At 41.2% G+C, this 127,521-nt stretch overlaps 2 protein-coding genes and 1 pseudogene across 2 annotated transcripts; 2 read left to right on the plus strand and 1 right to left on the minus strand.

The window, feature by feature from the left end:
* The first annotated feature begins 5,164 nt into the window (after positions 1-5,164).
* TPST1 (tyrosylprotein sulfotransferase 1) lies at positions 5,165-95,124 on the plus strand. The gene is made up of 6 exons (XM_040260520.1): positions 5,165-5,397; positions 27,559-28,504; positions 69,297-69,495; positions 89,468-89,518; positions 92,137-92,183; positions 94,567-95,124. The coding sequence occupies exons 2-5, from the start codon at positions 27,660-27,662 to the stop codon at positions 92,152-92,154; spliced, it is 1,113 nt and encodes a 370-aa protein (XP_040116454.1). The 5' UTR covers positions 5,165-5,397; positions 27,559-27,659; the 3' UTR covers positions 92,155-92,183; positions 94,567-95,124.
* A 9,766-nt stretch (positions 95,125-104,890) lies between these two features.
* LOC120877999 lies at positions 104,891-105,600 on the minus strand (annotated as a pseudogene).
* Positions 105,601-110,377: 4,777 nt separating this feature from the next.
* KCTD7 (potassium channel tetramerization domain containing 7) lies at positions 110,378-121,154 on the plus strand. Its single transcript, XM_040260593.1, has 5 exons — positions 110,378-110,543; positions 113,075-113,244; positions 116,175-116,353; positions 116,794-117,166; positions 120,907-121,154. The coding sequence occupies exons 1-5, from the start codon at positions 110,400-110,402 to the stop codon at positions 120,932-120,934; spliced, it is 894 nt and encodes a 297-aa protein (XP_040116527.1). The 5' UTR covers positions 110,378-110,399; the 3' UTR covers positions 120,935-121,154.
* The last annotated feature ends 6,367 nt before the right edge of the window (positions 121,155-127,521 follow it).

Consider the following 127,521-nt stretch of genomic DNA (forward strand, 5'->3'; position numbering starts at 1 on the left):
GCATCAGGGTCTTTTCCAGTGAGTCAACTCTTCACATCCAGTGGCCAAAGTATTGGAGTTTCAGCTTCAACATCAGTCCTTCCAATGAACACTCAGGACTAATATCCTTTAGGATGGACTGGTTGGATCTCCTTGCAGTCCAAGGAACTCTCAAGAGTCTTCTCCAACACCACAATTCAAAAGCATCAATTCTTCGGCACTCAGCTTTCTTTACAGTCCAACTCTCACATCCATACATGACTACTGGAAAAACCATAGCCTTGACTAGATGGACCTTTGTTGGCAAAGTGATGTCTCTGCTTTTTAATATGCTGTCTAGTTTGGTCATAACTTTTCTTCCAAGGAGCATGCGTCTTTTAATTTCATGGCTGCAGTCACGATCTGCAGTGATTTTGGAGTGCAAAAAAATGAAGTCTGCCACTGTTTCCACTGTTTCTCCGTCTATTTACCATGAAGTGATGGGACAGGATGCCATGATCTCAGTTTTCTGAATGTTGAGCTTTAAGCCAACTTTTTCACTCTCCTCTCTCTTTCATCAAGAGGCTCTTTAGTTCCTCTTCACTTTCTGCCATAAGGGTGGTGTCATCTGCATATCTGAGGTTACTGATATTTCTCTCAGCGATCTTGATTCCAACTTGTGCTTCATCCAGCACAGTGTTTCCCATGATGTACTCTGCATGTAAGTTAAATAAGCAGGATGACAATATACAGCCTTGACATACTCCTTTTCCTATTTGGAACCAGTCTGTTGTTCCATGTCCAATTCTAACTGTTGCTTCCTGACTTGCAGATAGGTTTCTCAAGAGGCAGGTCAGGTGGTCTGGTATTCCCATCTCTTTCAGAATTTTCTGTAGTTTGTTGTGATCCACACAGTCAAAGTCTTTGGTGTAGTCAATAATGCAGAAGTAGATGTTTTTTTCTGGAATTCTCTTGCTTTTTTGATGATCCAATGGATTTTGGCAATTTGATTTCTGCTTCCTCTGCCTTTTCTAAATCCAGATGCCTTCTCTAAACCCCTTGCTGCTGACCCTCATTTCCAGCTCTCTTGGTCCGAGACAGAGAATAAAAAAGTAATACCTTTGGCACGAGTTTCTTCCCCAGCTTTCCCTTTCTGAGACCCTCTCTTTCCCCCATCCTCTCTCTATGCCAGATCCTGGAATGGAAGTGCCATTTGTGGGGAGCTGCTGTACTTTTGTCCTTCCAGAAACCAAAGCAGAGAGCTTCCCGGTTGCCAAATGGTTAGACTCAGAGCTCTTACTGCCCAGGCCCCAGGTTTGATCCCTAGTTGGGGAACTAAGATCCCATAAGCTGCATGGCTCAGTCCAAATAAAAGAAACCAAAGCAAAACCAAAGAGTGGTGGCAGAGGTGAGAGGAAGAGATGGATAGGGTCTCAGAAAAGGAAAGCTGAGGAAGAAAAAGCTCTGGAGGGCTGGGCTGCTTGCTGGGAGATGACTCTCTGAGGCAGAAGCAGGGTAAAGGTTGACCTGGAAGATGGCAGTGGCTTCCGGGTGCTCATCGGGGTGTCAGTGAACACTCGTCCACTTCTTCTCTTTTCTTGGACCTGCCAGACTGTTTGGAAGAAGCAGTCTCTGAGTCCTGAACTGCCTATTGGTCAGAGGGAGAAGCTGTCTAGGCTCTCAGGTGAGGTCTCTGAATCTGAGCTGATCACCTGGAAGAGGTACATCGCTGGGGAGGGAAAAGAGATCCAGGGCATTCAGAGTATATGTGCTGAACCTGAGAGTCACTAAATGACACAGGGCAATACATATGCTGTGTGAACTGGATGTTCATAAAGGCTTGATCAGTGAGTTTTCCAGAAAAGAGTCTTAAAAAAATTACATATTTATTCATTTCAAATAGATAATCCAAGCACAGGGCACAACATTTCAAAAAGTGCCAGAAGGTATGCGTAGTAAAAAATAGATGTCTTTCCCTCTCCTGGGCCCAAGTTCTTCAGTTTCCTCGCAGAAACAACTACCGGTCAGTTTTTATTATTGTTTTTCAGTCGCTAAGTTGTGTCTGATTCTTTGCGATCCTGGCATGGATTGCAGCATGCCAGGCTCCCCTTCACTATCTCCCAGAGTTTGCTCAAACTCATATCCATTGAGTTGGTGATGCTATCCAGCTCATCCTCTGTCACCCCTTCAATCTTTCCCAGCATCTGGGTCCTTTCCGATGAGTTGGTTCTTTACATCAGGTGGCCAAACAAAGTATTGGAGCTTCAGCATCAATCCTTCCAATGAATGTTCAGGATTGATTTCATTTAGGATTGACTGATTTGATCTCTGAAAATCACAAGTGTGTGTGTGTTTGTGTGTCTTTGTGTACTTGAAAAAATACAAATGGGCATACTATATATACTGTTTTTAACTGTGTTCTTTTATTTTGGAGTCTTTTTTCTTACATATACTGTATGGGTTGGGGTAGCTTTGAAAAGCAGAAAAACCTTATTCTCTTACAGCCCTGGAGCTTTACTTCAGATCAAGCAGCTCCTTATTTGCAGCTGTTTTTTTTTTTTTTTTTTTTTTTACAGACAGTGTGGTCCCTGGGCGACCTGAAGCTGTCTTGTTCAGGGAAGCATCCTGTCATGGGACAGGAAAGGAGCTGACATACCTGCCAGATTTCACCGGGATTCACATCCTCCATTCTTATGGAATTCCCTACATCTGGAATTTGTTCTCAGACTTTATATGAGAGATACCAGCACCAAGCTCCTACCTGGCTACTCAATTTTTTTCCCCCCAGGTCTTGTAGGTGGGTGAAGTGTTTTCTGGGTGTTGTGGAGGTCATTTCAGAGAGCTGCATTTCTGGCTCATGGAGAGAGGCTGGCAGGGGCTGTGTTTAAGGGATTAATGCCCCATGGTGCTGTCTGTGGCTTCAAGATTACTCAGGTCAGGGTGAGCTGTTTCCCTGAAGCAGTCTGGAATGCAGGAAGTGGAATGGGACACAGCTCTTAATGTTAAAAGACTGGTTAGTCAAACCACTTTGGGTGCAGGTGTATCTAAATCGCCTTGTAGAATGTTGTGTCCTTTTCCTTTCTTCTTGCTCTCTGCCTGCCAAAGTTGCTCATTTTCTTTGCTTTTTAATATTTATTTTATACATTTAATTGGCTGTATAGGGTCTTAGTTGCATGGCACAGGGAATCTTTGATCTTTGTTGCGGCATGTGGGGTCTTTAGTTGTGGCCTGTGGGATCTAGTTCCCTGACCAGGGATCAATCCCTGGTCCCCTGCAGAGGGAACAAAGACTCTTAGCCACTGGACCACCAGGGGAGTCCTGCTCCCTTTCTTTTGATGAGCTTTCTAATCCCAGTGGTCCATTTCTGCTCCCCCAAAGGAGCTTGGGTCAGATCAGATCAGCTTCCTAATTTGATTTAAATGTTCCAAAGAGAAAACATCAAGGTGGGTATTTCTTTAAATTTCATCAGATCGAATTGCTTACAAGATTTTGCCAACCAAATAAAGGGAAAACAACCAGATATACTGATCCCTTGTTCTTAGAGTGGCGCCACAGCCTGAGGCTCTTGGAGGTTTATTACCTTATTTGCTCTTTTAAAAAAATAACAGCTTTATTCAGATGTAATCCACATACCATATAACTCACCGACTTCAAGAAAACAATTCAGTGGGTTTTTTTTTTATATATTCAAAGAATTCCACAACTATCACCTCAATCAATTTTTGAACATTTTCATCAATCATTCCCTCCCATCAAAAAGCCCCAAGCCATTAGCAATTACTTCCCCCTCAGTCCAAGGCATCCACTAATATACTTGTTTTTTTCTATGGATTTGCCTGTTCTGGACATTTCATATAAGGGGGCTTATATAATATGTGCTCTTTCAAGACTGGCTTCTTTCATTTAGCAGGACATTTTCAAGATTCAGCCCTGTTGTAGCATTTATCAGTACTTCACTCCTGTTTATGGTCAAGTAATATTACATTGTGTGGCTATGTCATATTTTACTTATTCATTAATTAGCTGATGGACATCTGGGTTTTTTCCACTTTATTGGCTATAATGAGTTAAGGGTACTATGAACATTCCTGTAGACATTTTTGTGTGGACCTCACTTGAACTTGGGCATCCCCAGCGGTTCAGCGGTAAAGAATCTGCCTGCAATGGAAGAGATGCGGTTCTATCCCTGGGCTGGGAAGGTCCCCTGGAGGCAGAAATGGCAAACCACTCCAATATTCTTCCCTGGGAAATCCTATGGACAGAGGAGCGTGGTGAGCTACAGTCCATGGGGTCACAGTCAGATATGACCGAGCACATAGGTACACTTGATCTTTACAGCAACTCTCACGAGGTTTACAGACCTCGTTCTACAGACGACAAAACTCATTCCGAGATTGTAGACAGGAATTTTTGATGCAGCTGTTAGATTTCTGAGCCCATGCTTCTTCCAGTCTGTGTTCACAGAGCTGAAATAACTGTTTCGACAGAACGTGCTGTGGATATGTCCGCAGGAAGGACCTGTGAACAGGAATGGTTATTTTTCAGTTGTGAAATTTCAGCCCTCTCCAGTGTCCCCCTTCTCTTTGCCTTTTCCCTCCTCTCCTAGTTTTCACTTTCTTTCAAGTATCGGGGTTTCCACCTCTCTGGTGGGTACAGAATCCACTCTCACTCATTTACACTTTGGTGTGGAATATAATTTTGTGCGAATGTGATATTTGCACTTTCGAATCACCCCGATGAGGTGAAATCTCCTCTGCTAGTAGCAAGCACTGAGGTGCTATATGAAGCAGGGACAGGCAGAGGGAGGATTTCTTGGAAAAGCTCCTCCTGTCGGGTCCCAGGTTTCCAGGGTGAAGGCCACCCACCGTGGGGGTCGGGGCTGCGTGGACCGCCACCTGCCCGCGGCCTCCCCGCTACCCCCAGCTAGGTCGCGCGCACCGTTGCTCGGCAACCACCCGCTCACGCAGGTGGCGGCCCCGGAACCCTGCGGGGAGCGCACGCACACGCCGGGACTCAGGGCCGCCCGCGCGGCCCCGACGTCAAACCCACCCCTCTCCTCAGCGCCTGCCGGGCCGCGCGGGAGGCCGAGCCCCGCCCCACTCGGAGGGCAGCCTGTGGAACCCACGAATCAGAGAGCCCGACACATCGCCCGGCCGGGCGCCGGGCAACCAATCGCCGCACGGGTGTGATCCCGTGCCTGCCCGGGAGGCCGGCTGCGGGCGCTGAGGCGGCGACGGCGGGAGTCGCTGCTGAGGCGGCCGCGGGCGCGGGTCGTGTCAGCGCAGCTCCTCGGGGCCGGGCCGGGCTGGCAGCAGCTGGCGCCTGGCGGTGAGGGCGGGCTCCCGGGGTGGGCGGAATGGCCCCCACCTAGGGCCGTGGCAGTAGCGGCTGAGCCCAGGATGCTGAGGAGGCGGCGCGGCGGCTCCTCACTCGTTCCAGGTAAGGGGGACGCCGCGCTCGTTGCGGCGCGCCGCCCCGGCCCCGCTGTCTTCCTGCCGCCGCTCACCTGGCTCCGAGCTCCGGCCGCGTCTGTCCCGGCATCCCTCGGCCCCAGTCGCCGCCGGCCCGCGTATCTCCCCCGGGGCTAGTCCAGCCCCGCCCCCTCAGCGCGGAGCCGCGCGTCCCGGCCCGCCGGGCCCGGCTCCGGAGCCCGCATCCCTGTCCTCGGCGCCCGCGTTTCCCTGCCTCGGGCTTCCCCGTGGCCCGACTCGCCCCCGCCGTGGTCGGCCTCCGCTCTCTCCCGCCCCCTCCCCGCCTTCCTGCCCCTCAGGCTGGGCCGGCACAGTTTCCCAGCCTCCGCAGTCCTTCGGGGCGCCTTCCGGGGATGAGCCGCCAGGGCCCCCCCCCGGATCGGACTTCTGCCCTCATCTCTACCCGGACTTCCCTTCCCCAGGCTCCCCCCATCCTTGCCCCGCTATATACTGGGTCCTCTAGGCATTTCACTCGCGCCCTCCCGCCCCCCACCCCACGCCATGTGTCCCTGGGTTTTGCCCTTTTGCCCCCAGATGCTTTCCTTTCCCAACTCGCCCCTTCTCTCTCCGTTTTCATCACCCACCGTCGCTAACACGTCTTTTCCTCTACGCTTAAACCATCAGACACTGCTCCTCTCCTGAGTGCCCGGTCTATAGTTTTAGCGTAAGTCGTCTTTAAATGAGCTACAGCCATAACATGGTAGAGTGTGTTGCTTAGAGTTCGGCACACAGTAGGTCTGGTACGTGGTAGGTGCTTAGGCATGTTACCCTCTTCCTCCTTTGAGGCCTTTGTGCCCTCCAGATAGCGGTAGCAAGACGTCCAGTATCCAGTACTTCAGGAGTAGTATGAGAAGTGGCAGGATGAATTAGGCACCTCCAAGTGTGACGAAGAGATTGCATTGTCAGTTATTTACTTACAGCAGTCATTCCGAAGAATTGAATTTTGCCATCTTTGGGTCATGTATTGTTTTATAATAATTGGCTTTGTAAAGAGTTCTTAATAAGGTTTGCAACTTAGTCCCACCACCCCAACTCCAGTGTTTGCTGAACTTTTATTTTTAGGGAAGGAAGAGCCTCCACCTCCTAGTTGAAATTGCACTGTGTCTAAGAAGGGTTTAGAGTGTTTATCTCCCAGCTGGATAGTCCAGCCCTGCAGTGAGTTTTCATTCTTTAAGAGCCTCAAGAAATCAGGTTTAGATTTCTTGGAATCAACCTTGGAAGGGATCAGAAATGGAGTGGAAGTTCTGACAAGTTCTCTCAGAGTGAAAAAGGAATTAGCCACCCCCGCCCCCCTTTTTGGCTATCAGAGGAAATAACTAGAGTTGATTTTTAAAAAGAATAAAATAAGTTTGACTTTTGAAAATTATAAAAGCCGTGTTACTGGCCTCAAGCCATTCTTGCTCATTTGCTCTGATGATTTCCAAGCCTGGATGAATCAAACAGTTGGCTTTTTCTGCTCCTGGAGGCTTGAGGAAAGCGTGTGACTGAGCTGCTGGTACTGTTCGAAACTTTTGGATTTCAACTTTGTTCGTGCTGCCTGGAGATCCTTTGACTCACTCCCCGTGTACCTCTTATGTACCTAGACCTCATTGCTATTTCTAGATCTTTACCATTCTCCTCTTCTTGGCTTATCTTACTCTTGATTTCTTTTCATTGCTTATTTTGCCTCTTACTTCGCAGAATTGGTGAGCATCAGCCCTGAACCCTTAAGGGTCTGTCGTTTTTCAGTGTGCTTGTACCTGTCTGATTTCTGATCACCTTTTCTTTTATCAGGGGAAGAAGGTATTACTTTCTGAGGCTAACATGTTTCATATTCTGTATTCTCTTTTTTTCTCAGCTTGCACACATGCTCAGGTTTTCACCATCCAAAACAAACCAAAACAAAACATTGCCTTGATGTACTTTCCCTCAGATCAGTGGTATTCCTTAGGATTTTGTTTTCTGTTCTCTCCCCTGTCCTCTAGTTTGTGTTATTACACTTCCGTTCATGGCTTCTAGTAGCACCTGTATGTTTTTGGTTTATAACGGTATATATCCAGTCCTCATTTTTCTTGAACTTCAGGTATTTCATATGTTTGTCTGTCGGATAACTATACTTGGATACTTGGACTTCAAACTTGGGTATTTTGTCCTTTCTCTTCTTACTCATATCTGCCTCAAGGACATCCACAAACCTATTTTAAGTTCTGTACCCTAGAAACCTTAGAATCCTCTTCTTCTCTCTTATCATTATATCTGCCATGGATCCTATTGTTGCTACCTGAAATCCTTTTCTTTTCTCTCCTCATTGCCAGAAGATTCCTTGTGGCCTGGGTTATGTTTTTCCTGAACAGATTTCAACCCAGGCTCTACTTTAAAACCACCTGGGAGCTTTTAAAGGTTGAGGATGAGGGGATCAAGGCCTCCGTAGAGATTCTGAGTCTTGGTGTGCTGTGGGGCCAGACCTTTTCATTTAAAAAATCTTTCTCATGCAGCAGTAATAGGCAGCAAAGCCTGAGAACTGGCTTGAGAGCTCTAAGAGGGACTGAGAATGGTGAGGAGCTATATATAGCATTTAACTCATCCTTTAAAAATCAACATAAATGTCACTTTTGTTGGCATGGTTACTTTCCTGACTTTGTACATTTACCTGTTAAAGTACTTATCACATTAAAAAAATTTTTTTTAATTGGAAGGTAATTTCTTTACAATGTTGTGAGTCAACAACAATGCGAGTCAGTCATCATTTTATATTTATATATATGTATGTATATATCCCTTTCCTCTTGAGCCTTCCTCCCACCTCTCATCCTACCCCCCAGATTTTATTTAAATCATTTCTCATGGGCCCATTTTTCTCATAACTAGGATTTTCTTGAGGTCTGTGATTATGCCCAAAGGTAAATTATTGTTTCTTACACTATTCACGGCATTTCTGATACCAAATACGTAGGTTTTTCCCTCATTAAATAGTTCTCCAATTCTCCAGACAGCAACTGAGTATTCTACACTTTAACTTAATTATTACTGTTAATACCTGGATTTAGTGCAGATCCCATAGATTACAGTGTGGGAGACCTGGGTTCGATCCCTGGGTCAGGAAGATCCTCTGGAGAAGGAAATAGCAACCCATTCCAGTATTCTTGCCTGGAAAATCTCATGGATGGAGGAGCATAGTAGGCTACAGTCCATGGGGTCGCAAAGAGTCGGACATGACTGAGTCACTTCACTCCATAGATTCAGGACTCAGTCCCACAAGACTCCTCTCAGCTTCAGACCAATCCCAAGTCCTAGGTTGTGACCTGTACTTGAAGCCAATTGGCAATAAATTGAGGCTTCTAACAACTCCATCCTCAGGTGTATAATTTGCTGTAAAGGCTCACAGAATTCAGGAAAGCTCATTACTTACCTTTACCCATTGACTAAACAATGAAAACAGTGACAGATTTTATTTTCTTTGGCTCCAAAGTCACTGTGGACTGCAACCATGAACTTAAAAGATGCTTGCTCCTTGGAAGAAAAGCTATGACAAATCTAGTCAGCGTATTGAAAAGCAGAGACATCACTTTGCCAACAAAGGTTTGTCTAGTCAAAGCTATGGTTTTCCCAGTAGTCATGACAGATGTGAGAGTTGGACCATAAAGAAGGCTGAGCACTGAAGAATTGATACTTTTGAACTGTGGTGTTGGAGAAGACTCTTCAGAGTCCCTTGGATTGCAAAGATATCCAACCAGTCAATCCTAAAGGAAATTAACCGTAAATATTCATTGGAAGAACTGGTGCTGAAGCTCCAATACTTGGGTCACCTGATATGAAGAACTGACTCATTGGAAAAGACCCTGATGCTGGGAAAGATAGAAGGCAGGAGGAGAAGGGGATGACAGAGGACAAGATGGTTGGATGGCATCACCGACTTGATGGACATGAGTTTGAGCAAACTCTGGGAGATAGTGAAACCTGGCATGCTGCAGTCCATGGGGTCACAAAGAGTTGTACATGGCTGAGCAACTGAACAACAAAATTCTGAGAGCCATTCCATATGCTATTAAGAGGTTCCAGGGAAACTGAGACTCCATTGTTTCCTGGGTTAAATTTATGGTTAAATACACTTTTATACTGGCTTTTGATGAGTGACTTTTGATTGTATCCTGGACCTTTGTGGTATTTTGTTAGGAGACTCTGGATCCTATTTAAATCTTTTATAGGTGAGGGAGATTAAGAATTACTTCTAGTTATAAAATAAATCTTGGGGATGTAATATACAGCATAGGGAATGTAGTTAAATATTGTAATAACTTTGTATGGTGACAGGTGGTAACTAGACTTATGGTAGTGACCATTTTGTAATGTTTAAAAATATTAAATCACTATGTTGTACACCTAAAATTAATATAGTAATGTAAGTCAGTTACCCTTCAATAAAAAGAAAGTCTTCTGTTTTAGTAGCAGTTGCCCTAAAAAGTTTCATGCATAGGGCCCAGCCTACTTTCTTCTATTTTTGGTAGCAGCTTTATTGAGCTATCATTCACATTTCATACATTCGCCCATTTAAGGTATAATTTTTTTTAGTATGTCTGGTATATTTTAGTTGTTGTTTAATTGCTATAGTTGTGCCAGATTCTTTTGGAGTCCCATGGACTGTAGCCCGCCAGGTTTCTCTGTCCATGGGATTTCCCAGGCAAGAATACTGGAGTTGCCATTTCCTTCTCCAGGGGATCTTCCTGACCCAGGGATCAAACCTTCATCTCCTGCATTGGCAGGCAGATTCTTTAGCACTGAGGCACCAGCGAAGTCCTGTGCAACCCTTATTACAGTCAACTTTAGAACATTTTCAAGAAACTGTGCACTCCTTACCCGTCACTTCCAACTCCCACTTGTCATCCTGTCAGTTCAGTTCAGTTGCTCAGTTGTGTCCAGCTCTTTGCAACCCCATGGACTGCAGCACGCCAGGTTTCCCTGTCCATCACCAATGCCTGGAACTTGCTCAAACGCATGTCCATCAAGTCGGTGATGCCATCCAACCATCTCATCTTCTGTTGTCCCCTTCTCCTCTTGCTTTCAATCTTTCCCAGCATCAGGGTCTTTTCCAATGAGTCGGTTTTTCGTATCAGGTGGCCAGAGTATTGGAGTTTCAGCATCAGTCCTTCCAGTGAATATTCAGGACTGATTTCCTTTAGGATGGACTGGGTGGATCTCCTTGCAGTCCAAGGGACTCTCAAGAGTCTTCTCCAACACCACAGTTCAAAAGCATCAATTCTTTGGTGCTCAGATTTCTTTATGGTCCAACTCTCACATCCACAAGTGACTACTGGAGAAATCATAGCTTTGACTAGACAGACCTTTGTCAGCAAAGTAATGTCTCTACTTTTTAATATGCTGCCTAGGTTGGTTATAGCTTTTCTTCCAAGGAGCAAGCATGTTTTAATTTCATGGCTGCAGTCACCATCAGTAGTGTTTTCGAGCCCAAGAAAATAAAGTCTTTCACTGTTTCCATTGTTTCCCCATCTGTTTCCAATAAAGTGATAGGACCGGATGCCATGATCTTAGTTTTTTGAATGTTGAGTTTTAAGCCAACTTTTTCACTCTCCTCTTTCACTTTCATCAAGAGGCTCTTTAGTTCTTCACTTTCTGCCATAAGGGTGGTGTCATCTGCATTTCTGAGGTTATTGATATTTCTCCCAGCTGTCTTGATTCCAGCTTATGCTTCATCCAGCCTGGCATTTCACATGTAAGAGTAAGGTTTTATAGCAAGAATGCTCCACATTTTGGGTATTGTTACTGGGAATTGCTCTTTATTCATTTATTATTGAACTGAAGGAAGAGGTCTACTCTGGAAAAATATACCAACCACCCCCTATACTATATAATCTTTAGTAAGTTACAGGAATATAAGAGTATAAAGGCAAATTTCAATTTTTCTCATATAAATTAATAGTGATTTCTAATCAAAGATTTGATACCCAAATTTTTATGAAGAAGGTTGCAGAATTCCAGCTCTGAGTAACTTTGTGTCAGACACATAATTTCTCTTGACAGAAGTTGGGATTTATTTACATTTGAGAGAGATTGTGCTGAAGCAAAACTAAACTGCAGAAAAACACAGGAATTGTAGAGCTACTTGACCTGCTAGTTTTTGCCTTTCATGTATGTCTATTATCTCTTAGCATCAGATCTGGCTCTCCATTCTTGATCCCATCTTGATGAAGTCATCAGGGACTTGCAGAAAGTGTGCAAAAATGCATGGTATTTGTTTGTGCAAATAAAGCAGAATGCATACGTGGATTTAGAGTTTTCTTCTATCATTCTAATTAGATCTGAGATGACTGAAATAGGATAATTCAAAAGCTAGGTTCATTTTTTAAACCATAGGCTAATGAAAGCCTTATAACACTACCAGAGTTTTAAGTTCACTTCATTTGCATATTCATGTTGCCTATGTTGCTTTTTGTTCATGCCAGGCCTAGGGAAGCACCATGGAATTGTTTTCATAGTTTTAGAGCCAGACCTGGGTTCTAGCTTGGTTTGCCAGGTATTGATATCTTAAATGAGCTGCTTATTCTGAGCTTCAGTTTCCTCTTATGTAAAATGATTCTGGGACAGAAGTGCTACTTTATCTTCTGGTTTGTTGCAGTGAGACTAAGAGAGTACCAAAAAGAGTAAGATTCTGATCTGTTCATCAATGAGATTGAAATGATAGAGGCAGATGAAATAGACTGATCAATAAAAAAAGTGGATTAGAAGAGCAAGGGCCAGAGGGGGAAAAACAAGAATTGAACTTTATACTTTAGTCTTGGAATCAGGAAGAAAGACTGATCAATATTCTAATTATAGTGTAATTATAGTGAAGTGTTAGCTGTCTGGGGTTTTAGTGAGAAAAAAAGTTTAGTGGGTTCACGGAACACTTATTTATTGATGCTCAATATGCAGGTAGGATAAAGATGTAGTCAGTATCTTTACAAGTAATTACAGTCATAGAATCTAGTTATATTAACTTATTGGCAATCAAGAATCCATTAACTCATTCAAAAGTCTCTGCTTTCAAGGAGTTCACAATCTACTGAAAAAAGAAGAATTACATAAGAAGAAATAAGATATGGGTAAGTACAAGGGCACTAGGAAGGATACCTGTGTCATATGAAGCAGAGAGCTGTGAGGAAAGCTTCCTAGGAGAGAGTCTTGAAACTGGATATTGAAGGGCGAGTAGGGGTCGTAAGTGGTGCTCAGGTTGTTAAGATGAAGGCAGCGTTGGGTGAGAGTGTGTGTGTGCGCACTGGGGGTGTTGATGACGTGGAGTAGTAAAAGCAGAGGCTGAGGGGCAGGTGAGGACTAGATCATGAAGGGCCTTATGTTATGGTGAGGATTTTTTTCTGAAAGAAGTAGAAAGCCATTGAAGGGTTTTAAGCAGGGGAGTGTCATAAGTTTATTTACATTATAGAGAAATCTCTCCTGAAACAGGATAGTGAATGAACTGATTAAAGGAAGTCAGAGAGTACTAGTCAGTAGGCTGTGGATTATCTTTGAAAGATGAGGGTGAGAATTAAAGCCATACCAGCAAGGGAAGAAAAGGGAGAAGAAAAGATTCAAGAGCTATAAAGGAGGAAGAATTGACAGGACTTTACCTGCTTTGTATGAAGAGATTAAGGAAGAAGCCACAGAAAGGCTCCCAGATTTTTAGCTTGTGCATTTGGGAGGAAGTGGTTCATTTACCAGCTAGAGAAGACTGAAGAGGAGGATTGATTTACTAGAGAAGATACGTTCCATTTGGTGTTCTTTGAGTTTGACAGGCCCAGTGGAACATCCAGATAGATTTTATCCCTTGGGTTTGAATGGTCAGTTCTTGGGATTTAGCATAGAAGTTTCGGCTGCATATAGATTTGTGAGGCATCAGAAAATAAATAGTGGGTTGCCATAGATGAAGCTGGGTGAGTGTAGGAGTGTGGTTGAGGGAACCCAACTGTTCTTTGTTGTTCAGTCGCTAAGTTGTATTCTGACTCTTTGTGATGCCAGGCTCCTCCGTCTTCCACTATCTCCTGGAGTTTCCTCAGATTCTTGTTCATTGAGTTGGTGATGCATCTCATCCTCTGCTGCTGGCTTCTCCTTCAATCTTTCCAAGCATCAGGGTCTTTTCCAACGAATTGGCATCAGGTGGCCAAAGTATTGGAGCTTCAGCAACAGTCCTTCCAATGAATATTCAGGGTTGATTTCCTTTAGGATTGACTGATTTGCTCTCTTTGCAGTTCAGGGGACTCTCAAGAGTCTTCTCCAGCACTTCTCCAGTTTGAAAGCATCAGCTCTTTGGTGCTTGGCCTTCTTTGTGGTCCCACTCTCACATCTGTATATGACTACTGAAAGACCAATGGTGGTGGTGGTTTAGTCACAAAGTTGTGTCCAACTCTTGTGACCCCATGGACTGTAGCCCACCAGGCTGCTCTGTCCATGGGGTTCTCCAGGCAGGAATACTGGAGTGGGTTGCCATTTCCTTCTCCAGAGGATCTTCCCTACCCAGGAGTCAAACCTAGGTCTCCTTCATTGCAGGCAGATTCTTTACTGACTGAGCTACAAGGGAAGCCCCAGAAAAACCAATGCCATAAGTTAAATAATGTTTTGTGACTGGTTTAAAAATTTATATATGTAGTTGGGGCTGTTTTTTGAGGCTTTCTATTTTGTTCCATTGATTAATATTAGTATCATAACAGTTAAAATATTTTTTGCTGCCACCTTAATATCTGTATGGTTCTTTCCAAAGTCTTGGAAAAGTTGTTTTCTCCATCTGCTATGAATTTTGTAGATTCAGTTGAAAAAACTCAGTTGGAATAATGACTGGGATTGCAAAATTGTTTCATGGCCTCCAGATTACTTTGGTTTTGTTTATTTGTAGTTCCTGGTTTCATTTTTGACATTATTTGTTGAACATTTGCTTTCTTTCAGATGAAGAAAGGCATTTTAAGGAGATTTAAGAAAGATTTCATTAGTGCTTATTCATCTATAAATTCCTTTATATTTTATTTGATAATAATGCACCTGCTGCGTGAGTGATGAATGGGTTTTAATTTGTGCTCTAAGGGAGCTTATAGTTTAGTGGGTGTAAACTAATGACAATACAGTGCATGAGTGTGCAAACCAAAGTGTTTTTACCAAGGCTTGAGGTTACAGAAGAGGAAGCAATTGATTTTGAGGGGAGGGGGGATGAGTAAAGAGCACTGAGGAGGCATGTACAAAAGAGAATGGGGCTTGACACAGGAGGCCACAGCGTGGGCAGAGGCCAGGTGTATGTGGAGGGCCTGGCATGGGTGTGGGGTGGTCCTGAAAGGGGCAGGCTTCGTGGGGGGAGTGCCGAGACATGAAGCTAGAGGACGAGCCGAAGCCAGTGTATGAGGGGTACCACAGGCCTATGTTCTTCAGAGGTCCTGTCACACGTTGCTCACCTGATGGTCATAGCAGCACTGGGAAACAAGGGAACTTGCAGGTGTTCCTTTATCTTTGCATTGTCTCTTCAGTCTTACTTCTTACACTTTCTACTCTAATTACATCTGGAAAAGAGTTTATCATTATCCCTGTTTTATGAATGATGCTCAATGATTTGTCTAGTTCCATATGGCTAAGATAAAATGAATTTCAGATTAGAACCCAAGTCTTCTGACTGATATACTAGGCTGCCTTTACATTATTTCAGTGGCATCTTCTTTTCTATTTTTCCTATTGTAGTTACTTGAATAATTTCCTATTCTAAACTTGAGAGGTTGGTGGGAAAATTGCCCAATTGAATAACTGAATATGAGTGTATAGTTTGAGCAAATTTGTTTTTTCTTTTCTTTGGGTTCTCTCTCATGGGTGACTTAAAAAGACAATAAACATAAGTGAAGAATCTAGGATAGGAATGGTTAGCCTGCCATGGCCCTCTGATTTATAAGTCTGAGAAGGTTAGAACTTGATAACTTGAACTTTTTATTTTATTTTATTTCATTTAACCCTTTTATTATAAAAAATTTTCAAACATATCCAGAAATAAATTATGTTGAGCCCTCAAGTACCCATCTCTCAGCTTCAAAGTGATTAACTCGTACTCATCTAATTTCTCTCCTTCTCACACATCTGCCTTCAGATATTTTTGAAGTAATTCCCAGACATCATTTCACTGGATTTGAACTTTAGAAATGCCATGCTTGAGTTTAACGTGTGTTCTTGTCTCTATTTGTGTCCTAGACATTCAGTTCAGTCGCTCAGTCGTGTCCAACTCTTTGCGACCCCATGAACTGCAGCACACCAGGCCTCCCTGTCCATCACCAACTCCTGGAGTCCACCCAAACCCATGTCCATTGAGTCAGTGATGCCACCCAACTATCTCATCCTCTGTCATTCCCTTCTCCTCCTGCTCCCAGTCTTTCCCAGCATCAGGGTCTTTTCAGATGAGTCAGCTCTTCATATCAGGTGGAGTTTCAGCTTCAACATCAGTCCTTCCAATGAACACCCCAGGATTGACTGGTTGGATCTCCTTGCAGTCCAAGGGACTCTCAAGAATCTCCTCCAACACCACAGTTCAAAAGCATCAATTCTTCGCCGCTCAGCTTTCTTCACAGTCCAACTCTCACACCCATACATGACCACAGGAAAAACCATAGCCTTGACTAGACGGACCTTTGTTGGCAAAGTAATGTGCTGCTTTTTAATATGCCGCCTAGGTTGGTCATAACTTTCCTTCCAAAGAGTAACGTCTTTCAATTTCATGGCTGCAATCACCATCTGCAGTGATTTTGGAGCCCCCCAAAATAAAGTCTGACACTGTTTCCACTGTTTCCCCATCTATATACCATGAAGTGATGGGACTGAATGCCATGATGTTAGTTTTTTGAATGTTGAACTTTAAGGCAACTTTTTCACTCTCCACTTTCACTTTCATCAAGAGGCTCTCTAGTTCTTCTTCACTTTCTACCATAAGGGTGGTGTTATCTGCATATCTGAAGTTATTGATATTTCTCCCGGCAGTCTTGATTTCAGCTTGTGTTTCATCCAGCCCAGCATTTCTCATGATGTACTCTGCATATAAGTTAAATAAGCAGGGTGACAATATACAGCCTTGACATACTCCTTTTCCTATTTGGAACCAGTCTGTTGTTCCACGTCCAGTTCTAACTGTTGCTTCCTGACCTGCATACAGGTTTCTCAAGAGGCAGGTCAGGTGGTCTGGTATTCCCATCTCTTGAAGAATTTTCCGCAGTTTATTGTGATCCACACAGTCAAAGGCTTTGGCATAAGCAGAAGTAGATGTTTTTCTGGAACTCTCTTGCTTTTTCCATGATCCAGCGGATGTTGGCAATTTGATTTCTGGTTCCTCTGCCTTTTCTAAAACCAGCTTGAACATCTGGAAGTTCACGGTTCACATATCGCTGAAGCCTGGCTTGGAGAAGTTTGAGCATTACTTTACTAGCGTGTGAGATGAGTACAATTGTGCGGTAGTTTGAGCATTCTTTGGCATTGCCTTTCCTTGGAATTGGAATGAAAACTGACCTTTTCCAGTCCTGTGGCCACTGCTCAGTTTTCCAAATTTGCTGACATATTGAGTGTAGCACTTTCACAGCATCATCTTTCAGGATTTGAAATAGCTCCACTGGAATTCCATCACCTCCACTAGCTTTGTTTGTAGTGATGCTTCCCTAAGGCCCACTTGACTTCCCATTCCAGGATGTCTGGCTCTAGGTGAGTGTGAGTGATCACAGCTTTGTGATTATCTAGGTTGTGAAAATCATTTTTGTACAGTTCTTCTGTGTATTCTTGCCACCTCTTCTTAATATCTGCTTCTGTTAGGTCCATACCATTTCTGTCCTTTATTGAGCCCATCTTTACATGAAATGTTTCCTTGGTATCTCTAATTTTCTTGAAGAGATCTCTGTTTGTTCCCATTCTGTTGTTTTCCTCTGTTTCTTTGCATTGATCACTGAGGAAGACTTTTCTTATCTCTCCTTGCTATTCTTTGGAACTCTGCATTCAGATGCTTATATCTTTCCTTTTCTCCTTTGCTTTTCGCTTCTCTTCTTTTCACAGCTATTTGTAAGGTCTCTTCAGACAACCATTTTGCTTTTTTGCATTTCTTTTTCTTGGGGATGGTCTTGATTCCTGTCTCCTGTACAATGTCACGAACCTCCATCCATAGTTCATCAGGCACTCTATCAGATCTAGTCTCTTAAATCTATTTCTCACTTCCACTGTATAGTCATAAGGGATTTGATTTAGCTCATACCTGAATGGTCTAGTGGTTTTCCCCACTTTATTCAATTTAAGTCTGATTTTGGCAATAAGGAGTTCATGATCTGAGCTACAGTCAGCTCCCTGTCTTGTTTTTGCTCACTGTATAGAGCTTCTCCATCTTTGGCTGCAAAGAATATAATCAGTCTAATTTCGGTGTTGACCATCTGGTGATGTCCATGTGTAGAGTCTTCTCTTGTGTTGTTGGAAGAGGGTGTTTGCTATGACCAGTGCGTTCTCTTGGCAAAACTGTTAGCCTTTGCCCTGCTTCATTCTGGACTTCAAGGCCAAATTTGCCTGTTACTCCAGGTGTTTCTTGACTTCCTACTTTTGCATTCCAGTCCCCTATAATGAAAAGGACATCTTTTTTGGGGGTTAGTTCTAGAAGCTCTTGTAGATCTTCATAGAACCATTCAACTTCAGCTTCTTCAGCGTTACTGGTCAGGGCATAGACTTGGATTACCGTGATATTGAATGGTTTGCCTTGGAAACGAACAGAGATCATTCTGTCGTTTTTGAGATTGCATCCAAGTACTGCATTTTGGGCTCTTTTGTTGACTGTGAGGCACTAGGTCCAGCTTTTTCCCTTCTGGCAATGGGGTTTATTGAAACCAAAATCCCAATAAACTCCCAAAGTCCCAGTAGATTCCCAGAGATCAGCAGTTGTGTATACTGTAGTCTTCTTACCATTTGTTTTAGTGCCAGTCCCCAGGGGGTGGCTAGAAACAGAAGATGTTCCTGTGTTGGTACTCTCATCATGAGCGGACATAAAGATTGGTTTTACAGCAGTGGGTTTATTTGAAGTTTCTACTGAATGACAAAACTCATTCAGATTAACCCCTGGACACTTACTAATCGTCAAGTTCAAACACATGAATTTTTCCTTTTGCTAAAAAGCTGGAAGCAAATAGAGAAACCATCTCTAGACAGGACTTTGGACAGAAGGCAAGGTACCATTGGCTGTTTCTGTTTGCCACATTGGTTGGCATGAATAAGCACAGAAAGCAAGAAGCTAATGATTAACAAAGGAAAGAAAGCTTTTAGGGGATTGTTGCATTCCTATAATTTATCTTTTGCTGGAAAATCTACCTAGAATATCTTTGTATGTAGCATATGGCTACTTCCCAGATTTTAAAGGAAGAGTATAAAGAATGTGCTCTTGAGCACATGTGGGTCTGTGTGTATGTGCTGAGTGTTGGGCATGGTCTGCTGACTACCAGTCTCTTACACCCCTATGTTTGTTGACTGAAACTGTTTGCTTAGAAATTTTTATAAAATTTACAGTGATCCAAGTATGGAAGTATAATGTCAGCTTTTTCTTTTTCTCCAGAACTTTATTTCTGGGAGTCTTTCATTTGACTTTCTGGGGAAGAGAAGTCTTGTTAATAGTAATTTTTCAAATATGTCTGAAGCTGTGCTTTTTCTTCCTCCTGGAGATAAAAATGAGACTAAACTTTCTCATGTTTCCTTCTAGCTCAGCCTCAGCTTTGTAAATGTCCCAGATGAGAAAATGTTGAGCCTCCTTGTCTGAAAATACAGTGATGTGGACTTTAGGAAATGGAAAGAGGCCAGTGTAAGAGTGCATGTGTGTGCATGTGCAGGTGAACAGTGGTCAAATATGTAATGGTGATTATCAGACAAGCTTGTACTGTACTTTCTTCTTATAGAGCTACTCTTTTCCAGAGATTGAGAAGACTCAGTATCGAGGTATGAATAGAGGCCTCAAGCTCTGCAGAGTCTCTTTTCTATAGAGATTTCCTTCTCAGTCTGAGTAGTTTACTGATGCTTTTTGAAGGCTCAGTGTACACTGCGACCTTGAGCTTTGTGAAGCATGCTGTGGTAGGGGATGGGACATAGACAAGGTTTCTGAGCTTCAGGAAATCTTTAAAATCTTTTGGAGTAAGTAACATATACCCAATAAATGAAGAGTGACCTTTGAAGAACAGGTAAAATTTAAAGAGGTGGTGAGAAGAATGTGCTACTTGGGCCTTGGACCAAATGATGTAAAGTAGCACTCATGTGTTATGATTCTTCAAGTTAAGAAACATCTAAAGACAGGACCTTCGGCTTCATAAACTTAGTGAAAAGTAATGGGAATATTTATGGGGAAGCCGAGAATCCTCTGCTTTTCCTTTTCCGTATCTCTTACAAGGCCTTTGACTACTGTCTGACTTGCCTTTGAACATTTGGAAGGGGAGATAGAACATACTTTTTTCCCCTAAGTGTGTTGGGGAAGACAGTGTTCAATTTAAAATACAACAGTAATGAAGGCTTGAAAAAAGTCACCTCAAATTATGTTAATTGACTCAACTATCAAGTTGTGAGGACACATGCTGGGATACATGGCAGGGTTTTCTTTACCCCAAACTGTCCCTTAGTGAAGAGGAAGTTGCCTTCATTTGAGTCCTTATTAAGCCTCTAATTTTCACTTTGAACAGCAAACTACTGTTTTGGAATAGTGTTAATAAGCCTGACTTCCATCAGTGCTTTTGATGACTATTGACAGAATCAGTAGAATGAGACAGAGGAATTTAACATGAGATTTAGTGTTGGATGTCTTCAAATAAACCTTTCCAAGACCATTTTGAAAGATAATACCAGGCTTTGAGCAGAGGATTGATACGTTCTGACTTAAGTTTTGGAAAGATCTCTTTGGCTGTTGAGTTGAGAACAGACTGTGGGGGCAGGAGTACAAGTTAGGACACCTTTCAGAAATCCTGGTGGAGAATCTGGATGGTCCTAGTGGAAGTGTTAAGTGACTATATTTTGAAGGGAGAGCTGGCAGAAATTTTGTCAGATTTGAATGTAGGGTAATGACAAAGAGGTAAACAAAATATGTATTAAAAGCTTTAAAATCAAGCACATCTGACACCCTTTGACCTAGCAATTTCTTTTTTAAAAATTTAGAGTAGAAGAACTTCCCTGGTGGTCCAGTGGTAAGAATCTACCTGCCAACGCAGGGGATGTGTTCAATCCCTGGTCCAGGAAGATCTCACATGCCACGGAACAACTAAGCCCAGGCTCCACAACTACTGAACATTCTGGAGCCTCAAGCCGAAATGTAGGTTTCATTTCTATAGAACTCAGGAGTGCACTTGTTAGGTTGTATGATAAGTATATGTTTACATTTATTAGACTCTACCAGACTCTTTTTTTCTTTAATTTTTATTGGAGTATTATTGATTTACAATGTTGTGTTAGTTTCTGCTGTACAGAAGAGTGAATCAGTTACGCTTCAGTTCAGTTCAGTTGCTCAGTCGTGTCCGAGTCTTTGCAACCCCATGAATCGCAGCACACCAGGCCTCCCTGTCCATCACCAACTCCCGGAGTTCACTCAGACTCGCGTCCATTGAGTCAGTTATGCCATCCAGCCATCTCATCCTCTGTCATCCCCTTCTCCTCTTGACCCCAATCCCTCCCAGCATCAGAGTCTTTTCCAATGAGTCAACTCTTCGCATGAGGTGGCCAAAGTACTGGAGTTTCAGCTTCAGCATCATTCCTTCCAAAGAAATCCCAGGGCTGATCTCCTTCAGAATGGACTGGTTGGATCTTCTTGCAGTCCAATATATCCACTCTTTTTTAGATTCTTTGCCCATATATGTCATTTGACTCCACCAGACTCTTTTTTATAGTGGATGTACCATTGTGCAATGTGTGAGAATGAGTTGCTCCTTATCTTTGTCAGCACTTGATATTGTCTGTCAGAATTTTTTATTTGAGCCATCCTAAAAAGTGTGTAGTCCTTTTTTTTTAAAGCAGTATTATTGAGATGTAATCCACATACCATAAATTTTCCCAAAACCTGGGTTTAGAACACTTTCATCACCCCAAAAAGAAACCACATGTTTGTCACTTCCATCTTCCTTTTCCCCTCAGCCCCAGGAACCTACTAATTTTTGTCTCTACAAGTTTGCCTTTTCTGCATATTTTGTATAAATGAGATCATACAATATATGATCTTTTATGAGCTTCTTTAGTCGATTAGCATAATGTTTTTAAGGTTCATCCTGTATCAGTAGTCCTTTTTATGACTGAATAATACTCTATTGCATGGATGTACCATTTATTATTTATTCAGTTATCAGTTGATGGACATTTGGGTTGTTGCTACTTTTTGGTGATGAATAATGATGCCACGAACATTTGTGTACAAGTTCTTTTTGTGGGCACATGTCTTCAGTTCTCTTGGGTGAAATTGCTGAATGGTATGGTAACTCTGTGTTTAATTTTTTGAGCAACTGCCTTACTGTTTTCTAAAGTGACTATGCCCTCACCGATTTATAGTCCCACCCACTGGCATAAATGAGGGTTTCAGTTTCTCTGCATCTTCATTTGTTACTGTCTGTTTTTTATTGTTGCTGTTTAGTGGGTTTGAAGTGGTATCCCATTTTGGTATTGATTTGCGTTTTCCTAAGACTAACACTGTTGAGCGTTTTTTTCATGTGCTAATTAACTATTTGTATACCTTCTTTGGAGAAGATCTGTTTAGAGTTTTTGTCCATTTTTTATTGGGTTATTTGTCCTTATTGATGAATTGTGAGTTCTTTATATTTTCTGGATACAATTCCCTTACTGGAGATGTGACTTGCATATATCTTCTCCCAGTTTTTGGTTTGTCTCTCACTTTTAGGATATTGTCCTTTGAAGTACAAAAGTTTAAAATTTTGATGAAGTCTAATTTATCTGTTCTTTCTTTGTCTCTTGTACTTTTGGTGTATCTAAGAAACTATGACCTAATTGCACTTCTGTTTTTGTCTAAGAATTTTATCATTTTAGCTCTTCCATTTAGGTCTCTAGCTCATTTTGAGCTAATTTTTGTGAATGGGTATTCAGCTTCATTCCTTTACACGTGGATATTCGGTTGTCCTAGCATCAGTTGTTGAAAGGAGTGCTCTTTCCTCACTTAGTTATCTTGGCATCCTTGTCAAAAGTTAGTTGACCATGAATCTAATGGTTTGTTTCTGGACTTGCAGTCATCTGTATGCCTGTTTTATAATGCTAGTATTGCATTAACTTCATTACTGTCATTTTGTAGTAAGTTTTGTGTTTTGATCTTTTCACTGCACAGCATGCGGGCTCCTAGTTTCCCTGGCCAGGAGTCAAACCTGCACCCTCTGCACTGGAAGCACAGTCTTAACTCTGGACTGCCAGGGAAGTCCCTGTAGTAAGTTTTGAAATTGGGAATTGTGAATCTTACAACTTTGTTTTTTAAAATAGTTTTGGCCAGAGTGAGATCGTATAAACCTAAATAGAATTAAGTAACTCCCTGCTTAGAATCTTTATATGAGTCATATCTGATGGTGTCTATGATAAAATTTTATATCCCTAACCTGATCCACAAGATGTTTTTATTTTTAAAAATATGTATTTATTTATTGAGGTCTTAGTTGGGATATGCAGGATCTTTCACTGTGGCACACAGACTCAGGAATGGGTGGACTCTGTAGTGGTGGTATGTAGGCTTTTGAGCTGCAGCATGTGGGGTTAGTTGTCCCACAGCATGTAGGATCTTAGTTCCCTGACCAGGAATTGAACTTGTGCCTCTTGCATTGAAAGGTGAATTCTTAACCACTGGACCACCAGACAAGTCCCTGACTCATAAGATCTGACCCTTGCCCATCTTTCCAGCTTCATTTTTCATTCACTTCCTGTCTTGCTTACTTAAGCCTTAGCCTGCTCCTTGAAAGCTTGAAAAATGCCTTTCCATTGCAGGGCTTTTGTGTATCCGTTTACTTCTGCTTAGAATGCTCTTCTTAGCATTCTTTACCTAATTCCTACTCATTCTTCAGATTTTTACCTATCAGATTTTAAGAAAGGCTATTCCAATTATTTTTAAAATACTTGCTTTTCTTTTCCCACTTAGAAAGGTAATATATGTTCACTGTAGCAAATTTGAAAAATAAGGAAAGGTATCTTACAAGAAAACCAGAGAATAAGCATTTAATGTTGTAGAGACATCTAATGCTACTTTGTTATTTGGTCCTTTGGCTTTATTTTCTTTTTCTGTTTGGAAGACTGCAGAACTGTTTCATTCACATTTGAAGTTGAACTGTATTTGAAATTTGAAATCATTGTATTTGAAATTGCCAGGATGTTTCCAGGTTGAGTTTATTGTCATTTGTTTTGCTTGAAAGGTAGGCCCTCACATGTATAAACTAAACTAATGTCTCTTTTCTTCATTTCAGAAAGATTTTTTTCCCCTTTGTGCTTGTGATACAGTTTTAGTTTCTTCAGCCAAAATGTCATTTTCCTCAGGTTGAATCTTAATTCTCCATTCTTTATATTACTATCTTTTCTCTCCATTATTTTCTTTCTTTCCCACTTACTCCCTTTTAAATTAAATACTGGTGTAATATCTGAAGTTTGCCTTCTATGTTATGGATACAGTTTTCCGCATAGATATTTCAGTGCTATATTGCTACCAATTATCTTAGTTTTTTCTTTGCAGTCTGTTTTTAAAAAAGGCTTTATTTATTTATTTTTGGCTGTGCTGGATCTTTATTGCTCTGCTTGGGCTTTCTCTAGTTGTGGCAAGCAGGGGCTACTCTTTGTTATGGTGTGTGGGCTTCTTATTGTGGCGACTTCTATTGTGGAGCACGGGCTGCTCTAGGTGTGCAGGCTTCAGTGGTTGCAGCGTGCCGGCTCAGTAGTTGTGGCAAACAGGTGTATGAGCTACAGCCTCAACCTACTCGAGCTCTTCTCGCTCCTTGCACACGTGCCGGCTGGAATGTCACACTGGCAGCACAGTGGGGCATGTGCATTGCGCTCCCATTCAGCCTGAGCGATCTCCATTGATTCCAGCTTCAAAGGCTCTAGGCCTTGTAGTTTGTTCTGCTTTGCTCTGCTCTGCCGAACTTCTGCATCTGCTGAGTGGATGAATGGTGGGGTGGGAGTAGTCAGGCACAAATACTGGCGGTTCTCACTGTTCTTACTCAGTGTTGAGCAGTTTTTAAAACATAAACGCTTCTTGGGTTGTTGTATTTCTTTGGTCAGTTTCATCCTGTTCTATAATTTGTTTCTGTGGCCTCGGGGTAGGGGAGGGGCAACAGGGAGCGAGAATTAGCCTACCTTCTCATTAGTTCATTGCTAGAAGTCGCGCTGCTCAGAATGTACTTTTTCCAGTATAGTTAGTAATTTCCCCAGGTGTATTCACTGTCAGTCAGGATTGTTGTTGTTCAGTTGCCAAGTTGTGTCTGATTCTTTGCAGCCCCTTGAACTGCAGCACGCCAGGCTTCCGTGTCCTTCTTTATCTCCATGAGTTTACTCAAACTCATGTCCGTTGAGTTGGTGATGCCATCCAACCATCTCATCCTCTGTCACCCCCTTCTCTTGCGCTTAATCTTTCCCAGCATCAGGGTCTTTTCCATGAGTCAGCTCTTTGCATCAGGTGGCCAGAGTATTGGAGCTTCAACATCAGTCCTTTCAATGAATATTCAGGGTTGATTTCCTTTAGGATTGACTGGTTTGCTCTCCTTGCAGTCCAAGGGACTCTCAAGAGTCTTCTCCAACACCACAGTTCAAAAGCAACAATTCTTTGGCACTCACCTTTCTTTATGGTCCAACTCTCATCTGTTCATGACTACTGGAAAAACCATAACTTTGACTATAGGGACCTTTGTCAGCAAAGTGATGTCTCTGCTTTTTAATATGCTGTCTAGATTTGTCATAGCTTTTCTTCTAAGGAGCAAGCATCTTTTAATTTTGTGGCTGTAGTCACCATCCACAGTGATTTTGGAGCCCAAGAAAATAAAATCTGTCACTGTTTCCACTTTGTCCCCATCTATTTGCTGTGAAGTGATAGGACTGAATGCCATGATCTTCATTTTTTGAATGTTGAGTTTTAAGCTAGCTTTTTCACTCTCCTCTTTCACTTTCATCAAAAGGCTCTTTAGTTCCTCTTCACTTTCTGCCAGTAAAGGGGTACCATCTGCATATTTGAGGCTATTGATATTACTCTCGGCAGATTCCAGCTTGTGAGTCATCCAGCCCGGCATTTCTCATGATGTGCTCTGCATGTAAGTTAAATAAGCAGGGTGACAGCAAACAGCCTTGACGTACCCTTTTCCCAATTTTAAACCAGCCTGTTGTTCTGTGTCGAGTTCTAACTGTTGTTTCTTGTCCTGCTTACAGGTTTCTCAGGAGGCAGGTAAGGTAGTCTGGTATTCCCATCTCTTTAAGAAATTTCCGTAGTTTGTTGTGATTCACACAGTCAAAGGCTTTAGCGTAGTCAATGAAGCAGAAGTAGATGTATTTTTAGAATTTGCTTGCTTTTTCTATGATCCAGTGGATATTGGCAATTTGATCTCTGGTTCCTCTGCCTTTTCTAAATCCAGCTTGTACATCTGGAAGTTCTCGGTTCACATACTGCTGAAGCCTAGCTTGAAGGATTTTGAGCATAATTTTGCCACCATGTGAAATGAGTGTAGTTGTACAGTAATTTGAACATTCTTTGGCATTGCCTTTCTTTGGGATTGGAATGAAAACTGACCTTTTCCAGTCTTGTGGCCCCTGCTGAGTTTTCCAAATTTGCTGACATATTGAGTGCAGCATATATATGTATATATATAACTGAGAGTTTTTAAGGAATGTGATTATGGCACTGGTATTTCTAAAATCCATACAACAGTCTGGCAGGTAAGAGGTGATGTTAGCCTTGAGTCTAAATTCTTCAGGGCAATAGTCTGGAAACTCAGGGTTTCTGTGTTGTATGTTGTCTTGAGGAAAATCTCCCTTTTCTTTAGGAAATGTCTCTTAAGGACTTCAATTGTTGGATTAGGCCCACCTATGTTTTGTAGGATAACCTACTTTACTCACAGTTCAGTTGTTGATTTGTTAGTCATTTCAAAAAAAAAAAACCTTCACAGAAACATCAGACTGGTGTTTGACCAAACACTGGGCACCATAGCCTAGTGAAGTTGACAGATAAAATTAAACACCACGCTTGCTCTCTGAAATTCAGGTTAAATTTACATGCACTAGTATATATGTCTAACATGTATGCCTCTGCTCTTATGTGTCTGTGTCTTTGGTCATGGTGTATCTTCAGTTTAGAATATTCTTTGTGCCCAGATCTTATTTATTCTTCTGAAGGCTAGATCACAGACACACACAGTTTTCTTTGCACCCTATACTAGCTCTTCTGAACTACTTCTTGTCACCTAATTACTCTCTGTTCTGTCATGCCATTGTGCTTTTGCACACAAATTTCTGTTGCTTAGTGTAGTCTTTCCTCTTGTTTTATATAAGGCTTTTCTAGCTTCCTGAGGCATGCTTTGTGTGCTTTTTCATTATACTCCATGGTCTCCTTTGCTTATTTCTTTTAAGGCACTGATCACATTTTACTGTCATTGTATATCTGTCTGCCCATGAGACTATGTTTCTTGAGAGCAGGGGTCATTGCACTGCTGTCCTTTTCAAAGTTTATTTTCAGCCAAGCCCAAGTATCTGGACTGTATCTAAATAAATACTTTATAGAATGAATAAACTGAACCTGTGTTAAAATTTTGAAAGTTGTATATTTCTTCTGTAATTTATCTTTAAAGTAGAATGTGGAGATAATGAATTCTTGGGGATGAAGCAGCTCTGACTATCAGAGATGAACCTTGAGTTAGACTTGAAACATACTTGGGAATATTGAATATTTGCTTGACTAACTAGAAATAATTTTATTTATTTTTCCATTCTGTGCAATGTCTGTAGCTTCAGTATTGTTACATAAAGAAAAGCTATTTCTGATTAGAAATGTTGATTTATTTTTGCTTTCATTTATATATGCTTGTATTCTAAGAATATCAGTGTACTTAAGACTGCTTCAGCTCCTTTCTAGCTCAAATGTAATGGTGATAACTGATTATTAAATTTGTCAACAATCTCAGTGTGATGGTAAAATAACTTTTTCCTTCTCTATTAGATGTTGGTCATCTTTCTGAAGTACACTGTCAATGGCCTGAATGTTTTCTGAAAATCATTTGGAGCAAAATATCTGTTTAATAGCAAGATAATCACATCAAGATGGTTGGAAAACTGAAGCAGAACTTACTATTGGCATGTCTGGTGATTAGTTCTGTGACTGTATTTTATTTGGGTCAACACGCCATGGAATGCCATCACCGAATAGAAGAACGTAGCCAGCCCCTCAAACTGGAGAACATAAAGACCACTGTGCGAACTGCCCTGGACATCAAAGCCAATAAAACCTTTGCCTATCACAAAGATATGCCTTTAATATTTATTGGAGGTGTGCCACGGAGTGGAACCACGCTCATGAGGGCCATGCTAGATGCACACCCTGATATTCGCTGTGGAGAGGAAACCAGGGTCATTCCTCGAATCCTGGCTCTGAAGCAGATATGGTCACGGTCGAGTAAGGAGAAAATACGCTTGGATGAGGCTGGTGTCACCGATGAAGTGCTGGATTCTGCCATGCAAGCCTTCTTACTAGAAATCATTGTGAAGCATGGGGAGCCAGCCCCTTATTTATGTAATAAAGATCCTTTTGCCCTGAAATCCTTAACTTACCTTGCTAGGTTATTCCCCAATGCCAAATTTCTCCTGATGGTCCGAGATGGCCGGGCATCAGTGCATTCAATGATTTCTCGAAAAGTTACTATAGCTGGATTTGACCTGAACAGCTATAGGGACTGTTTGACCAAGTGGAATCGTGCCATTGAGACCATGTATAACCAGTGTATGGAGGTTGGCTATAAAAAATGCATGTTAGTTCACTATGAGCAACTTGTCTTACATCCAGAACGGTGGATGAGAACAGTCTTAAAGTTCCTCCAAATTCCTTGGAACCACTCAGTATTACACCATGAAGAGATGATTGGAAAAGCTGGGGGAGTATCTCTGTCAAAGTGAGTAGATTTTATGTTTTTTATTTGACCTTATATTCAGCTAATAAAGGGGGGTATGTGTGTGTGTGTGTAAACTATAGCCCTTTCCTGGAACAGAGAGAGCTTCATCAATGAGTTCTTAAAAACTTCTCTAACTGGTTCATTACACTTGCATTTACTTAATTCATTTTTAAATTGATGAATTATCCTTTTTATGTACTTGATGGAGGCAAAAATGGAGGCAAACCCAGTTTATAGCAGTAAAAGCACTGCAGACTTTCAAGTCCATCATTCAAATTTAGTGGCTTCTGATATTTAATTTCCAGATATTTTTGTTAATAAGGATAGTTGACTTTTGTGTAGAGTATGGTCAATATGAGGAAAAGCATCTACCATATTGAAAGTATTAGTTGCTCTGTGACCCCATTGACTGTAGTCCTTGAGGCTCTTCTGTCCCTGGAATTCTCCAGGCAGGAACACTGGATTGCCATTTCCTTCTCCAGGGGGTCTTCCTGACCCCAGGATTGAACCCGGATCTCCTGCATTGCAGGCAGATTCTTTACCATCCGAGCCACCAGAGAAGCCCATAGATAGTAAATTCCAAGTATATAGAACATTTTAGTGAGAGGAAAAATAAAGGTAAAATTATCTAACTCAGTCCTTTCATTTTATAGGGAAGAGGTCTGAGTCAGAAAGATCAAAATGATTTACTCAAATTTAGGTGGCAGGGCCAGAATTAGAATCTGTGCTTTGGTCTAAATGAGCTGGTACTTTCGTCCATGGCATTTTATTGCATCTAGTGTTTTCTTTAGTCATCTGATGAATGCATCGTCCCTTGAATTTTACAAAAGGTTAGAGAATCACTGAAATTTAGAAGTTTAATCCATAATCCATACTAGAAGTTCCTTGAATTAAAATACTTCTAAAATCATTGCACTTTTCTTCCTTTCTCATAAATTGATGACTAGGTTGGGTTGACTTGATCTGATAACCTAATTTGATGACGTACACATCAAATAAGGACATAATGATATAAAAAGTACTCTTAAATTCAGGTAGCATCTCCTCATGAAGAAAAGTTGACTTTGACTCTATTTTTTATCTTTCCATTTATAAAAGTAATATATATCCCCTGTAAAATAAAGAAAAAGCAATGAACTTTCCTCGTGTGTCCTACTTGCCCCTATCAAGGAATGTCTTCTTGATTTTTTTCAAGGGTAGAACTTGTACAGTAGACATTGCTTCCTCATATGGATAATTTGAAAGGAACAGCTACTTTTCTGCAGCTAGCTTTCGGTTACTGACTATAAATTATTAGGTATCATCACTCTAGTGGCTCCAGGTTATTTACATTGATTCAAAAAAATTACAGTTTTAGCTCCTGTCATCACATTTTATTGTTCTTTCCATATAATAGACCATAACTTGTTTCTAATCATCTGTATTTCTAGGTAAGCATTTTATTCTGTATGCCTATATGTTGGCCCAGAAATTCTGCTGCTGGTTCCATCTATTAATATAAAATAAGCCTATTAACACCCCCCATCTCTCCAAGTAGGGAGTAAAGAGATTGGCTGAAGTTAAATTTCTGTGGAAATCAGGAGGAAATAATTTTGCAGGGACTTCTCTGGCAGTCCAATGGTTAAGACTTTGGACTTTCTACTACAGGGGAGCGTGAGTTTGATCCCTAGTTGGGGAACTAAACTCTTGCATGCCTCGTGGGTGGCTGAGAAAATTCATAGGAAGTTTGAATCAGTGAACTTTAGAAGAGGAAGAGACCTTATTTAGCTGTAGTATATGGATTGCAGACCCTGTGAAGTTTTATGCTTTATCAAGAATCACACATGGCAGAACTAGAACTTCCAATGCCTATTCCAAGACTTGCCACTATGAGGTGTTTTTTTTTAAATTAACATATATAGTAAATTACAAATATTCAGTGTACAATTTGATGAATGCTTACATCTCTATACACTTGTGTTCTCACCATACCTATAAAGATAGTTAAAAAATTACTGGCATTTAGGAGACTCCTGTATACTCCTTCCTAGTCAATATCCTCTTCAACCCCAAAGTAACCACTGTTTCAGTCTCTTTCACCAGAGGTGATGAGGTTGCATATGAAGTTCAAAAAAATCTTGCTTGTTTTTGAGCTTCATATAAATGCTATCATGTCTATTTACTATCTTGTTCTTGGATTTTGTCATGTAACATTTAGATTCATCTATATTATTTTACATAGCAATAGTTCATTCTTTTTCCATTACTGTGTGATATTTCAAATAACACTATTTACATATGCTTTATCTCAGTTTTCATATTTACCCTTTCACCGTTACCCACGGATACTTTAAAAACCTCCATTTAATAGATGAAAGGCCTATCCCTCTCAGAGAGGTTGAGGAGCTTGTCCTCAGTTCCATGGTTGAAACATAGTAGAAAGAGGATATAGGTTCATGTCTCTCCATCTTTAGGAACTGTGCTCTTAACCTCTGTGTTATATTTACATTACAGGGCTTATGAATATTAAATAAAATTACGACTGTGAAAGTGGCTAAACAGTCAGACAAAGGTCCAAATCCTAGCTCTATCCTTTATTAGTTGTATGACCTTGAGTGAGTTACTTGATTTTGCTCATTTTTAGTTACCTCATCTTCCCCCTTAGTTTTCTTATCCTGGAAATGGAGATGGAAACAATATCCATTAAGGTTATCCTGAAGACTAAATTAGGTGACTGTGAAGTCTTAGCCCAGTGCCTGGCATTAGTAGGTGATCAAACATGTTACCTATTGGGAATTCCCTGGTGGTCCAGTGGCTAGGACTTTGCACTTTTGCTGCTAAGAGCTTGAGTTCAATCTCTGGTCAGGGAACTGAGATCCCACACGCTGCACAGGGTGGCAAAAAGTGTTACCTGTTATCTTTATTATTATTATTATCAAGATGATGATAACTGTACCCATTGTGGATGGTGGTCATAGTTTGTACTTCATAGAGTTGTTGTAAGGATTAAATTAAAATTACTGTAAAGCCTTTAGTACAGGCCCTGGCATAAATGTTATAGTATATATTTTTAAATTATTATTAAATGCTTATGCTCTGTCAAAAAAACAAAAAAATACACGTGAAACACCTAGCATGGTACCTAGTACAGTACCAAGTGCTTCATAAGCTTTTGTTGCCACACATTCTCTATTTTTTTGTGTGTAGAGATAGTCTTAACTCATGAACAAAGCAAAATGGGCACCTGATTGAACAGCTCTTCTCGGGATACTGACAGGGCAGACTGGCCTTATAGTACAATATTTGAAACTACTTTATGGTGATCATCTGTTATTATTGTCATGTTTTTCCCCTTTTGTTTGTTTAGTTTGCCTATTTGTGAACCTCAGATAAATGGGATCATAGTCTGTTTTCTTCTGTCCATTTTTGTTTGTTTTCTTTTAACATTATCTTGAGATTTATCTTTCTGAGGTGTATAGCTATTTTTAATTTGTTTTTATGGCCATGGTTCTATTCTGATATAATCAATTAATAATAATAGAGACTATTATTTATACTATTGATGACCATTTGAGTTGTTTTTGGTTTAGAGCTATGTACACTTTTTAAGGTTCTCCTCTTCAAGAGTCTCTCTTAAGATACACACTTAAGCATAGGATTGCTGGAGCATGGGGGATATTCATATTCAACTTCATTAGGTAATGCCAAATTGTTTTCCAAAGAGTTTGCAGTAGCTTACACTGCTACTGTCAATATAAAAATCCCCAGGAATCTATATCCTCATCACCATGGCTTTTTAAAAAAGAAACAGCAAACCTTCTTATTTAATGTTACTATAGAGTACAGCCTGGCTTTTTAATTTTTCTAATTGAGTAAGAGTAAATGGTACTTCATTGAATTCTGTTAATGAATTTGAGCACCTTATATTTTCATTAGTTATTGGTAGTTCTCTTTTATTCCCACTTAAAAGGTTGCATTTAAGAAAGAAAATCTGGAGCCATTCTTAGAAAGGATACAAGTGAAGAAGTACGTAGGGTGAAGTCTGGAAGGGTCCCAGAACAGAAGCTTCCGGCCTCATGATATAAGGATACTCTGCCCTCTGCATATGGATATGCTCACCAACCTGGAAGTTCCTAAAAATATAATGACTTTAGTGTTTGCTTAAAATAGCAAATATGTATTTTGTCACAGTTTTGGTGGGTTGATAATATGGGCTTGTCTTAGCTGAGTCTCATAGCTCAGAATCTCATACAGGCTGCAGTCAAGGTTAACTGGTAAGGGACTGTTTCCTAGCTCATGTGGTTTTGGGCAGGATTCAGTTCCTCATGGGTGTTGGATAGAGGACCTCGCTTCCTTGCCATTTAGCTTTCTCTCTATGGTTACTAACACAGCAGCTGACTTCATCAGAGGAAGCAAATGAAGAGTCAAGGAGAGTGAGAAAGACAGAATTCACATCTTCTTAACCTAATCTCACAAATAACATCCTGTCATCTTTGCCATATTCATTAGAAGCAAATCTCTAGGTCCAACCCCAGTCAAGGGGAGGGGATTACACAAAGGAATACCTGGAGTTGGGAATCATTTTAGAAGAAGTCAACCAATCTGCCCTCTGGTTGCCAATGAGTCATATGCAAAATATATTTTCCCCCTCTCCAAGTGCCAAAATTCTCATCTTGTTACAAGCTCAGAGTCCTTCATCTTGCCATCTAAATCAGGTCTAGTGTGGTTCAGGCTTTTGGGTGTAGTTCCTTGTTAAATACAGGTCCTTGAATATAACAGTTTTCAATCTGAAGATACATCTAAAGATACAAGTTATGTCCCCACCCCGCCCCCAATGCCAGTATAAAATGGTGAAACAGGCATAAGATAGTAGACCTTTTTATTTAAAATGAAGGTAAATGGGGGAGAGGGCAAGGTATCACTGTTCAGTTGCTCAGTCGTGTCCAAGTCTTTGTGACCTCATGGACTGCAGCAAGCCAGGTCTCCCTGCCATCACCAACTCCCGGAGTTTACTCAAACCCATGTCCACTGAGTCGGTGATGCCATCCAAGCATCTCGTCCTCTGTTGTCTGCTTCTCCTCCCGCCTTCAGTCTTTCCCAGCATCAGGGTCTTTTCAAATGAGTCAGTTGTTCGCATCAGGTGGCCAAAGTATTGGGGTAAGTAAGGTATCACTGGTTCGTATCAATTCTGAAATCCATCTGGGAAAATGTTAGACATTCTTTGATTAGGTCTCAATTGAATATAAATAATTCTAGGAATTATTTTCCGTGTCTCTCAGCTCTGCTCTTTGGGCTCTTGAGTGATCATTTCTTTTTCATGAAAGATAGCACATATTTTGTAGCTGTGTGATTTTATCAGACTACCTCCTGCCAGAAGAATTCTGGAAATCCAGTGTGTGTTTTCATTTTGTACTGTTTCTGTCTCTTTCAGTCCAAGTTGGTAATGTTGCTGGTGATAAACTTCTCAAAAACTTTGTGGGTCCTCTGTAAATCTTACTGGGGTTCGTTCCATTTGGATAATAGTTTTCCCCACAAATCTCTGAGATAAACCATTCTTTGCTTTGGACTCCTGCTGAGATGCCTAAGGGATAATGTGCTTATGCTTCCTAGAGGCCTTATTGTTAAATTGAGAAGACCTGTGAGGCACACCTTTAATTTGTTTAAATGACTGTGACTGAATAATTGGGAGCCATTTAAAAGTAACCTATCATTGAGGTTATTTGATTGAAGCAGTTATATGACTTCTTTTTCCCTCCCTAAAGCTACTATGTAAGTTACATTAATACATTTTGTAATGTTGATTTAACCTTGAATTTCTGGTAAAGCTTCAACTTAGTGGAGCACTAATTATCTAATTAGTTATCTAATTAGTGCTGGATATGGTATGCTAACTTTTAGTTTAGAATTCTTACATCTATTTCATGAGTGATACTGACCTGTAGTTTTTATTATTCTTACACTCTTCGTCTGGTTTTGATAGGGATAGTGTAGGTAGGTAGTTTTAGAAATCTCACTAGGGAATTATAGACAGAGAGGGAGCCTTAGGAACTTTGGGAGATCCCTGTCCAAAATAAGGGACTTTCCTGTAGCTCAAACAGTAAAGAAGTTGCCTGCAATGCAGGAGACCAGGGTTCGATCCCTGGGTCGGGAAGATTCCCTGGAGAAACGAATGGGTACCCACTCCAGTATTCTTGCCTGGAGAATCCCATGGATAGATGAGCCTGATGGGCTATAGTCCATGGGGTTGCAAAGAGTCAGACATGACTGAGCAACTAACACTTTAACTATAAAGCTTTTATCAATGAAAGCATGAGATATGCCTCAGACTATTAAGTTAAATGAGGCCTGCATCCTGCTAGTCAAGTCTAGCAAGATAATGATCCTTAGAACCAAGGACAGGACTATAAGGGAAAGATGACATTCCAAAGTAGAAGACCCTCATTATAAGGAAACCTGAGATGATTTAACGTATTTTAGTATATGTTACCACCCTTCTGCTGATTTGAATAAGAACCAGGCCATTCCTGGTTTGACCTTATACGGTCAGTCTCCTGCCTGATGTGAAGGAGGAGCTAGTGATACAAGCCTAATGTCTACTCATAGAATGAGGAAGAAGGTAGTCCTCCTCCCATCCCCACTTTCCTTTGATTGTAAACATGTAACTCACTTAATTCTCAGGCCAGAGCCCCCTTGCCTACCCGCTTGTATCCCTCACAAGCATCCTATATTAATAAATCTACTCCTTGTCTATCACTTTGCCTCTCACTGAATTTCTTGCACTGAGACATGCAGAACCTGAGCCTCAGTAAGTCCTGACACCAGGTGAGTGAGTCTATTTAAAAAGTATGGGTTCACATCCCAGCCTGGGGTTTGGCTGGGTTCAAGTCTCAGTCTGTAGGTTCAAGTCTCAATCTGAGATATGAGGTTTCAGTTTCATTATATCATACTGCTGGCCTTACAAATTACTTAGAGAGTGTTCCCTCCTGTTCTGTGCACCTTTTGGTTGTCTTTTCCATTATTATTGGTTCACATTTTCTTGGTTCTGTGTATCTGAGTAATTTTTGGAGTTATGTTTGGAGTCTCTGAGTCCTGCTAAAATCCTCTGGAGAATGAAGACTTGTTTTGTTTTGTTGAGTAATCAATCTGGTTAGTTTCTAAACCTCAAGTTTGTGTCTCCTTCTATGAATAATGTTTGCAGTATCATTTTACTTTTCAGACTTTGCTATACTGCTTTGGGTTTTGTCACTGACAAATCATGTGTGAGTTTGGAGCATTGGTGGCAGTTTATTTCGTAGTTTAATTCTCAAAGCCTTTGCTGTGCTACTTCCATCTCTCCCAGGTGTGAGTTGGAAGTTGTGCTGATTCATACGCAGAATTATGGGACATGTTCTCTGGCTCTCTCTTTCCCTTGATTTCAGCCCTCCACCCCACATACTAGCTGGGGCTACATTTCTTGTTATTCTGGGCTGAAGTATGGCTTTCTCTCAGTTTTAGCTGCTTGCACCATCACTGTGCATTTCTGCATACTGGGTGTCACCATGAGGGGAAACAGATGAGAGAAAATTGTCAAGAATAACGAGGATGTTTCCTATACTCTTCATACCCCAGTGCTCCCTTTTCCCACTATTTTTGCCTAAAAGATGGGGTTTTATTCAGTTTTTTGCTGCTTACATTTGTGCATCAGGTGTATAAATGATTTTTCCTTTATTCTAAGGATTTTAATGTTTCTAAGTTTTATTTGGGAAAGTCTTTAATTTTTGGAAGATTATTTTTGTTTGATTCAGTCTGTTGGTGGTGCTGCTGCTGCTGAGTCGCATTAGTCGTGTCCGACTCTGTGCGACCCCATAGACGGCAGCCCACCAGGCTCCGCTGTCCCTGGGATTCTCTAGGCAAGAATACTGGAGTGGGTTGCCATTTCCTTCTCCAGATTCAGTCTGGGTTGGCAGTAATTTTCTCTTAGTACTTTGAAGGTATTATTCCACTGTCCACCAGTTGTAGTTGTTGCTCTTGAGAAATCTGCTGTCAGTCTAATTGTCAGTTTTGTTTTTCCGGTTCTTTTTTTTATGTGACATTTCCATGACCATTTTAAGATCTCTTCTTTTGTGTTCTGTGTTTTTACTAACATATTTTGTGAATAGGTATCAATTTCTTTAAAACATAGAAATTGAAAGTGAAAATTGCTCAGTCGTGTCTGACTCCTTGCAGTCCATGGAGTTCTCTAGGCCAGAATACTGGAGTGGGTAGCCTTTCCCTTCTCCAACGGATCTTCCCAACCCAGGGATCAAACCCAGGTCTCCCATATTGCAGGCATATTCTTTACCAGCTGAGCCACCAGGGAAGCCCAAGAATACTGGAGTGGGTAGCCTATCCCTTCTCCAGGGGATCTTCCTGACCCAGAAATCGAACTGGTGTCTCCTGCACTGCAGGCAGATTCTTTACCAGCTGAGCTATGAGGGAAGCCCTTAAAAGATAAAGGTTATTTAAATAATTTCTTCTTGAATATGCTTTGTGTCTTTCAAAAGGAGTTTGTCCATGTTTTCTCAGTTCTTGAATCTACAAGCATAAATTTTTTTATAGCATTCCTTTATTGTCATTTTTATATCTGTAGAAACTGTAATGATCTGTGGAAACTGTCATTCCTGAAATTGGTAATTTCTACTTGGAATCTGTTGGGCTTTTTGAATCTGGATTTTAGAGTTTTTATACAATGTGGGGCTTCCCTGGTGGCTCAGAGGTTAAAGGATCTGCCTGCAATGTGGGAGGCCTGGGTTCGATCCCTGGGTCAGGAAGACTCCTGGAGAAGGAAATGGCAACCCACTCCAGTATTCTTGCCTAGAGAATCCCATGGACGGAGGAGCCTGGGGGGCTGCAGTCCACAGGGTCGCAAAGAGTTGGACACGACTGAACGACTTCACTTTCACTATACAATGTGGGAAAACTTGTACATTATTTCTTCAGGTATTATTTTTTTCTCTTCTCTTTTGAAGGCCCCCAACTATAAATATGTGAGATTGTTTGAAATTGTTCCAGAGCTCACTAATGCCTTTTAAAAATTAAAAAAAATTTAATTGAAGTATAGTTGATTTATAATGTATTAATTTCTACTGTATAGCACAGGGATTCAATTATGCATATATACTTCCTTTTTTATATTCTTTTCTGTTATGGTTTATCACAAGGTATTGAATATAGTTTCCTGTGCTATCCAGTGTGTGCATGTGTGCTCGGTCGCTAAGTTGTGTCTGACTCTTTGTGACCTCATGGACTGCCAGGGTCCTCTGTCCATGGGATTTCCCAGGCAAGAATACTGGAATGGGTTGCCATTTTCTCCTCCAGGGGATCTTCCTGACCCAGGGATCAAACCTGTGTCTCCTGCATTAGTGGATGGATTCTTTATTAGTGAATCAGTTCAGTTCAGTTCAGTTCAGTTGCTCAGTCATGTCCGACTCTTCGCGACCCCATGAATCGCAGCATGCCAGGCCTCCCTGTCCATCACCAACTCCCAGAGTTCACTCAGACCCATGTCCATCGAGTCAGTGATGCCATCCAGCCATCTCATCCTCTGTCATCTCCTTTTCCTCCTGCCCCCAATCTCTCCCAGCATCAGAGTCTTTTTCAGTGAGTCAGCACTTCACATGAGGTGGCCAGAGTACTGGAGTTTCAGCTTTAGCATCATTCCTTCCAAAGAAATCCCAGGGCTGATCTCCTTTAGGATGGACTGGTTGGATCTCCTTGCAGTCCAAGGGGCCCTCCAGAGTCTTCTCCAACATGACAGTTCAAAAGCATCAATTCTTCAGCGCTCAGCCTTCTTCACAGTCCAACTCTCACATCCGTACATGACCACTGGAAAAACCATAGCCTTGACTAGACTGACCGTAGGACCTTGTTATCTATCCAGTCAGCAGTTTGCATCTGCTAACCTCAGACTCCCACTCCATTCCTCCCCCACTTCTTCTCCCCCTTGGCAACTGCAAATCTGTTCTCTTTCTTTCTTCTTCATATATAGGTTCATTTGTGTCATATTTGATTCCATGGGCTCTAGGGTCTGTGGGCTCAGTGGTTGCAGCTCCTGAGCTCTAGAACACAGGCTCAGTAGTTGTGCTCCATGGCATGTGGGATCTTCCTGGATTGAACCTGTGTTTACATATTTGCTGGTGGATTCTTTACTGCTGAGCCACCAAGGAAGCCCCCCAGGAGTAGAATTGCTGGATCATACGGCAACTGGTTTTAGTTTTTTGAGGAACCGTTGTAACTGTTTTCCATACTGGCTGCACCAGCTTACATTCTTGCCAGTAGTATAGGAGGTTTCCCTTTTCTGCAAACCCTCTCCAGCATTTGTTATTTGATGGCCATTCTGACCAGTATGAAGTGTTATCTCTTTGTAGTTTTGATTTGCATTTCTCTAATAATTAGTGATATTGAGCATCTTTTCATGTGCCTGTTGGCCATCTGTATGTCTTCTTTGGAGAAATGTCTATTTAGGTCCTCTGTTTTTCAGTTGGGTTATTTGTTCTTTTGTTGTTGTTGTTGAGTTGTATGAGCTGTTTGTATATTTTGGAACTTAAACGCTTTTTAGTTGCATCATTTGGAATTATTTTCTTCCATTCTGTAGGTTGTATTTTCATTTTGTTTATGGCTTCCTTTGCTGTGCAAAAGCTTGTAAGTTTGATTAGGTCCTATTTGTTTCTTTTTCTTTTTGTTACCTTGGGAGACTCACTTAAAAAAACATGAATATGATTTATGTCTGAGAATGTTTTACCTATGTTCTCTTCTAGGAGTTTTATGATGTCCTGCCTTACATTTAAGTCTTTAGGCCATTTTGAATTTGTTTTGTGTTTTCTGACTTCATCAGTTTACATGCAGCTGTCCAACTCTCTTAACACTACTTGCTGGAGAGACTTTTTTCCATTGTGTATTCTTACCTCCTTTGTCAGAGATTAATTATCCATAGGTATGTGGTTTATTTCTGGGCTGTCTATTCTGTTCATTGATCATATGTCTGTTTTTGTGCTAATACCATGCTTTTTTGATTACTGTAGCTTTGTAGTGTTGTCTGAAGTCTGGGAGGGTTATGTCTCCTGCTTTGTCCTTTTTCCTCAGATTGCTTTGGCAATTCTGGGTTTTTTATGGTTCCATTTAAATTTTAGAATTGTTTGTCCTAGTTCTGTGAAGAATGTCACTGGTAATTTGATAGGGATTGCATTAACCCTGTAGATTGCTTTGGGTAGTATAGCCGTTTTAACAATATTAATTCTTCTAATCCAAGATGATGTTTTTTTAATTTTTAAAAATAGACTTTTTAAAGAGCAGTTTCAGTTTCACAGTAAAATTGAGCACAAAATACAGGGATTTCCTATATAGTCTCAGCCCCCCACAGGAACAGCCTTTTGGGATCAAAATCCCAAACTGGACTGGTCCATTTGTTACAGTTGATGAACCAACATTGATACATCGTTATCATATGGAGTCCATATTATATGCGAGGGTTCATGCTTGGTGTTGTTCATGTTCATTTTACAAGTTTTGACAGATGTGTACTGTCACATACCCTCTGTTACAGAATCATACAGAGTAGTTTCACTGTCCTAAAAATTCCCTGTGCTTTGCTTGTTTGTGCCCCTAGTGCCTGGCAACTACTGATATTTTTATTGTTGCCATAGTTTTGCCTTTTCCAAAATGTCATTTTGTTAGAATCGTACTGTATGTAGCCTTTTCATACTACTTCTTTCACTTAGTATTAATAGTGTGCATTTAAAGTTCCTCCCAGTCTTTTCATAGATTGATAGCTCATTTCTTTTTAGTACTGAGTGAAACATTTTATTGGTCTTTCCAAATAACTAGCCTCTGATTTTGTTGATTTTTTCCTACTGATTTTCTGTTTTCAACTTTGTTGAATTCTGCTGTAATTATTGTTTTTTCTTTTCTTCTGCTGCCTGTTTTTAAAAATTAATTTATTTTTTATTGAAGGATAATTGCTTTACAGAATTTTGCTGTTTTCTATCAAACTTCAACATGAATCAGCCATAGGTATACATATATCCCCTCCTTTTTGAACCTTCCTCCCTTCTGCCTCCCCATCCCACCCCTCCAGGGTGACACACAGCCCCTGTTTCGGTTTCCTGAGCCATACAGATAGCCATCCTGTTGGCTCTCTATTTTACATACGGTATTGTAAGCGTCCTTGTTACTCTTTCCATACGTCTCACCCTCTCTTCCCTCTCCCCATGTCCGTAAGTCTATTTTCTATGTCTGTTTCTCCATTGTTGCCCTGTAAATGAATTCTTCAGTATCATTTTCCTAGATTCTGTATATATGCGTTAGAATATGGTATTTATCTTTCTCTGTAGTCACTTCACTCTGTATAATAGGTTCTAGGTTCATCCACCTTATTAGAACTGACTCAAATGTATTCCTTTTTATGGCTGAGTAATATTCCATTGTGTATATATACCACAACTTCTTTATCCATTCATCTGTCGATGGACATCTAGGTTGCTTCCATGTTCTAACTATTGTAAATAGTGCTGCAGTGATCAGTGGCGTACATGTGTCTCTTTCAATTTTGGTTTCCTCAGGGTATATGCCTAGGAGCGGGATTGCTGGGTCATATGGTGGTTTTATTCCTAGTTTTTTAAGGAATCTCCATATTGTCTTCCATAGTGGCTGTATCAATTTACATTCCCACCAATACTGCAAGAGTGTTCCCCTTTTCTCCACACCCTCTCCAGTAATTATTGTTTGTAGACTTTTTGATGATGGCCATTCTGACCAGTGTGAGGTGATATCTCATTGTAGTTTTGATTTGCATTTTTCTAATAATGAGCGATGTTGAGCATCTTTTCATGTGTTTGTTAGCCATCTGTGTGTCTTCTTTGGAGAAATGTCTGTTTAGGTCTTTTTCCCACTTTTTGATTGGGTTGTTTGTTTTTCTGGTATTGAGTTGTATGAGCTGCTTATATATTTTGGAAATTAATCCTTTGTCAGTTGTTTCATTTTCTATTATTTTCTCCCATTCTGAGGGTTGTCTTTTCACCTTGCTTATAGTTTCCTTTGCTGTGCAAAAGCTTTTAAGTTTAATCAGGTCCCGCTTGTTTACTTTTGTTTTTATGTCCATTTCTCTAGTAGATGGGTCATAGACGATCTTGTTTTATGTCATCAAGTGTTCTGCCTATGTTTTCCTCTTAAGATGTTTTATAGTTTCTGGTCTCACATTTAGGTCTTTAACCATTTTGAGTTTATCTTTTGTGGTGTTAAGAAGTGTTCTAATTTCATTCTTCTACATGTAGCTATCTAGTTTACCCAGCACCATTTATTGAAGAGGCTGTCTTTACTCCCATTGTATATTCTTGCCTCCTTTGTCAAAAATAAGGTACCCATAGGTGCATGGGTTTATTTCTGGGCTTTCTATCTTGTTCCATTGGTCTGTATTTCTGTTTTTGTGCTGGTACCATACTGTCTTGATGACTATAGCTTTGTAGTATAATCTGAAGGCAGGAAGGTTGATTCCTCCAGCTCCATTCTTCTTTCTCAAGACTGCTTTGGCTATTCGGGGTCTTTTGTGTTTCCTTATGAATTGTGAAATTTTTGAACAAAAAATGTTCTGTGAAAAATGCCATTGGTAGTTTGATAGGGATCGAATTAAATCTGTAGATTGCATTTGGTAGTATAGTCATTTTCACAATGTTGATTCTTCCTACCCAGGAACATGGAATATCTCTCCCTCTGTTTATGTTATCTTTGATTTCTTTCATTAGTGTCTTATAATTTTCTGTGTACAGTTCTTTTGTCTCCTTAGGTAAATTTATTCTTAGATATTTAATTCTTTTTGTTGCAATGGTGAATGGGGTTGATTCCTTAATTTCTCTTTCTGATTTTTCATTGTTAGTATATAGAAATGCAAGTGATTTCTGTGTATTGGTTTTGTATCCTGCAACTTTGCTGAATTCACTGATTAGCTCTAGTAACTTTCTTATACTATCTTTAGGGTTTTCTATGTACAGTATCATATCATCTGCAAACAGTGAGAGCTTTACCTTTTCTTTTCCAACCTGGATTAATTTTATTTCTTGTTCTTCTCTGATTGCTGTAGCTTGGACTTCCAGAACTATGTTGAGTAATAGTGGTGAAAGTGGACACCCTTGTCTTGTTCCTGATCTTAAGGGGAATGCTTTCAGTTTTTTGCCATTGAGAATAATGTTTGCTGTAGGCTTATCATATATGGCCTTTACTATGTTGAGGTAGGTTCCTTCTGTGCCCATTTTTTGAAGAGTTTTAATCATAAATGGGTGCTGAATTTTGTCAAAGGCTTTTTTCTGCATCTGTTGAGATGATCATAGGTTTTTTATCTTTCAATTTGTTAATATGGTGTATCACATTGATTTCCATATATTGAAGAATCCTTGCATCCCTGGAATAAACCCAACTTGATCATGGTGTATGAGCTTTTTGATGTGTTGCTGAATTCTGTTTGCTAAAATTTTGTGAGGATTTTTGCATCTATGTTCATCAGTGATATTGGCCTATATTTTCTTTTTTTCTGTGTTGTCTTTGTCTGGTTTTGGTATCAGGGTGATGGTTGCCTCATAGAATGAATTTTGAAGTGTTCCTTCCTCTGCAATTTTTTGAGAGTTTTAGAAGGATAGGCTTTAGCTCTTCTCTAAATGTTTGATAGAATTCTCCTGTGAAGCCATCTGGTCCTGGGCTTCTGTTTTTTGGGAGATTTTTGATCACAGCTTCAATTTCAGTGCTTGTAATTGGGTTGTTTATAATTTCTATTTCTTCCTGGTTCAGTCTTGAAAAACAGAACTTTTCTAAGAATCTGTCCATTTCTTCCAGGTTGTCCATTTTATTGCCATAGAGTTGTTCATAATAGTCTCTTATAATCCTTTGTATTTCTTCATTGTCTGTTTAACCTCTCCTTTTTCATTTCTTATTTTGTTGGTTTGGTTCTTCTCTCTTTTTTTCTTGATGAGTCTGGCTAAGGGTTTGTCAATTTTGATTATCTTCTCAAAGAACCAGCTTTTAGTTTTATTAATCTTTACTATTGTTTCTTTCATTTCTTTTTCATTTATTTCTGCTTGGATCCTTATGATTTCTTTCCTTCTACTAATTTTGGGGTTTTTTGTTCTTCTTTTTCTAGTTTTAGGTGTAATGTTAGGCTGTCTATTCTATGTTTTTCTTGTTTCCTAAGGTAGGATTGAATTGCTATAAACTTCCTTCTTAGGACTGCTTTTGCTGCATCCCATAGGTTTTGAGTTGTCACATTTTCATTGTCATTTGTTTCTAGAAATTTTTTTACTTGTTTAGTAACCTGTTGGTTATTTAGAAACATGTTGTTTAATATCCATGTGTTTGTATTTCTTACAGATTTTTTTCTTGTAATTGATATCTAGTCTCATAACATTGTGGTCAGAGAAGATGCTTGATATGATTTCAGTTTTCTTAAGCTTACTGGGGTTTGATTTGTGACCCATGATGTGATCTATCCTGGAGAATGTTCCATGTGCACTTAAGAAGGTATATTCTTGTGCATTTGGATGGAATGTCCTGAAGATATCAGTGAGATCCATCTCATCTAATGTATCACTTAAGACTTGTGTTTCCTTATTAATTTTCTGTTTTGATGATCTGTCTGTCCATTGGTGTGAGTAGTGTGTTAAAGTCTCCTACTATTATTGTGTTACTGTCAATTTCTCCTTTTATGTCTGTTAGTGTTTGTCTTATGTATTGAGGTGCTCCTATGTTGGTTGCATAGATATTTACAATTGTTATGTGTTCCTCTTGGATTGATCCTTTGATCATTATGTAGTGGCCTTCCTTATCTCTTGTAATCTTCTTTATTTTAAGGTCTATTTTGTCTGACATGAGGATTGCTACTCCAGCTTTCTTTTGCTTCCCATTTGCATGGAATATATTTTTCCATCCACTCACTTCAGTCTATATGTGTCTTGAGGTCTGAAGTGGGTTTCTTGTAGCCAGCATATATATGGGTCTTGTTTTTGTATCCATTCAGCCAGTCTGTGTCTTTTTATTGGAGCATTTAATCTATTTACATTTAAAGTAATTATTGACATGAATCTACCACGGGTGTACATGAGTTCCCAGTCATGAACCCCCCTCCCACCTCCCACCCCATATCATCTCTCTGGATCAATGTCAATATATGGCAAAACCAATACAGTATTGTAAAGTAAAATAAAGTAAAAATAAAAATTAAAAAAATAATAACATCATATTAACAACTTAAAAAAAAAGTAATTATTGACATATATGTTCCTATTTCCATTTTCTAATTGTTTGGGGTTGATTTTGTAGATCTTTTTTCTTCTGTTGTATTTCTTGACTGTATAAGTCTGTTTAACATTTGTTGTAAAGCTGGTTTGGTGGTACTGAATTCTCTTAACTTTTGTTTGTCTGAAAAGCTTTTTATTTCTCCATCAATTTTGAATGAGATCCTTGCTGGGTACAGTAATCTTGGTTGTATATTTTTTCCCTTTCAGTACTTTAAATATATCCTGCCATTCCCTTCTGGCCTGCACAGTTTCTGGTAAAAGATCAACTGTTAAGCATATGGGGTTTCCCTTGTATGTTACTTGTTGCTTCTCCCTTGCTGCTTTTAATATTCTTTCTTTGTGTTTAGTCTTTGTTAGTTTAATTAGTATGTGTCTTGGTGTGTTTCTCCTTCCTTTTCCATGTTGGGGAAGTTTTCAACTATAATCTCTTCAAAAAATTTCTAATACCCTTTCTTTTCCTCTTCTTCTTCTGGGACCCCTATAATTCAAATGTTGGTGTGTTTGATATGGTCCCAGAGGTCTCTGAGACTGTCCTCAGCTCTTTGCATTCTTTGCTTTATTCTGCTCTTTAGAAGTTATTTCCACCATTTTATCTTCCGGCTTACTGATTTGTTCTTCTGCTTCAGATATTCTGCTATTGATTCCTTCTAGAGTATTTTTAATTTCAGTAATTGTGTTGTTTGTCTCTGTATGTTTATTCTTTAATTCTTCTAGGTGTTTGTTAATTAATTCTTGCATTTTCTCCATTTTTTCAAGGTTTTTAATCATCTTTACTATCATTATTCTGAATTCTTTTCCAGATAATTTTCCTGTTTCCTCTTCATTGATTTGAACTTCTGTGTTTCTAGTTTGTTCCTTCATTTGTGCAATATTTCTGTCCTTTTCATTTTTTTTTTTAAGTTTGAGGTCTCCTTTTCCAAGGCTTCAAGGAAAGTTGAATTCTTTCCTTGAAGAAGGTTGAATTCTTTCTTCCTTTTAGTTTCTGTCCTCCTAGGGTTGGTCCAGTGGTTTGTGTGAGCTTCCTGTAGGTGAGATTTGTGCTGAATTTTTGTTTGTTTTTCCCTTGAAAAGGCTGAGTGAGGTGGTAATCCTGTCTGCTGATGACTGGGTTTGTATTTTTGTTTTGTTTGTTGTTTAGATGAGGCATCCTGCACAGGATACTACTGGTGGTTGGGTGATGCCAGGTCTTGTATTCAAGTGGTTTCCTTTGTGTGAGTTCTCACTGATTGATACTCCCTAGGATTAGTTCTCTGGTAGTCTAGAGTCTTGGAGTCAGTGCTCCCACTCCAAAGGCTCAGGGCTTGATCTCTGGTCAGGAACGAAGATTCCACAAGTGGTTTGTTATGGCATTGAGATTAAAACAAATATCCAAAAATGAGAAACCAAAGATGAACCCCAGACTAATGGCAGTTACAAAATCAGGCAAATAATAATTAAAGTAACGTCATATACACCCATGAGCATAGTGAAAACAGTGCAACAAAAATACAGTAGATTGATCCAGTGAACAAAGGAAATAAAAAATTATATTTACCAGTTAAGAACAAAACTAACTTAAGCACAAACTGGAAGACAAAACTAAAGCAAGGTGCCAAGTGGGAAATAAAGCAATGAAAACAAAACTAACAAGTATGTTGAGAGGAAAGGAAAGAAAGAAAGAATAGATATGCAAAGTTAAATAGACATAGATAAAGAAGATTTGTATACATTAAAGATTAACTGCAAGGGGAAAAGAACAGTAGGAAAGGCAAACAATGGAGTAAATGTTGAAAAAATGTAATAGGTTTAAAAAATTAGAAATTAAAATTATAAAAAAGAAAAAAGAGAAAAAAACAGAAGAAGAAAGGAAAAAGGAGAGAAAAAAAAGGAAAACTCCACAGAATTGCAAAAGCCCAATGTAGAGGCAGAGGTTTATAACAACAATAGAAAATGTGACAGAATATACACATATGCATATACACCCATAGGCGAAATCAAAACAGTTCAGCAAAAATAAAGTACAATAGATTGACCAGGTGAACAAAGGGAACCAAAAATTATATCTATCAGAACAAAACTAATTAAAGCACAAACTGGAAAACAAAACTAGGTGCCAGTTGGGGAATAAAGCGATGAAAATAAAACTAACAAATATGTTGAGAGGGAAGGAGAGAAAGAAAAGAATAGATATGCAGAGTTAAGCAGAGGTAGATAAAGAAGATTTATATATGTTAAAGATTAACTGCAAGGGGAAAAGAACAGTGGGAAAAGCAAACAAAGGGATAAATGTAGAAAAAATAATAATAGGTTTAAAAAATTAAAAAAAAGAAAAAAGGAAAACTCCACAGAACTGCAAAAGCCCAACATAGAGGCAGAGGTTTATGACAACAATTAAAAATATGACTGAGGGGGAAGAAAAGCTCAAAAGCTTAATAGGGGTTCTTAGTGCCAATATAATCGATAACTACAACAGAGGGGGAAAAAAGGAAACCGAAGGAAAAAAAAAATCCAAAAGAATCTACAGAACGAGTCAAAAAATAAGAATAATAAATGTTTTTCTTGAGTCACTGCTGTCAGTCCTTTCCCGAGCTGGGAATCACAGTTCACCTCACCTCCCTAGGATGCCCTCCAATACTGCTGATCTCTAGACCTGCTGTGGGGGCTGCTCAGATTCTAATCTGTTCTACTCCTGTGTGTTCTTGCCTCCAGTGTCCACAGCTCTCAGAGCTAGTGCGTTTTCCTTTGTGGGCACTCTCAATGGCCTTTTATATATTCCATAGACACAGAGTCTGCTTAATTGATCGTGTGGATTTAATCTGCAGCTTGTACAGCTGGTGGGAAGGTTTTGGATTTGGATCTTTTTCCTTAGCCACACTGCCCCTGGGTTTCAGTTGTGGTTTTATTTCCACCTCTGCATTTGGGTCATCCACTGAGTTTTAGCTCTTGAGGCTGCCCTGGAGGGCTTGGGTTTGCCTCTTTGGGGGCCAGGTATGGAGGTGGTGCAGCTGCTTGGGTCATGGGTTCAGGCGACACCAGTACTCGGGGGGGGGGGGGGGGCGCGTGGTGGGCGGCTAGGGTAGTAGGAAATACAGTGCTCTAGAAGGGTATGGCAACCAGTCTTGGCCAGTACACTCCAGAATTCTTGCCTGGAGAACCCCCTCTCTCACAGAAGCCTGGCAGGCCACAGTCCACAGGGTCGCAGAGTCGGACATGACCGAAGTGACCCTGCGTGCATAAATGCAACTGTTTTGCCTGTGACAGCTCTGCCTTAGTGAGAGTTGAGTGTGAAGGTGGTGCAGCTATTTGGCTTGGCGGGAACCCTGGCGGCACCAGGTATACAGGGATATGGACTGTCTCCGTTGCAGGAGTTATGGTTCTATCAGAGTCTTTTTTGAGCCACTATGTAGCTGGCGATCAGAAGGCCTCTTTGGCCAATCTTTGTCCGTAGCTCCACCCATTCAGGCACTTAGAGGGCTCCCTTACCTGGGGTCCTTCTCTGTTGTTCAGGGCATCAGGGACATAGAGGGCACCGCCTGACTGGGGTCCTACTCTGTAGTTCAGTGCGTCAGATATTTGATGGGCCAGCCTCTCTACTGTTCAGCTACCAATGCTGGTGTGTGGGGAGAGAGAGGCTGTGGTGATGGCTTCACCCCCTACACCACTCAGCAGTATCACCTTGCTTCCGTGGCTGCCTGGCTTTCCTCTACCAGAATTTCCCACCACGATCTCTTCCCTCACATCTCTGCAGTCAACAGCAGCCCTCCCCCTGAGATTGCTCCACAGTCCCTAAACTCCAGCTCCCAGCTGCTGCCCCTTCCAGGAGATCAGTGTTTCTGCCCAGGGTGTATATGGCTACGGCAAGGACTGTCTGATTCTCATTCCATTTAGGCTGCCACAGATCAGCTGTTTCACTCTCAGCCTTAAACGTTTCTCCTCTGACTGAGACAGTTGCCCTTCTGTGGGGATCAGACCCCTGCTTCAGTTCCCCCACCCGCCTAGGGCAGGTCCAGTCTTACTAACATTCCTGTTTTTTCCCCTAGTTCCTTCATCCTACCGAGTTTTTCATGGTTCTGTATATTCTTTTCCACTGGTCAGGTACTCCTGTCTGCTTTCAGCTGGTGTACTGCATGCACTTCTGTGTCTGAAGGTGTATTCCTGATGTATTGGTGGAGAGAGATGTACTCCACGCCCACCTACTCCTCCACCATCTTGTTCTCTCTGCTGCCTATTTTTTAACCAGTATTTTTTTTTTAATATAATTTTTTTTTTTTCTTTTTGGCTGCACCACTTGGGATGCAGGCTCCTTATTTCCTAACCAGGGATGAAACCTACCTTCCCTGAAGTGCAAGGCTGAAATCTTAACCGCTGGTCCACCAGGGAAGTCCCTAACCAGTCACCTTTTATTGGGTGTTAATTCTCCATTACTGTATGAAAGGATTCAGGGTGCTGGGCTAAGGTTATGGTCAGGAATGCAGAGTGCCCCTCTTCAGTGGTAGTTGCATAGCTGCTCATGTTTGAGTCCTTGCAGGAACTACATTAGTTGAAAAGTTCAGTTCAGTTCAGTTCAGTCACTCAGTCATGTCCGACTCTTTGCGACCCCATGAATCGCAGCACACCAGGCCTCCCTGTCCATTACCAACTCCTGGAGTTCACTCAGACTCACGTCCATTGAGTCCGTGATGCCATCCAGCCATCTCATCCTCTGTCATCCCCTTTTCCTCCTGTCCCCAATCCCTCCCAGCATCAAAGTCTTTTCCAATGAGTCAACTCTTTGCATGAGGTGGCCAAAGTACTGGAGTTTCAGCTTTAGCATCATTCCTTCCAAAGAAATCCCAGGGCTGATCTCCTTCAGAATGGACTGGTTGGATCTCCTTTCAGTCCAAGGGGCCCTCGAGAGTCTTATCCAACACCACAGTTCAAAAGCATCAATTCTTTGGCGCTCAGCCTTCTTCACAGTCCAACTCTCACATCCATACATGACCACAGGAAAAACCATAGCCTTGACTAGACGGACCTTAGTCGGCAAAGTAATGTCTCTGCTTTTGAATATGCTGTCCAGGTTGGTCATAACTTTTCTTCCAAGGAGTAAGCGTCTTTTAATTTCATGGCTGCAGTCACCATCTGCAGTGATTTTGGAGTCCAAAAAAAACAAAGTCTGCCACTGTTTCCACTGTTTCCCCATCTATTTCCCATGAAGTGATGGGACCGGATGCCATGATCTTCGTTTTCTGAATGTTGAGCTTTAAGCCAACTTTTTCACTCTCCACTTTCACTTTCATCAAGAGGCTTTTTAGTTCCTCTTCACTTTCTGCCATCAGGGTGGTGTCATCTGTATATCTGAGGTTATTGATATTTCTCCCGGCAATCTTGATTCCAGCTTGTGTTTTTTCCAGTCCAGCGTTTCTCATTATGTACTCTGCATATAAGTTAAATAAGCAAGGTGACAGTATACAGCCTTGACATACTCCTTTTCCTATTTGGAACCAGTCTGTTGTTCCATGTCCAGTTCTAACTGCTGCTTCCTGACCTGCATACAGGTTTCTCAAGAGGCAGGTCAGGTGGTCTGGTATTCCCATCTCTTGAAGAATTTTCCACAGTTTATTGTGATCCACACAGTCAAAGGCTTTGGCATAGTCAATAAAGCAGAAATAGATGTTTTTCTGGAACTCTCTTGCTTTTTCCATGATCCAGAGGATGTTGGCAATTTGATCTCTGGTTCCTCTGCCTTTTCTAAAACCAGCTTGAACATCAGGGAGTTCACGGTTCACATATTGCTGAAGCCTGGCTTGGAGAATTTTGAGCATTATTTTACTAGCATGTGAGATGAGTGCAATCGTGTGGTAGTTTGAGCATTCTTTGGCATTGCCTTTCTTTGGGATTGGAATGAAAACTGACCTTTTCCAGTCCTGTGGCCACTGCTGAGTTTTCCAAATTTGCTGGCATATTGAGTGCAGCACTTTCACAGCATCATCTTCCAGGATTTGAAACAGCATAGAAAGCCCAGTGATGCTCCCTTTATTCACACTAATGTACTTGTTTTAATACCAGTCGTTTCCCTGGTGGCTCAGACGGTAAAGAATCTGCCTGCAATGCGGAAGACCTGAGTTCTATCCCTGGGTTGGGAAGATCCCTAGGAGGAGGGCCTGGCAACCCGTTCTAGTATTCTTGCCTGTAGAATCCCCATGGACAGAGGAGCTGGTGGGCTACAGTCCATGGGGTCACAAAGAGTCGGACACGACTGACCAACTAAGCACACAGCCTCTTTGAAACACTCCAGCAGTGCCTTTATGGGTGAAATCCTACATCAATATCCAGCTTAGCAGCTCCCCTAGTTTGACTTTCAGGAGCTTCTTCTCCTTCAGTAGTATGATTGATGCCATCTTGGAGTCCTGGCAGTCCACTTGACCAGGCTGTGTGAGGACTGCTGCTGCTTTTCTTACATAGGCATTCTCTGTGATGTAAAATTTTCCTTTTAAGCACTGTTTTCACTGTGTTCCACAGATTTTGATAAATTGTATTTTCATTTTCCTTTAGTTTTAAATATTAAAAATTTTTTTTCTTGAGATTTCTTTTTTGATCCATGTATTATTGAGCAGTGTATAGTTTAGTCTCCGAAGTATTTTGAGATTTTCCAACTGTCTTTTTGTTACTGATTTCTAATTTGAATCCATTTTAGTCTGCGAGAATACCTTGTGTAACTTCTCTTTGTTTTTTATAGCCCAAATGTGATCCCGTTGTATGTTTCATTTGTGCTTAAGATGTGTGTATTCTGTTGTTGAGTGAAGTATTTTATAAATGTCAATTATATCCAGTTGGTTGATCATTTTTTTTCTCTCAGCACTTGAAATGTTATACTCTGCTCTGTCCTTGCTGATTTTCTTCCTGTAGAATCTGTCCATTTCAGATAGAAACATGTTAAAGTCTCTAACAATAATGGTGAATTCATCTTTCTCCTTATATTTTTATCCTTTCTTGTCTCATGTTTTTTTGTAGGCACCTACGCATTAAGAATTGTTATATCTCTCAGAGTTGAGCCTTCTGTCATGAATATGGCTACTCTAGCTTTCTTTTGATTATTAACATGATGTATCTTTCTCCATTTTTTACTTTTAATATATATGTGTCTTTGTATTTAAATTGGGTTTCTTGTAGACAACAAACAATTGGGGCTTGTTTTTTGATCTACTGTCACAGTCACTTTCTTTTAATTGGTGAGTTTAGACCATTGATGTTCAAAGTGGTTTTTATCATAGTTGGATTAATGTCTACTACAGTGATACTGTTTTCTATTCGCTGCCCTTGTTCTTTATTATTTGTATTTTTGTTTCCACTCTTTTTCTGCCATTTGTGATTTTAATTGACCATTTTATATAATTTGATTTTGTCTCTTTTCTTAGCATATCAGTTATACTTTTTAGTGGTTGCCCTAGAGTCTGCAATATACATTTACAACTAATGCAAATCCACTTTCAGATAACACTATACCACTTCATGGGTAGTTGAGTTACCTAATAGCAAAGTATTCCTGATTCCTCTCTCTGTCCCTTGTATAATTGCTATCATTAATATCACTTATACATGCTGTTTAGTGGCAAAGTCATGTCTGACTCTTTGCTATCCCATGGACTATAGCCCATGAGGCTTCTCTGTCCCTGGGATTCTCCAGGTAAGAATACTAGAGCAGGTTGCCATTTCCTTCTCCAGGAACTAATACGTTAGCATATATAATCAAATACATAGTTGCTATTATTATTTTGAGCAAATTCTTATCTGGTAGATCAATTAAGAACAAGAAAAAAAATAAAAAATTTTCTTTACCTTTTCTTACCTCTTCTGTAATGCTCTTCCCTCCTTTATATGGATCAGGTTTCTAACCATATCAATATCTTTCTCTCTAAAGAGCTTCTTTTGACATCTCTTGCAGGGCAGGTCTACTGGCAACAAATTTCCTCAGTATTTGTTTGTGAAAGTCTTTTACCTCTTCACTTTTGAGGAATAATTTCACAAGATACACAATTATAGGCTGATGACTTTTTTCTCTCAGCACTTAAAATGTTTTACTCCACTCTCTACTTACATGGTTTCTGACGAGGTCACATGTGATTCTTATCTTTGCTCTTCTATAGGTAGGATAATTAATCCTCTGGCTTTTTTCAAGAGTTTTTCCTTATCTTTGGTTTTCTGCTCGAGTATAGTCTTTCTCTGTCTCTCCCTTCCCTCCTTCTCTCTCTCTCTTTTCTTCTTCCTTCCTTCCTCTTTTTTCTTCCTTTCTCCCTCTTTTTTTTTAATAGTAGAATTTATTATCCTTGTCAGAAAGAATATTTGAAGAAATAATGAATGAAAACCCCAATTTTCATGAAACATATGTATTTAAACATCTAAGAAATTCAGTGAACTCTAAGTAGGATAAAACCAAAGAGATTCATTCCTAGACACATCATAGTCAAACTTTGAAAGATAAAGAGAATCTTTAAAGCAGCATGAGAAAAGGGCTTATGGCATACAAAGATCCCCAATAAGAAGAACAACTGTGTTTTCATTAGAAATCATGGATTCCTAAAAGGCAGTGGGATGGCATATACACAGTGCTGAAAGGAAAAAAAATCAATTAAACCTTTCATCGGGTTGACCCAAAAGTTGATGTTACAGAAAAACCTGACTGAACCTTTGGGCCAACCCAATATGCCTGTTAAAACTATCCTTCAAAAATGAAGAAGAAATGAGATGATCCCCCAGAACAAAAAGTGATAGAATTTGTCATCTGTAGAACTGCCTACAACAAGTGCTAGTGGGAGTCTTTCAAGCTGAAATGAAGGAACACTAGATTCAAATCTGTATTTAGAAAATAATAAAGAACGTGGGTAAAGTCACTACCTAGGTTGACTTAGCACTGGCCAAACTGGTCCCTAGAAAAAGGAGATCTTCAGACGATCACTTACTTCAAGACGGCAAAGATAAAGCCACACGACTCCCTTCTTTCATTCAGTACATAATTTCTGAATAGATTAATGAGGTGAGATCTGTTCTAAATCTACTTAAGTAAATAAACAGATATAGTGAATGAATGAATTAGTAGGGTTAATATTAATCAACAGGAGTTATAAATTAAAACCATAGTGAGATACCCTTACATTTCCACCAGAATAGTTAATATTAAATGAGTAGGCAATACAGTGTTGGCAAGGATGTGAAGAAACTGGAATTCTTATTGTTAATGTAAAATAGTAAATGCACTTGGGAAAACTATTTGTTACAGCTGTTTAGCAAAATATATGCCTCTCTTATGACCCATCGTATTTCTCCAGGATACATATACAACAGTAGAAGTTATAAACTTAAGAAAATCACACCAAAAGACTTTACAAAATATACATAGCAGCACTATTTACACTGATAGCCCAAAGTTGAAAATAAATCCAAATGTCCATCATCAGGGGAATAGATAATATAATATATTCATGTGATAAGATACTATTCAGCAAAGAATAAATTGCTGATACAACATGGTTGAATCTCATAAATACTATGCTTTTCATAAAAATCCAGACACAAATGAATTTATAATGTGTTTTCATTTATATGAAGTTCAAAAGTAGATAAAACCGATCTATGTAGTAGTTAAAACAATGGTTATCATAGGGCTAGTACTGCGATGTAACACAAAGAAGCCAGTTTGGAGTCTGGAAGTGTTCTTTATCTTATTCTGGATGGTGGTTATGCGGGCATATTCATAAAAATTTAAGTTAAACACCTTATAAAAGTTATTGTTCTTGAAGTCCTGCTTGTACTTGTGAAAGATAATAATTTAAGACTTTGAAGAAATATATATATCCTTCTTGTTCTTCAGTGTTATTTAAATAGAGATAAATAATACTATACAATTCAATCACTGTGTAAGAAAATTCCAACTACAGTTTCATTACTTCTAACTGCTAAAAGCCTGAAATTAAAATATAACATATTAAAACAATTTACCTTTAGGAGATAAAAACATATACCTAATTCTAATGATGAATCTGCTGATTACCCTATTTGCTTTTAGGTAATAATTAAATAGGGGGTTCCCAGGTGGCTCAATGGTAAAGAATCCACCTAACAATGCAGAAGACATGGGTTCCATCTCTGGTTCAGGAAGATCTCCTGGAGAAGGAAATGGCAACCCATTCCAATAATCTTGCCTGGGAAATTCCTTGGACAGAGGAGCCTGGCAGGCTAGAGTCCATGGGATCATAAAGAATCAGCAACGACTTGGCAACTGAGCATGCATGCTTGCAATAATTAAATACTTTATTCCTGAAGTCCAGAATAGACTAAGGGCAGTTACTAGCAACCTTTAACCAACTTGGGTCTGTTATTTCATGCTGGAGGAACAAAGCAGAATGAACAAGTGAGGGAACTTTCAAGAAATGAAGTGCCAGTGTTTTTACAACTACTTGTGAGCCATAAAAAAGAAATGAAATGTGTTCATTTTGAAGAACGCAAGTCTGGCCAAATACCACGATGTTGCTACACAGAGAAAACAACCTGAGACAAAACCACAACAGAGCTGCTTTCATCCCAGAATGTCAAGGAACTGAAGGATAAGGCCTGAGATGTGACAGGAACAGTGGAGAGGAAGGGTAATCAGGGGAGGGGACTTTTTTACTTCTTGACCTTGTGCTAACTGTTAATCTAAACCTAAAAATGCTGCTTTTATCTGAAGAATCAGAAATGGATTTATTCAATAAATACTTATTGACCTCTTATTATGTGCCTAGGACTATTATAGGCAGTTTATGTATAGTAACAAAAGAGACAAAAATTCCTGTCCTTATGGAACATGTATTCTCTGGGTGGGGGATAGCCCAGGAAGGCATACACACATTATCATGTTGCAGTGAGCTTACATTAGATACCTACGTTTCTTGCTTAGCCTCAACTAAACATACATTATGGGACCTCTGGTTTAATGCTGCTGTCAAAGCCTCATTACCCCTTCTAATGAGACTTTGCTCAATACTTCAGTAGTAAAATATTGTTGTGTAGGAATCAAGATTGATCTGTCCTGATAAATGATAAATAAGAAATAGACCCAAATCATATGGGAATTTAGGACAGTGGCATATCTTTCACAAAGGAATAATGGTATTGGATCCTAAAGTCAATGTAGCTAAGAGCTGAAATTAATAAAAGAGGGAAAAATAGTAGAAAGAATAAAAACCAAAGTCTGTATTTGAGATGATCGATTAAAAGGTTAACCCTTTGCAGTATTGATAAAAAGTCTGAGAGCGCAAATATATATCACATAAAGGATGAGAAAGGGGATATAATCACAGATAGAAAAGAATTGTGTGAGAATGCCACATGGAAGGACTTTTGTAATAAATTGAAAGCCTAGAGACAATAGCTGATTTTTCAGGATAGATGGAGAACTTAAATAAGTTGATTAGCTTCAAAGAGATTGAAAATGTGACTAACAGATACCATAAAAGCATTGTGAATTATCAAGAACTGAATTATTTCCAACTTTTAGAAAACAGATGAACCCAAGCCTGTTTAAATTAATTTAGGTCATAGAGAAAAAATTGGAAAACTCCCCAGTTCATTTTATGAAACCATGATTTAATGACAGAACCCAACAGAAGTTACAGAGAAGAAAACCTGACACCAATTATCTTATACACATTGATGCCAAAATCATAAATATTAGTAAACAAAATTCAGCAGTTTATCAAGACTGATAAGCAACTATCGTCAAATAGTTTTCATTTCAAAAATGAAAGAATGGTTCCTATCAGAAAATCTATTAAATCACTACATCAATAAAGAGAAAACCATATGATCATATCATTCAATGCTGAAAAAGCTCTTGGCAAAATTCAGTTGTCATTCATTAAAAAAAAACTTAAAGAATAGAAAAATCTACTTAAATTTCACCTAAATGTTTTTACTGAGCACCTATTGTGTGCCAGGTAATGTTTTACATGCATGTTTTATTGTATTTGCATGCTAAGTTGCTTCAGTCGTGTCCGACTGTACTACCTTATGGATTGAAGCCCACCAGGCTTCTCTGTCTATGGGATTCTCCAGGTAAGAATACTGGAGTGAGTTGCTATCCCTTCTCCAGAGGATCTTCCTGAGCCAGGGATCAAACCCACGTCTCTTATGTCTCCTGTGTTGGCAGGCGGGTTCTTTATCACTAGTGCTACCAAAGTTCTACATGCTGGGGTTATAGCAGTTAACAAAACGAAATAACAAATCCTTTTTTTCATGGAACTTACATTAGCATTTGGGAGTTAACCAAATGCTAAAAATAAATGCTAAAAAAATAGACAAGTTGAATGTCTCTTTTGTCAGGTAATAATAAGTGCTAGGGGCTTCCCTGGTGGCTCAGATGGGAAAGAATCCCCCTGCCATGCGGGAAACCTGGATTTGATCCCTGAGTTGGGAAGATCCCCTGGAGGAGGGCATGGCAACTCCCTCCAGTATTCTGGCCTGGAGAATACCCATGCACAGACGAATCTGGCAGGCTGCAGTCCATGGCGTCACAAAAAGTCGAATATGACTGAGCAACTAAACAGAGCACAATAAATGCTAAAGAGAGAAAGCAGAAAATAAGTAGTTGCCAAGACCTGGGGTGTAGGAATAGAAGGAAGTCTTCATCAGTAAGGTGACAATTTGAGCAGGGCCCTGTGGGAAAGCAAGAGCAAGTGAACGAAACACAAAAATTCCTGCCTTCATGAGAGGAGGCACCAAAAACTATACTAAATTTTAAAAAAAGTAGTATAATAGGAAGTTATAAACACAGAAAAAAGAAAGATCAGAAGAATGAAGGAGATTTTGAGGGGCAGGTTGTATTAGTAGTTAAATAGAGTGGTCAGGGTATGCCTCATTGAGAAGGTGAGATCTGAGGAAAGTCTTGAAGAAGGTGAGGTACTTAGCTAAGTGGATATCTGGGGAGTGTTCCAGGCAGAGGAAACAACCTCTGTAAAGACGCCAGTGAGGAGATGTGTGGCCTAGGCAAGCAATTGCATAAAGTTCAATGGGGCTGAAACAGGATAGATACGGGAGTATGTAAAAGTCAGCTTATTTTTTGTAGGGCCTTGCAGACCATCATAAGAACTATTTAAAATTTAGTTTAAGAGAGACTTTCCTGGTGGTCCTGTAGCTAGGACTCCATGCTGCTAGTGCAGGGAGCTGGGATTATATCCCTGGTCAGGGAACTGGTTCCCACGTGCCACAACTAAGACCTCATGCAGCCAAATAAATGATAAATATGTTTTAAAGTTAGTTTAATAATTTTAATAAGGCAGACACCCTTATAACTATCACCAGTATCATGAAATTGGACTATGTTAGTCAGTCCAGAAGCCTTTCCATGTACCGTAACTCAAATCTTCTCTTTCCCCACCAGACTGTCCACTACTCTGGCACTCTTATAGAAATCACCTTCTTATGTTCCTTTATAGTTTTATCACCCAAATATGCATCTCTGTATATTATAGTCTCACTCATTAAAAATAATTTAATGTGTCTTTTAAGTTTCTTTTAATCTAAAGGTTTCCAGGGAGTTCTCTGGTTGTTCAGTGGTTAGGACTCTGTGCTTTCACTGCAGTGGCCGGGCTCAGTCCCTGGTCAGGGAACTAAGAGCCTGCAAGTGGTGTGGCATGCCAAAAACATTCTTTACCATACATTTTATTTTTTGAAGAGCTTGAGTCGTTTAGCCTGTAAAGTTAATAATCTGAATTTTGATGATTGCAAGATTTTTTCAGTCAAACTGCTGATTGTTCAATATATTCTTATTTTTTTTATGGTACTGTGGTTTATCATTTTATTTATTTATTTTTGGCTGTGCTGGGTCTTCGCTGATGCTCAGGCTTTGCTCTCATTGCAGTGCGTGGGCTGCACACTGTGCTGGCTTCTCGTTGCAGAGCATAGGCTCTATGCAAGAGCTCAATAGTTGTAGCGCACAGGCTTAGTTTCTCCACGGCATGTGGGATCTTCCTGGGCCAGGAATAGAACCTGTGTCTTCAGCATTGGCAGGCAGATTCTTTAGTGCCGAGCTACCAGGAAAGCCCCAAGATATTCTTCTGATTCTGTACTTTGTGCAGATTGGCAGCTGAATCCAAAGGCTCAAGATCTGTAGAAATCTGATTTGGCAAGGCCATCATTATATATAGTTTTCTTTCTTTTTGTAATTTTAGCAACCATTGGTCTTCAGTGCCTGGATTCATCAATTTTTTGTATCTTGCAAAATTTTTGTATTCCAATTCAGATTTCTATTTATTACTTGGAAAAATTTTATAACAAGATACCATCTTGTATCTTTTATTTGGTTTTCTAGGGTTACAGTTCATATAGGAAAAAAGCATGGTAAATACTTGATTCTTATTCTTTTTTTTTCCAAAACAGATTGTTTAATGTACATTCTTAGCATCCTATTTTTTATTTTTATCTTTTTGGTCACACTGTGTGACATGTAGGAACTTAGTTCCCCCATCAGGTATCAAACCAGTGCCCCCTGCACTTGGAGCATGGAGTCTTAAACATAAGACTTATTATTAGGAGTCCCTAATTCTTAATCCTAATTTGCTAGTTTTTAAGGTAATGAGTTTGGTTCCTTGGTGTATCTTCTCAAGAGACCAATTTAATGATTTCAATCTATTGCAATTATTATTGTTATTGAAGTTCAAATTGTCCCATCTCTGGTCACTAGAAACTTCTTCAAATTGGTATCTGTGTACTTTTGCCATGACCATAATAATGTCTAATAACTTCCTTGCTCTCTGGCATGATAAGATATTACAGGCTCAGCTCAGATCTGGAATCATTTTTTCAATATGTCCTAGTTTCCTTTGGCAGAAAATGGTGTTTCAGAACTTCTGCCTGGTCAGGATATTTGAGTCCTCTGTCATACCTCTAGTTATTTTAGTCTGAAACTCATTTTATAGTACAGAGATTGGCAAACTGGCTTGCTACCTGTTTTTGAATGACCTGTGAGCTAATAATGGTATTTTGTGTTATTGTTCAGTCACTCAGTCATGTCTAACTCTTTGTGGCCCTATGGACTCTAGCCTGACAAACTCCTGTCCATGGGATTTTCCAGGCAAGAATACTGAAACCCATTGCCATTTCCTACTCCCAAGGATCTTCCCGACTCAGGGATTGAACCCTTGTAGGTGAATTCTTTTCCACTGTGCCACTTGGGAATCCCCAGTAATGATATTTACTAAGTTTTAAAAGGTTGTAAATTTTTTTTTAAAGGAGGATGTACAACAGAGAATGTGGCTTGAAAGTCTAAAACATTTGCTGTCTAGTCTTTTACAGGGAAAGTTTGGTTTGCCAACTTATGCTCTAGTAGATTCTTCAGAAGGTGTCCATGGAAACAACAATCCCTGAGTCCTTAATTTTGATAACAGCTCCTCTGTGCCCTTTATACCTGAAAGTCAGTTTTGCTGGATATAAAATTCTTGGCTCAATTTTCTTCTATGTGAATGTTAAATAGATTGCTCCATTTTCTTCTGGTAACAAGTGTTGATGTTGAAAAATCTGATAATCTAATTTTGATTCTTATTCTTTATTTGTACCTTTAGTTTTACTGGAACATGTCTTGATACTCATCATTAAAAAGCAGATATTCTCAGATAGACCATGTACATTGTCAATCATGTAGTTAAATTTTTTTTAAAGAGTGTCTTCTTTGAATTTTGGTTTTTAGTATTTCTTAACTTTCATTTTCTACTTCCTATTATTCATATGCTGAGTTCCATTTTGTTCTTTATTTGACCTTCATAATTTGATCACTTTGTCTTGAATTTTATCTCATTTTTTATTTTTTAGTATTTCTTCTATTTCCAGTTTTTTAAATTAATATTGGAAAACATTTAAGTCTTTTGAAAACATTATTCTGTTTCACTTGTAATATCTTTTAAGAGTATCTATTATATTTATTTTTCCTTCAAGATTAGTCTTCATTTATGAAATAATCTTTTTTCATTTCTGATTTTCCCGAGTTCTATCACTTCATTTCTGAGTTTTTATACTTATGATTTATGTTGTTCTTTCCTATCTTATATCATTTTTTAAATGTCTTTTAGCTGTTTAAAAATAATGTTATGAGGTGTACACACACACACAAATGGCTGAGTCCCTTTGCTGTTCACCTGAAACTGTTACAACGTTGTTAATCAGCTATACTCCAATACAAAATAAAAAGTTTTTAAAAATGCAAAAAAAGTCATGTTTACACTAAGAAAGAACTTAGTAAGTTACAGAGTTCCCTGGTGGTCCAGTGGCTAAGACACCATACTCCCCTTGCATGGGGACCAGGATTCAATCCCTGGTCAGGGAACTAGATCCCACATGCTGCATCTAAGACCTGGCACAACCTAGTAAATCTTTTAAAAAAAATAAAATAGTAAGTTACAGTTTTAATATTTTGTGGCCATGTCTTTCTGACTGCTTTTCCTTATCCATAGGGATGTTATTTCCTTTTTTCCTTATAATAAAAAAAACCTTGAGATTTGGTCTTGTATTTTCTTGTTGTTCATTTGTACATAAAAATACTTTTCTTAAACTTTTAGAAGGAGTAATGGTTCAGGATATCTTTATCAATTCCACAGATCACCTTCTTCTCATTTTTTGGTAAAATATTAAATAATATGATGGCTTGCTTTACTGAGATTCCTGGCTCTGTACCCCTCTGTCAAAGTTATCTGAACTTGCTCACTCCTTTGTCTCTGTCCCTATTCTAATTCTTCTCCAGAAGTTTCCCGACAGTGTGCTGCCCCATCTTGGATAGGAGCTTTGGCTGGTTGGTTTTAAGAATTCATTTTTCCCAGCCTACTGATTCCTTTCTCAACTTATGAGGGCCTCTTACTCTCATCTTTTGGTTTGGGTGAAACCCCTTCCACTTTAGTGTTTTCAGACTGGTCTGTTCTGGTTTTCAGAGTACGGCTGTCTTTCATATGCCATGTTGCTTCCCTCTCTTTCCTCCCACAGAAACATTCCTTCTATGCAGGTATTATGGCTGTGCTGGCTGTTTCCACACTTGAGTTTGGGGGTTTGTAGGGCTACTTTGTCATCTACTTTTGTTTTAAATGTTGGTTATGGGGTTTTGGTTTTGCTATCTGGTTTCTTCGTGTTTAGGGAATATTTGGCAAGATGAAACAATATTCTGTGGTTTCCCAGATTCCCTCTCATTTTCAGGATGTGGATTCGGAATACTTGACATTGGGCGGGGGGAACGGGTGGAGTTTGCAGGATTTTGAGTAGAGGAGTGACAAGATCTGCCTTGTATTTTTAAAGGCTCTGTCTGTTTGTGTAATAAGAATAGACCACAGAGACATAAAGGAAGAAGCAGGGAGACTATTAGAAGAATATGATAGAAATCCAGGCAAGAGACAGTGTTGGCTTGAATCGGGAGTAGCAGTGACATTAATGAGAAGTGATCATATTTGATACATTTTGAAGGATAGTTGACAAGCTTTTCTGGTGAAGTGGATGTGGAGTATGAGAGAAAGAGAGTAGTCAAAAGACAATTCCACTTTTACTTTGTGTCATCCTGCACAGCCAGAAGAATAAAGCTGCTTTTAACTGAGATGGGGAGGGCTGTGAGCATAGTAGATTTGGGAGGTAAGAGTAGGAGTTCAGTTTGGACTGTGTTGAACTTAAGATAATTATTAGACTTCGAAGTGAATCTTCATGATCCTGTGCATCCCACTATTACATGGGCTTAAAAAAGAAAGATAGTTTATCATAGAAAATGGGAAGATGCTGAGAAGTCAGATGAGAATGTATTAATAAAAGTCACACTTAATCATATCTCATTGTGAGCATTTTACTGTGCTTCTATGCATATATGTAAAACACACATATATTAATTTTAACACATTTTTACAAAATTGAATTTCTGTTGTGTATACATTAAAAAATCCACTTTCACAAGACATAACCCGAACAATTTCTAAGAGTGAAATAGACTTTGAAAACATGACTTTTAATGGTGTTTCATCTTTTTACTCTAATAAGTCTAGCTGTATGGATTATGTTTTACCCATTCTGTTTTGCATGTCCATTCCAGCCCTGATGCTTTAGTCCAGAGGATTTGGTTTCCTGTAGTAGTTGCTGCATATCATAATACAGACCTGTGGTTTGGCAGCCCGCCTAGCTGTAGTGTTTAACTAAGATGCGTGGAAGCTCCATGCTTTTAAAATGAGTGTCTTGGAGAATAATGTTCACCTCAGTCATTCAAGACTTTGGCACTATCTCCATTCCCTGAGGAAGAGTGCCTTCCACTGTGAATGCTGCAGAGTAAGGGAGCCTGGACGGTTAAGACTCCTGCTTCAAGCTCCTTACCTGCAGATTCACAGATATCTTGTCTTGCTTTGCAGTGCTGTGCCTGGGATGTGGGTGTTGAAATATATATGATTCATAGATATCTTGCCTTGCCCTTGCAGTGCTGTGCCTGGGATGTGGGTGTTGAAATATATATCTATCAGGCTCTGTTTTATGGTCCCTGTGAGACTAGAGGGTATGGGAGTGAGAACTAATTTATACTCAGGTACTCTTCAGGCCTAAGTGTTAGTTAACTTCTGGAAGAACTGAAGGAGTAAAGGAAATTGGGTGAACTCCATCCTGCCTGCAGATTGTTGTCTGGAGAAGAAAATTTGATCTCTGGAGGAAGTTCATAGCTCTCAAATAACTGTTTTCTTTTTACAAATATTTATTTATGTTTTTATTTATTTATGCTTGGCTGCTCTGGGTCTGTCATTGCTGTGCGCAGGCTTTCTCTAGTTGCAGCAAGCAGGGGCTACTCTCTAGTTGCGGTGTGTGGGCTTCTCCTTGCTGTGGTTTCTCTTGTTACAGAGCACAGAGTCTAGACACACGGGCTTAGTTGGAATCTTCCCAAACCTGGGATTGAACCCCAGTCCCCGACGTTGGCAGGCAGATTCTTAATCACTGGACCACCAAGGAAGTCCTAACTGTATCCTTTTGAACAGAGAATGACAAACTTCTTCTGTAAAGGACCAGACATTTTTTACTTTATAGGCCGTATAATTTCTCTCGTAGCTGTTCAGCTTTGATGTCAGCACAAAAGCAGCCATAGATAGTATAGAAGCAAGTGGATATGGCTTTGTCCCAATAACGCTTTTATTTGTAAAACAAGAAGCAGGCCAGATTTGGGTCATAGTTCGCCAGTCTGTGCTGCTGAGCAGTGTGTTACAAACTGTCTCTCTACCTACTAGTGGCCATTATCTCCAGTCTCTGAGGGTCAGAGTTTTCATAGATCACAAAGCTAGAGCACACAGGCCCAACTTCCAGGTCCGCATTCTTACCATTACATCTTGGTGCCTCGTAGGAAAAAAGGCAGACTAAATACCTAAAAACCATGGAAGAAAGAAAAAAATGAGCCAAAAGGGATGATTTGGAACTACAAAGCAATTCTCTGAGTTTAAGAGTGGGAAGTTTGTGTGGCTCCCCTACCAGCAGTGACCTCCTGGAGGATTGGGATCACACTTTCTCTTGTTTTTCAATTTATTTTCTATTTTATTTTCCCCTATCCTACTCATCACACAATAGATGTCTTTCTTGAATCTGATAAGTACAAAGTAAACAGTATGTTTCTTTCCTCCTCTCTCTCCGTCTCCACCCAAAAGCTACTCCAGATACACCCTGAGCTCTCCTTATGTGTCGCTCTCTAATGTACCAGGCTCTCAAGTGTGTGAAAGTTGATGTGGTCCTTCTTGAGAAAGGCTATCACCTGAGACCACCGCCCACCACAGACCCTCCATGCCCTTAAGATACAGTTTTAGATTGGGGTTGATGAATTTTTTCTGCAAAGGGCTAGATAATAAATATTTTAAGTCTGGGGAATCGTATGGTCTTTTTTTTTTTTTTTTTTTTTTTAATGTTTGGCTGTGCTGGGTTCTCATTACCACACACGGGCTTTCTCTAGTTGAGATGAGACAAGCCGGGGCTACTCTGTAGTTGTGGTGTGCGAGCTTTTCCTTTCGGTGCTTCTCTTGTTGCAGAACGCAGGCGCACTGATTGTGACTCCTGGGCTCTAGAGCGCTGACTCAGTACTTGTGGTGCACGGCACAACTATTAGTAGCAGCAGTTGTCTCACAGCATGTAGAATCATCTTGGACCGGGGATCAAACTCGTGGCCCCTGTATTGGCAGGCAGATTCTGAACCACTAGACCACCACAGGGAAGTCCAATCACAGGGTCTTTACCTCAACTACTCAACTCTGCCGTTGTGGCACAGAAGCAGCCGTGGACAGTATGTAAACAAATGAGTGTGGCTGTATTCTAGTAAAACTTTAGAAATTTGAATTCCATATGATTTTCACATGTTATAAAATATTCTTTGGATTTTTTTAAAAAGCATTTAAAATATAAAGCCCTTCTTAGCTTGAAGGACAGATAAAAATAGGCAGTAGGATTGGATTTGGGCTGTGACCCATAGATTGCTGACATTTGCCCTAGCTATTGGTAATTTATGCTGACTCGCATCCCACTCCAGAAGAATGGCCTAGTTCTGTTATCTACATTCCCATAATATGATTTCTAACCTCTGACATCACATTTATCATGCTAATATTAATCATGTATATGTTTATCTCTCTTAAGGGACTCTGAGCTTCTTGAGAGGAGGGCCACGACCTAGTCATGTCATATTTGCATCCTTAATATCTAACACTTGACACATACTGGGCTCAAAAAATATTTAATTTGGATTTTATGCTCAACAACATAAAATGCCATTACTGCTCCTTTAAAGAGAAACACCTATCACTGTGCAGGAGGCCTTCCCAAGTTCTTCCCCTTAAGAAGTCCTTAGCAACTGCATTCATTACTAATGGAGCTTGTGACTCAGTGGTTACATAACAAAAAGCCTTTTCATTTTAGAATTCTGTCTGTCAGACAGGAGATGGTTAAACTTTATCTGTAAATCATTTATGCAGTCATAATAAATAATGACTTTCACTTTTCTTCTGAATCAGTGCCACAATCTGGATACAAATGTTATGCCCAAGTCGTGAAATCTCTCAATGACCACCAGGGAGCCGATATCCGATGCAAAAGCAAGAGAGTTTTTATTACCAAGCTCGAGCTGGAGCTCCCACCGATACCGACGCAGCAGCTATAGGGAGGAGCCCTGAGCTCTGGGTTACATTGCTTATATAGGGTATTATCGCGCGAAAAATTCCAAAAATGGGAGTCTCCGGGTCTGATTGGTCACCTTCTGGTGAAGGGTTAGGTGTTGAGTTCTGATTGTTTCTCCTTTCCCGGGCTTGATTCGAATTTCCCCGGGCTGGCCAAAGGTTCTGATTGGTTCGCAGGTGGTGGGGTGAGGTCAGGGGATTTCCAAAGGCTCTGGGATTTCCAAAGGCTCTTTTCCCGGAACCTTACAAAATGGAGTAGCTTAGATTCTTCACAAAAATAATAATAGCTGTTTACATACTACATACATACTACATACGACATTTCAGTCTCTTAGTCAGCTCTAGTTTTCCTTTAGACTTTTGGAAACCTGACGACTAAAAAAATTTATCTCTTCTCCTTTGTTCCCTGCATCTGAAATGAAACTAAGCAATAATACTTAAGCTTTCCCTCTATGTTGTCTATTGATCATTCTATTAATGAATGATAATATTGTACATTCAGTCCTTCAAGTCAAATATGAATTCATCTAGACTCCTTTCTCTCTTCCCCATATCTAATTAGCCATTGTCTTATCAGTTTAAAAAATCGGTGCAGATTTTTTTCTATCCATCTCTATGTCATTTACAGTAGTTGAAGCTTTAATTATTTCTCAGTTCTTTCAGAATATAGTTGAACGTCTTCACTGGTTTTTCTGACTGCAGTTACCTCTTCCTTCGATCTGCTCTTCCCATAGTTATCAGTATTGAATGCAGATAAGGATGATCTGGTCTTGTCAGTTCTGTAATAAAATCTTGTCTTGTCAGTTTGGTAATAAAAACCCTTCTATCATTCCCCATCATTTTCAAGATAAAACCAACTTCCCAGTCACAACATACAAGACCCTATCTATGTACGACTTCATTGGTTAACACACATGTGTTTTAGAATTCAGAAATCTTTGGATTCTAGAAAGGTCATATGATGTACGTAACACATAACATCCTCTGTGCATTCTGGGTCAGCACTCTGTAATCAAGTACATGTTTCTGCATCAAAGACTGATTGTTTACACCAAGAAAAATAAAGACTATAAATAGATTCTTATCAGTTCAGGTTATGTCTTGCTGCCATATGAGTTACAGGAAAATGTTTAGTTTTGGAAACTTTTTGGATTTCAGAATTTTGCATAAGAGACTGTGGCCCTATATACCCAGTGGTCTCTTGGAACTGGATTGCCTCAGCTGTTTGTTGTTCAGTCGCTGAGTCATGTCTGCCTCTTTGCGACCCCATGGACTGCAGCACGCCAGGCTTCTCTGTCCTGGAGCTTGCTCAAACTCATGTCCATTGAGTCAGTGATGCTATCCAACCATCTCATCCTCTGTTGTCCCCTTCTCCTCCTGCCTTCAATTCTTTCCCAGCATAGAGAAACCTTGTTTGTGCATCTCTTCCCAGCTCTGTGGTTGATATCATTATGTTGGTAGCTTGAAATTAGCCATAGTGGGAGTATTTACACCATTGCATGCGTATGTGTTCATTGTCGCTCAGTTGTGTCCAGCTCTGTGACCCAATGGACTGTAGCCCACCAGGCTTCTCCGTCCATGGGGTTATCCAGAGTGGGTTGGAGTGGGTTGCTAATTCCTCCTCCAGGGGACCTTCCCTACCCAGGGATCCAACCTGCGTCTCCTGCTTCTCTTCTCTGGCAGGCGGATTCTTTACCACTGAGCCACCCAGGAAGCCCTTTTTAATAAAACATTGCCCCGCCCTATAGTCTGGTGGAAGGATAAGATAGTTGGAAAAGGAAGCCAGCTACTTAAATGCAGGGAAATTAGCCTTTTGTAGTAATCTGGGTGAGAAATGATGGTGACATGAACTAAGGTTAGTGGCAGTAAGACTACCAGGAGAGCTTTTCCTGCTCAAAGATAGAGCCTCCAGCACTTGAATAATTTGGGAGGGATCTTGCTTCCTCCCTGTCCCGTCTGAGATCTCTGGGTTTGCTTTGTAGACAGGTGGTGGTGCCATTTATCAAGATAAGATGTACATGAAGAGGAGTAGATTTTGAACAGAAGATGAGGGGTTCAGTTTTGGACCACTTTAGTTTTTGGGTGTGTGCAGGGTATATGGGTAGGGTGACCATATAATGTATCATACACACTTGGACATTTATGGGTGTGAGTGTGATGTGCTGTTCATCATTAAGCTGGGGGCAATTGATATAAATTGGACCTGTCCTAGACATACTAGGATGTTCTTCACTCAGGTAAAAAAATATCAAGAAAAGATCATAGAGATGAAGCCATACAGGGAAATGCATAGAGTGAAGAGAGAAGTGGAGCCCTGGAGAAATTTATGAGAGAGAAAAAAGAAGGTGGCCGTCAAGACAGGGAGGAAACTTGGGTCTAGTGGCCTTACAGAATCCCAGGGAAGAATCATTTTATTTTCTCTTGTGTATTTTTTGAAGGAGTGTAGCCCCTTTGAGGGATTCTATATTAGATAATGTTTCTCTTCAGTGAGAGATTGAAAAAGGAAAAGGTTTTTTTTAACCTTTTATTAGAATACTGTGTTTGAATGACTTTTAATGTATTATGATATTAATATAAAATTCTTTTAGGCATTTTTTTGTCACTTTTATTTGATAGTTCATTAGGCCAAAATCTGCTAGTTCAGATCCAATTTAAATACAGATGTCTTTTTATATTATATTTTGCACTGATATTATGAGTTTTTGCTCAAACATAGTATCACTATAGGCTTAAAGTAAATATCTAGGTCGAGTTAAAACGCATTTATTTTGTAATAGCAAAAGTCATAAGAGCACTTTTCTTCCTTAAAAAATAGAGTTCTTTAGGAAATCAACAGAAAAATAAGACATAGGAATCTTTTGCATTGTTAGTGGATAATGGTTGACTATTTTCCCCTTAACATTTTATTATGAAAAATTTCAAACCTACAAAAAACTGGAAGAATTATATCCACTAGCTACAATTAACATTTTGCTGTATTTACTTTTTCACATAATGTGTACATCTTTCTGTCCCTTTGCTCATCTTTCATCAAGCTATCTTATTTACCTGTGTTTTTTTGATGTATTTCAAGTAAGTTGATAAGCTGTTTTTCTGAGCATCTTATGTTATTTTTTTCTGAATGTTGTAATCAAAGTGTCAGTAATACATTTTGTGCAGATGTTTTCAGCTGACCCTTTTTCCTATTTCTAGAAATCTGAGACTGCCAATAATTGCTGCCAAATTGAGAATATTTTTAAAAAGTCTAGTAAATAATGTTAAGCCTGAAAAATGTGCTCTTTTTCAATAGCTTTATAATCCAGAGACTTGTAATTTTTAAAGTCATCAAAAATAATTTCCAGTACAGTTTTTGGTATTCTAAATACATATTTATTCACATTATACTGTTTTCAGAGTGGAGAGATCTACAGACCAAGTCATCAAGCCAGTCAATGTGGGTGCTCTATCAAAATGGGTTGGGAAGATACCTCCGGATGTTTTACAAGACATGGCAGTGATTGCACCCATGCTTGCCAAACTTGGATATGACCCGTATGCCAATCCACCTAACTATGGAAAACCTGATCCCAAAATCCTTGAAAACACCAGAAGGGTAAGTGGAAACTTCAAAGTGAATTGAAAAAACTGGCTATGGAATCTGGGTCCGGGAAAGTTTTTCATTTTATTTCTTGCTTTTTTTATGATCAGAAAATTGTTTTAAATTAGAAAAATCCTATTTGTAAAATGCTTCATCGTCAGAAATCTTTCACTGCATTTTAAGGATAACTATGGCTCTTTCCAGGGACTGTGGGGACAATTCTTCAATCTCTTTTTTCCCATTTTCTAAGAATAGTGCTTACTATTGGAGAGATTTATTCTATTAGCTGATTATCATAAACTAGTCTAAACACCAGAATTGTTAGTGACCTCACTTCTAGTTTCTTTTTTCTCTGAATTTAATGGCTGCTTTACTTTGGTTAGATGAGGCATGCTTTCTTGGTATTTGAAAACTAAGCATTGACACATGAGAAGAATTATTATAAATAGGTACAATAAACTACCCTCTGATCGAGAGAAAGTTGCTAGTAAAGTGTGACTACAACTATATCTTTTAATAAGTTATGCTCATATCTCTATATGAATATATACCTTACCTCTATAATCTATTTCAAATCAGATCTTAATGTATTCTTTTTTTTATTGTGGTAAAATTCAAATCACAAAATTTACCGTTTTAACAACTTATAAGTATACAGTTCAGTACATTTGCATTGTTGTACGGCTGTCAGCACCATCCATCTCAAAGACTTCTTTCATCTTTCCAATTTGAAACTACAGACTCATTACACATTCCCCCTTCCTCCAGCCCCTGGCAACCACAATTCTACTTTCAATCTCTAGATTTAGTCTTTTTTGAAACTACAGTTTAAATAAGACATCCATGTTAGCATAAGTCACTGATAGGCTACTTGATTTTCAAGATCAAAATTTCTTGCCTTTTTCTGGTATTCTCTTTTTATGTAGTGTTCTCCCCTCCCCAAAGTCTTATATTACCTCTTTATTCTGTCCTTCTTTTGGTACTTTTAACTGACTAACATATATTTCATGAGGCTAGTGGATAGTGGTTGACTATTTTCCCCCTAACATTTTATTATGAAAAATTTCAAACATACAAAAAACCGAAACAATTATATCCACTAGCTACAATTAATATTTTTCTGTATTTACTTTTTCACCTAATGGATTTCCATGTGGATTTTTTACTCTTAGATATTACTTTTGTTTTCTTTTTTCAAGTCATTAGTGGCTATTTGGAATGAGCTGTTTTCTTATAACCATCATACAAGGAGGCAGATTTTTTTAGTTTTAAAATTATCTTTATCCTTTTATTTTTTATATATGTAAGCATTATTATAAAATTATAAGCTCAGTCTATAAAATTTATAAAATTAAAAAGATAAGAAAAAATTCACCTATAATGTTACCACCCAGACAAATACCATTGTTAGTATTTTGATGAATTTCCCTTTCCTCTGTACCTGTTAAACAAAGGTAAGATTACATAACTTTTACTCTTACTTTTGCACACACAAAATCTTGTATCCCACCCTTTCCACTTAATATTCATGAGCATTTTCTCATTGTGCACATGTTTTTAAACATAATTTTCATGGTTGTATAAATAAATCATTATATGAACTACTTTAAACTGAAACACAGCAGTAAGTGAATGAATGAATGAAAAGTGAATGAATGAATGAGGTTTCCCTAGTATATGTTATATATTCATTTCACTGTTTTTCTTTTGTTGTTTACAGTTTACTCTTCGGCAAGCGGTGCTGCAATGAACATCTTTGCACATACTACATTTTAGTGGGTTCTTTTTTTAAAGGTTAGAATAATGAGAGTGGAATTAAACTATGTCAGAGTATCTAAAATTTTGAGGTGCATGATATATGTTGATAAAGTTTTTTTAATCTTTTGAACTAGCAGCATAATACAGGTGATTTTATTTTAGATTTTTGCTAATTTTAATAGGTTTCATTGATTAATATAATTGAACATTTCCAGTTATTACCTGCATGTATATATTCTTTTATGAAACTATTTCCTAAGTTTGAAAAAAGTTTTATGTGTGTTAAAGTTTTGTCAATTATGTTCTGCTAAAGACAGTACACAGTCCAGCATCCATTATCATAGTCCTTTTTAATCTCTTGGTAATTGGTAATTCATAGCTTTTGCTTTTGTACATACTAAAATGGTTTTTATAAACCAAGGTACATGTATAAATGATATTTAGAGGTTTCCTAAGCAGTAGACATTATAGTTTTCCTACATGTGAGTTGGCTGGTTAGACTGTTCCTGGCTTGCTTGAGTGGTTAAGTAGGGAAGAATGCTGTGGTTTGAATCCTTGTGACTAGAGAGTTTGTTTCATACACATTTGTGGCTTTTGAAGAGTTTCAAAGTATACGCTGGAAAAAGCCTCCCTCCCTAACCCTGTTTATCTCTAAAGTAACAATTTTGGGAGAAAAAAGATAAAGTGTGAACCAAAGTTTTGTGGAGTTTTTCAAAGCTATATATTTTCAAGGCTTTTTTCTGTAAAAGCTCAGATGCTAATATATCCAGCGTTGATGATCGTGAAGTTTCATAAAGTAATGCTTAAAAATTGATCTTCGCTTGTCAGCTGTGACATGAGATTGACTCCAGAGAAAGAAGATGGCTGGGGAGATTGTGCCCTTTATTTATGGGATGGGAGTAGGGGAAAAATTCACGTTTTGACTGGGAATATAGAATCCAAAGTTCTAGGCCTAAAAATTGTGTTTTTCATACAACTTTGGATAGTCTAAAAGTATTGGTGTCTGAGTCAGTGTATTTTGGAGACATGTTGCTCAATTTTGAATAGAAAATCATGTGCTTCATGGCTATTCTGACTCAGAGGGTAAACTGGAAATGAAATGCTAACTAATATTCCATGTCCTTTCCCATCCCTGAGGTCTCTAATCCCCAAATTGAAGCACATTTCAGTAAATAGCGCCCTCTAGGTTACATTCCAGCAATCTCCCTCCCCATGTTACATTCTAGCAATCTGCCGGTGGGCTTTTAATCTTTTTAGATTTATAGACTTTTGAGATCTGACAAAACTATGGGTCCCTGTCTGAGAAATAAGATAACATATATATAGAGAAAATTTTATTCTATAATTTTAATGGATTCATAGATGCCTCTAAAGCCCATCAGATTAAGAACTTCTGTTTTATAGTCTCCTTGAAAAGCTCATTTACTCGTGTGACTTTGATTACAGTCTATTTGCTGATTATCATAAATCTGTATCTCCTAGGGTCTCTTTCTTGAGCCCCAAACTCATTTTTTTCAGCTGCTTTCTGTACCTCTCCACCTGGTTGTTCACAAGGACTTCAAACTCAATGTCCAAAATGAATTTATTGTCCATACCTGTTCCCTGATAGCAGCTCGACAGATTGTTCTCTAAACTGAGCAAGAATGTAGAATAGGGGCAAGATTAGGCTGTATTTATCTATATTTGCACTGTCTATGAGCCAGGGAGCAGAGTCCTCAGGACACATGGGTCAAGCCCCAAACAGAGCAGTAACAAACTTGGTTACTAAACCTGAACAGTGAGCTGAAAAGCAAATCCAAGTGTGAATGGAATATCCAGTTGAAAACCAGATTAGATAGTACTAAGGAAGAACAAATAGTCAAATAGAAAAGCACATATCAGTGTACAGAACCCACAGAGCAAACAGGAAGGAACTTGAATATTAAGTTAAATGGGAGAGAGAGTTGGTTTATATTCCTGAACCAAACAGTAAGGGCACCCAAAGCTGGTGCTCGGTGACATTGTGGAGGGATAGGGTAGGGAGGGAAGAGGGTGGGGGCTTCAGGATGGAAGGGACACGTGTATACCTATGGCCAGTTCATATTGATGTATGGCAAATACCATCACAATATTGTAAAGTAATTATTCTCTAATTAAAATAATTTTTTTTTAAAAAAGGACACACTGAAAAAAAGAGAAGCTACAGCTGTTGGAATCAATGTTCTTGCATTAACAGGAGAGCCTGTAATGCACATCTGTGTTTTCAAAAACTTCTCTGTGTTTTTCCTGTCTCCATGCATAGCATTTGTTTGTCTAGTGATCAAACTTAGTTAGGATTACCTAGCTTTGCAGATGACATGTAATTAATTAATCACCAGGCCCCCTTGATTGTATATTTGAAATTATCTTGACTCAGCTCTTATTTTAGCTACCTTACTTATTTCAGTTTCTTCTCATTTTTCACATGAATTATGCTTTATTCTCCTTTGTGTATGTGAGTGTATTCATTCTTCTACATTTAGAAAAATATTCAGTGACAGTTACTTTTTTAAAAGTTCAAATCTGGATGTATCTGAACATACTATTCCCTTGTGTAAACCTTGAGCAGCTCCACTAGTACTATAGGATAAAGCCCAGACTTCTTAGAATGGTACTTTTCAACCTAATCTTTGGAAATTTTCTGATGCGCTTTTTATTGTTGGTTTTTAAGTTAATTCCATTACAATTAGAGAATACACTAGTGTTGTTTCAGTCCTTTGAAATATATTGAAAATTGCTTTATGGCCAGCATATGTTCTCACATGTCACTTGAGAGGATGTATATTCTGCAATTGTTGCAGAATTCTATAAATATTGATTAGGTCCTGTTGTTTCAGTGTTGCTCAGATCTTCTAATTCTTATTGCTTTTGGGGGGGTCTAATTTTATCAGTTTTTGGATAAAGATGTGAATTTGTTCTTTTATTTCTATCAATTTTGCTTCATGTGCTTTGAATCTGTATCATTAGGAGCATACCTTTTTATATATTCATAAGTAATTAGCTCTTTATATGAAGTGTGTCTGTCTCATCATCTCTGATGTTTCTCTCTGGAAATCTCCTTTGTCTTATGTAAGCGTAGCCATTTCATTGTTTTTATGCAACCATGTTGAAAATGTCATTATTTCTCCTTCATTATATGAGAATATTTTGCTTGGTGTAAAGTTCTAGACAGGTTTTTTAGTTTTGTTTGCTTGTTTGTTTTACTTTCAGCACTCAGAATATGTTATTTTATTGGTTGTCATTGTTTTTATGGGAAGTCAACTAAAATTCTTATGAATGTAATAGCTTTTTTGTTTGTTTTTTGTTTTTGAGTACTAAAGTTCAGCAGTTCTGTACTTCTTTGACACATAGTTCACTTGATAGAATTTGTTGTTGTTTAGTTGCTACTGCTACCGCTGCTAAGTCACTTCAGTCGTGTCCGACTCTGTGCCACCCCATAGACGGCAGCCCACCAGGCTCCTCCATCCCTGGGATTCTCCAGGCAAGAACACTGGAGTGGGTTGCCATTTCCTTCTCCAATGCGTGAAAGTGAAGTCACTCAGTTGTTTCCGACTCGTAGCGACCCCGTGGACTGCAGCCTACCAGGCTCCTCTGCCCATGGGGTTTTCCAGGCAAGAGTACTGGAGTGGGTTGCCATTGCCTTCTCCAATTTTGTCCAATTCTTTTTGACAGTAGAGACTGTAGCCTGCCAGGCTCCTCTGTCCATGGATTTCCCAGGCAAGAATACTGGAGTGGGTCACCATTTGCTTCTACAGGGGATGTTTCCAACCCAGGGATTGAATCCACATCTCTTGCATTGGCGGGCAGATTCTTTACCGCTGAGCCACCAGGGAAGCCCTGTTTTTTGTTTTTGACTGCTATAAGATTTTTCTCTTCAGTTTTTGCCAGTTTGACTAAAAAGTGCCGAATTCACTGATCCTCTTTTTGCCATCTCTCGCTTCAGGTTTAATTTGCTTTTCATTAACTTACGTTTGAATTCATTGATCTTTTCTTCTTCTGTGTCCAACCTGCTATTAATCCCATCCAATGACTTCATTTCAGATAATTTATTTTTCAGAACTAGAATTTCTGTTTCTTTGCTGGAATCCTCCATCTCTTCACTCATTCTGTTCATCTTCTCCTCTGAATTCTTTTAACATTTTTATAATTATTTTAAAGTCCTTATACATGGGTCTTTCTTTTGGCTCTTTTTCTTAATTATGAATTATGCTTATTTACTTCTTTGCATGTTTTAGGGTTTGTTTCATACTGGACCTTTTGTATAAAAGAAGTAACTTAGATAATATTTTTCCTTTATTTTTCCCGGATAGGGCATATTTTTTCTTCTCTCAGGCAGCTGGGGTATTTGGCTGATCATTCAAATTTCAGTGAGTCTGACTGAGTTGGGTCTGAGCAGCAGTTTTAGTCAGTTTACTTCTAGATTTAAATGAAATTATGGAGATTGGATCTTTAGTCCAACCCGCAGTTTCCTGTGTTCTGAGGATGAAATGCTGATTTCTTTGGCTTTTTAAAAATAGCAGCTGGCAGGGAGTGGGTTGAAGCTTAAATTAATTTGTTTCACCTCTGGATTGCAGCTGCAGCAGGGCCCTGGAATCTAAGGACCACACAAGTTTGGGAGATCTCTCTCCTTTCTAGCTCTGCTTCCTCTGCTGCTTACTCAGCAGAAGTCCCTTGGGTTATAGTTATTAGACCAAGAGATTTATTTTTACATCTGGGCCTCTTCTGGATTTGAATTCATCATATCAGTTTACACTGCCACTGAAAGTTCAGCTTCTTTTTGTCTTATCAGCAAAATCTTTCACCTCTGGTAGTCTTGCTTTTCTGCCTATCTATACGCAGATTAGGCAATTGATTCAAGATAGAAAGAGGCTCTTTGCTCACCTTTGAGGAACTCATCCTTCTCTGGAAGCCATTTAGACTTAATTGCTTCTTTGCATCTCTTTGATGGCTCTAAAGAAAAGTTTATCCAATGTTTTCTTATCGTTTCAATGAGATCTTCTGTTTCATAGCCATAACGAAACTCCTTAGAACAGCATTAAGATTCTTTGCTGCGTTCAGTCTTGCTTTTCAACCTCATCTCTTTTTATCCTTCTAGTCACACCACACTACCTGCCTTTCATTCTCTTGGCACATTTTTATAACCCTGTACCTTTGAGCTTGCTCTTCTTGCCTTGATTAACTTGCTTCTCTTCTTCATTTTACAACTTTGTCCTTTAAGACTCAGCTCACATGACGCCTCTTATGTGCCACAGATTCTTCTATTGTTCTTCGTGCCTGCCTTTGCTCTTGCAGTTATAGTATCGTTTATATTATTTACTACTTCTTTTATGCTAAAGATTTTTCAGAGGCATGGGTCACATATAAATTTTGTATCTTGAGCACTTGAGAGTTAGTAGGTGTTCAGTAAAATGATCATTATTAAAAGCAAAAATAAACCTTAGACATAGGAAGAAGAATATTTCTTTGACCAAAAATACTGTGTCCTAATATGAAGTTCTTGTAGGCAACATTTGAAGTCATAGCCCAGACAATCTGGAAATTAACACACTTCTGAATAATTAATGAGCCAAAGAAAAAAAATCACAAGAGATATTAGAAAATATTTTAAACTGAATGACAAAGAAGATACAACATATCAAAATTTGTGTTGATAATTGTTTTATAGTCCTGCATCTGTTCTATCTCAGGGAATGTACAATGTGCACGTGATAAGAATGTGTATTCTGCATGTGTTGACTGTAGTGTCCTTTAAGTATCAGTTAGAAATTAAATCAGGGTTGTTGATAGTGTTATTCAGGGCCTGTATGACATTATGTAGTTTCATTCATACTGAGCATTGTGCCTGCAGAACCTCCAGGAAGAAATAGTAATCACTGATGTGTATGCATTGTTTTATTTCTTGTGATCTGTGATCAGTGATATTTGATGTTACTATTGTGATTGTTTTGGGCACCTCAAGCCATGCCCATTTAAGACAGTGAACTTAATTGACAAATGTTTTGTGTGTTCTGATTGCTCTACTGATTGGTGATTCCCCCATCTCTCTCCCTCTCCTTGGGCCTCACTATTTCCTGAGACATAGCAATATTGAAATTAGGCCAATTTATAACCCTACAATGGCCTGTAAGTGTTAAGTGAAAGAAAAAGTTATATACCTCTTACCTTACATCAGAGCTGGAGATGATTAAGCTTGGTGAAGAGAGCATGTAGAAAGCTGAGACACACCAAAAGCCAGACTTCTTGGCACCTTCAGTTAGCCAAGTTGTGAATGCAAAAGCAAGGCTCTTGAAGGAAATTAACAGTGCTCCTCCAGTGAACACACAAATGTTAAGAAAAAACAGCCCAGGTCTCCCACATTGCAGGTGGATTCTTTACCAGCTGAGCTACAAGGGAAGCCCAAAATATTCCTTTCCAAATATTACTTCCCATTGACAATGTGCTTGGTCACCCAAGAGATCTGATGGGAATGGACAATGAGATTGTTTTTTTTTTTTCCATGCCTGCTAACACAGCATTCATTCTGAAGCACATGGGTCAAGGAATAATTTTGACTTTGAGTCTTATTTAAGAAATACCTTCATAATACTGTATCTTAGATAGAAAGCAATTCCTCTGATGGATCTGAGCAAAGGAAATTGAAAACCTCCTAGAAAGGATTCACCATTCTAGATGCTGTTAAGCACATTCATGATTTATGGGAAGAGATCAAAATATCAACATTAACAGGAGTTTAGTAGAAGTTCATTCCAACTGTCATAGATGACTTGAAGGGGTTCAAGACTTCAGTGGAAGAAGTAACTGCAGATGTGGTGGAAACGGCAAGAGAACTAGAATTAGAAATAGAACCTGAGGATGCAACTGAATTGCTGTAACCTCATGATAAAACTTTAATTCATGAGGAGGTGCTTCTTCTGGATGAACAAGAAAAGTGGTTTCTTGAGATGGAATCTACTACTGGTGAAGATGCTATGAAGATTGTTGATATGAAAACAAAGGATTTAGAATATTATATAAATTTAGTAGATAAAGCAGCAGTAGAGTTTGAGAGGATTGATTCCAATTTTGAAAGAAGTTCTACTCTGTGGGTAAAGTGCCATCAAACACTACTGTATGCTGCAGACAAATCGTTCATGAAAGGAAGAGTCAGTGCAGCAAACATCATTGTTGTCTTATTCTTAAAAATTGCCATAGCCACCCTAACCTTCAGCCACCACCACCTTGATGGTCAGCAGCCATTAGCATTGAGGCAAGACCCTCTACCAGCAAAATAATTATGATTCACTGGATAGTGTCAACATAACTTTTATAGGCACTGGGACACCAAAAAAATCTGTGTGACTAGTTTTGTTGTAATGTTTGCTTCATTGTGGTTGTCTAGAACCAAACTCACAGTATCTCCAAGGTGTGTCTGTATTATTTCCTGTTGTTGTTGAATCAATGTAGTGACACAGATAGACCTTCAACTTTGCTTTTTTCAAATGTTCATTTTTGGGACTTGAAATCTTAAATAAGTATCAGTGGGCTTCATCTGAATTCTTCATATATTTTTCACTTAATACATTTTGCATTTCAACAAGTGACTGCTGCTGTTTCATCACTAAGTCATATCCAACTCTTTGCGACCCCATGGTCTGTAGCCCGCCAGGCTCCTCTGTTTGTGGGATTTCCCAGGCAAGAATACTGAAGTAGGTTGCCATTTCCTTCTCCAGGGGATCTTGACCTAGGGATTGAAAATGTGGCTTGTGTTGCGTCTCCTGCATCTCAGGTGGATTCTTTACCACTGAGTGACACGTTCTCCTAAATAGTGACTTGACAGACAAGCGAGCATACAAAGACGTCATCTTGTAGTGAAAGCCTGTTGACCATGTTTTATCACCGAATGAAGACTGTGCAGACAGACTACTGCCAGTTCCTATTTTTCTACCACGTTTCAACCCAGAGATGCTGCTGCTTTCCAGGGAGACAGTAGGAGTATTCAGAAGCTCTGTGCCTGCTCCTCCGAATTATTTCTTCTTCTTCTTTCCTTCTTTCCACGGATAACTTCTATCCTAAATTCTGCCATCATGGATTTAATTTTGCTGGCTTTTAAATTTCATATAAATGAAATCATACAGTTTATTTTGAAGAAAGGAAAAAAGCAGTCTTAGACATCAAAGAACTGATCTGAGACAACCTCTAGCCTATGGTTGATTAGAAACTGACTTTTTGTGCTCAACACTAAAATATGATGGTCTTCTCCTGGATATCAATGATCTCACAGAACACCAACACAAGACAGGAGTCCTCTTCAACCACAATGAACTGAGAAAAGACAAGACTGCTTTGTAGTAACAATGAAATACCAAATACCTACCTCTTGCTTCTTAACCAAAAATAGCTTTATTCTCACTTCTAGTGTTCCTTTCTTTTAGGTAAGATTTATTAAAATACCCATTTAGAGAGTAATCCCTGCTTGCTGGCAGTCCCCAGTCCAGAGCAAAACCCTGTTTCCCTGGACTCTTCCCCAAATCACCTAACCAAAATTATGAGAGTCCTTTCTGATGCTCTTTTCCTGAGACATCCCACATTTCCATGGTGTGTGTGTTCCCTTGCTTAAAGGAGTAATGAATTCAACATGTTCAACTACAGCTATATTCCTGGTAGTCTTTAGCTGGAGGGTATTGACAGTATTCTTTTGTGTCTGGTTTCTGTCCTTTAACATTCGTGAGTTTTGTGTTGTTGCATTTCACAGTAATTCATTTTTGTTTTTTAATGTGATACAATAGTTGCACAACTATTTGGACATTTGAGTTGTTTATAGTTGTAGGGATGTTTTAATGTTGGTATACAATATCCTTGTACATGTCTTTTGATGAAAATGAGTATGCACTTTTGTTAAGAATATGCCTGAGAGTTACATTAGGATTTTCCAAGACAGTGGTCTTAAAATTCTTATGCTTCCAAGTGTAGCTGATTATAGCAAAAAGATGGAAAGTAAAACCTACGAAGGGAAAAGGCACATGGGGTAAAAACTCTGGAGGAAACCAGGTGCTATCTTTCAAATGTCCCTCACAGTGGAGTCACATAGGATTTGCTACATTCACCCAGCAACATGTGTGACAACACATGTGAATTGTTCCCAGCCAGGGAGCTCACCAGAGCTTTTGAATCCAGGATTTTTACTGGGGATTGGTCATGTAGGCATGTAGACCCCCCCAGAGAAAAAACAGATGTTCACCATAAATAAATTACTAACATAAACTAGCTGCTCAAACTGGGACAGGCCAGCCCAAGGCCTCAGACATGCAAAAACATTCCTATAGACAGAACACTCTAGGCTCAGATCCCTGGAGCCAGCCAAGAGCAGTCCTGAAAATAGGCCTTTCTTGGGAGTGCAACATTTGAGCAAAATAGCCCTGCTAAGTTAATCTTTTCCATCACAGAATGAATGAACGTATGGGTCAGAGGGCATTTGAAAGTGCATATTTAGGAGATAATGCTAAGTGACTATATTTTCTCACTAGCAGGTGTATGAGAATTTCAGTTGTTCTACATCGTCAATATTAGAGTCAATCTTTTAAAATTTTAGTCTTTCTTATAGGAGCGTAGTGATGTTTTATTATGGTTAAAATGAGTATTCCTTAATAACTAAAGAGAGCAAACTCTTTTTCATGCTATTTGCCACTGAACTATGTTATGAAATGCTTTTTCAAGTCTCTTACCCAATTTTCTACGAAATCATTTGCTTTTTCCTTAATGATTTTTAGAAATTCTCTGCGTATTTTGATGTGTGATGTTTTTATGTATCTCACATATGTTCTCACACTTTGCCTTTTCTCTCCGTTAAGGCTGTCTTTTTAAGAATAGAAATTCCTGGGACTTCCTGGTGGTCCAGTGGTTTAGGTTGTTACCTAATAATGAATGGAGTTCCCTGTGCAATATTACAGAAGGTTAATTTTAAATATAGTGGTGTGTATATCTCAATCCCAACTTCCTAACTATCCCTCCTCCCATAAACATAAATTCATTCTGTAAGTCTGTGAGTCTATTTCTGTTTTGTAAGCAAGTTCATTTGTAACATTTCTTTTACTATTCTGCTTATACATGGTATCATACGATATTTCTCTTTCTCTGTCTGACTTATTTCACTCAGTATGACAATCTCTCAGTCCATACGATATTTCTCTTTCTCTGTCTGACTTATTTCACTCAGTATGACAATCTCTCAGTCCATCCATGTTGCTGCAGGTGGCATTATTTCATTCTTTTTAATGGTTGATTCTTGAATTCATTTATTTCCAAAAGTAGAATTGAATAGAATGAGTTAACAGTATTCTATAACATAATGTCATATGTAGCCCTCAAGGTTCAGTAGGTTCCAATCAGGGAGGGCCCAAGTTGCTTCTTCTGCTTCTCTGCTTAATCTGTACTGTAAATTGGCCTCAGAAACTATTCTCGGTCCATCATCTGTAAAAGTGGAGACCATTATGAAGGAATCTCTTCATTTATTTCTTTTTTTGTCCAACTGTCCATTCATCCCTGCATCCAGGATATACAGATAATTAAGGATCTGTCCCTCTCCTTAAGAAGTATGCTGAAAATAGATGTGTAACTAACTGTAGTTCAACATGATAACTGCCATAAATTTAAGGCATTTGGGATGCTATGTGAACACAGAACTGGCTCTACTGGATTGTCATGTTTAAAGGATAAGTTAAAAGTTCCTAGTTTGAGAAAAGAAGAAAAAAGCACCCCAGTGAAAGGAAATTGATGAAATTATTATTGACTATACCTGTGTGTATTAACTGTCCTTCAGTGTTACTGAAAATTATGTTCAACACGTTTACCTTTGAATAGAGATGTATTCTTGCCTGGTAAGTATCCCGTAGTAAACTGATACCGTTTCTTAATCATCCTGCATGTTAAACTTTTCTCCCCTGGATATCAACACCCGGATGCTGAGTTTGCTGTATTTATATTGCTTTCTTGTAGAGGTTCCTATCTCACATTTATTACACATGCCCAATTCAATTTACATTCCAATCCATCTTGTCCAGCTTCACCCAAAAGTCAATACACTTTTTCTTAAAATTTTTTTGGAGGAGTAGATGATGCTTATGAACTGATTAATATATTTCTTCTTGATATAGGGAATGTATTAATAACACTTGTCCATTGTTTGTAACACACGATTGTTGAATGCTGCAGAAACCCAGTCTGAGGTTTGCAAAGCTGCCAGAATACTTTTAAGACAAATGAGAATATGTAAACATGCATGTTATCAGCTGTTTCATGTTTGTATTTTAGCGATAATAAATCTCTAGTGGGCCAGAAGAGCCCAGCGGGATTAAAGATGTAAATTTCAAAATCTAGATTCCTTTCTGTATTATCATATCTGGCCGGAGTTGTGTTTTCTCTGCATGTGAAACTATTGTTATTTCTCGAGGGGAAATGCTTTTTATATTATTAAAAATAGTGAATTGCATAACAAAATAAATAGCAGGCCATGCATGGACCAATGATGAAAGTTTGTCGTGAACTAAGAAGTAATCCAATTCTGTGCACTTGAGTGCTCTTGGAAAGAGGATGGAAAGAAGCAAGAAGGCAGAAAGGAGGAATAAATTAGATTTGAGCTTACAGTGAAATTTGAGTTCATAACCAGAGGTTATAAGACTGATCTTTTAACCCTTGGAATGTGTGTGTATGTATATACACATATGTGTACATACATGCACACACTTTGAAGAAAACAATGAGCAAAAGCAGCACTTCAAAATCTGCAGTGCATGCAGTATGGTCATTAGTGTGTGTTTCTGGACATTGTTTAAAATTTTCTTATTTTGAAAGAATGTTTTGAATTAAGTCATTGTTCATCTTGAGTACCCAAGCCAGAAGAAACAGACTTTTGTGACCTAATCTCAGAAATAACATTCCATCACTTTTGCCATACTCTAGTTGTTAGAATCTAGTCACTAGATCCAACTCACACTTAAAGGAAGGGAATTACACAGGTCTTAAATACCAGACACAGGGATCATCAGGGAATGTGGCCACAAACACTTTTAGCATGAAAATAATTTAGAAATAGTTTCATATTCTCCATAAGATCAAGCCAGATTCAGAATTAGGCCTCATAACATGTCTGCCACCTTTTCCTGTAAATTGTAGACGCTTGACTGTCTGAAATCCTTGGGGAACCCATCATTCTAGAAAGTCAGGTTTCTGGGTAGATGTGTCTCGTTTAGGACCATACCTTAATATTTTGATGTAGAATTCCTCTGCATTTTAATGATGTATTTCTTTACCTTCTTAAGTAAATTATTGATCGTAATTTGAATTTTTATTTCATCCAAAGGAAATTCCTGTATGTGTTAGAAAATGCCCATCCTCTCTTTATATAGGATATAGAACTGTGAGTCCCTTTCTTAAAGAACTCAAGGCTTCCCATCTGCCTTTTACAATTTCTTTGTCTTCCTTTGTTTCATTTGTCACTTCTCAGTTATCAGTACTTGCCCATTACCTTCTTGTTTGCTGTATCTGATTGCTGTAGGTTGAAACCAGATAACTTGTGATGGTTAAAAATGTGTATAAAGGAAAAGGGACCTAAAAGACTCGGTTAAATAGAAGACTCAGTCTTCAGTCTGCAGGTATGTTAATAACATCCATTTTAGCTCCATGGAGACTTCTATTTACGTCTTAATTGTAAACTGTTACTATAGGTGAGGCTGTGGTAGCAGGTGAAGTGGTATTGGGCATGGCTGGTCAGCTTCTAATTAATCTTGTAAGAAAATGGAAGGTGGCCTGAGGACAAATAACAAGAAGATGCATTGCTTGCTTCAGTCAGTGTTCAGAACCTCTTCTTGGGTTTTTGAAGCTTCACAGGCAGCTTAGATAAGTTCTCTTCCCTTCTCTAGCTTTGTATTCTAGGTAATCCACAACTGAAGGCTTTGCTTATAATAGAGTTGATTATACCTCACTCCACAAACTTGAATCTGACATTAGTCAGAGTCACCTGACTTCTAGATACCACTTTTTAAAATTTTCCTTCTCTGTCATTGGTGGCCTCTTCTTGATCTTTGCTGGTTCTCCCTCTTCTCCCCGACCTCTTAATGTTGGAATACCTCCATGCCTCAGTCTTAAGTCATCTGCTCCCTGTCTCTACCCTGAGCACCTAGGTCATCTCATCAGGTATCAAGTTTTAAATACCATCTATAAGTTGATGATTCTCAAATTTCTGTATCCCAGCACAGACCTCTCCCATGAATCCTAGATTTGTATTTCTGACTACTTGACCTTTTCATGTATTGTCCAGTAGATGGCTCAAGCTTAACATTTCCAAATTGAACCCCTCAAAATCTGTTATATCCCAGAACCTTTCCCAGCTGAGTTGATGGCAACTTCGTATTTCCAGTTGGTAATTGATTAAGCCAAAAACTTTGGAGTCATCCTTGACGCCCCTCTGCTCTTTCACATTCCACATCTAGTCTATTAGGAAATCTAGATATAATTAGGGGGGAGAAATCCACAAGGGTACTGCTTTGCACCACCTCCACCACCTCCCTGTCCTGTCTAGATTACTGCTGTTGCTCCACACCCTGTCCTTGATCCTCTGCAGACCAAACAGAGCAATTAGGGTGACCCTGTTAAAATGGAAGTTCAATCATGGTACTTAGTAACTTTCCATTTTACTACACTGGACAAATTAATGTCTCTGTGCCTCAGTTACTTCATCTGGAAAAAGAGAATAATACCTCCCTCAGAGGACTATGGGATTTGATAAGGGGAAACATGAAACGCATGCTCAGCACCAGCCTGATGCAGAGAAAATAAAATTTAGCTGCTGTTATTATTTTTATTTCCAGTGCACCCTCTAAATCAGAAGCCTACTTTTGTTTCCTTGTTTTGCAGAGCTTGAGGTGGGAGGGTTCTCTAGGAACTTTTAGATTCTGAGTACCTAGCTCATTTCTGTCTAGTAAAATCCTCAGTTCATTAGTACCAGAGGATAGGATGTCCAGAAACACTATTCCTTTAGCCAGAGGAAATTCCATTTCTAACTTCGCTATTTTTATAAGTGATTCTGTACTTGGTTTCCTGCGCTAAATAGAAACTGCTTGGTCAATAGAAAGTTCCTAACTTCTGTCAGTACCATAGCTCCTAACTTTTGAAGCATTTTTTTCCCTAAAGGATAATGAGAAGAGACAGTTTCCCACTTATTTGTTGATTGAGCCTTTTGTTTGATGTCTTATCCTGACCCCTTTTTGTTTTTTTTATTAAATTTGTGATATCACATATTTAGGGTTTTGGTGTATTTTTTTCCCGCTTCATATAAGCCTTACCTCTCTGAAACTATTGATTCCTGGAAGACACTTATAATATTTAATGTTCCCACTCATATTTTCTGTTATGTCTTGCTGGTTTTTACAACAAACCAAAAAGAGAAGGAAGAATTTAACGATAAGAATTTTCTAATACTAATAAGCTGCAGAGCATAGTATAAAGGGAGAGTGCTGAGCTGGGGGCTTCTGAGCCTCATGCTGCACTGACTAGCCATTTGACGCTGTGGGCTTGTGTTGCACCTTCTACTTGAATTCTAGCAGAAGAAGCTGAGAGAGAGAAGACTCGGTTCCTGAGAGGGTGTGAGGAATATAAGAAGTTTGTTAGGGACCAAACCCGCTAACAGTGGAAGGGGTACTGGGGCAAGGATACTGGTTTTGGTTCATAAAGGAGACGGTGCAGGACCCTAGGCCTGAGCAGCTTATGCCCAAGGCTTGGAGAGGGGGGCTTCGGACTCAGTTCCCTGAATAGGGGAGAAGGAAAGACTTGAGAATCTGGTAAAAAGCGAAAACAAAAAGCCTATTCTGATAGCTTGAGCCCCTGTTTTGATATAGTGTCTGCTTGCCCCAGAGATAGTAGACAGAAGCACCGTGGAAGTCAGTGTTAGCGTGATACAGACACTTCCTATGTCAGAAAGCTGGAGCAGTAATACAGTGTTAGATGTCAGTTGTATCTCAGTATAACTAGGGGGAAATGAACAGAACTGGAGCAATCTCTGGACTCTGAGGCTGGGGTAAAGCAATAGGATTCTTACCTGTGGATTCTTTGGAGAGCAGCTAGGCCAGCTCTGCAGCAGCCTGAGGCTGTTTGGAGGAGTGGGGGCAGCTTTTGACCCTTCCAGCAGCTGCACCGTTGTTATCCTGCACCCCCACCTCAGTTTCCAGTGTGATGCGTTGCTAAAGAAATAGCAAGTCTCTTCTCGGTGCTTTAATTTAGGCTTCCTAGGACTGTAGCAGAGACCCTAAAGAATAGACTAGGTTTTAGAAATTGCAGAGGAAGAGACAGGAAAAAAGTACATTCATTCTCTGAGTCTCAGAAGGAATACTGCTACTTTTAGAAGCGAAAGTCATCTTATACCCAAGTGAAACCCTTTAAGTTAGTAGGCTTTAGTATTTACCATTTAAAAGATTGTTCTGTGCTGGGGGGCAGGGGGGGCCCTACCCACTGACTCTTCTTAGTAACAATCCATAGTTTCTTTCTGTAGTTTCTCAACAGTTATCAAAGCTGTTGCTGATGGAAACCTTCCTCACTTGATTAACATGAATAGTTCCCAATTTTTTGCTGTTGTTGACAGTGTTGAAAGAGACATCTTTGTACTTAAATTGTGTGTGTGTGAAAGAGCAAGCCTAGTAAATTGTTAAGCTATTGGCTTAATTTGTTCAGTTTTTTTTTCTGTATATATACAGAAAAGTATACAAACCACAGCTCAGTAAATAGTCACAAAATGCACACATGTTTGTAATCACTACCCATATCAAGACAGAAAATCACCAGCACCCTACAAGCTTCTCTCATCCTTCTTCCCAAGCCCTGCCACTCCACTCTTCCCCACAGTAAACACTATCCTGATTTCTAACATCAGAGTTCCCTTGCCTATCTTTTAGCTTTAAAAATTTGTAATGGAGAAACTTGCCTGGTGGTTCAGTGGTTGAGAATCTGCCTTGCAATGTAGTGGACACGAGTTTGATCCCTGGTTGGGGACCTAAGATCCCACATGCCTTGGAGCAACTAAGCCTTCATGCCACAACTAGAGAATCCGTGCCTCACAACTGAAAGATCTCGCATGACACAACTAAGACTCAGTGCAGCCAAATAAATAAATATAAACAAAATTTTAATGGAGACATATGTTATATTATTTTTTGGAGATCTGGCTCTTTTCTCATCATTATGTATTGGGATTCATCTAGGTTGTTGGTATAGCGTTAGTTCATTTCTAAAACTTCAGGATGGCATATCATTATATACATAAACACACTTATTTATTCATTCTAATTGCACTGCTCTGCAGGGCCACGTTTGTCATAAACCAGTTATCTGTAAATGAGGGTCTGTTTCTGGACTCTTCATTCTGTTTCATTAATATATGTGTCAGTCTTTGTGCCAAAACCTTACCGTCTTGATTATAGCTATGTTTTTTGTATGTATGTGTTTTTTGTATGTTTCGTTGTTGTTCAGTTGCTAAGTTGTGTCTAACTCTTTGCAACCCCCTGAACCGCAGCACACCAGGCTTCCCTGTCCTCCACTATCACCTGGAGTTTGCTCAAGTTCATGTCTGTTGAGTTGGTGATGCTATCTAACCATCTCATCCTCTGCCTCCCTCTTCTTTTGCCTTCAGTCTTTCCCAGCATCAGGGTTTTTTCCAGTGAGTCAACTCTTTGCATCAGGTGGCCAGTATATTGGAGCTTCAGTTCCAGCATTAGTCTTTCCACTGATTCAGAGTTGATTTCCTTTATGATTGACTGGTTTGATCTCCTTGCAGTCCAAGGGACTCTCAAGAGTCTTCTCTAGTACCACAATTCAAAAGCATCAATTCTTTAGCACTCAGCCTTTTTATGGTACAACTCTCACATCCCTACATGACTACTACTAGAAAAACCATAGCTTTGACTGTGTCTTTGCTTTTTAATATGCTGTCTGGTTTGTCATAGCTTTCCTTCCAAGAAGCAAATGTCTTCTAATTTCATGGCTGCAGTCACCATCTGCAGTGATTTTGGAGCCCAAGAAAAGAAAAACTTACTGCTTCTACTTTTTCTACTTTCCCCACTTCTTTTGTATGTTTAATGTAACTTAATTATAGCTGAATAATAATGTCTTAACTTCCCTGGTGGCTCAGACGGTAAAGTGCCTGCCTACAATGCAGGAGACCCGGGTTCGATCCCTTGGTTGGGAAGGTGTGGAGAAGGAAATGGCAACCCACTCCAGTATTCTAGCCTGGAAAATTCCATGGACGGTGGAACCTGGTAGGCTACAGTCCATGAGGTTGCAAAGAGTTGGACACGACTGAGCAACTTCACTTTCAATGATGTCTTAATATATTTTAGAATAAGTCCTTCCACCTTGTTTTTTTTAAGATTACCTTGATAATTTTTGGCCCTATGCATTTCCACACAACTTTTATAATCAGCTTGAAATTACCCCTCTCTCTTCCCCCAAAAAGCATGCTAGAGTTTTTATTGGAAATCCTGTGAGGAGAATGGACAGCTTTATTATATTGAATGTTACAATCCCTGAAAGTGATGTGTCTATCTGATCTTTGATTTCTCTCAATAATATTTTATGGTTTCCTATGTAAAGATCCTACACATCTTTTTAAAAACTATTCCCTAATTGTTGCTGCTTTTAGAAACATAACTTTACATATTGAAAAGTGCAAGTTTTTAATTATAAGATTTCATGAGGTTAAAAGTATATATCATTTTAAGAACCACCTAATATTCAAATTACTATGGGAATATTGGATACGTTAAGCAAAGTAAAGCTGGAGATTTCAGAAGGAAATCAGGAGGAGCCTGTTCCTAAATTGTGTGACTTCTTTGTTGGATGCTGGAGAGAGATGGCCAAGGGCTTACTTTCTCAGCTATTGATAAAATAATTGGAACTTGGAATATTAGGATGCTTTTCTTTCTTCTTCAGAGACTCTAAGCCTTCTCCCAGGCAGCCCACATTTGGGAGCACCTAGGCAAGAGTAGAGCAGGTGGGGTCAGAGTGAATAGAAATTTCACTCAGTCCTCAACTCTGGCTGCTCTTGAACTGACAGACTTCCTTCTTATTCCAAAACTCACCAAGAATGAAGCAGTGAACCCACCCACCATCAGGCAATGCAAGCTTCCCAAAGTGATGATGACAGTGCCTATTTCCTTAAATTTATACTTGGCTTTTTTTTTTTTTTTTCTAGGTCTATAAAGGAGAATTTCAGCTACCTGAATTTCTTAAAGAAAAACCTCAGGTACTGTATCTGCTTCCTCCTCTTGGTGTAATAATAAATGGGCTCTTGCATTGAAGTCATCCTCTCAATGAGATAACGATATATGCTGGGGGTAGAAAGACTGGCTTCTGGTAATTGTTGATTTTATCACTTAACATAGTCTCAATTTCAGAGTGCTTAGTGTCTTCCAAAGCTAGGGAAATACTTTATTGATAACTAATATCTGATTGCTTGAGGTCACTCACAAACCACACAGTATCCCACAAATAAGGAACCTGCCTTGGTGAATCTGCTCCAGGCTTCTGATACCTTACTTGAAATAATAATGTACAGCCACCCTTTGTTCGTATTACGTGTACATCATTGCCTTTTGGTTTTCCTCATTTGGAGCCTAGAAGACTCATGAGTACATTTTACACACAGCCATTGGCCTTCAGCTACCAAGTTCACCAAGCTGGGAGTGGGTGATGTGAGTTTGAAGCTTATAACTTTTACTCTTTAAAAAAATTAATTAAAGCAGATCCAGAGGTCTCTTTGTCATGTTACACTATCACTTACTTGGATTCCAATATTGTTCCTTGAGTTGAAGAGGAATAGGTGATGTTATGGCCAACAGATGTAGAGTAGCCCAGAGTGTCCTGCAAGAGCGTATCTCCTGCCGTTCCTGTGTAGTCGTAGAAGTCAGTGACTATTGCCTGAGCCAAGAGAAGATGTCCCTGTCCAGCATGGTGATAATGCATGTCGCGTCCAGGTTGCTGCTAACAGCAATTAACTTGTTAATAGGAAATGAGGACCCAGCACTGAATTCAGTCACTAAAAGTGTTCCAGATCTGGGTTGTTGAGGGGAACCTCACAGACTGTATGAAGTCATGTTGCCTGAAGCAAGACTAGAGTAAACAGGCTTTTCTTTAAGAGTAGCTGTATCTCAACCAAGGTCAAAAACTCTGTCTTCTCAGATCCTTGTCTTAAAACAACCATTAATAATTGATACATATTACTTGAGTATTTTAAACTACTTTCATGGTATATGCTCATTAACATATATTTAATTTTAATCCATCCATCCATTCATTTATTCAACAACTGTCCACTGAATCACTTTTATGTATGAGAAATGGGAATGTGTCTTTAAGACTCTGATCAACTTTTGCAAACAAGGGGGCACAGGGGCCCTGAGCCTTGGCTGGGCAAGATGCACCAGAAACCTGGATGAATTCATGAACAAGTGGTCACTTACAGGCTGTGGCAGCTGGAGCCAGAGAATAATCCAAGAGGCAGTCTTAAAGAAATGTCCAATCCAAAGGCTGTTTTGCATAATAAATCTGAAGGAGTCAAGAAAGGGACTTTAAGACTGAAATTAATGGGACAGCCCTGATTCACAGCCTACATAAAAATCCTTTCCAGGTTTATTATAGAACTCAATGTGAAAGGCAAAATAATAAAGTGTTTAGGAGGCAATAGAGAATATCTTTATGACCTTAAGAGGCAAAGATTTCTTAAACATTATAAAAAATACTAATCATTAATTTTAAAATGGATAAGTTGTACTACATTAAAATTGAGAATGTTTACTTATTAGAAAGCATCATATAAAAAAGTACACCTTAAGTAGGAGAAAATTTTGAAACAAAAGATTCATCAGTATAAAGAATTTCTGTAATAAATAAGGAAAAGATAACAAAAAATAGAGTAAAAGGCTTAATATAGGCATTTCAAGCCCCCTGTTCAGGTTAGTTTCATTTAATGCATCACATAGGTACTTAGAAAAAGAGCCTATAAAAGGCTTTGATTTAACTCCTAATAAAGAGAAAACTGAACCCCACAGAATCCTCACATCTGATCTTTAGTTAGAATTCTCACAGAACTCAAGAAAGCACTGTACTTAAGATTACAGTTTTGGGAATTCCCTGGCAGTCCAGTGGTTAGGACTCAATGATTCCACTGCCAGGGACCTGGGTTCGATCCCTGATCTGGGAACTAAGATTACACAAGCCTTGCAGTGTGGGAAAACAACAACAACAAAAAACAAGATTATAGTTTTACTATAAAGAAAACAAGTCAAGACCAACCCAGTGAAGAAACACATAAGACAAGGTCTGGGAGAGTCTCGGACTCAGAGCTTCTGTGTCCTTCTCCGAGGTGGGCGGGTACGTCTCCCTCACAGCACATCCATGTGTTCACCAACCAGAGTGCTCCACTGAACTTCAGCATCCAGAGTTTTTATTGAAGTCTAATTACATAGGCGTGATTGACTGACTCACTGTCGTAGAATTGAACTCAATCCCCAAAGTCCCCTACCCAGAAGCTGGGCTCGGTCAGGGCCCCAGCCCTCAAATCACAGGTTGGTCTTCCTTGTGATCAGCCCTCATACTGAGTCATCTTATTTCTTAGCAGACACTCAGGTATAATCTAAAGGACTCATAAATAACAAAGACATTCATGTTGCCTGGAAAATTCCTAGGATTTAGTCTCCCTGCTAAGAACCAGAGACAAAAGCCAGTCTTCTTTACTGTCAGCAGTAGCAGACAGAATTCATTAGGAAGTCTAATCAGAGCCTGCAAGCTACATCTGATATTTTAACAAGAGCAGTCACTTCTCATGCTGACTGACTTTAAAACATCTTTTGCTTCCTTCCACAGTCTGAGCAAGTGGAGTAGCAGAGCCAGGAACCTCTTACATACATGAGGTGAGGTTGGGGACACTGCTGGCCTGGACCTTTGGGTTTCACTCTTGTAGGAGGCAGCGTGGTGGGGTGGGAAGCACAGCTCTGGAGTCAGTTCACCTGGATTGGAATCTTGACTGTGTTTGGCATTGAGCAGACTACTTAACTTCTCTGTGTCTTAGTTTCTTCATCTGTAAAATGAGGACAATGTAAATAAGAGATTGGTAGAATGAACCATAGTAATGTCTGCCAGAAGCCTGACACACAGTAAGCACTCAGCTGTTATTTTCAGTATGAGGAGGGGTGTTAAATGGTAAAATATTTTAGCTGAAAGAAACACCCTCAACCACCTGTTTGCTGATAAGGAAACTGATCCTAGAGAGACCAGTTTATCGGTCAAGGTCACATCACAGGTTGGAAGAACCCAGTAGTAATGAGCACCATCTTCTGATGTCCAGCCAGGGATTCTTTCACCATCCATGCTGCTTCCTCTGTGTGCGGCATGTGCCAACATTTTTGTGCTAATACTTTTGCTTGGTTGGTTTTTCAAGTCTGCCCTTGCTGATGTTAATGCATTATGGTGTTGTATGTTTATAAGCCATGTTGTCTTGTAGTTAAGGGCTACAGTGTGGGGCAGGCCTTCTTGGCCCCCTTTCTATCTGAGTGATCATCAGGTCCATGTCTTGGATTCCAGTGGCAAAGGTGATTCTGAACTTAGACCTCCTGACGTGGCTGTTCAGATCTCACACCACTCTCCCAGATTTTAGGATTCCATTTTGGTCTGAATAATGTGGTTATGTTGTAGACCAGGGGTCCCCAGCCTCTGGGATCTAATGCCTGATGATCTGAGATGGAGCTGATGCAATAATAATAGAAATGAAGTGCACACTAAATGCAATGCGCTTGAATCATCTCGAAACCGTCCCCCTACCCCTGGTCCATTGATAAATTATCTTCCATGAAACTGGTCCCTTGTTTGCTTGTTGAGGTCCCTGGTGCCAAAAAGGTTGGGGACCATTACAACCATTTGGAACTTGAAAAGCTTTCATTAAAATCTGATTTTTATCATAGTTTTGTTTGCTATTCTATTTTTACTTTATATAATAGCCATGTATTGACGGTGTACTCCATACCAGGCATGAAATACCAAGCATCACATATATATAATATATAAATAATATATGATAAATGATATCTTTAAGGTCTATGAATTATTCATATATATATACACACACATACATATGAATGATTTCATTCAAGTCTGGCAAGTAGGTGGTATTTTTTCTGATCTACTGATGAGAAAACTGAGATTTAAAATTCAGTCTGAATAAGAAACTTTTATGATGTGTTGTGTATTAATAGATTACAGATAGAAAAAAAGTGAACACTGCTATACCATGTCAAAATTACCAATGACAGTGAATTAATACTATTCATAGGTCTTAGGATTTATGATTGTTTTTTGCTAAGGAGCAAAATGTATAGACTTAAACTCAGTGGGCATACAGGTATAACAGCAGTTATCAGGCCTTGTGTAATTTTGTTTATTCAAAATATTTTCAAAAGTATAGATGAGAGACTTCTCTGGTGGTCCAGTGGCTAAGACTCCGTGCTCCCAACGCAGGGGGCCCAGGTTCAGTCCCTGGTCAGGGAACTAGATCCCACATGCCGCCACAGAGTTTGAAAGTTCAAATGCTATAACTAAAGATCCCACGTGCAACAACTAAGACCCAGTGCAGCCAAAAAAAAAAAAAAAAGGATAGATGAATTCCTTCCTGGAAACATTCATACAGGGATGCATTATTGACCAGCTGTTTTACAGGACAGATGACTCCAGCTTTGAGTTGCCACTATAGCAGCAATACATGCTTGTTTGCTTGTCGAGGCCTGTAGTGGCCCCCATGCGAGAAGCTAGGAAGACACCAAGGTATCTCAAGACAAATCATAGTCTTTCGTCTTGTCTTTGGGATCCCTTTGGTGTATGAACAGCAGTCACTGTATTTCCTAAAGTTTGCTTTAAAGAACCTCAGTATCCACCTTTTGATATTAAACAGTCAGCATTCTACCCCTGGACATTTGACATCCCTGTCAAATGCTCCCAGAGTTGCTTCAGTTGCAGACGACGGTTGCAGTCATTTGGAAATGGGCAGGAGCAGTCCTTGCTTTGGTTTCCATCCTTTTGTTTTGCATATCAAAGCTCCTGGCAGGCATCCAAAAGCATCCCAAACTGAGGGAGAGTGTGCCTCTCCAGTAGTCCTTCTGAAGCAGCTGTTCTCAATGGTCCATCCCCCTGCTTGTCTCCCCTGCTGTGCTGGGCTCACAGTTGGAAAGGAAGTGGTGTTGTGCAGAGAAGAACAAAGTGAGATTAGAGTACACACCTCTAATGCATTCTGTTTGTCTGCCCTAGGGAAGACTGCTGCCTTTTTGGCCACAGAGAAATTTCTAGGACTGGCTGTCCCCTGCTGAGATCCGTGGAGTGTATGTACCATGCCTACATCTCCTGCTTATTTGCCAGTCTCCTTCCCCTGAGAGAGTGGGATGTCAGCACACGTTGGGACCCTCCTGAGTGACCTGCTTCCCATGTACAGCGCTCTCGATCCTAATTACACGCACAACCCTGCGGAGAAGGAACCCAGCGGGGATGTGTACTTTCTGTTAAAACTGCTCTGGCCCTCATCTTTTCTTACCAGATTCCAAACTTTGTTTTCAAGGGGAGGGTTTAAAAATGGGATCCTGTAAGCAAAATTGGGCAGTTTCATCTTGGACTAGGTTGTCTGTACATGTTCTAATGTTTTGTAGAACACTTGTGCCTGTTGAAATGTTGATGTGGATAATGTTAAATATCTTAATTATTTAAATAACTCATTGTATTGTTTCTGAGAAGTTGAGGAATTACCACATACATTTACAACTTGATGACTTTTGTATTTTATTTTTCAAAATAAAAGCTTTAAATGTGAAGCACTCTGCTAGTTTACATGTTTTCATTGCCGTGATTTTAGAGAAGCAATAAGACGTATCAGATGATGATCTAATAAACCAAAGTTTCTTCAGTTCCTGTATTTCAGATATTCTCAGTGGAGTTTTTGCTGTAATTTATTTCAGAGAGACCCACTACCATCCTTTTGTCTCAGAATCCTGTTCTTTTGTCTCCTTCTCAATTGTCTGGTCTCCATAAAGTCTAATTTCAGAGAGACTTCTCCTGATGCCCTTTCTGCCAGCCTCATTCACAATATCATCTTATCACACTTTGCAGTTTTTAATGTTTCTTGACTTCTTAAATTGCCTGTCTCTTACATTAGATAGTAAGATCCTAGAAGGCAGAGATGTGTCTTTTTGTGTCCATTTTTGTATCCCTGACACCTAGCAAAATGTCTGGCACATTGTAAGAAGCTAGTAAAATATTTGGTAAATGATTAATCTTCTCAGAAGCCTCTAACATATCTGTTTCAGATGAAGAAACAGAGGCCGGCCTGGTCAAGTCATTTACTCGAGGCCCCTCAGCTAGTGCCACGGACATGGTTTCAAGCCTGACCCTACAATCCTTCTTTCCGCTCCACTCCCCTAGCCCTGTCCCCTTCAACTGAAAATGAATCCTGCTGCCAGATCAGTCCTTTATTCAGCACTATGTCTTAAGTCACTCTTTTGTTCAAAATCCTTTGATTCTCTAATGCCTCACACGTGACACCTGAACTATTCTGCCTCCACAGTGTGGCCTTGGCACCCCTTGGGAACAGTACACTTCCTCCCAGGGTCCTTACACTGTTTTCTGTTGCTTCCAGATGCCCAGAAACCCAGTCCCTCTCCCATCTCCCTGGGAAATCCCAGCTCGGTTATGGGCTCAGCTGTCTTAAGTCCCATTGCTTGTTACTGCTCTAGTTACTGCTCCAGCCTCCAGAAAGCAATAAAATCAGCTTTAGCCTAACGTAATTCGTGTTTTAGTTTTTTCCTTATTTCCTGTATTAGTCTTATGTTACCAGCATTGTAGGGAGGTCACACACCCTTCCAGAGCCTATTAGAATGGGAGGCAAGGACATTTGTAAACTATAGCCCAGCCTGACTCCAATACTCACCCCTAGGTGAACATACGGAGAAGGCGATGGCACCCCACTCCCGTACTCTTGCCTGGCAAATCCCGTGGATGGAGGAGCCTGGTAGGCTGCAGTCCATGGGGTTGCGAAGAGTCGGACATGACTGAGCGACTTCACTTTCACTTTTCACTTTCATGCATTGGAGAAGGAAATGGCAACCCACTCCAGTGTTCTTGCCTGGAGAATCCCAGGGACGGGGGGGCCTGGTGGGCTGCCATCTATGGGGTCGCATAGAGACGGACACAACTGAAGCGACTTAGCAGCAGCAGCAGCAGGTGAACATAAAGATTTGTATTCCCTATGCCTGCCCACCTCTGGAGACTCCACCTTCATGATTGGGATTGTGTTGGAATAGGAAAAGGGACAATTGCACAAAACAGCTGGCTCAGGAAAGAACCACCACTGCACAAGTGGCCCAGAGAAGCAGACGCTATGGTGTCTGCATCCCCGTTGACATTCCTTCCTTCACAAAGCCTGATTTTCCCATCTGAGCACATTTCTTTTGAGCCCTGTAAAGGAAAGCATTTCAATGGGACATCTTAGAGCACCCCTATGAAGATGACTATTATTTGTGAAATGTTATGATTCGATGGAATCAAATGGAACTCCTGTTGAACAAATGAAAGACACGTGGAGTAAAATTTAAAAAGAGGTAACCGGTTGAGGGACCAGGGGAAGATGTGTCACCTGTGAAGGTCAGAGAGCTGCCTGAGGCCAGCAAAGCCGTGGCTGCAGCCATCAGGTGAACTTGAGCCAGGGAGAGGCCAGGGTCCTCAGTGTCTGAGGAGGAGCTTGGCGAGAGCAGCATCCATGAAGAGTCATAGAATTTCAAAATGAGAGGAAAAAAAATCTTAGTAATCGCTCTAGAAACATTTATCAAGAACTTCTCATGGTCCAAGCCCTGTGCCTGAGTGCACATGTCTAAACTCATTTAATTCTCAAAATCACACCAGAGGTAGGTATTATTTCTACCTGCATTTTTACAGACACTGGGTCAGGAGGCAGTACTAGCTTTCCAGACCAGCTAGTAAGTGATGGAATCAGGATGCAAGTACAGGCAATCTGGCTCTAGAGCCTACACCCTTACCCAGCACTCTGCTTCTCAATAATAATCTTTTTACTAGAATAGAAACGTCATTAGCACTGAGTGACAACTATTTAAATACCCGCCTTGTACTTAGTCATTTGCTGGGTATAATTGTTGTGCCAAGAAGTGCTGCCTTCCAAATTTATGATCTTGGTGAAAATCAAGAAGAATGGACATAAAACAATTATTTCAGGCTCTAGCTAACAAAACCTATAGTATTACCTACCACAACCTGGCTGGTAGGTGATGGATAAGTAATAGTCTAGGCAGGACTCCAGTATTGCCCCCAAATTTGTGTTCCTAGGGACCTCCAGAACCTGGGCCTGTCTGGGCTTTTCTCTGGCAGGATCTGTATTTTGGGCATTGAGCTCCCTACCCTGCTTGTTTGTCACTATCCTAGTCTGTGGGGAATTTAGGTTTTTGCATAAAGCTGAGCTGTCCTTCTGTTCTGAATTGGGCAAAGAGATAATTTGTATTTATTTTGGGTTTAAGTCCTAATAAAGCACACTATTTGAGTTTTTTTTTTTTAAATAAATGACTTTGATTCCCCCTTTGGAGTTTGCTGATTATTACTGGACATCCAAAATTAAATCATTTTTCACAAAAGAACCACTATTTTGTTATGTCCGGTAGAAATGGCTTTATGGCCTTTCCCTGAGATGGAAAGCTCTAAATGCCCTCTGTTGGTCAAACATGGAATAACTGCTGAATGTACAGAAAAGTTTTTAAGTTGAAATATGGAAATATTTCATAGATGTGTGAAAAGTTTACCCACAAAGATGTCCACTGCAATGAAATTTAGAGAAACAAAAAACTGGAAAAGAAAACTCATGAAAGGCAGGTTTAGTTAAATGATGTATGGTACATCCACATAACAATATTCAGCTAATATGATACTGTAGAAAATTTTCATAACAAGGAAAAATGTTCACATTACATCAAGTGAAAATTTGAAATCACAAAGCTGTCTAGTATGCCCCACTTCTATTATTTAAAGGATGGATAGAAAACTAAATGGAGTCACTAAATTGAAAGATGACAGAAAGGACATGTGCCAAGATATTAACAATCTTATCTCTTTGTGGTGAGGTTGTGGGTATTTTTATTGTCTTTCTGCTTAACCCTGTTTACTAAATGCTACAACCAGCATGAATTACTTTCAGTAAAGAAGTGAAAAGCAGTGAGAGCTTTTTAAAAGAAATCAAGAGATTGAATGCCCTAATCTTAGAAAATCGGGGGTCTAAAGCAGTGCTGTGACTTATCCAAGATGAGCCATCTAGTTAGATTTAACAGGGACTTGGCTCAGAAGATAAAGCGTCTGCCTGCAATGCAGGAGACCCGGGTTTGATCCCTGAGTCGGGAAGATCCCCTGGAGAAGGAAATGGCAACCCACTCCAGTACTCTTGCCTGGAGAATCCCATGGACAGAGGAGCCTGGTGGGCTACAGTCCACGGGGTCACAAAGAGTCGGACACGACTGAGCAACTTCACTTCACTTCCATTCACTTGTTGTCTGATGTCTCATTATTTAGCCAGTACTTTGATGAAAAATCAGTAATATTAATAAGCAAGTCTTGGCTATCGGTTGTTCATCACAAATGAGTAGCTGAGACTTGAATTAGAAATGAAGCTTTGGTATTTCTGTACATAACAAACAGCTCCCTTGTTGCAGTCTATTGAAACTCAGCCCTTGACACAAGGGTTTATAAAAAAGAAGAAAATTTTCTAAAAAGACATGAAGCTGGGTATTAACTATTAAGGCATTTAGATGGAGCACATTTGAAAAGATCACAATGCAGTTAGATCTATTTCTCTTGTGTGGGGATTCAGTTCAGTTCAATCTCTTACTTGGGTTCGACTCAAAGACCCCATGGACTGCAACCTGCCAGGCTTCCCTGTCCATCACCAATTCCTGGAGTTTACTCAAACTCGTCCATTGTGTCAATGATGCCATCCAACCATCTCATCCTCTGTCATCCCCTTTTCCTCCTGCCTTCAATCCTTCCCAGCATCAGGGTCTTTTCAAATGAGTCAGTTCTTCACACCAGGTAACCAAAGTACTGGAGTTTCAGTACTTTGAATGTACAATGAATGTTCAGGACTGTACAATGAATATTCAGGACTGTACAATGAATGTTCAGGACTGATTTCCTTTAGAATGGACTGGTTGGATCTCCTTGCAGTCCAAGGGACTCTCAAGAGTCTTCTCCAACCCCACAGTTCAAAAGCATCAATTCTTTGGTGCTCAGCTTTCTTTATAGTCCAACTCTCACATCCATACATAACTACTGGAAAAACCATAGCTTTGACTAGATGGACCTTAGTCGGCAAAGTAATATCTCTGCTTTTTAATATGTTGGTCATAACTTTTCTTCTAAGGAGCAAGCATCTGATATCGTGGCTGCACTCACCATCTGCAGTGATTTTGGAGCCCCCCAAAATGAAATCTGTCACTGTTTCCCCATCTATTTGCCATGAAGTGATATGTCCAGATGCCATGATCTTAGTTTTCTGAATGTTGAGTTTTGAGCCAACTTTTTCACTCTCCTCTTTCACTTTCAAGAGGCTCTTTAGTTCTTCTTCGCTTTCTGCCATAAGGCTGGTGTCATCTGCGTATCTGAGGTTTACTGATATTTCTCCCGGCAATCTTGATTCCAGCTTGTGCTTCTTCCAGCCCAGCGTTTCTCATGATGTACTCTGCATATAAGTTAAATAAGCAGGGTGACAATATACAGCCTTGATGTACTCCTTGCTCTATTTGGAACCCATCTGTTGTTCCATGTCCAGTTCTAACTGTTGCTTCCTGACTTGCATACAGATTTCTCAGGAGGCAGGTCAGGTGGTCTGGTATTCCTATCTCTTGAAGAATTTTCCACAGTTTGTTGTGATCCACACAGCAAAAGGCTTTGGCATAGTCAATAAAGCAGAAGTAGATTTTTTTCTGGAACTCTCTTACTTTTTTGATGACCCAACGGATGTTGGCAATTTGATCTCTGATTCCTCTGCCTTTTCTAAATCCAGCTTGAACATCTGGAAGTTCATGGTTCACATACTGTTGAAGCCTGGCTTGGAGAATTTTGAACATTACCAGCATGAGAGATGAGTGCAATTATGTGGTAGTTTTAACATTCTTTGGCATTACCTTTCTTTGGAATTGGAATGAAAACTGACCTTTTCCAGTCCTGTGGCCACTGCTGAATTTTCCAAATTTGCTGGCATATTGAGTGCAACACTTTCACAGCATCATCTTTTAGGATTTGAAATAGGTCAACTGGAGTTCCATCACCTCCACTAGCTTTGTTCGTAGTGATGCCTTCTAAGGCCCACTTGACTGCATTCCAGGATGTCTGGCTCTGGGTGAGTGATCACACCATCATGATTATCTGGGTCGTGAAGATCTTTTTTGTATAGTTTGTGTTTTGTTGCCACCTCTTCTGAGTATCTTCTGCTTCTGTTAGGTCCATACCGTTTCTGTCCTTTATTGAGCCCATCTTTGCATGAAATGTTCCCTTGTATCTCTATTTTTCTTGAAGAGATCTCTAGTCTTTCCCATTCTATTGTTTTCCTCTATTTCTTTGTACTGATCACTGAGGAAGGCTTTCTTATCTCTCCTTGCTATTCTTTAGAACTCTGTGCTCAAATGGGTATATCTTTCCTTTTCTCCTTTGCCTTTCACTTCTCTTCACAGCTATTTATAAGGCTTTCCTCAGACAACCATTTTGCCCTTTTGCATTTCTTTTTCTTGGGGATGGTCTTGATCCCTGTCTCTTGTACAATGTCACGAACCTCCACCCATAGTTCATCAGGCACTCTTATCAAATCTAATCCTTTGAATCTGTTTGTCACTTTCACTGTATAATCGTAAGGAATTTGATCCAGGTCATACCTGAATAGTCTAGTGGTTTTCCCTACTTTATTCAATTTAAGTCTGAATTTGGCAATAAAGAGTTCATGGTCTGAGCCACAGTCAGCTCCTGGTCTTGTTTTTGCAGACTGTATGGAGCTTCTCCATCTTTGGCTGCAAAGAATATAATCAATCTGATTTCAGTGTTGACCATCTGGTGATGTCCATGTCTAGAGTCTTCTCTTTTGTTGTTGGAAGAGGGTGTTTGCTATGACCAGTGCGTTCTCTTGGCAAAACTCTGTTAGCCTTTGCCCTGCTTCATTCTGTATTTCAAGGCCAAGTTTGCCTGTTTCTTGACTTCTTACTTTTGCATTCCAGTCCCCTATAGTGAAAAGGACATCTTTTGGGGGTGTTCTAGAAGGTCTTGTAGGTCTTCATAGAACCCTTCAACTTCAGCTACTTCAGCATTACTGGTCAGGGCACAGTCTATCAATTACTGTGATATTGAATGGTTTGCCTTGGAAATGACCAGAGATCATTCTGTCATTTTTGAGATTTCATCCAAGTACTGCATTTTGGACTCTTGTCGACTATGATGGCTACTCCATTTCTTCTAAAGGATTCTTGCCCACAGTAGTAGATATAATGGTCATCTGAGTTAAATTCACCCATTCCAGTCCATTTTAGTTTGCTGATTCCTAAAATGTTGACGTTCATTCTTGCCATCTCCTGTTTGACCACTTCCAATTTGCCTTGATTCATGGACTTAACACTCCAGGTTCCTATGCAATATTGCTCTTTACAGCATCAGACCTTGCTTCTATCACCAGTCACATCCACAACTGAGTGTTGTTTTTTGCTTTGGCTCTGTCTCTTCATTCTTTCTGTTGTTATTTCTCCACTGATCTCCAGTAGCATATTACCCACTCCAGTATTCTTGCCTGGAAAATCCCATGGACAGAGGAGCCTGGCAGGTTATAGTCCAGTTCAATTCAGTCGCTCAGTCGTGTCCGACTCTTTGCGACCCCATGAATCGCAGCACACCAGGCCTCCCTGTCCATCACCAACTCCAGGACTTCACTCAGACTCATGTCCATCGAGTCCGTGATGCCATCCAGCCATCTCATCCTCTGTCGTCCCCTTCTCCTCCTGCCCCCAATCCCTCCCCCCATCAGAGTCTTTTCCAGTGAGTCAACTCTTCGCATGAGGTGGCCAAAGTACTGGAGTTTCAGCTTTAGCATCATTCCTTACAAAGAACACCCAGGGCTGATCTCCTTTAGGATGGACTGGTTGGATCTCCTTGCAGTCCAAGGGACTCTCAAGAGACTTCTCCAACACCACAGTTCAAAAGCATCAATTCTTCGGCACTCAGCCTTCTTCACAGTCCATGGGGTCACAAAGAGTTGGACACAACTGAGTGACTTGACTTCACCGACCTGGGGAGTTCATTTTTCAGTGTCCTATCTTTTTGCCTTTTCATACTGTTAATGGGGTTCTCAAGGCAAGAATACTGAAGTGGTTTGCCATTTCCTTCTCCAGTGAACCACATTTTGTCCTGGATGGCTGCAGGCTGTGCCCCGTGAGCCACCAGGTGTCCTGACTGTGAGCTGGAGAAATAACCACAGACGCTTCTGTGAACCTACTAGACCCCCTGTGAAACAGATGTGGTCACAACTCTGTTTGTCACTGGGACTCTGTAATGGTTGTGGCATGCAGGATCTTTAGTGGGATCTAGTTTCCTGACCAGGGATTGAACCTAGGCCCCCTGCATAGGGAAAGTTCTAGATTGCTTTCTCCTAAAACAGTAGGCACTGGAGTGGCGGCTGCATGGTGCTGGAGCAGCTGTGAGGAGGTACCCCACATCCAAGGGCAGAGAAGCCCCAGCCAAGATGGTAGGAGGGGCAAATTGGCGTTTAGAATCAAACCCCATTCCCGCCAAAGACACTCAGAGGTCTCAAACAAACCTTCTATGCACCAGGACCCAGAAACCCCACAGAGACTGAGACAGAACTGTGTTTGAGTGTCTCCTGTGGAGGTACGGGTCAGCAGTGGACTGCCGCAGGGGCGGGGGCTTTGGGTGCGGCAGACTTGGGTATGGCATAAGCCCTCTTGGCGGAGGTTGCCATTAACCCCACCATAGAGCCACCAGAACTTACAGAGGACTGGGGAAACAGACTCTTGGAGGGCACAAACAGAACCTTGTGCACAGCAGGACCCAGGAAAAAGGAGCAGTGCCCGCACAAGAGACTGACCCAGACTTGTCCATGAGGGTCCAGGAGTCTCTGGCGGACGCGTGGATCGGTGGTGGTCTGCTGCAGGCTGGTGCCACTGGGTATAGCAGTACATGCACGAGATCTTTTGAAGGAGGTCGCCATTATCTTCATTACCTCCACCATAGTTTGAAGTTGAAGTGAAGTCATTCAGTCATGTCTGACTCTTTGTAACTGCATGGACTGTAGCCTACCAGGCTCTGAAGTCCATGGAATTTTCCAGGCAAGAGTGCTGAAGTGGGTTGCCATTTCCTTCTGCAGGGAATCTTCCCGACCCGGGGATTGAACGCTGGACTCCCACATTGCAGGCAGATGCTTTACCTCTGAGCCACTAGGGAAGCCCTCCACCATAGTTTGGCCCCAGGTAAATAACAGGGAGGGAACACAGCTCCACCCATCAGCAGAAAATTGGATTAAAGATTTACTGAGCGTGGCCCTGCCCATCAGAACAAGACCCAGTTTCCCCCTCAGTCAGTCTCTCCCATCAGGAAGCTTGCATAAGCCTCTTATCCTTCTCCATCAGAGATCAGACAGGCTGAAAACCACAATCACAGAAAACTAACCAATCTGATCACATGGACCACAGCCTTGTCTAACTCAGTGAAACTATGAGCCATGGTGTGTAGGACCACCCAAGATGGACGGGTCATGGTGGAGAGTTCTGACAAAACGTGGTCCACTGGCGAAGTGTCGGGGTTGGTAAACTACAATGATTGAGCTGAATCTGACCACACCGTTTATGTCTTATGACATAATTTACTACATAACCTATGACATCACTTGCATCTTGTCTATGGCTGCTTTTCCTCAACAGCAACGGAGCTAAATACAGACAAACTCTATGGCCTGGTAAATTGAAAATATTTACTCTCTGACCCTTTACAGAAAAAGTTTTCAGACCCCCTACTCTTATAGATTATTTTAATCCTATATTGCCTCAGGGTATTTTAACGTTTCACCAACCCACTCCAGTATTCTTGCCTGGAGAATCCCAGGGACTGGGGAGACTGATGGGTTGCCAGACTCTATGGGGTCGCACAGAGTCGGACACGACTGAAGCGGCATAGCAGCAGCAACAGCAGCAAAGGACTCTTAGCTGACAGTTCCAAACAAATGTCAGAACAAATATCAGCGCTAGGAAGCCCGCAAATGGCAAATTGTTTTTTTCCGATACTCTTTTACTGCCTCAGAGAAGCAAGCCACTCCCAACCTCAAATCTAGGGCAGTTTCTAAGCGGGCGGGGGTCCCTGCGGGGGAGAAAGGCTGTGGAATGGTGGAGCCGTCCCAAGAGACAGGGACACCAGCAGACAAGGTGCATTTTATCAGGGCACAGGGGATTATATTTCCTGATAAATTCTTTTCCCACTTGATGGAATCATATTGAATAAAAGATTTTTTTTTTGATGTCTGATCTTACTTATTTGTTACTCTTAGAACATCTCATTTTTGACTGGACTCAGAAGTAGAACCTCTCTGCAAGGACAGCCTCCGTCTCTTGGCAATCTGTTCCTGGCCTCCTTTTTCTTTGGCCTCCTTCATTCTCTTGGCCAAAAGTTTAGGCAATACGCCAGTGTTTGTGTTGCAGAACTCGTGGAGTCACGAGATGCTGAATCTTGGGTGCTTTAGTCTTAGGTTTCTTCCCGTCTTTGTTTAGGGGCTTTCGCACAACATACTGGCAGACATCATCTTCTTTAGAGATTGAAAAGTTTTCGGATTCCGCTAGCTCTTCTGGGACCCAGGCGACGAGGCACTGTAGTATCAGTGAGTCCAGGAATATCCTTCTCCCCTTTTTTCACGATGACCAAATTGAGAACACTCAGACGTATCCACAATGCAACCCCGTACAGATTTGCGCTTTCTCTCTCCAGTCCTCCTTGGTCTGTAACAGGAATGCCCCTTACTCAGTAGCAGGTGAACTCAGCCATGGGACAAGACACCCTGCTTCATGGGGAAACCCTGCTTATCATTCCTGCCACTGATTAGGACCACATAACTCTTCCATTCTTCACCCAGAGCATCAGCAGCAACTTCTGTGGCCATACGCTTCTCGTAGAAGGTACAAAGTTTTCGTTCATCGTCCGCCTCAATGAGCTTCTGGCAGCCAGTGTCAGGGAAAGAGATGTTCAGTTTCATTCTGAAGCGGCCGACAGCCTCCAAGATGCCACAAAGAACTGACTAAAAGATTTTTAAACTGTGAAGTGCTTAAACCTGAACTGATAAGACTAGTGAAAATGCCAGTCAAGAGGGTGGGAGGAAGAACTGGGGATGTGGCTCCAAGTAACTCACCCAGCCACCAGTGAGATTTGACCGTAATGCTTCCAGAGGTGCCTGGAACAAGAGTTCACTTAGAGACATAAAGGGGTCGGAGAGTAATCGGCAGCAGTTGGTAGGACAGCTACCAACTCAAACCAAATTGCGTGCATCTAAGTCGCTTCAGTCGTGTCCAACTCTATGACCCCATGGACTGTAGTCCACCAGGCTCTTTTGTCCATGGGATTCTCCAGTAGGGGATACTGGAGTGGGTTGCTATGCCCTCCTCCAGGGGATCTTCCTGACCCAGGGAACAAACCTGCATCTCTTATGTCTTCTGTATTGACAGGCAGGTTCTTTACCACTAGCACCACCTGGGAAGCCCTCAAACCAAATTAATAAAACACTATTTTCAGGGGACTTCCCTAGTGGTCCAGGGGCTAAGACTCTGCACTCCCAATGCAGAGGGTCCGGGGCTAATCCCTGGTCGGGGGACTAGATCTCACATGCTTGCAACTAAGACCTGGCACAGCCAAATAAATAAATTAATTAAAAAAGAATAATAAAACACTATTTTCATAGGATTCTGGATGTGATTGTTATCATTATTTTAATTTTTACTTTTTGGCTGCACCATGTGGCATGTGGGATCTTAGTTCCCCAGCCAGGGATTGAACTGGCACCCTCTGCAGTGGAAGTCTTAACCACTGGACTGCCAGGGAAGTCCCAAGTTTGTTTGTTTGTTTGTTTTCCATTAACTTTTATTGGAGTATAATTGATTTACAGTGTTGTGTTAGCTTCTACTGTTGGATGTGAGTTATTTTTGTATCTATATTTTATGTTGTTTTATTATAATTAATTCACAGAAATATAAAACATTCATAAAAACTGACATGCAAAGAGCTTAGGATGAGAACATTTTGGGGCCCATGTCATCTTGCACAGTGAAAATATGGTTACCAGTTACCATGGTTACCAATGTACACTTCAAACCAAAGAGCCCCCTCCCCCACTGAATGTTCTGCCCTGGATAACACCCCTAGGACCTTTCACAACTTGAGGGGTGCCCCTTCTCACCAACCCAGCATGATGCCATCCTGAAATTCCCTAACTCTATGATATCAATAACAATCCATGCTTTTATATACTAATAATACCAATAAAATACTGGAGGAAAAAAATCTATGGAGAGAAGTAATTATTTGAACATGATTTCTTTCATGTATTCATCTGTTGAGTTTCTGCTCTATGGTAGGCATTCTTCTGGACCACGGAGGCTGACTACAGAGATGAATAAGACAGCAAAATGGATGCCCTCACCCTAGTTCTGAAAATTCAAGAAAGTAAAGACCAATAGGGGACCTCTGCTGCACCACAGCAAAAAAAGAAAAGTTTTAACACTTCCACATCCAAGATGGTCTGCTGAAAGAGCAAGAAGCAGGCCTCCAACTCAGGGTCCACTTTCCCCCTCCAAATCTCAAGTGCAGGGATCTGCTTGGTGAAAGTTAAGTCACCTGTAGAACCCAGGATTCAAGATACTATGGAAAAGTAGCCTTTAGATTTCAAGTTTCAAGTGTGAGGCACACTTGTGGGGGGTAGATGGGATTCAGAAAAGAAATGACAGAGCCAATCTGAACATCAGCCACATTTTTCAAGTGGACAGTGGGTAAGGCTAAGGAACAGCATTGGTTAATGAATGCGGGTGCATCAGAGGCTGAGGGAGAGCTGAGCTGAGTTCTGAGCAAGTGTGTCCTTAGCCAAGCTTTTGTGCCTTGGGACTTGGGAAGCTGCTGGCAAACAGCCTCCTCCTCAAAGCTGGGAGAAAAAGGAAAGGCCAGTCCTTCAACTGGAAGGAAAAGAAGATGGATGCTTTTGTTCCCATTTTTATTTCCTTTATTGTTCTTATTCACTGAATTAGAATTGGGAGAGAAAATTCAGTAGTTGGATCAGTACTTTGGAAATCTGTTGCCATTCAAAAGTTCTTTTCTTTAATGAGGCATGGAGGATAGAATCCATTTGACTAATTGCAGGGTTCCATGCCTGTAGGACTGTTTGAGTGACTCCTGGAGGAAAAATAATCCCAGCACTATAAGTGTCTGTGTTCTGAAAGCAGAACCCACCCCTGCACGCCATGCCCCCTCCAAGGCTCATTGACCCTTTCCTCCAGACCTCATGCGGACTGGCCTGGAAATCATTTCACTGCAGGCTGGAGGTGGCCGCTGCCAGTGAAGTGCCCTGCTTTCCCAGAAAACCTGGTCCAACCCCTGCCTACTTGCTCAGCAAGTCCTCATTCCAGGCAGCTGATCTTGGATGTCCCCTCCCGTGTAAACTGAAACCAACTGGGAAACTATATTCTGGAAGGAAATATATTCCTCAACCAAAAAGGAAGATGAAAACTCGAACCCATTCAGTAATGTAACCATGATGGCACATGGATTCTCCTACATTCTGAGTCTCTGGGGCTCCCTTCCTATTCTTTTTATACAGCCTTGCTTTAAGATGTAGGAATAAATGTCACCCCAATAGCCCTTAGCTCTGTGGTTTTCTCCTAGGGGAGGAGAGGATTCCTAGGGGAGGAGAGGCCATCTGAGGGGATAAATGAAGCAAGCTGGTCCAGGTAACTCCTTGTTGCGTTACCTACTGAACCAACCCAGGATCTACTAAGACTTCTTGTTACATAAGATAATAAGCTTCTCCTATTATTTAAGCTAGGGATCCCCAACCTCTGGGATCTAATGCCTGATAATCTGAGGTGAAGCTGATGTAATAATAATAGAAATAAAGTGCACAATAAATGTAATGCGCTTGAATCACCCAGAAACCCTCCCATCCACAGAAAAATTGTCTTCCACAAAACTGGCCCCTGGTGCAGAAAAGGCTGGGGACCACTGATTTAAGGCACCTTTGGTTGCAATTTCTATTACAGCTGAAACTTCCTAAGGATGGAAAGAGGAAATTTTGTTATACTGTCCACAAAGGCTGGAGCAGGTAGTAAAGCTAAGACATGGCCTCAAGGGGCCTTCATCAGGGCAGTGCTGCTCAAAACACGGTTCAAGGACCTGCAGCATCAGAATTACCTGGGCGTTTGTTAGGAATGCAAATTAAAGGGCTTCACCCCAGATGCACCAAATCAGAGTCACTGGAGGCGGGGCTGGGAATCTGTATTTTACCCCTTCAGTAATTCTAACGCAACTATATTTGGAGAAGGGCTTCCTTGGTGGCTCAGATGATAAAGAATCTGCCTGCAATGCGGGAGACCCGCGTACCATCCCAGGAAGGGGAAGATCCCCTGGAGAAAGGAATGGCAACCCACTCCACTATTCTTGCCCGGAGAATTCTACCAATAGAGAAGCCTGGCAGGCTACAATCCATGGAGTCATAAAGAACTGGACCCGACTGAGCAACTGGGCTGGGAATCTGTTTTTTAAGAAATTCTCCCTCCAGTAATTTTGATGTAACTGTATTTACAGAAAACACTGACCTAGGAGACTCCTACAACTGGGAGTGATTGGTCCAACAGAGGAAGTTTTGTGCCTCTTGCTCATGGCTGACCTTCCTGAAGCTGTGCTAATCCTCTAGGGCTCAGTTTCCTTTTCTGACACAACAATGTAAGATTCAAATGAAGAGCCGGATGTAAAAATGGTTTGAAAGAGCTAAAATCTTGACCCCCTAGGAGAGTCCCTGAGCTGACTGTCAAACCAGGAGACACGGCATCCAAGGCTGCAGACAGACGTGTTGGGCCAGGCTGGACTTCGCCTCGGCAGCCTGTGAGCTTATTTGGACAGGGCGTGCGTGTCTCCATCCGTGTCTCCAGGTGTCCAGAGGAAGACCTGACGCGTAGAGGGTGAAGAGTTACGGCCATTCTTAATCGAACTCAATTGCCCCTGTTTTGAATTTCCTTTTTCGGATTGCTGCTTGAGTCAGTCGGGAAAGACTGGAAACCCAGGTTCTGTCTCTGCGGTTAGAGGAGGGCCAGCCTCTGTCGCAGTGCTGCCCCTCCTCTCCTACAACCTCAGTGACCTCAGCCTCCTCCCTCAGGAAAGGATGCTCAGGTTCTCCACTGAGGAGACCCGGTCCTCCCGGATCCGGATTTCCCCGGCCTTCGACGCCCAAGGATGCGCAGGACCCATTGCCCTGGAAACGTACGAACGATTAAGTCGCAAGCCCTCTCTCTCCGCAAGTTCCTAGGGGTCGACTGGGATGCGGGAGCCACCCTCCCCGCCAACAAGAAGGCCCGGCTTAGAGGTGGTGGCCGCGCGCGCGCCCGTTGCGTGGAGCGAGTGGTAGCGGGTGTAGAGGGCGAGCCCGCTGACCAGACGGCCAATCAGAGCCGGGAAGGCCAGCAGTCTGGCACCTGATGGCTACTCAGGCGCGGGCTGAAAGCTCTGTCTGCCCTGAGATTGGTCGAGCTTCCTGCCAATCGGGGGGCGGACGCTAGCGGGGTTCGGCCAATAGCGTGAGGCAGCCGGGTCAGGCCAGTGGCCCTGCGGTGCCCACAGTGGTCGGCAAGCTGGTCGGCGCTGAGGGAGTCGCCGCCCTCCAGCCTGCGCGCGCTGCGCTCTCGGCCCCTCCGGCCCCGCCTGTCGGCCGCGCCGCGTCATGCCAGGAGCTGCTGGGTGCTAGTGCCCGGGCCGCCGCCCTCCCGCCCGCCCGCCCGCCCGCCCGCGCAAAGCCGCGCCCACTGCCCAGAGCCAGAGGGATGGTGGTAGTCACGGGGCGGGAGCCAGACAGCCGTCGCCCGGACGGTGCCATGTCCAGCTCCGACGCCGAAGACGACTTTCTGGAGCCGGCCACCCCGACGGCCACGCAGGCGGGGCAGGCACTGCCTCTGCTGCCGCAGGAGGTACCTGGACCTGAGGAGGGGTTGGGGGCGTGGGAAGGGCCGCAGAACGAGGAGCCAGTGTCCGGCAGAGCTGACCTTGGGATGTGAGCAGCGCGGAGGTGGAGGGTGGGGGTCGGGCCGAGGGCGGCGCCAGTCCTCTCTGCTGCCCTACCCACCCCGCTCCCACCACCCACCGATCCCCCCCACCCCTTGTCAAACGCACCAGGTGTGTCTTCCCTGTCCCAGGAGGCACCTGGCCCTCCCAGCCGCCTCCTTCGAGGATTCACTGCCTCCGGGGTTGGTACTCCCATCCCTTTGTCCCACCCTTATCTACTGGAGGAGGGAGGGTAGGCCATGGGAAGGGACCCTTGGAGCCCCAAGAGATGATAGTGTTTTCTAGAGAATCCAAGAAGACGCCTGGGTAGTTGTGCGGACCCAGTATCCAGCTGCCCAGAGAGTGGGGTCAGGGGCAGTGTGCTGATGTAAAGCAGGCCAGTTCACAGCTGTAGCCTTACCCACCTGACAGCTCCATGGCTCTCCCTCCTAGATGCTGGGCTGTGACGCACAGTGGTGTCCACTGGTCTTACTGAATGCATGTGACACTATCTTGTGAACACCTGAAATGACCCTCTGGAGGAAAGAAGGAGGGGCCCTGCTGGACACTGAAGACAGAGGCTAGGAGACAGGGGTTAAGGTAGTGGCAGACGTGGACGCATGTGACAGGTAGCATTCTAGATGAAGGGACTCAACCCCAGAAGGGCAAGGTGGACCTGGGTGAGGCTCTTGGGAAGTTTCAGTGTCTTCTTGGGGTTAGGAGGCTGTGCTCTAAACACCATGGGACACTTGTGAAATGGGCAAAACTCCAGGAGGACTTTTGTAATTGAAGAAAGAAAAGAGCCGTTGGAGACACGGGGTGCCATTTGTGTGTGTGTGTGTGCTCTGTCACTGGGAAACAGTCTGTTTTGAGAGAAAAAGCATAGGACCTGGAGATTATAGGCCAGCATTCCAATGCAAGCTCTTTCACAGTACATAGCTCCATGTGAGTAATGTAAAATGTTACATGGCTTCATGTGAGTAATATAAAGTATTATTATCCCCCAATAATATTCGAGTCCTTGATGTGCACATAGAATAGTTTTAGAGGAGCTAGCTGTTGAATAAGCAGAAGGCATTTCCTATGTCCTTTGGGTGCAGATGAGTAACATCACCTACATTCACAGAACTGTAAATGCCTGTCTGTCTGATTCATCCATTCATTCGATGCTTATTTGAGGTTTCACTATGAGCCAGGCACGCTGCACAAGACCCTGGACCGCTTTGATGTACTGTTTGTTCCTACTTTTATTTCACAAAGGATTTGAATGTTGGGAGAAAGGACTGTCTAGATAAATACACACAGACTTTCACAGAGCCAGAGCGATGTCGTAATATTGAAGTATGCAGTGGGATACAATTTTAGTTAATCTGGAGGAGGTTTGTGGGAAAATTAGAGAGAATTGGCCTGGTTTCTTTCAAAGCCACAAGCAGTGACGAGATTAGGAGGAAAAAAAAAAAAAAAAACCCTGAGCATATTAGGGAGAACCTAGAGCTTCTCAGGGCAAATGTTGGTACCCTTATTCCCTGCCCTTGACTCCAGAACTGTAACTGGACTGGGGACTAATCTCACTGAACAGATTAAAGAGGGAAGCAGAGAGGTACAGAGGATGCCTGGCGTTATTCAACAAGCATCTGTGAGCCCTGCTCTGGGTGGCCTCACAATAGGTGAACAAGATGCTGTCCCTGCCCTCGGAAAACTTGGGCAGTAATACATAACCACCAACAGCACAAAGCACCTATTGTGCAAGGCACTATTATAGAGGAGAATGTGGGTATAGTGAAGGCACAATGGTGGAAGTGTTTAGTTAAACCTATCTTGGGGCAGGCAAGGGATGACAGAGTAGAATTGCTCACGCAGGACTTCCCTGGTAATCCAATGGTTAAGACTCAGCGCTCCTAAGGCACGGCTTAGATGCCTGGTCAGGGAACTAGACCCGCATGCTGTGACTAAGACGCCTGAGCAGCCAAATAAATAAATATTTGAAAGAAAGTAAAAGAAAAAAATTTCTCACAGAGCAGGGGATCTTGAATAGAAGCTCTTAAATGAATGGATGCTGCTAACCCCTACCGTGCCTCGGTGTGGATTAGCGGAAGGCGCACAGCTGGGCTCGCCTGCTCGCCGGGGTGCCCTTGCGCAGTGAACAGCACACACTGCCGTATGGGGCAGTTGCATTTGCTGAATGGACAGAAGGAGTGGGAGGAGCACTGGGGACATGAGCAAAGGCCCAAAGATGGGAAGTTCAGAAAGCGGAAGGACAGCGAAGGCTTTGAACTCTGGAGCAGAGGTAGGAGGACTGCAGGGAAGAGACCCGATTTAAGAGCTGCGGAAGGAGGAGGGGAGGACTTGGTAACGGAGGAGGGGGTGTGGGGACGGGGAGAGAAGCGGTCAGAGCGACGCCCAGCTGGGGCTCGCCTCCCCAGCCGCCCGACTGAAAGCGCCGGCGATTCCTCCCCAGTTCCCTGAGGTCGTCCCGCTTAACATCGGAGGGGCCCACTTCACCACACGCCTGTCCACCCTGCGGCGCTACGAGGACACCATGCTGGCGGCCATGTTCAGCGGGCGACACTACATCCCCACCGACGCCGACGGCCGCTACTTCATCGACCGCGACGGCGCGCACTTCGGGTACGTCCTTCCCTCTGCCGTCACCTGCGGTCCTGGTGAGTGAGTGGCCTGGGCTGGGGCCCAGGACCGTGACACCTTCCGTAACACCCGGAAGAGGAGATAACCTGCTGGTGGGATTTAATAAATGTGCACTCTGAACTGGATCGGCCTTCTTAGTTTCTTTCCCGGAGGAGGCAAGGACAGCCCCAGACATCCCAGGTTACACACGCTGGGTAGGTGTGATGAAACCGCTTCTCTGCTATGCAAAGACTGGAAAGTGGAATTCCACCAGTGTCGGTATCACCGTTAGGGAGGAACATGGTGTATGGTGGTGGTTCCCAGACTTCTTCCAATAGTTTTAAACAAACAGGGAGTTCCCTTGTGGTTTAGTGGTTAGGACTCCATGGTCTCCCTGGCAAGGGCCTGCATTCAGTCCCTGGTTGAGGAACTAAAGATCCCCAAGCTGCACAGTGCAGTGATAAATAAATTAATAGAAATAAAACAGGTAAGGGAAGGGCCAACATAGGGTTGCCATCCTATAGTATTGCCAAGTCTTAAAAAAAAAAACCCTTCAGTTGTTACTGTCATTTTAACAGTAAAACATGGGAAGACATAATCTCAAAAAAAAAGTCTTTCCCAGAAATAACTTCTGACTTTACACTCAAGTTAAAGACTCTGTGTTTCCGTTTCCTTGTTTGTGAAATGAGAAATAATTATAGCTGCTTTGCAGGCCTGTCATGTGGATTAAATAGAGTCTTGGTGTGACCTCTGGCCAGATCCTTTGCATATATGGCTGAAGCTCTTTGCCCCATCCATCTAGCTTTGGAGATGACTGGAGAACTAGCGTGGTCCTTGACCTTGAACAAAAGGAAACCCTCCACTGCTACATCTCTGTGCTAGCCTCCAAGCAGGCTTGCCCACACTGGGAAGAGGGTCATTTTTCATCCTCAGAAAGGAGCCTCTGGTCAAATAATTTGCTTTGAAGCATCTGGGTTTCCCCATTGGGCTGTCAGCTGCCTCCAATGCTGAGAAAACAAAGTGTCACATCTCTCTGCAGAGCTATAAAAAGATTTTTGTTTGCAGGCTGTTTGGGGGAGGAAAGTGCTGGCCCCAGCTGGCATCTCCCACAGCACTCCTCACTGGGCTTGGCCACAGGGTTATGTTTTTCAGAGCTCACTGAGTTTTGCCTTCGAGCCTAAAGGACTAATTTTGGAAGGGGTGATGGGCAAGGGGCACTAGGTATGGCCCTGGGCTGCTGTGCCCTGCTCAGGTGGCCACAGCTGGAGAGTGGCAGGGCCAAGCAAGGGTGTGGCAGAAAACAGGATATTGTGGCATTTATCCTCAGGCTACTGGACTCCAGTGGCCTGTGAGTCACCAGCAGCCTGTGAAGTTGTGGAAAGATTCAGATAAAAGAGTTTAGGGATTTTCTCCGTGGGTGAGCACACGTGCCCCCAGCACCCACTGTGGAGGCTGCTTGGGCCTCCTCCTGGGCTGGTTTCCAGTTAGGCTCAGTACATAGTGCTTTGGACTAAAGTCTGGACCATTGTGGGTATGAGCTTGGAGTCACCTGTGTCTGCATATGGGCCTCCAGCAGCCGTGGCTCCTTTAGTAAGAGTGTTCCTTAAGCTCTCTGAGCCCCAGTTTTTCCTCATTTATAAAATGAATGCAAGAGAGCACTTACCCCATGTCATTGAAGGGATTATATGGGATAACACCTGAACAGTGGCTGACAGATGATTACTTAGTGAGTTCTGGCTGGTGTTGCGTCATGGTCATAAACTAAACTATTGAGGTGACAGCTTGATGTTGGGGTTTACTCATGCACCCTCACAGAGGAGCCCTTCCACACCTACCGGTGATAGGTCCAATGACTCTTAGCACTGCAGAATCTAAAGAGAGAACTGAAAGAGCTGAATTTTTATTTTAAGGAAATACAGTGTGTCATTTTTATTCACTCCTGAAACCAGTTTGTTCAGGTGTCAGGGCTCGGCAGTCATGTTCTCTGTATAGCATAATACTGATGGCAGGGATGGGTGGGGGGTGCAGAACTCATCCACGTGGCTAATGGAAATGAAATGCTACAGCCACTTTGTCAAACAGGCATTTATGACCAAAAAGTTCTCCTGCTGACATTTACTTAAGAGGGATTGGTCCCCAAGTCCACAAAAATGTTTACAGGGAATATTTATCACAGCTTTACTCTTAAGAGACCCCAAACCGGAAACAACTCAAATGTCCATCAGTAGGAGAATGGGTAAATAGTTTATAGCACACCCATATAACGGTATGATACTTAGCAGTAAAAGGAAGAAAAACAACAAAGGAAGGGAAATCCTGCTGCACACAATGTAGGAAATTAATCTCAAAAACACTAGGTTGAAGGGAAGGAGCCAGGCATGTTCTGTATCTTGATGTAGGTGGTTGTTGTTATGGGTATATTCATAGGTAATATTAACTATACCTCAATTAAAATATATAAAGAGGTTAAATATATCTTTTCATTTTTCCTATATTACTTTCCTATACTTAATAATTAATAATGGTACTGATAACAACCACTAACACTTTTTGAGGGCTTACTCTGTGCCGGATGTCTTTCTTTCTTGGTCTCACCATGCGGCATGTGGGATCTTATTTCCCTGACCAGGAATTGAACCCATGGTCCCTGCATTGGGAGCATGGAGTCTTAACCACTAGAAGTCATTGTGCCGGGTATTTTCTAAGAACTTTTTATATGTTAACTTATTTAATCCCCTCATAACATGATTGGGTAGTTTTCTGACTTTCTCCCCATTTTACAGAGTAGAAAATCAAGGCACAGAGAGATTAAATTCTCTAACCTGAGGTTACACAGTGGGCTGCCTGGGTCCAGAGGCTGTGTTCTAACCTCTGGGAGGCCCTGTCTGGGTCCATCAGCTCCCCCTCACCTGCCCTCTTTCCTTCCTGCTCAGCGATGTGCTGAACTTCCTGCGCTCGGGGGACCTGCCACCCCGGGAGCGCGTGCGGGCTGTGTACAAGGAGGCCCAGTACTATGCCATCGGGCCCCTCCTGGAGCAGCTGGAGAACATGCAGCCACTGAAGGGGGAGAAGGTGCGCCAGGCATTCCTGGGGCTCATGCCCTACTACAAAGGTGAGGGGGCCACGACCCGGGGCAGTCGAGGCGCATGGAGGGAGGGTTGCGAGGCATCTGTCCGTGTCGGGATCTCCACCAGGAGAGGGGGTCACGGCTTCCTACACGCCTGTCATACTGGGGATGGGAGCAAGTCCCGCTTCGCCTCCTGCCATCCTCTCAGTCCCAGGGGGAGACTCAGGTGAGATAGGGCCCACCTTGCCTGCAGCGTCATCAAATTGCATTTCAGAAAGACACCCTCATCCTGTCCCATTGGTTTCCTTTGGCCCTGCAGAACCGCCCACCATCCCTGGTGAAGTTTGTGCCCCTCATGGGCCCACAGAGTGCCCTCCCTGGGGATCTGTCTCTTCCCTCCAGACATCACTGGGGTGGTCTCTCTCTGCTCCCTACCCCACCTCCCAGCCTCGTCCAGTGACGGGCTCTGTGTTCACCCCTTGTAGACCACTTGGAGCGGATCGTGGAGATTGCCCGGCTGCGCGCCGTGCAGCGGAAGGCCCGCTTTGCCAAGCTCAAGGTCTGTGTCTTCAAGGAGGAGATGCCCATCACCCCCTACGAGTGCCCACTGCTCAACTCTCTGCGCTTTGAGCGGAGTGAGAGTGATGGGCAGCTCTTCGAGCACCACTGCGAAGTGGACGTGTCTTTCGGGCCCTGGGAGGCCGTGGCTGACGTTTACGACCTGCTGCACTGCCTGGTCACGGACCTGTCGGCCCAGGGCCTCACCGTGGACCACCAGTGCATCGGGGTGTGTGACAAGCACCTCATCAACCACTACTACTGCAAGCGCCCCATCTATGAGTTCAAGATCACGTGGTGGTGAGTAGCCCTGGCAGGGAGCAGAGTCCCGTCAGGGAGGGTAGCTGGTCCCCTTGGTGGCTCTGGGAGCGAGGTCCCCGGAGGGGCTCCTGGCTGCCCCAGCACCTCCTGAGGTGAGGACGGGTCCCGAGGCTCGGCTCCAGGAGGACGGAGGGGCAGCCCCGGGCTCCCCGGCTATACCTTGGGGCCAGACTCGAGGCTGGTGGTCCCCGGAGGACCTCAAGGCACGGAGGTCTCTGCCCGAGGCTGATGGGGTCCGGTTAGCAAGGGCTTGACCAGCAAGTCCAGAGAGGTTTTGTCATTTTCTTGACCTTGCAAGAGAGTTTGTGCCCTTTTAGAGCCACGTTGCCAAGCTGATGTAGGCGTAACCACTCTTCCACCCTCGTCCTCAGTGTCTCAGTAAGAACCTAGAACACGGTAGGGGGGACTTTGCCCGCGGGCCTCCCCACAGCCCCTGGCTGAAGAAGGAGCATCTTGTTTCCTTCTTCCCCCAGCAAAGGCCCCACGCTTCATTTTAGGATGTGGAAAGAGTCTTTTCCTCCCAAGACATACTCTTCACCACCTTTTGGAGATGTTACCCTAGTTGCCAAAGCCATGCACCAGGTTGGCCTTAGAAAAGCACAATGTTTACAGCCCTGCCTCAGGGTCTGGGCTTCTCCTTTCCACCAACCTGCCTTGCTTGAAGGGTGATTGCCTCCCGGGGCTGGAGTGTCCATTTCAGGGACTCCTTCTGAAGTCAGTCAAGCAGGCAGGATGTCTAGATCTTCTTTGAGATGTAACATCCTTTCTAGAGGCTCAGAATCCCTGCTTGGCCGCTATTCCATGTGTTAGGATCCAGTTTACGGTGAACCTCCCTGGACGGGGAACCCTTGTTGCTTTTTCCTGTCAGTGTTCTCCTTCCAGGAGATTGTCTGTCTTGGGGAAGGGAAGAAGGGGCTGGGGGAGAGGCGCAGCTGTCCCTGGAGCTGAGGGATGACAAGCAGGAAGCCAGTTTGGAGAGAAAAAGATCCAGCAGCTTCTGCTCCACTGTGTTTCCTTCTTGCTATGTCTGCAGCCTGGGGCCGCCAGTCGGGGATGGGCCTGCGTCCCCAGGAAATACTCTGTGGCCCCAGTCATTGGAGCGGGGCATTCCCTGCGATCGCGATTGAACTTAACTGCTCCCGGGTGCTCTTACAAGATTTTTTTCCTATGAGCCTCATCGGTCTCATTCTTCCGGGAGGAGACTGGTGAGCAGGGGGGCGGGAGCTGAGGAGAAGCAGGCCAGACCTTGGCTGAATTCCCTCACACAATGACCCCTTGGCCCCTGTGTGAGAAGATTCCAGGCATGGGCTCCCACTTGTACATTGTATTCTTGTGTGCGTGGAGCAGGCGTCCAGGCCAACATCGGAGGGGATGGTCCAGTGATTGCTTCAGGTTCCGAAATAACGCATCCTCTCCTCGTTCTCATTTACAAACGGATTGTCACTTTTCTGGAGCTGACATCCCTGCTTGGACCCCAATAGCACAGCCCTTGCCTTGTTCTCATTGGAAAGTCTCTGATTTAAGTTGCCCAGACTGGCCAGTAGCTTGAATTCCTGTAAAAATTTGTTTTCTGACAGACAGTGAGGCAGGCTCTTCAGGAGGGAGCCGGTGTGAGGAGAGAGCAGACAGTGAAGCCCAGAGCTTTCAGTAATCCCACCTCAGCCCCTTCTCTCTCCCTCCTCAGTGCAGAGCATCACAGCACTGTTATTTTATTATTTTATTTTATTTTATTTTTGTTGTTGTTAGCACTCAGTTATTTAGAGTCCACACACAAAAGACAGGGAGCAACTGGTTCACGCAAATGCAGGTTTGCTCAAAATCAGGCCCTTAAGACTTGCCGGGGGCTCCAGGGGCACTGAGTAAGAACACTGGTCCTGTGCCTCTTGCTGGAGACACCCCTGTTTCTCTGCTCCCCAAGTTTTCCTCATGTTGGGATGCTCCGTGCCTCCATGGGGAGACAAGGCTACAGGCCGGTAGACCAGGCTGGGTGGAGACACCAGCAGCCAGCTTAGAGCTCTTTCCACATGGAGTGAGAGAACTTGATGACCACGTTGGGCCATCCTCTTATGAGGAGCCACGGCCAGGCTGCAAAGTGCTCTTGGACGTGGGGGTTTGTGGCGATGGCCTCCAAATAAAGGTCATCTCTGAGGAAGTGACCTCTCCCAGTTGGGTTCCCTTTTCAGCTGTCAGTGGCCAGGCCCAGAGCATACAAAGGGTTGGGTCAGGAAGGAGGGTTCCAGAGGACAACTGCTTTCCAGAGTGAAAGGAAGTCCACGTTCATGGAATTCTCATGCGTAACATCAGTTGGTCAAACCAAAGGACTTGCCTTTGAAGCTTCCCTTACGTTTGACTTTGGGCACCTTTTCTCCCAGGAGCTCTGCTCAGTGGTTGGGACGGTGCAAGTTTTAGGAGATAGGACTGCATGGTGCAATGCTAGCTGCAATTTAGTAAGAATGAAAAACTTAACGGCAACTCAGTTTGCAAAGATTGCAACACAACAAGAGAGACACAACAACACAGCGAGACCCATCCCACCAACCCAAGTGGGGGGAATTCTTTGGGTAATGCTCTAAATCCAAGAAATAAAGGGATCGTCAGCATCCTTATTCAACTTCTGGTGAGCTCACCAGGCTGTCAAGTGCTTATCATGTGGGAGGCAGTCAACTGTGCTCTGCAATTTTCTGTCTTTCTCCCCGGGATTTGGGACATTCTGGAGTCTTGTGCCTCCGGCTGCTCACGTGGTGTCATCTTCCTGTTCTGGGTCACTCATTGGAGGACTGGGAAATTGACAACCGCAAGCCACAGCGTTGGGTGAGCCTCAGGGTGTCTTCTTGGTCTAAGCTGGATCCTCTAATGGTTAAGACAGATAACAACAACAGAACAGAAACCACTCACACCCAGCATTTTGATCCCAGTTGGGATTTCAGATATCTTCCTTCTGCATACCTTCTGTCCATATTTGATTGCACTGTAAGTGACTAAGCTGTCTCAGGTACCATTTTACTGTGGCTCTTTCAAGAAGGTGGTGCCTACCTCATGATGCTTATTACAAGGGAGGGTTTATTCATCAGAAGCCAGAGTTGTGGGAGCAGGGGCGGGAGAGGCACTTTTTGGAATTTTGGAAGAATCATACGTGTATACACATATGTTAACTGGGGTAGGGTGGGCTGGCTGAGGGGTCGGGAGATGGGAATGGAGACCAAGAGGAGGAGCAGGCAGTTGCCTCTGGGTGTGGGAGGTCACGGGTCCTTCGTCGTCTGTAGTGTTGGGTTTGTGTACACCGTATGATGCTGCCTGTGTTCTTCATTTTCCTGTCTATGAGCGCTTCGATCCACAGAGCCTTGGTACCCTCACTAGCATTAAAGTCAAGAACTAGAACCTGGGTGTCGTGCCTTTCTTATTTAGAGATGTATTCTCATCCCTCCTTCACCCTCCAGGCTGCCAGCAAATGTGTTGATTTCTGCTTAAAACGTGGTATGTTTGGTGTTGCCACGCTAAATCAAACAGACCCTTCCCTGTGACATGCAGCTGAACTTCCACCCAGACTTGAAGTTAAAGGGGGATGGCCCCCCCTGGAGGTCCCTCTGCAATTACCCTCACCTGATCTCTGTCCCGGTAGGCCTACCCACCTGTGCCGCGGGATTTCTGGGGTTTTTATGCAGTACTGACCATTTGTTCATGACCCTCAAATTCCTCCCTTGACCATTCTATCTTTTTAGGAAGCGGGTTCACCTGATCCTTCACTGAGGACCCAGAATTCCCATTGCTGAAAGCCCTGTACCTCTTTTCTCCTGTCTTGGGCCTGCACCCCCAAGACACACTCCAGTGCCTCAGTGGGGGTCACAAGGAGGCACCAGCATGAGTAGCCTCTGGCCCTTGTCCCTACATCTTCATGATGCTGGAGTTGGTTGTGGCCAGCGATCCTTCCAGATATGAGAGTTGCAATATAATAAACAGATTCAAGGTCCAGAGGCACCTTGTGAAAGAACCCCTACAGGGAGTGTCTGCAGCAGTCTGGAGCAGTCAAGGTGAAACTGGCAACTTGGTTCACACAATGAGAGCAGGTCTGGTTTTTCACACACTTCGGCTTCAGAAGACACTATGTTACATCTATAAGACCCCAGGGGGCCAGCAGAGGACTCTGGCTCTGGTTGCAGCTGAGCAAAGCCACTGCAGGCTGCAGGCAGGTACCCACGTGCAGCAGTGCTTAGTTGCTTTGCTCAGTTGTAGCCCGCCAGGCTCCTCTGTGCATGGGACTCTCCAGGCAGGAATACTGGAGTGGGTTGCCCTGCCCTTCTCCAGGGGATCTTCCTGACCCAGGGATTGAACTCGTGTCTCTCTTGCATTGGCAGGCGGGTTCTTTACCACTGAGCCACCTGTGCAGCAGAGGCCAGCCAAAACCCAGAGCTTCCCAGAGTGGACACGGAAAGGGACAGTATTCTCTTACAACAGCTGATGGGCATGCCAGGGAAGGAAGCTGAACACCTGCTCACCTCTTTGCCGTCCATGTGCCTTCACGTCCCACCCATCCAAAATGGAAAATGACAGAGGCTTCTTGGACCTTACCTCTGACATATCAGCCTATAAGGTCTCCGTTCCTGAATTCCATTTGGAGTCATTTGTATCAGTCAGGAGAAAAAAAAAGGCTACACGGTAATTTGAATAATTTATATCTTGAATATAAATAGTTATAATACAATTGGAGGAATGAAGGATTGGCTAATAAAGAGTAGGGATAACTATAAAGAATATAGGAATAGCTAAGAAGCAGCCACTAAGACTGAGATAGAGGGTCCAAGGATGAATACCCCCTCCCCCAAGAGCTGGTATCTAGACCTTTTTGGACAAGGCATGGCCAGGTTCACTGAATGACAGAGAAGTCATGGGGGTGCCATACTAGTGAAACTTGCTGGAAATCTGCCCTCTGAGGTGCTGGAAAAATCTGGAGGTGTCTTGTCAGGGGCTTTCTACTACAAAACCACCCCTGGGAGTGCTGGGGAAAGCTTTTTGTGACTGCAGACCACCTTGTATGGCAGGAGCTGGGTGCGGGAGAAGCTATATGAGCTGTGAGCAAGCACACCAGAACTAGAAGGGAAACATCTCTCCCCTTGCAGCGTCTCACTTATACGTGGAATCTAAAGTATGGTACAAATGAACCTATTTACAGAACAGAAGCAGACTCACAGACAGAGATCAGATTTGCGGTTGCTGGGGGTAGGAGTAGGGGAGGGAGAGAGATAGACTGGGAAGTTAGGATTTGTAGATGCAAACGACTAAATTTAGAATGGATAAACAACAGGGTCCTACTGTATAGCACAGGGAACTATATAATTATTGTAGAAAATAATGGCTCAGTGTTAAGTCAGAATTCCTGTCTTAGGCACACATTCTTAAAATTTGAAATGGGACAGTTTGAACACCTAACTAAATCATTACAGGGATTTCCCTGGTGGTCGAGTGGTTAAGACTCCACAGTCCCAGTAGAGGGGGCCCAGGTTCGATCCCTGCTCAGGGAACTATTTATTACTAGATTCCACAGGCCACAATTGAGAGTTTGCATGCTGCAATTAAAGAACCCATGTGCCGTGATGAAGACAGAAGGTCTTGCACGTCACAGCTAAGACCTGGTGCAGCCAAATAAAATTTTAAAATAACTAATTATACCCATGGGTTATAACCCATTGAATAAAATAAGAATCCATGAATTCATATTGACACAAATGAATAAGTAATGGCATAAAAGAGATAGAAAGGAAAGTTCTTAATTAGCATAAAATGTCAGCTAATATAGAAAGAATGATGGCATTAGAAAACCCCCATTAAAAGAACTCCATTTTGTAAACATCATAATTAAAACTGAATCATCATCCATCATCAGTGGACTCTAACTTTTTAAGAAAAATAGGATCTTTACATAGTCTCAAAGTATTTTCCTATATATTACTAAATAATTATAAAGTAAAAACAGTGACTTCACAGTGGAGACACCTGAAGGACTCCACTTTCATCATCAATCAATGTCATTAGCCAGAATGGGACAGACAGACGTCATGTCCATCACCTGTCTTGGTGTCTGGAGAAGAACACAACGTTATGTGACTTTTCTGCCCTCCCCCCCCCAAAAAAACTGAATAGCATGAATCTAATCATAAGAAAAAAATCAGAGAAACCCAAAGTGAAGGACATGTTTTAGAATGACCATTTTATACTTTTGGGCTTCCCTTGTGGCTCAGCTGGTAAAAGAATCTGCCTGCAATGCAGGAGACCTGGGTTTGATCCCTGGGTTGGGAAGATCCCCTGGAGAAGGGAAAGGCTACCCATTCTAGTATTCTGGCCTGGAGAATTCCATGGACTGTAAAGTCCATGGGGTCGCAGAGAGTTGGACACAACTGAGTGACTTTCACTTCACTTATACTTTACAAAAATGTCAAGATTATGGAAGACAAGTTTAAATGGAAGAACTATTCCAGATTAAAGACTACCAGAGACATGACAAGTGATCCTGGGTTAGACTTGGGACCAGGGAAACAAGAGCTATAAGAGACATCTTTGGCATAATTGATGAAAATTGAATAAGGATTATAGATTAAGTTCGAGGATTTTATCAATGTTACTTTTCTTGATTTTGATAATTTTGCTTTGGTTTTTTTCAGAGATTATTCTTAGGAAACACACACTGAAATATGTAGGTGTTTGCAACTTAGTCTTACATTCTTCAGGAAAAAAGGGAGAGAAAGAGAGCACAAATGATAAAGAAAATTGGACAAATCTACAAATTCAGGAAACTCAAAAAACTCCATGTAAGATTAATTCAAAGAGACCCACAGAAAACAGATTATAATCAAAGCAAGCCAAAGAAGAATCTTGAAAGCATGGAGAGAAGGGGATTCGTCGTTAGTAGACCTGCTCTATAAGAAATGCTAGAAGGACTTCTTCAAACCGAAGAAAAAAGGACACTAGAAGTCATATGAGGAAGTAAACAATACCAATAAAGATGAAAACCTAGGTAAATGTAAAGGTCAGTGTCATTGTACTAAACATTTATAACTCCTCTCTTTTCTTCTATGGGCACCCCTGGTGGCTCAGTGGCAAAGAATCCACCTGCTAATGCAGGAGATTTGGAGAAGATCCCCTGGAGCTGGAAATGACAACCCACTCCAGTATTCTTGCCTGGGAAATTCCAGGGACAGAGGAGCCTGGTGGGCTACAGGCCATAGGTTTGCAAAAGAGACAGACATGACTTAGCGACTAAACAACTTCCCTATTTGATTTTAAAGTCATATGCATAAAACACTAATTATAAACCTGTGCTGATAGGCAAACAATTTATAGAGATGAAATCTGACAACAGGATAAAATGAGAAGGACATAGTTGTTTTGGAAGCACAGAACATACTATTTTCAATAAAGTTGGTATTACTCAAACTAAGTCGTTACAAGTTCAAAGTGTTAATTGTAATCACAAAAGTAACCACGAAGAAAATAACTAGAAATTTACAGAAAGTGAAAATAGTAGACTACAGAAAAACATTTAAATACCCCAAAAATGCAGTAATGAAAGATTGAGGGGGAAAAACATAAGAGATTTAGAAAACAAGTAGCAAAATGGCAGATGTAAGTCATCACTTAGCAACAGTTACTTATGTAAATAGATTAAACTTTCCAGATTAAAGCCAAAGATTGGCAGAATGTATTTCCTAAAAAGTTCCATCTATCTGCTGTCTATAAGAAACTTACCTTAAAGACACAAAGAGATTGGAAGTAAAAGGATGGAAAAATATATTCCATGAAAACAGTAACCAAAGGAGAGTTGAGGTGGTTATATTATTAAACAGAGTAGATTTTACATTTAAAAAGGTTATGAGATAAGGACATTAGAAACTCCCCACAACTACAGAAAAGCCCGCACAGCAAGGAAGACCCAGCACAACCAGAAATAAAATTATTAAAAAAAAGATCTCAAATCTGTAAGTATACACCTTAAGTTAAAGTCTCTCAGTCGTGTCCAACTCTGGAACTCCATGGACTGTACTGTAGCCGCCAGGCTCCTCTGTCCATGGAATTCTCAAGGCTAGAATACTGGAGTGGGCAGCTGTTCCCTTCTCCAGGGGATCTTCCCTACCCAAGTATGGAACCTAGGTCTCCCACATTGCAGGCAGATTCTTTACCATCTGAGCCACCAGGGAAGCCCCCAAACACCTTAAAGGAACTAGAAAAATGAAGAGCAAATTGAGCCAAAGCTAGCAGAAGACAGAAAGTAAAGATTAGAGTAGCAATAAATGGAATGGAGAATAAGATAACAAGAGAATATAGAAAATCAACAAAACCAAAAGTTTTTTTTTTTTTTTTTTTTAAAGATCAGAATTGACAAGTCTTGAGCTAGGTTGACTACAAAAAAGAGAAAACTCAATTTGCTAAAATCAGAAAGAACAGGGGTCATTACTATTTACATAAATGAAAAAATTTATGAGAATTCTGTGAATATTTGTGCACCAACAAATTGAATAACTAAATGAACTAGTTTCTAGAAACATAAATCCTACCAACTCTGAATCACAAAGAAATGGAAAATCTGAAAATACTTGTAACTAGTAAGGAGATTGAATCCATAGTCAAAACCCTTCCAACAAATAGAAGCCCTAGACTTTATGGCTTTGCTAGTGAATTCTACCAAAAGTTTAAAGAAGAACTAATATCAGTCCTTCTCAAAGTCTTCCAAAAAAAAAAATTGAAAGTGGAGAGAATGTTTTCTAACTTATTCAGTGAAGCCAGCATTGCCCTAATACTGAGTCAGATAAAGACAATACAAGGAAACTATACAGACCAATATTCCTTAAGAACACTAATATAATAATTCTCAACAAAATACTAGCAAATTCAGAAGCATATAAACAAGTTACATACTGTGATCAAGTGAACTATATTCCTGGAATATACAAGGATGGTTCAACATATAAAAATTGATCAAATGTTATTCACTATATTGAATCACCGACTCGATGGTATCACTGACTCGACGGACATGAGTCTGAGCAAGTTCCGGGAGTTGGTGATGGACAGGGAAGCCTGGCATGCTGCAGTCCAAGGGGTCACAGAGTCAGATGTGACTGAGTAAACTGAACTGAACTGATACTGAAAAAACTACCCAGTCTTTTCATTTGATGCAGAAAAAGCTTGCGACACAATGCAATACTCTTTCATAATAAAAACAAAAAACTAGGAATATAAATATAAGAAAGCCACATGTAAAAACCACATAGCTAACACTATACACAATGATGAAAGGTTAAAAGCTTATCTGCTAAAATAAGAAACTAGATTAAGGATGCCTGTTTTTGCCAGTTCTATTCAATGTAGTATTGGAAGTTCTAGTTAGAGCAACTAGGCGAGAGAAAGAAAAGGCATCCAAACTGGAAAGGAAGGAGTCTTTGAAGATGATGTGATCTTATAGTAGAAAATCCTAAGGACTACACACACACACGCACGCACGCACGCACGCACGCACGCACACACACACACCTGTTAGAACCAATAGATGAATCAAGCAATATAGTAGTACAAAGTCAACACACTGAAATCAATTGCATTTCTAATACTGAACAAAGGGGAAAGTAGGGAAAGAAGTCCATTTAAAATAACATCAAAAAGAATAAAATTAATTAGGAATTAATTTAATCAGGGAGGTGAAAGACTGAAAATGGCAAAACCATTGATGAAAGAAAGAAGATGTAAATAAATCGAAAGACATATCATGTAAATTGGTTTGTTGAATTTTAGGAGTACTCTATATATTCTGGATAACAATCCCTTATCACAGATAGGGATTTGCAAAACCTTTTTCCTATTCTGTGAGTTGACTTTATATCTATTGACTGTTACCTTGGATGCACAAAAGTTTTAAATTTTGTGCCAATATGTCTATTTTTTCTTTTATCACCTGTGCCTTTGGTGTATATCTAAGAAATTATTGCCAAGGCCAATGTAATGAAGCTTTTCTCCCCTGTGTTTCCTTCTAAATTTTCTTACATTTAGTTCTTTGATCCATTTTGAATTAATTTTTTGTATACAGTGTTAGGTAGGGGTCCAACTTAATTCTTTTGCATGTAAATTTCACATTATATCTATTTTACAATAAAAATTACATTAAAAATTAATATACTTTGATGATTAAAAACACCCAGTAAACTAGGAATAGCAAGAAACTTCTCAGCAAGGTAAAAGGCCATGTATGAAAAACCCACAGACCATGGGTCTGTGGTAACATCAGACCATGGTGAAAGACTGCGTTTTTTCACTGAGGCTGGAAACAAGGTGAGGATGCGTACTTTAACCGC

This window comes from Oryx dammah, unplaced genomic scaffold (genome assembly GCF_014754425.2).
Source record: "Oryx dammah isolate SB20612 unplaced genomic scaffold, SCBI_Odam_1.1 HiC_scaffold_2, whole genome shotgun sequence".
In the NCBI taxonomy this organism is placed as follows: domain Eukaryota; kingdom Metazoa; phylum Chordata; class Mammalia; order Artiodactyla; family Bovidae; genus Oryx; species Oryx dammah.

What these genes read in the sequence shown, in the direction of transcription:
- TPST1 (XM_040260520.1), top strand. Translation starts at nt 27,660, where the DNA reads ATGGTTGGAAAACTGAAGCAGAACTTACTATTGGCATGTCTGGTGATT. An exon ending in GGGGGAGTATCTCTGTCAAA is followed by an intron (nt 28,505 to 69,296) that starts GTGAGTAGATTT and finishes TACTGTTTTCAG; the next exon opens with AGTGGAGAGATCTACAGACC. An exon ending in TCCTTGAAAACACCAGAAGG is followed by an intron (nt 69,496 to 89,467) that starts GTAAGTGGAAAC and finishes TTTTTTTTCTAG; the next exon opens with GTCTATAAAGGAGAATTTCA.
- KCTD7 (XM_040260593.1), top strand. Translation starts at nt 110,400, where the DNA reads ATGGTGGTAGTCACGGGGCGGGAGCCAGACAGCCGTCGCCCGGACGGT. An exon ending in CGCGACGGCGCGCACTTCGG is followed by an intron (nt 113,245 to 116,174) that starts GTACGTCCTTCC and finishes CTTCCTGCTCAG; the next exon opens with CGATGTGCTGAACTTCCTGC. An exon ending in GCTCATGCCCTACTACAAAG is followed by an intron (nt 116,354 to 116,793) that starts GTGAGGGGGCCA and finishes CACCCCTTGTAG; the next exon opens with ACCACTTGGAGCGGATCGTG.